This window comes from Sapajus apella, unplaced genomic scaffold (genome assembly GCF_009761245.1).
Source record: "Sapajus apella isolate SASKATOON/1434 unplaced genomic scaffold, GSC_monkey_1.0 scaffold66, whole genome shotgun sequence".
Taxonomy (NCBI): domain Eukaryota; kingdom Metazoa; phylum Chordata; class Mammalia; order Primates; family Cebidae; genus Sapajus; species Sapajus apella.
The window spans coordinates 10,218,994-10,363,172 of record NW_022437006.1 but is presented as its reverse complement, the minus strand read 5'-3'; the positions used below and the strand labels follow the sequence as shown (position 1 = coordinate 10,363,172).

Genomic DNA, 144,179 nt, shown 5'->3' with positions numbered 1-144,179 from the left:
GGACCCAATACTGGAGCACCCAGATATATTAAGCAAATATTATTAGAGAGAGATATACCCCAATACAGAATAGCTGGAGACAACAGTGCTCCACTTTCAGCACTGGACAGATCTTACAGACAGAAAACCAACAAAGAAACATCAGACTTAATCTGAACTATAGACCAAATGGACTTAGTCCATATTTACAGACATTTCATCCAATAGCTTCAGAATACACATTCTTCTTCTCAGCACATAGATAATTCTCAAGGATAGACCACATGTCAGGTCACAAAACAAGTCTTAAAATGTTCAAAAAATTGAAATAATATCGAGTATCTTCTCTGACCATAATAGAATAAAGCTAAGAATCAATAAGAGTAATTTTGGAAACTATACAAACACATGGAAATTAAACAATATGCTCCTGAATGAACAGTGGGTCAATGAACAAATTAATTTAAAAAATTTAAATTTCTTGAAACAAATGACACTGGAAACATAATATACCAAAGCCTGTGGAATACAGCAAAAGTAGTACAAGAGGAAAGTGTATAGTTATGAGTGCCTACATCAAAAATGAAGAAAAAAATGGAAATAAATAAACTAATGATGCATCTCAAACAACTAGAAGAGTGGGCCAGGTGCGGTGGCTCACGCCTGTTGTCCCAGCACTACAGGCTGAGGAGGGTGGTTCACTTGAGCTCAGGAGTTTGAGATCAGTATGGCCAACATGGTAAAACCCAGTCTCTACTGAAAATACAAAAAAATTAGCTGGGTGTGGTGGTGCACAACTGTAATCCTAGCTACTCGGGAGGCTGAGGAATAAGAATTGCTTGAACCTGGGAGGCAGAGGTTGCAGTGAGCTGAAATTGCGCCACTGCATGTGAGACTCAGTCTCAAGAAAAAAAAAATAACTAGAAGAGCAAGAGCAAATCAAATCCAATAGAAGCAAAAAATAATAAAAATCAGAGCAGAATTTGAAATGAAAATGATACAAAAGATCAGTGAAACAAAAAGTTGGTTTTTTTAAAAACATAAAACTGACAAACTTTGGCTAGACTGAAAAGGTCCAAATGAATAAAATCGGAGATGGAAAAGGAAACATTACAACATATTACAGAAATTCAAAGGATCATTAGAGGCTACTATGAGCAATTACATGCCAATAAAATGGAAAACCTAGAAGAAGTGATTTATTTTTATTTTTATTTTTTAATTTTCTGATCTCTCAGTGCCAGATTTTTTTTTTTTTTTTTTTGATGGAGTCTTGCTCTTGTCAACCAGGCTGGAGTGCAGTGGTGTGATCTTGGCTCACTGCAACCTCTACCTCCTAAGTTCAAGTGATTCTCCTACCTCAGCCTCCCAAGTAGTTATGATTACAGGCACTTGCCACCACACCCGGCTAATTTTTTTGTAATTTTAGTAGAAAGGGGGTTTCACTATGTTGGATAGGCTGGTCTTGAACTCCTGACCTCACGTGATCCACCTGCCTCGGCCTCCCAAAGTGCTGGCATTACAGACATGAGCCAACATGTCTGGCCAGAAATGGATAAATTTTAAACAAGACTGAACCACAAAGAAATCCAAAACCTGAATAGATTAATAACAAGTAACAAGATAAAAGTTACAGTAAAAAGTGTCCCAGCAAAGGAAAGCCTGGGACCCAATGGCTTCACTGCTGAATTTTATCAAACATTTAAAGAAAAACTAATACTAATCCTACTAAAACTATTTTTAAAAAATGGTGGTCAAGGGAATATATCCAAACTTATTCTATGAGGCCAGTGTTACCCTCATACAAAAACCAGACAAAGACATATCATAAAAAGAAAACTACGAGCCAATATTTCTGGTGAATATTGATGCATAAATCCTCAACAAAATACTAGCAAACAGAATTCAACAGTACATTAAAAAGATTATTCATCATGACTAAGTGGGATTAATTCCATAGATATAAGAAAGGCTCAACATATGCAAATCAATCAATGTGATCCATCATATCAACAGAATGAATAACAAAAAACATATGATTATTTTAATTGATGCCAAAAAAGCATTTGATTGAACATCGCTTCATGTAAAAATCTTTTTTAAAAACTGGGTATAGAAGGAACTTACTTCAACATACTAAAAGTCATATACCACACACACACAGGTAGTATCATACTGAATTGGGAAAAACTGAAAGACTTTCCTCTAGGATCTAAATCATGACAAGAATGTCCATTTTTAATATTGTTATTCAATATAGTACTGGAAGCTAATTGCTCCTAGCTGGAGCAATTAGACAAGAGAAAGAAATAAAGGACATCTACATTGAAAAGGAATAAATGAAATTATCCCTGTTTTCAGATATGATTTTATATTTGGGAAAACCTAAAAACTCCACCAAAAAACTATTAGAACTGACAAGGAAATCCATAAAATTGCAGGACAAGGAATTAACATGAAAATCAGTAGCATTTCTATATGCCAATAGTGAACAATCTGAAAAAGAAGTTAAGAAGGTATTCCCATTTGTAATAGCTACAAATAAAATTAAATTCCTAGGAATTAAAGAAAGAAATGGAAGATCTCTACAAGGGAAACTATAAAACAATGATGAAAGACATTGAAGAGGATACCAAAAAAAATTCAGAAATATTTCATGTTTATGGATTGGAAGAATCAATATTGCTAAAATGTCCATACTACCCAAAGCAATTTACAGATTCAATGCAATCCCTATCAAAATACCAATGATATTATTCACTGAAATAGGAAAAAAAATAATCCTAGTATTTATATGGAATCACAAAAACCAGAAAAGCCAAAGCTATTGTAAGCAAAAAGAACAAAACTGGAGAAATTACATTACTTGACTTCAAACTGTACTACAGAGCTATAGTTACCCAAACAGGATGTTACTGACATAAAAACAGATACATAGACCAATGGAACAGAATAGAGAATCCAGAAATAAATCCACACATCTACAGTGAACTCATTTTAAGAAAGGTGCGAAGAACATACACTGGGGAAAAGACAGTCTTTCCAATAAATGATGTTAGGAAAACTGGATATCCATATACAGAAGAATGAAATGACCCCTATCTCTTGCCATATACAAAAATCAAATCAAAATGGACTAAGGACTTAAATCCGAGACCTCAAACTATTAAACTACTAAAAGAAAATGTTGGACAAACTCTCCAGGACATAACAGTGGTCAAAGATTTCTTGAGTGACAACCCACAGCAAAGCAAAAATGGACAAATGGGATTATACCAAGCTAAAAAGCTTCCGCACAGCAAAGGAAGCAATCAACAAAGCAAACTATTCATCTGATAAAGGATTGACAACCAGGATATATAAAGAGTTCAGACAGTTCTATAGGAAAATATTTAACAATCTTATTTTAAAATGGGCAAAATACCTGAATAGACATTTTTTTTTTTTTTTTTTTTTGAGACAGAGTTTTTCTCTCATTGCCCAGGCTGGAGTGCAATGGCACGATCTCGGCTCACTGCAACCTCTGCCTCCCAGGTTCAAGTGATTCTCCAGCCTCAGCCTCCCAACTAGCTGGGATTACAGGCATGCGCCACTGCACTCAGCTAATTTTCTGTATCTTTAGTAGAGACTGGGTTCCACCATGTTAGCCAGATTGGTTTCGAACTCCTGACCTCAGAGGGTCATCCACCCACCTCAGCCTCCCAAAGTGCTGGGATTACAGGCATGAGTTACCACACCTGGCTCTGAATAGACATTTTTCAAAAGAAGACACATAAATGGTAAACATATATGAAAGGTGCTCAACAGCACTGATTATCAAATAAAGACAAGTCAAAACTACAATGAGATAATATCTCACTCCAGTTAAAATTGCTTTTACCTGAAAGACAAGAAACAGTGAATGCTGGTGAGGATGTGGATAAAAGGGAACCCTTGTATGCTGTTGGTGGGAATGTAAATTAGTACAACCACTATGGAGAACAGTTTGGAGGTTCTTCAAAGCTGAAGATAGAGCTACCATATAATCCAGGAATCCCACTGCTAGGTATATACCCAAAAGAAAGAAAATCAGTATATCAAAGAGTTAACTGCACTTCCAAGTTTATTGCAGCACTATTCACAACAGCCAAGATTTGGAAGCAACCTAAATGTCCATCAACAGATGAATGGATAAAGAAAACATGATGTATATACACAGTGGAGTACTATTCAGCCATGAAGAAGGATGGGATGTTGCAACAAGAGGGATGGAACTGGAGATCATTATGTTAAGTGAAATAAGCAAGGCACAGAAAGACAAATATCACATGTTCTCACTTATCTGTGGGAGCTAAAAAATTAAAACAATATAATTCATGGAGATACAGAGTAGAATGATGATTACCAGAGGCTGAGAAGGGTAGTGGGGGTGAGGGGAATTGGGGACGGTTAATGGGTACAAAAATAGAAAGAATGAATAAGATCTAGTATTTGATAGCACAACAGGGTGACTGTAGTCAATAATAATTTAATTATACATTTTAAAGTAAGTAAAAGAATATAACTGGATTGTTTATAACACAAATGATAAATGTTTGCGGTAACAGATACCCTATTTACCCTGATGTGATTATTATGCATTGTATACCTGTATCAAAATATCTGATATACCTCATGAATATATATGCCTACTATGTACCCACAAAATTTTAAAATTAACTCACACTCTGGTGAGGCTAACAGATAATTGGGCCATCAATTACCATACAGTGTGATAGAAGCTGCAGTAGAGGGAAGCATAGGGTTCCCAGGGGATATGAACGAAGGTTAGCTAACTCAGCAAGAGTGTCTGGAGAGGCAGCCCACAGGGGCGTCTGAGCTGACAATCTGATGTGCTATATATCTTCTTCCCAGAACAATCCAAATACACTAAATTTTGCATATACTTTTATAATTGGATTCCAAGCTGCAAAATCCTGTGCTACTAATAAACTACATCTTGCTGCAGTACTTGGAAAATCATCAAAAGGGTTTCTTAAAGGAGGCTGACAATAGGAGATTCATATTTAGAAAGATCTCTGGAGCAGCCCATATTATATGCTCAATAAATATTTATTGAATGAAAGAGTGAATTAATCTCCAGAACTAAATGATAGCTAGATCGATATTTCATGCCGTCTCCACTTTCAAAATTTTAATGTGCAAATGAATTCTATAGGCATTGGTGCAAATGGAGAAGAGCATTCCTGGACTACCCGAAATCATAGTCACATGGCAGAACAATGTTATCAAAGATTAATGAATCAATGTTAATGAGTCTTTTTACCTATGTATGCGAGTAATTTTATGAGTATGGATACCATTCTTTCTACTGGTTCTGCTTAGATGAAAGCTTAGATGACTTTGTGATGGAAAAAAAAATGAAAGGAAATAAATAACTTCTCTTGGGGACAGTTTAATTATTGATATCTAGTTAGTAATATAAGGTACAACTGGCAACATGCACTTTGCTTACCTGAGGCATTTGATCTTACTATGTGTATCAGACAGAATAGGTTATGCTGTGTAACAAAGCGCTCCAAATTTCAGTGGCTTACCGCAATTAAGATTTCTTTCCCCTTCATGTGATATATCCAATGTGTGCCAATAGGGTGGACTCAGGCTTACCGAAGCTTCATCTCAGTTCACGCTTGGCACCTTAGAAAAAGGAAGAGAATGAGGTGAATTATCCACTGGTTCTCAAAATTTCTCTTGGGAAATACATGCATCTCTTCTGTTTGCATTTCGTCGGCAATGAGATAAGTCACATGGTCTTACATAACGTACCTGAGAACTGTGATCCTAACGTGGCTAGAAGCAGGGAGAACCAGGCTATTTGTTGAAAAACACCGATGACATCACAGTCCACCTTTTTAGTCACCAAATATTTGGTCCCCTCTCCTACCTGCACTTAAAATACACTCCTTCTGAGGAAGACAACCCAAATGTCTCCTCTTCAGTGTTAAAGTCTGGCTACCCTAGGAGATGTGTGGTAGTCTCTGCATCACGGGGTGACACCCCTTTATGTCTACATAAAGTCTGGATGTGATGCCTTTTGCTTCAAGTCCTACAAAATATAAAGACCAGTTATCAGCCCTCAATATACCATACAATGGTGGATCAGGGCAAGATATGTGCCCTAAATACTGCCATTTGGAAGTCAGGGTCTGCAGCAATTCTAAAACCCTCTTGGGCCAACCTTAGAGGACTTCCTACGCTAAGGAGGGATAAGTTCCTTAATAGGCTCAAATTCTGCCCCCTCCAGCGGAAAGGATTCCTCAATCCACCTATCTCCCTAGCCTTTGCATGTACCTTTTGTAAAGTTCTTCTTTTTCTGATATCCTGTTTGGCCTCATCAGAAGTAGGAATTAATGAATATGTCTTCTTTAGAGGTTACAAATTTATGAGGAACATGATGTGTACTCCAAGTTTTACCAAATGTTTGGCCCCGTGTAATGATGGATATACATCTTTTCATCCTCCAGTAATAGTTTTCTGCCACTTGCTGCCAGCTCCTAAGTCAGTATTTCATTTTATGGAAATTTAACTAAAACAGAAATTTCTGTGACATCCAGGATAGGCTTGGCTATGCTTTGATAAAATAAAACAATTTTTTAAAAAACCTCAGAAACTCAGCATCTTAATTTTACGAAAGCTTATTTCTTGCTTATGCTGCGTGTCTAGTGCAATTCATCAAGGTAATAATAAAGTAAAAATTAGCTCAGACTATAAAAATCTTCCCTAGTGTTCTTCAGATTGGAATAAAAACATAGATAAAACCAGCTACAAAGTTAACAGGAAACAATATTTTTATCCAAGGACACACTGAAGCTGTCATAACAACCCCTTCTTTAAGTGGCTACTGTTTTCTTAAGCATGGAGAAACTTTGTTCTTCAAAACCTGAGACTTTCAGAAATTTAAATGATTTGATTAAAATTGTTGTTTGAAAGTATATCAGTAAAAATGAAACAACCCATGCTGCCTTGGAGATCGAAGTTACTCTGACACAGAGAAATAGTCTCCATTTACAACCCAGGTGCAGAGCTTCAGATAACGGGTTTCTGCACACAAAATTCCACATCTATCTTAACTTTCTTTTCTTCCAAGGAAACAAAACCCTGGGTCTAGTTTGCAGGTTGGATGTGATGTTGGCCACTTTACACAGCCCTGCTTTTCTTTGAGCCTACGAAAACACTCCTGCATTGAAATTCACCTAAATTCTACTCTTCTCCGCAATTCTGTCTATCCTAACTCTCTTCCCCTTTGGTGAGATGCTTCATGGTTCCTTTAGTATGTGTGTCTCCCTATTGCAATGGATCAAAATATCTGATTTTGTCTGACAAAGAGTTTCTTTTTAGTGGTTTTGGCCTGAACAGACTCAGAAAAACTCAACTCATTGTAAGCTTTTGATGTCAGAAGTTCTTCTTTATAATAAAATAATTGTAGGTTCATTTCAGGCCCTGCCTTGACCCTAAACTATTCTAGCTTGAAACAAGCTGGTCTATATTACATGAGTTCTCACTCACAAAAGCTATGGGGTTTAGAAATAACAATGGCTGAAAAATGAAGTCTTAAATGCTTCAGGGCAACTTGGGTACCAGGCCATCTCTAAAAATCCCATTGGTGCAAGGCCAAGCTGCCCAGCGAGCCTTTTTCTGTGTCCATATCTTTAAGACACTAAGACCCTGGGTAGAGCAAATCCTGTACTGTGTCCCAGGTAGCTGCCATCTCTCAATAATATTTGAAGAATAAAATAGAGGGAAAGGAATTATAAATATGCAAACTTTTCCCCACTCCCCCATCCATCAATGTGGTTATAACTAAAGAAAAAACAAGGAGCTCAGAAGTGAGTATCAGCATGGATGAATCTGGAAACCATCATTTTCAGCAAACTGACAGAAGAGCAGAAGATCAAACACTGCATGTTCTCACTCATAAGCGGGTGTTGAACAATGAGAACACGGGGACACAGGGAGGGGAGCACTACACACTGGGGTCAGTTGGGGGGAAATAGGGGAGGGACGGTGGGGGGTGGGGAGCTGGGGAGAGATAGCAAGGGGAAAGATGCCAGAGGTAGGTGATGGGGAGGAAGGCAGCAAATCACACTGCCACGTGTGTACCTATGCAACAATCTTGCATGTTCTTCAAATGTACCCCAAAACCTAAAATGCAATAAAATAAATAAATGGGAAAAAAATCAGATAAAAAAAAAAAAAAGAATTAGCGTCACGGAGATACAAAGAGAAAGTGGTAGGATATCAGCCTTTGTCCCAACAAGAAACTGACGTGGGCAGGAAAGGAACTGACAGCGAGGAAGCCTTATCGCTCCTTGGTCTAAAAAGGCAAAGGGAAGGAAAAGCAGAGCCTGGTGAACACTGGAGATATGGAACAGGGATCGCCTGACAGGAGCCACAGCTGCAGAGGAATGAAGCTACTGTCAGGATGGTAAGGAGGCAAGCATTGGGAGTAAGGGAGCGGGGAGAAGACCAGAAGAATAAATATCTCAACCTTTTTGCTTTCACACTCCAATAAAACCTTTGATGCTTTCCACTGGCCAAACCCAACTGGACTCCAAAAGGTAAGAGAGCCCAGGAGATACATTGCTGAAAGTTAATGTCTGGAATTATAGTTCAGGGTGGAAAAGAGAACATAATGGACTAAGGTTGGGAGTAGGACAAATGGAGACTAATCAGCACAGGTGGGTTGAGGAGAAAAAGAGGAAGGTAGATGAGCAAATACACGAGACAGGAGCTATTGCCAACAGCTAACTTTTACACAGATGCAACTTCCATCTGTTTAGGCTGGTACTTTGCTGGTTCATCAGATCATGGATGGACAGTCTTAATGTATTATAAGACTAATGCATGCTAAAACTTTCCTGCAGTTGGAAGTGAGCCCCATTTCTTCTTCTGGCCCAAATTCTTCTCAGTGAATCAGGTGCTAGAGCTGAACATGTCACCAGGAATCTAATATCTTTTTAAAAAATTGATATGTAACTCACATCGCATAGATTCATTCTTTTAAATTATATAATTATGTAATTTTCAGCATATTCATAAGGTTGTACAACCATTACCATCAAATTTTAGAGCATTTTTATCACTGTAAAAAGAAAACTCATATCATTAGTAGTCACTTCCCATTCCTTTCTTTCCCCAGCGCTAGGCAACCACTAATCTAGTTTCTGTCTCTATAAATTTGCCTATTATGAACATTTTGTATCAGTGAAATTATACAATATGTGGTCCTTTATTACTGGCTTCTTTCACTTCACATAATATTTTATGGTCTATCTATGTTGTGGCATGTCTCAATACTTCACTCCTTTTTAAGGCTGAATAATATCCCTTACTTATACGGATATACTATATTTTGTTCATCCATTCATCAGCAGGTAAATATTTAGATTGTTTCCATTTTTTGCCTATTATGAATAATGCTTTTGTGAATATTCATGTACAATTTTTCATGTGTCATATGGAACATATACGTAAAAGTGAAATTGCTGGGTCATATGGCACTCTATTTTTAACTTTTTGTGGAATTGCCAAGTTGTTTTCCAAAGTGGTTATGCCGTTTTACATTTCTACCAGCAAGGTATGACAGTTCCAATTTCACAATAACTTCACCAACACTTTTTATTGTCCATATTTTTTATTCCTAGTGAGAATGTACTTGGATTTATATTATCAGATTATTGAGGTCAGGCTCTGGTCTGTGATAGGAACAGAGGTCTTGTGGGGTAAATATATCAGACAGGGGTTAAAGTCAGAGTAGTTGTGCATAAACTGTGCTAGTTGGCTTGGGAAGGTGAATAAGTTGGTGACTTCTATACTTCAGTATTCCAGTTTGGGATATATGCAGGGCATATATGCCTTGGGAGGAGAGCCTAATAACCTCTCCCATTTCAATACCTTTGGCCATTTGTTTTATGCTTTGTGTTCTTCAGACAACTGGAGAGTCTTTCGGAAGTTTCCATGAGTTGCCCATGGTTCTTCCAGATACGGCTTAAGTACTGCAAAAATCACGGTACTGGGAAGTTCAGGGAAGTCATAGAGGAAGAAGAGATCATTGGTATAACAAATTGGGTACTGTGGGAGAAATGGTATCTTGTTGGAAAATCTCACAGTGGCTCAGTATTCAGGCTAGCTTAGCTGACTGTGGAAAGTGTATCAACAAATAGATCTACCATGCTAGGCCCATGTTAACATGTTCCATCAGTTTGAGAGTGGTGAGTGGATACGAGAGAGCTTTGACAATATTCTTCAAAACTGGCATGCAAAGGGGATAATGGAGAGAAGTCCATGAATGGAAAAAATATGCCTTGACCAGCAAAATAGAGGTAGTGAGAATAGTAGCACATGCTGTGTAGAAGAATAGTAAAATTCCTATACACAAAAAAATACATAATGTGATCAGATTCAAAGCCTATTTATAGTTCATCATTGTGAACTACAAATGTTAGAATGATATGGGAGCAGACCCAGTGAAAATGAGGTTTACTGGAATGAGTCCCAGGGTACAGATATTCCTTAGTTACTGACCAGATGTCATAGGTGCTTAGTCATTGGATGGGTTAGTTCAAAAGTGGGGCCACCAGGAGTGACTTTAGACTGAGGCAAAAGTTTTAAAGTGTGTCATATGAAGACCTGTTGTGGGCAGCCCTGGGTTCAGATGTCTCTAGTTAGGAATGACATGCAGTTGTCCCTGGCAAGTAGGGCTTTTTTGCCCTTCTTTCCACTATAGCCCTCAGGCATTGCTATCCATGAAATTCTTGGGTGATATCAACAGAAAAGAGGGCTGTTTGGATCCAGGAAGTTATCATCTCATTTGACTTTAAAGAAGTTGTCAAGGATTGACTCTGTCTCTATTCTCTTTTTTAATTAATTTTTGTTTTATGCTGGAAGATTTTTTTTAGAGGAACTACCAATGGATTAGCACATTGGGTATTAGAGATAATTTTTGATAATTAATAATAATGATGGTTAGCAGGCTAAAGAGATTTGTGCTGTAATTGCTAATCTGTTTTATAGATTAGTATTTGTTTTTTTCAATAAGCATACTTAAAAGTGTGATCCAAATAAGCTTTGAATCTGATCACATTGTGTATTTTTTTGTGCATAGGAATTTTACTATAGATGATTAAGAAATGATCCCTAGCCCCAAAATATCAGTTTCCATATCTGTGAGATTAGAACATTGCATAACTTGAAGCTTGTAATATTATTTCAGCCTGTTCCCTTATTTAAGCATATTAATGACATTGTTCATTTTAATTCTTAAAGAAGATCAAATGGAAAAACAATCAAAAACCCAAACTTGTTTTTAGAGTAGACTTTTATCACTGCCTGCCAGTTTCTCAATTTCTGGAATAATGTGTTGCTTAAATAAATTGGGCATGAGAAACAAAACTTATTCATCCTGGTAGAGAGCAGAGGTAGAATTTAGAAATAGCTTTGCTAGAACTTCATTAGTCATTCTCTTTAATTCTTCATATCAATTTCTAATGCTGTTTTGGCATCACTCGAATAAGAATAAGAATTCTTCAACCTCTCTAGGAAACTTTAAATGTTCAGAAAACAAACACTACCTCAGAAGCTTCAACTGGTGAATGTGAATAGAGAGTGAAAACCATAATCCTCAAAGAAGGTTTAAGCGAATTTGTTGTTAATGTTCCCTGCTTTTCCTAGAAAACTCTGATTTCTAAGGTAAAGGTGTTTTCAGAAAAAAATTTGTTGGCTTTATGTAATTTTAATAAACAACTCCAGGGTTATTTTAAGAAATAAATGTTAATAAATAACCTTAAGATCATTTATTAAAATGTTATGACTCTTCTATGGTGAAATTAAATATCTATATGATTTAAAATTTAGAATTGTTCTATCAGAACCCAGTTGTGTTTTTCTTTTCCTTTTTAACAGCTTCATTTAGATATGATTCATATACCATAAAAATTCATATTTATAAAGTGTACAATTTGTGGGTTTTAGTATATTCACAGAGTTGAATATACTCAATATAAATATGCACATATTTATATATAAATATATAGATATATCACATTTTATTTATTTACAATGTACAAGTGACAGACATTTGGGTTGTTTCCACTTTTTGTATTTATGAATAATGGTGCTGTAAAAATTCTTGTACAAGTCTTTGGACATATGCTTTCAATACCAGTCATGTTTTAAATGCACATGTGCATAGGTTGTTGATGTGCTTTTTTCTTCTGTGTGCCTTCAGAAGTGGGAAGGATACTTTTATAATCATTTACACTCTCATATGCTGTCTTTGAGCCTGGATAAAAAAGAGAGAAGATACTTGGCAGGGACAGGGGGCAGGTGAAAGGAAGAGGGGTCTGAAACCCCAAACACACTTTTTCTGATACAGAATCAAGGGTGAGTTCACCACAATTGTCTTACAATGGCACATTTCTCTTTTTTTCTGTGAAAAAAATATAAGTAAGCAAACTAAAAATACACACATACACTCCTATGAATATATATATTATACATGAGTGTGTATATGTATATGTATATGTATATGTATATGTGTATACATAGGCTTTATCCAAAAAGCAAATAAAAAGTAATTGGTAAAGAAGACTTTAAAATATATACATTAATGTTGTTTTTAAAGTATCTCTTTTGAATATCTAATTTCAAGGTCTTTTTGAGAAAACCAACTTTGCACAACTAGGTCTTGAAAGGTTTTATTTTACTCTTATTTTAAGAAACCATATGCCCACTCAGGCCCAGTTTTATAGCATAAACTCAAGTGAAATAAAAATACTTTCCACTTGACTGTTTTCTAAATTTAGTTGCTAAATTATTTTTGCCTTTTATCTTTTTTTTTTTTTTTGAAATGGAGTCTCGCAATGTCCCTGGGCTGGAGTGCAATGGCCTGATCTTGGCTCACTGCAACCTCCACCTCCTGAGTTCAAGCAATTCTCCTGCCTCAGCCTCCTGAGTAGCTGAGACTACAGGCATATGCCACCACACCTGGCTAATTTTTATATTTTTAGTAGAGGCGGAGTTTTACCGTATCGGCCAGGATGGTCTCAATCTTCTGACCTGATGATACACCCACCTCAGCCTCCCAAAGTGGTGGGATTACAGGCATGAGCCACCGCACCCGTCCTGTTTTTGCTTTTATAAAGTCTATTACAAAATTCTTATTCTGTTGCTTTTGTGTAATAATCAACAGAACAATGATCTGGGCATAATTTCCACTTCACATTGCAAAGTGAGCTGGCTATAATACACTGACAAAGTCAACTCATCAGCAGACAGAATGAGACAGTCAATCCTCTCACCTCCTGCTGGGGCTTCTCAGTTTAACAACATGCATTATCTTTTACTGGTGTCAGACACTGTGCACTGTATCATTACATCTGCATTTTGTCTTTAATCTCCACAAGAGACCTCCAAAGGAAACATTATCTTCATTTCAGAAATGAACAAACTGAGGCTTAGAGAGGTTGCCTAACTTCCCAAAGTCACTTGTGGAGCTCAAATTCAAACCCATGTCTTTCTTTTTCAGGTCTAACCCCAGCGCTCAACTTTTTACCCATTCCATTATAGTACCTTTCTATGTTACGAATCTAGATAAGGGCAAAGAAACCTGGAAAACAAATTTTCAAGGAATTTCATCTGTTTAGGACTATCTGGCAAGCTTCTTTGAATAGAATAGAGCTGGGAATCAGGAAAGAATCAAAAAGGATGTGTAAGTAGTCAAAGTACATTTTATAAACTTCATGCTCTAAAATTCACACACATTGCTTGTAGGAAAATTTCTGATTTCCTCTCAGATACTTTTTAAAAATTGCAGTAAAAGACACATGACATAAAATTTATCATTTTAACTATTTTAAGTGTCAGTTCAGTGGTATATTTATACTGTTGTGCAACCATCACTGCCATCCATCTTGGTAACTCTTTTCACCTTGTAAAACTGAAACTCTATACCAACAAACAATAACTCCCCAATATATTCTCCCTTAGCCTCTGGCAAATATCATTCTACTTTCTGTCTCTATGACTTTGACTACTCTAAGTACCTTATATAAGTGAAATTGTACAGTTTTGTCATTTTGTGACCCACTTATTACACTTAGCATAATATCCTCAAGGTTCATCCATGTTGCAGCATATGGCAATGTCCTATGTCAATGTCCTCCTTTTTAAGGCTGAATACTGTAACACTGCGTGTATATAGCATATTTTGCTTATCCATTCAACCACCTGCAAACACAAGGGGCTGCATCCGCATTTCAGCTATGGTGAATGATACTGCTATGAATATATGTGTGCAAATATCTCTTCAACACCCTTCTTGCAATTATTTTAGGTATGTAACCAGAAGTGCAATTGTTGGATTATGTGGTAATTCTAGTCTTAATTTTTTGAAAAGCAGCCATACTGTTTTCCACAGTGGCTGCACAATTTTACATTACCATCAACATGCACAAGAATTTCAATTTTCCCACATCCTCACCAAACTTTTATTTACTTATTTTAATAGTAGCCATCTAATGGGTGTGAGGTGGTACTCATTTTAGCTTTGATTTACCTTTTTCTAGTGATTAATAATGTTGAGCATCTTTTTGTGTGGTTATTGGTCATTTGTAATATTATCTCTTGAGAAATGTCTATTCGAGTTCTTTGCCCATATCTGAATCAAGTTGTTAGTTTTAGAAGTACTCTATGTCTCCTTTTTTCAGGTAGCAGGGAAGATGGCAGACATTCAGGCTGAATGCACCTAGCAAAAGCAGCTGACCAACTTTCAAAACAAGAAGAGGGTCCTGCTAGGAGAAACTGGCAAGGAGAAGCTCCTGCAGTACTACAAGAATATCGGTCTGGGCTTCAAGACACCCAAAGAGGCTACTGAGGGCACCTACATTGACAAGAAATGTCCCTTCACTGGTAATGTCTCTATTTGAGGGCGGATTCTTTCTGGTATGGTGACCAAGATGAAAATGCAGAGGACCATTGTCATCCACGGAGACTACCTCCACTACATCCACAACTACAATCACTTCGAGAAGTGCCACAAGAACATGTCCGTACACCTGTCTCCCTGCTTCAGGGACATCCAGATAGGTGACATTGTCACAGTGCGCGAGTGCCGGCCCAGGAGCAAGACTGTGTGTTTCAATGTGCTCATGGCCACCAAGGCTGCAGGCACCACGAAGCAGTTCCAGAAGTTCTGAGGCTGGATATCGGCCCACTCCCCATAAGGAAATACAGATTTGGTGTAATAAACCATTAACAGAATGAAGAAAGGAAACCACATAATCATCTCAATTGATATAAAAAAATCATTCAATAAAAATAAAATTCAACATCTCTTCATGATAAAAACCCTCAAGAAACTAACACTAGAAGGAAACTGCCTCAATATAATTATCATTCCCTCTGCCCGCCACCAAAAGTACCCTTTGTATTCTGGATATTAATACTTTATTAGATACGTGATTTATGAATATTTTCTCCTATTCTATGTGTTGCTTTGTTACTCTGATAATATCATTTTTTTCATTTTTTATTGTAGTAAAATACACACAAGATTTAACATTTTAATCATTTTTAGGTATACAGTTTAATGACATTAAATGCATTTATAATGTTGTGCATCACCACCCATAATGTCTTTTGAAGCACAAATTTTTTAATTTTCTCATGAAATCCAATTGTCTAATTTTTATTTGTTGCCTATGTTCCAATGATTTTGGCAAAATCATTGTTAAATCCAATTCATAAAGCTTTTGTCCTGTATTTTCTAATTATAGCTTTAGGCATTACATTTACATCATAAGCCTATTTTGAGTTAATTTTTGCCTATAGTGTTAAGTAAGGGTCTAACTTCTTTATTTTTCATGTGGATATTAGTTTCCCAGCACCATTTGTTGAAAAGACTATCTTTTTCTCCATTGGATGATCTTGGCACCATAGCTGAAAATCATTTGATCATATTTGCAACAGTTTGTTTCAGGGCTCTCTAGTCTATTTCAATGGTTTATATGTCTGCCTTTATTCTAATACCATAGTATTTTCATTACTGTAGCTGTGTAGGAAGTTTTGAAATCAGAAAGTATGAGTCTTCCAGCTTTGTTTTTTGTTCTTTGTTCTTTTTGAGTTGGCTATTGAAGATCTTTTGAGATTCCATGTAAATTTTAGAATGGGTTTTTCCATTTCTGCAAAGAATATTATTTGGATTTTGATAGAAATTACATTGACTCTACAGATCATTTTGGGTAGTATTGACATCCTAACAATAGTAAGTCTTCCAGTCCCTGAACATGGAATGTCTTTCCATTTATTTTGTCTTCTTTAATTTCTTTCAGCAATGTTTTGTAGTTTTCATTGTACAAGTCTTCCACCCCCTTGGTTAAGTTAATCTCTAAGCATTTTATTCTTTTGATGCTATTATAAACAGAATGGTTTTTCTTTTTAATTTTTTTGGATTGTTTATTTTTAGTGTATTGACATACAACTGATTTGTGTGTGTGTATGTATTGACTTGATATCTTGCCAATTTGCTTAATTTATTTATTAGTTCTAACATTTTTTGGTAGATTTTTTTGAGTTTTCTACCTTTAAGATTATATAATCTACAGACAAGTTACTTCTTTCTTTCCAATTTGGATGTCTTTTATTTCTTTTTCTTGCCTAATTACTCTAGCTAGAATTTCCAGTACTATGTTGAATAAAAGTGGCAAAAGCAAGAATCCTTGCCATGTTCCTGATTTTAGAGGAAAACTTTTAATCTTTCACCATTGAGTACAATGGTTGCTGTGGATTTTTTATACGTGAATTTTATTATATTGAGGTAGTTTCCTTCTAGTGTTAGTTTCTTGGGGGTTTTTATCATGAAGAGATGTTGAATTTTATTTTTATTGAATGATTTTTTTTATATCAATTGAGATGATTATGTGGTTTCCTTTCTTCATTCTGTTAATGGTTTATTACACCAAATCTATATTATGTTGATTGATTTTTATATGCTGAACCATCCTTGCATTCCAGGAATAAAACTCACCTGGTTATGGTGTATAATCCTTTAAATATGCTACTGAATTCAATTTGGTGATAATTTGCTGAAAATGTTTGCATGTTCATAAGAAATACCAATCTGCAGTTTTCATTTCTTGTTATGTCTTTGGTTTTAGCATCAGGGTAATGCTAGCCTCAATAAATGAGTTGGGGCTGGGCACAATGGCTCACGCCTGTAATTTCCAGCACTTTGAGACGCCAAAGCAGGAAGATCTCTTAAAACCAGGAATTTGAGATCAGCCTGGGAAACACAGTGAGACCCTGTCTCTACAAAAAACTTAAAATGTAGCTGAGTGAGGGGGCATGTACCTGTAGTCCTAACTACTTGTGAGGCTAAGGCAGGAGAATTGCTTGAGCTCAGGAGTTTGAGACTTCAGTGAGCTATGATCATACTGCTGTATACCAGCCTGGGTGACAAGAGTGAGGAACTGTCTTAGAAAAAAAATGGGTTAGGAGGTACTTCTTTCTCTTCAAATTTTTGAAAAGTTTGGCAAGTATTGGTGTTTGTTCTTTTTAAAAGGCTCAGTAAAAGTCAACAGTAAAGCCATGAGGCCCGGGATTGTCTTTGGTGGAAATTTTTTTTATTAGTGATTCGATCTTCCTACTTTAGGTTAAACATCCCTAATCTAAAAATCCAAAATTCAAAATCTTCCAAAATCTCTTTTTGAGTGCTCATATGACACCACAAGTAGAAAATTTCATACCTGACTGTCATATGAGGGTTGCAGTCAAAACTCAGTCAAAACTTCATTTTATGCACAAAATTATTTGAAAAATTGTATAAAATATCGTCACTTTATGTGTATAAGATGTATATAAAACATAACTAAATGTCATATTTCTACTTGAGCCACATCCGTAAGATATCTCATTATGTTTATGCAAATATTCCAAAATGCAAAATCTGAAATACTTCTGGTCCCAAACATTTCAGATAAAGGATATTCAAGCTATAGTTATAGGCCTATTCAAATTTTCTATTTTTTAGTGATTTAGTCTTAGAAGGTTTTGTATTTTTAGGAATTTGTCTATTTCATCCAGAGTAACCAGTTTGTTGCCATACAATAATTCATTTACTCTTTTATAATGCTTTATATTTATGTAGAATTTATAATGTCCTCACTTTCATTTCCGAGTCTAGTAATTTAAATCTTCTCTCTCTTTTTCTTAATTTACCTAGCTAAAGGTATGTTAATGTTATTGAACTTTTCAAAAAACTAACTTTGGTTTTGTTATCTCATTTTTCTCCTTATTTTGTTTATCTCTGCTTTAATTTTTACTATTTCCTTTCTTCTTTTAGCTTTGGGTTTAGTTTGTTCTTCTTTTTTTAGTTCTTTAAGTTGTAAAGTTAGGTGCTGACTTGAGGCCTTTCTTGTTTTTTAATGAAAAAAATTGATAGCTATAATTTCCCCCTTTAACATTGCTTTCACTGAATCTCTTAAGTTTTGGCATGTTGTCCTTTTATTTTCATTCATCTCTAAGTTTTTTCTAATTTCCCTCGTCATTTCTTCTTTGATGCATTGGTTGTTAAAGAATGTATTGTTTAATTTCCACAAATTTGTGAACAGTTTTCCTTCTCTTATTGATTTCTAACTTCATTATGTTGTGTTTGTAGTATATGCTTTGTATAATATTTAGCTTTTAAAATCTATTAAGACTTAATTTGTGGACTAACATATGGCCCATCCCAGAAAAGTCCCATCTCCACTTGAGGAGAATATTTTGTTGTTGGGTAGACTACATCTATTAGATACAGTTGGTTTATGGTGTGCTTTAAGTCTTCTATTTCCTTACTTATCTTTTGTCTAGTTGATTAGTTACTGAGAGTAGGATATTGAAATCTCAAACCATTTCTCTTTTCAATTCTGTACATTTTTGCTTCATAAATTTTGATAGTCTGTTATGTGCACAGACATTTACAATTATTATATCTTTGCTGTACTGGCTTTTTAATGAATATATATATAATCTCACTTTTGCTTTTGTGTCTTGTAACCTTTTTGATATATCTATTTTCTCTGATATTAGTTATAGTCATCCCAGCTCTCTTCTGGTTACAATTGCATGAAAGAACTTTTTCAATCCTTTCACTTTCAATATGTTAGTCTGGGTATAAAGTTAGTTTCTTTAGACAGCAAAAAAGTTGGATCGTGTTTCTTTTTTTAACCCATTTTGCCAGTATCTGTCCTTTGATTGGAGAATTTCATCCATTTATATCTAAAGTAATTATTGATACACAGGTAGGTACTTCTGTAACTTTGCTGTTTGTTTCCTATATGCCTTACAGCTTTTTTGTCCCTCATTTTCTGCATTGCATGTTCTTTTGTGTTTAATCTATTTTTTTGTAGTAAAATATGTAAATTTCTTTTTCATTTCTTTTTGTGTATATTCTATAGCTATTTTCTATGAGGTTACCATGGGGATTGAATTTAACATTCTAAAGTTATAACACTCTAATTGGAATTTATAACTTCAATGACATATAGAATTCTCCTTTACATCTCCATCCAGCCCCTTTGGTTTTTGGTGTCACACCTATTTTATACATTGTGTGTCCAAAAACATAAACTAATATATTTTTTAAATGCACTAGTCTTTTAAATTATGTATCCTTTCATTTCAACCTATAAGATTTCCTTTAGTATTTCTTGTGGAGCAGGTCTACTGGGATCAAAGTCCCTCAGCTTTGTTTATCTGTGAATGTCTTAATTTCTCCCTCACTTCTGAAGGATAATTTTGACAGGTATAGAATTTTTCACTGACAGGTTTTTTTCTGTTTAGCACTTTGGATTTATCAGCCACTTCTGGCTTCCAAAGTTTCTGATAAGAAATCTGTTGATCGATCTCTTATACGTAATTAGTTGCTTCTCTCTTACTGCTTTCAAGATCCTCTTTTTATATTTGTATTTCAACTGCTTAATTATATTATGTCTTGGTGTGGGTGTCTGTATCACTTTTGCATTGCTATAATGAAATGCCTGAGACTGAGTAATTTATAAAGAAAGGAAGTTGTGACTTCAGCGAGCTGTACAGGAATCATTATGCTGGCATCTGTTTGGCTTCTGGGGAGGCCTCAGGAAACTTGCAATCATGGTGGAAGGTGAAGGTGAAGCAGGTATGGAGTAGTAAGAAAGAGAGTGAGGGGGAAGTGTGACATGCTTTTAAACAACCAGTTCTCATGAGAAATCACTCACTATCAGGAGAACAGCACCAAGGGGGTGATGATGAACAATTCATGAGAAACCTGATCCCATGATCCAATCACCTCCCACCAGGCCCCACCTCCAACATTGGGGATTACAATTGAACATGAAATTTGGGTGGGGACACAGATCCAAACCATATCAGTGTCTTTGAGTTTATCTTATTCAAAGTTTGTTGAGTTTATTGGATGTTTGTATTCATGTCTCTCATCAAATTTATGATGCTTTGGCCATTATTTCTTCAAATATTCTTTCTGTTTCTTACCTTTTTTTCTTCTTGGACTCCTGCAGTACATGGATCAGTCCATTTGATGGTGTTCCACAGGTCCCTTACATTCTGTTCACTTTTCTTCTATTTGCTTTCTTACTGTTCCTCAGAGTAGATAATTTCTTTTGTCCTATCTTCAAGGTTACTAATTCCTTCTTCTGTCTGCTCAGATCTGCCTTTGAATCCCTCTAGTGAAATTTTATTGCAATTATTATACTTTTCAGCTCCAGAAATTTTTTGTGGTTTCTCTTTAGGTTTTCTATCTCTTTGCTGATATATCCATTTTTGATACATTGTTTTCTTGACTTTGCTCATGTCTTCCTTTAAATCTTTGAGTATCTTTAAGATAGTTGCTTAAAGTTTTTGGCCCATTCAGAATTAGGTGTTTTTCACGAACAGTTTCTCTTAGTTTATTTTTTTTTTCTTTTGAATGAGTCTTTCTTTCTTGTTTCTTTGTATGCCTCATGATTTTTTTGTTGAAAACTGGATATTTGAATCTAATTATGTAGTAACTCTGGAAATCAGATTATCTTCCTTCTCCAGGGTTTTTTGGTTTTTGTTTTTGTTTGTCTATTGATTGTTGTAGGCTATCTCTGTGCTGAGGGGCAGCCTGAGGTATAATCCTAAAGTCCTCTCAGGACTTTTCTGAGTCTCTGTCTTTCCCTGGGCAGGCACTATAATTTTATAATTTCTCTGTATATGTAGTTGCTTTTGAATGTTCTAGTCTTTAATGTATCATCCCAAAAAGGGAAAAAGACAAAATAAAGGGGAAAAATGTACCAGCCATTTAAATGCTCTGGAAGTCACTTCAGCCAGAGAAAGAGGGACTTGCAATAATATAGAAAGGTGCAACAATAGTGGCTTCCTGCCGTTTTGTTTATACCTCTGTAATCAGAAGCAGCAATCAGCAAACAGGTCCCAAATCTTAGGAGAACAGGACCCTTTTTGCCCACCCTAGCTCCCTCAAACTGTGTGCAATCTGCTCCGGGAACATGGGTACAGCTGCCTGCCAGAGGGTGGAGGTAGCTATTACTGTGCCAAGAACTGAAATGGACCAAAAGTAACTGTAATTTACTTTCTGAGCCTTCCTCTGGAAGTTGCAAGCCTTCAATATACTCCAGAGTTCCAAAATAGTTACATCAGCCGGATTCTGCCATTGCAATTGTTGTGTAGGTGGGGAGACAGACTCCTGGTGCTTCCTATTCTGCCATTTTCCCAGAATCCTCCTTTCAGGGACTTTTTATTGTTATTTTACACACAATTCAGACAAAACTAAGTATCTGGTATCCAAGCCTGTAGTAGATCAGAAGTGGCAATTCAGAAGGAGGAAAGCAAGCATCAGCAAGCAGACCCACTGCCTCACATATACTCAGTGGTGCCTAAAGCAATGCTGTCCCTACCTCAGTGTCTGCTGTTCCAGCCATCCCTTCTCCACCGATGGCTACTGCTCTGCTACCCACAGATCCCTGCCTGTCCTATTCACTGCAGATCTTTTCTCACTGTCTAGCTGGTTAGAGATGTCTGCTTTTCCTAGTTAGAGACCAGCCGTTTCAAAGAAAAGTAGCCACAGCACAGATGTGCCGCACATAATACAGTTCTTCTGCTTCCTTTACTCCTTTATCACTATCTTCTCTTTCTAAACCTGCAGAGCAGAGCACCAACTCTTTCCAACAGCCCCCTGCAGTTAAGCCTGAACCACTCTGTTCTCTCTCTCTCGATATATATGTATATATACATGGTTTTTTTTTTTTTAGATGGAGTTTTGCTCTTGTTGCCCAGGCTGAAGCGCAATGGCTCGATCTTGGCTCACCACAACCTCCCCCTCCCAGGTGCAAGCGATTCTCCTTCCTCAGTCTCCCATATATATCTTTATTCTAAGAGAATTTTTCCTTAAAAGCTCAATTGCCTCTTCCTGAAGTTTAATGATTTTTGTTTTGGGGGAGTTTCTCTCTTTTATCATTAAAACTTTCTACACATTGTAAGCCCCATTTGTGAGCTGAATTCTATTAGTTCATTTCCCCTGAGTTTCTGGATCACTGCAAATTGAGAGATAAAATTGAGTGTCTAGTGACAACATTCCAAGGGAGTTAAATTTCTGGAACTTTCTAACACAGTTAGAAAGCCAGTCAGCCCACATCATGCAGATGACCTCTAGAGGGCAGTGCTTCCTAGTTCCACAGACTAGCCTATCAGAGACTTTGCTCTGGCTTAGCAAAAAATATTCTTACATCATCATTAGCTTCCCACCAAATTAATGAGCATACACAAACACAGGCATGTGTGTACATGCACACACGCACACACACACATGCACACATACACACACGCACACACACACAAATTAACTTTCATATTCAATCCTGGCAATGGTACAGTAAAACTATTGTTTTTAAATATTGATGATGACATTGTAAACTGGAACATGTTTGGAAAGCAATATAGTAAAAAGTATCAAAAATTCTAAAAATTATTTCCAGACATAATAATTCCATTAACCTATATGTAGTCTCAAAAGATCATCTAAAATGTAATGACAGCTATGTCCTACATTATTTATAATGTTAAAAATTTTAAGAAAATTAAAGGCCAATAATAAATTAAAGATATCATAGTATCTTTATCCAATGGAATTCTATATTGATATTAAAATAATTAACATAAAGTCTATGTAACAATATAGCAAAAGATATGGTACACTAGCTACCATTTATTAAATGCTTACAATGTCTCAAATCATATAGTAGATATGTATGGATATTACTTCCTTTCTGTCTCACAATAACCTAGGAAGCAGGTATTATTTAAAGTTCTCTTAAACTTTCTTCCTTCATGCCCACTTCCCTCTTCCTATCTAGCTTGTCAGACTTACCTTTTCTGCTTAATAAAAAGAGAACTCCTTATAGAAGTTCATAGCTGACTCCAAAGCCTGGAAATGTAACCATTACCCTAAAGTGTCTCCTATTTAATATGATATGAAACAGAAAAGCATAAAGGAATTAGATTACAAAATTATTATATTCGCTACAATTTAAACTTGACAGATGTTGCCTTTAGAAAAAACTTGGAAATGAATACACAGAATTGCTGACAGTTGTTTTAGGATAATGGGATTTTAGGGGGATGCTAATTTTTCCCCAATTTTTTAATAATGTAGTTTATTCTTATAAGCTTAAACATTTTAAGGCTCCAAAATGAAAATAACAGGATTCTAAAATAGTGGATCATTATTTCCTTGCTCTAAAACATTCATTATGGTCATTGTAATATTTTCACATTTTAAAAATAGCTAAGCAATTAAAAATGTTTTCCACAACATATATGAAAGTAATGGAGTATAAGCATTGAAGCTTTAGAGCTTAAGGGGAGAAATATTGATAATCTCACAGAAACTCATCAATATAGTGCTGTGTAGGTTTTTATTTTATGTACATTGGCTTACTTGATCTCGCCAATGCCTGAAATGCAGAACTTCAACTTTCTGAAAGCTCAGAAAGCGAATTCCCTAAAGGCTCAATGTAGTCCCAGCTCTACCATATTTACTATATTTACTGACTAGCCTACATGTCCCAGAAAAAAGCCACTGAGGCACTTTGCCCAACCTTACTTAGCACAGCTGGAAATACAGCTGCAGGATGCAGCTGGCTGAATCCCTCAAATAATCATCACTGAAAAATGCTAAAGAGGAAGGCTTTTTTGAAGATTTCTCCTTTATGACCACCCCCTCTGCCTGTCACTGAAGGCCAACTTCCCTTTTCCACTTAATAGGAAGAGCACGTCTACTTACTGTTGTTAAACAACTAACAGCTGGTGAAAGAGGAGGCACCTGACTTCTTCCCTGCACTTAAGGCTCTCCCAAACATAAATGCAACTGCAGAAATTTGGGGGACTAACATTGCCCCCACTGGGCAAAATCTCAGCAGAAACTGCAGCTTTAATTCAGACTTAAAACACCTAACAGAAAAAACAGAAACTCTAAATGCTGTTCTTCTTTTTTAAAAGTACTAATGTTTTCTGATTATAAAATTGTTACCTCATGCAGAAAAATGCAAAAATGAAATGAGTTTAAAGAACATAAAATCACCCTAAATGCTTTTACCCAGACATAGCCTCTAATAATACATATTTTTAAAAAATCTTGACCTTTAAAATATATGTGATTGTATATATTTTTTGAAAACATACATTTACATGCACTTTTAAATCCTGCCATTTGAGAATCATACTGCATACACCAGTTTCCTAATTTATTTTCAGTTAACATTACTTAGATCTTCCCATTTTATTAACCAAGCTGCAATATTACATTTTTAATGTTTTATGCATAATATCATAACTTTAGAAACCATTCCCCTACATTTTGTTGTAATATTAGCACCATCTGACTCCTCTTCCTGTATTTCTTAACTCCACTGTATCCTCATGGGCATTTAACACTCTCTGGCTTCAATGAGAATTACGCACAGGGAAAGGAAAGGCAGGCCATCTGTGCAGGAAGGTAAAACCAGTGTAAATTAAATGGGGTGTGAAAAAAAGGCACTTATGCTCTCTAAATATGTGCTACTTGAAAGAAATGCTTACCTATGTACAGAACTAATCACTGAACACACAGACTTCAGGTGAATGATGGGTTCTAAGGGTTCTTTGTTCACAAAGCAAAAACAATCCTATTTTTCAAAATAAGTTTTATAGCTCCCAAGAGACTTTGATCAAAATGAACCCAAGAGATTTTGGTCAAATCTTAAACATTTCAAGAACATTAAGCCAAACACAAAACAAACCTCCATCTCTGGTGATGGTGCCACTCTCCTCCCAGCTCTACTTAGCAGTTCAGTTATTTTTGACTCTTTCTATTCATTCAGAGCTGTTTGCTCATACATTCCCATCTCCTTCTCACTGATCAGTTTTTGCTCCTCCACTTTTTTTTCTATTTCTCCTACCACTCATCTCCTCCTTGTCTTCACTGGAACACTTATGGTGAAATAGCATGGTGAGGAAGAATGAGGAGTTTGAAGTCATGCTGAGCTTTTGAATTCTGTCTGTGGCAACTTATATAAATAGCTTATCCTCTCTATCCTTCAGCCTCCAATTTGACAAATGGGGATGATGGTACCTACCTCAACAGGACTATTGTGAGGAGTATACATGTTACTTTCTGTAATACACTATTAAAATAGTGCCCAGCACACAGTGAGCACTTGACCAATATTGCTATTTTTCTTACTACTAGAGGAGCTCCCTCAATGTTTTCTCTGCTTTCAGGCTCTCAACTCACACATAAGAATTACTATAGTGACCTCTGTTGCCAGCTAAGTGCTTCCCATAGGCCAACTTTGGTCTCAGCTCTATACCTGTTTTATTTTCATTCCTTACAACAATCTGCCCAGTAGATATTATGCTCCATTTTACAGATGGGAAAACTGAGACTTGAAAAATTACAGTCCATCTTTTAAAATTTCTTTTAAAAAACTGCAACATCTATTTTAGTCACACGATTTCTTTGCTCAAATGTCCCTAAGATATCCTATTAACTGCACATGCCCCTCTCATCCACCTTACTTCAGCTTTCCAGGCACAGATATTGGGTTAGTGTCTGTTAACTCATTGTCAGTGCAATACAACGCAGCCATTCCAAGTCTGTCCCCTGCCTTCTCAGCTCCAGTCCTGATGTTGTTTTTTTTATTTTGTTCATGTTCCTTCCTTTCCTTATTACCATTTTTTATCACAAGAAAACATTTAAATCTTCACCTTTTTCTAGAAGTACAGTGAAATACTCTATTGTTGTACTTCTTGGAGTACATCACTCACGTAGAAGGTCCTGAATTTATGCACACTTTTTAAAAAAAAATCAATGCATGCAGTCAAGGATAAAATAATTGGTATATGTTGGTGGAATTTTGGAACAAAACATTGTGATTTTAAGATTTTTCCAGCCACTGACAGAGATGCAGAGTTTAGATGGCTGAGGTGGTCAAGGTGGTAGTTATGGTTTAGAGCTTCTCAGACCTCAGTGTGCATAGCAATCACTTAGGGAACTGGTTAAAATCACTTAGGGAACTGCTCAAAATGCAGGCCTGATACTGCAGGCCTAGAATGGAGCCTGATATTCTGCATATATGATAAAGGCTCAGGTGATGCTGATGCTGTTGATTCTGGAGTAGCAAGGGTTGAGTAGACCTTCTCAAGGAAGAAAATGGAAAAATGAATTGAGGACCATAGAAAAACACTAACTAATAAAGATAAAAAAGCAAAAATAACCTACAAAAGACAAATATTTGTAAATGAACAGGAAGACCCAAAGTTTTAAGAGATTTCAGGAACAAATTTGACTGGATGCACTTTTCCTCCTTTATATTAACTGTAGACTCAAGCTCTGCACGCCTCTCTTCCACCTCTCCATCACATAGGATTTATTACCTGCACCCTCTCCTACCACTCCTGGTCACTCCTGCATTCCATGTCCACTAACACTTTAGAATAATGTTTAAAGGCCTCTAGAAGTCAGCATCTTTTACAGGTAAATGTGCAAAGTATTTAGGAAGTTGTAATAGATTGAAGCCAGAGGAAGAGAACAAGATCAGGAGTTAGAATTAGAGATTCTGGGAAGTAGGGTGATGGCCCAGAGAAACATCTTCAAACAAAATCCGAGACCAATGGTCTGACAAAGTGAGCACAGATTATATATTTGAAATAGACAAAGACATAGAATAGACAAAGTGAGCACAGATTATATATTTGAAAATTTAAAGCATATGGCACGTCATCAACACACATACAGAAAATAGTTGAGGATACTAGAAGTACTTATGCTGAGGAAGGAGGAAGAAAGACAGATTGGCAGGAAAGGAGAGGGGAAGGGCATTGCATACAGAATATGTGAGAAGCTACTGCAAATATCTGGAGTATCTGTCATCTCATGAAATAAACAGCCCTAAGGGTCCAGAAAAACATTCATCAGGAAGTGATTATAGGAAATTATTATATGGAATATGTTATGAAGAAAATTCTGGCATCCTGGCTTGGAATGCTGTCTTTCTATGATGGTTTCAAGATCTGGCCACTTGTTCAGCTGTCACCTGCATTGCCACTGGTAAGTCTAGTCTTTTCAGGGAGTTACAATCTTCCTGAGAGGTTCAACTCCACAAGTAAATCTGTTTCTCCTTTTTTTTTTTGAGACAGAGTCTTACTCTGTCGCCCAGGTTGGAGTGCAGTGGTGTGATCTTGGCTCACTGCAACCTCCACCTGCTAGGTTCACGCGATTCTTATGCCTCAGCCTCCCAAGTAGCTGGGATTACAGGCGCTTGCCACCACGCCTGGCTAACTTTTGTATTTTTCTTAGAGACAGAGTTTCACCATGTTGACCATGCTGGTCTGGAAATCCTGACCCCAAGTGATCCTTCTGCCTCAGCCTCACAAAGTGCTGGGATTACAGGTGTGAGCCACCATGCCTGGACCTCCTTCCTCTTTTTAATCTGCCCTCTGGCCCACTTCTCCTTTTTCCACCTAAAAGTGTGAAGGATTCTTGTAGAACAGAAGTTAAAGAGATTGACTAGATGTTTGGTGATAACATTTTCTAAACCAAATAAAAAAAGCCCTGCTTCGACTCATAATTTGGTAAGAAAGCCCACAGTTGATGTTGGTTACATCTCCCAAACCCAGCATATATTACTCCAGCCCCTCCAGAGGAGTTGCAAGTAGAGTCAGAATGGCCCCCCTGCTCCACTTGCTGCGGGCTCTTACCGCAATGGGGACCGGTATTGAGGAAAAGCAGGACTGGAGGTGGGGAAACCATGAAGCAAGCATTGCGCCTTCCTCCTCTAAAAAAAGAAAAGGTCAACTGTGAGGTTTCCGAGTTGAATTTATCGGCAAATACCTTTATCAAAGTTCATACTTTAGCAATACTCTTCCGAAATTTACTGAATCTAGGGACTGTACATAGGGGAGGCCCTGGGGTGGCAGTGAAGGGTGAGAGTGGCACAAGGAAGGAAAAAGGCTGATAAAGGAGGTAAGGAGGGCACTGGGATACTCTGTCCAGAGTTGGCTGTGCCACAGGTTGCCCTTTCCTCTTGTGTTATCTCTTGCCCATAGATTCTATTACAGGAGTCATCTCCCTTTCCAGAGAAAGAGCTGAGGTGGAAAGGATTTTAGCAGGAGAGTAGTGCATTGATGGTCTCCCCAGAGAAGGAACCGCAGTCAATTGGACTATATGTAGCATGGGTGTGTGAATGTGTGTGTGTGTATACATACCAATTTGTGCGTGTATGCCTGAGAGCTTGTGTGTTTTGCAACTTCAACTGAACAGAGGAGCATATATCTTTAACAACCCAAGTGGTAATGATAATGATGATGGCTAAGATTCACTTGGCTCTTTCTATATGGTACTATTCTAGAGGCTTTACATACATTAACTCACTTAATTTTCACAAGAACATTATGAGCAGGAGCTGTTATAATCCCCACTTTGCAGGCAAGGAAATCGGCAGATAACTTGATAAAATAACTGGCCCAAGATCATGCAGCCAGCACGGGGCAGACCCTGAGTCTGAATCCAGACTGTCTGGTTAAAGTCTACTTTATTTTTAAAAAATTTTAATTGATACATAATAATTGTACAGATTAAGGGGTACATGTTATATTTAGATACATGAATACAATGTGTAGTGATCAAATCAGAGTATTCGGGATATTCATCATCTCCAACATTTATCATTGCTTTGTGTTGGGAACATACAAATCTCTTCGAGCTATTTTGAAATATATAATAAATTGTTAATTATAGGCACTCTACTGTACTATTGAATACCAGAACTTACTCATTCTATCAAACTAATGTTTATTACCCATTAATCAACCTCTCTTCATCCCGCTATCCTGACCCTTCCCAACCAGTGGTAACTATCATTCTACTCTCTACCTCCATGAGATCAACTGTTTTAGCTTTTATATATGAGTGAGAACATGCTATATTTGTCGTTCTGTGCCTGGCTTATTTCACTTAACATGATGACTTCCAGTTCCAATTACATTGCTGCAAATGGTGGGAATTCTTTTTTTTAATGTCTGAAGAGTATTTCATTATATTTATACAGAACATTTTATTTATTTATTCATCTGTTGATGGACACTTTGGTTGATTCCATATCTTGAGTATCGTGAATAGTACGACAATCAACATAGGGTGCAGGTGTTCTTTTGATATATGGATTTCCTTTTCTTTGAATAAATACCCATTAGTGGGATTACTGGACCATATGGTAGCTCTATTTTCAGTTTTCTGAGAAATGCCATACTGTTTTCCATAATGGCTTTATTAATTTACATTCCCACCAACAGTGCATAAGTTCTCTTTTCTCCACATCCTTGGCAGAATTTGTTAACTTTTTTTTAATAATAGTCATTCTAACTGGAGTAGGATGATATATCAGTGTAGTTTAATTTGCATTTCCTTAATGATTAGTTATGTTGATATTTTTAAAAATATATTCCTGTTTAGCTGTTTGTATGTCGTGCAATGGTGCGATATCTTGGCTCACTGCAACCTTGTAGCCTCCACCTCCCGGGTTCAAGTGATTCTTCTGCCTCAGACTCCCAGGTAGCTGGGATTACAGGCACCTGCCAACACACCCAGCTAATTTTTTTGTATTTTTAGTAGAGATGGGTTTTACTATGTTGGCCAGGCTGGTCTCAAACTCCTGACCTCATGATCTGCCCATCTCGGCCTCCCAAATGCTGGGATGACAGGCGTGAGCCACTTGTATGTCTTCTTTTGAGAAATGTCTATTTATACCCTTTGCTCATGTTTTGATATTATTTGATTTTTCACTGTTAAATTGAATTCCTGTATATTCTGGATATTAGTCTCTTGTCAGATAAATACTTAGCAACTATTTTCTCTCATTCTGCAAATGTCTCTCCTCTGTTGATTGTCTCCTTTGCTTTGCAAAAGGTTACCTTTAGTTTAATATAGTTCTATTTGTCTAGTTTTGTTTTTGTTGTCTGTGCTTTTGAGGTCTTAGCCACAAAGTCTTTGACTATACCAATGTCCTGAAGCATTTCCCCTATGTTTTCTTCTAGTAGTGTTATAGTTTTGAGTCATAACGCTCAAGTCTATAATTCATTCTGGTTTTTTATGTGATGAGAGACAGGGAATTCATTTCCTTCTTTGGCATATCATTGTTCAGTTTTCCAAGCTTATTGAAGAGGGTGTCGTTTCCCCAATGTATGTTCTTGCCTTTGCCAAAAATCAATTGGAACCTGGTCAACATAGGGAGATTCCATTTCTACAAATAATTTAACAAATTAGTTGGGCATAGTGGTCCATGCCTGTGGTCCTAGCTACTTGGGAGACTGGAGCCGAAGCATGACATGAGCCTGGAAAGTCAAGGCTGCAGTGAGCTGTGATTGTGCCACTGCACCTCATCCTGGAAAAGAGAGTGAGACCTGGTCTCCAAAAAAAAAAAAAAAAAAAAAAATCAATTGGCTGTTGATATGGTTTGGCTGTGTCTTCACCCAACTCTCATCTTGAACTGTAGCTCCCACATTCCCATACATCGTGGGAGGGACCCAGTGGCAGGTAACCGAATCATGAGGGCAGGTCTTTCCTGACCCTTCATGATTCAATTTGTAGGGAACAGTTTGGAGAGCTTAGAAGAAGACAGGAAAATGTGGGAAATTTTGGAACATTCTAAAGACTTGTTGAACGGCTTTGCCCAAAATGCTGATAGTGATATGGACAATAAAGTCCAGGTGGACAATATGGACAATAAAATCTGAGGTGGTCTCAGATGAAGATGAGGAACTTGTTGGGAACCGGAGCAAAGGTGACTCTTTTTATGTTTTAGCAAAGAGACTGGTGGCATTTTACCCCTGCCCTAGAGATCTTTGGAACTTTGAACTTGAGAGAGATAATTTAGGATATCTGGCAGAAGAAATTTCTAAGCAGCAAAGCATTCAAGAGATGACTTGGGTGCTGTTAAAGGCATTTAGTTTAATAAGGAAAGGAGAGCATAAAAATTCGGAAAATCTGCAGCTTGACAATGTGATAGAAAAGAAAATCCCATTTTCTAAGGAGAAATTCAAGCTGCTGCAGAAATTTGCATAAGTAATGAGGAGCTGAATGTTAATCCCCAAAATGGTGGGGAAAATATCTCCAGTGCATGTCAAAGGTCTTCATGGCAGCCCCTTCCATCACAGGCCTGGAGGCCTAGGAGAAAAAAGTGATTTAACAGGCTGGGAAGGGTCCCTGTGCTGTGTGCAATCTAGGGACTTGGTGACCCACTTCCCAGCTGCTCTAGCAGTGACTAAAAGAGGCCAAGGTACAGCTCAGACAGTGGCTTCAGAGGATGCAAGTCCCAGGTCTTGGCAGATTTCATGTGGTGTTGAGCCTGTGAGTGCACAGAAGTCAAGAATTGGGGTATAGAAACCTCTCCCTAGATTTCAGAGGATGTATGGAAATGCCTGGATGCCCAAGCAGAAGTTTGCTGCAGGGGCAGGGCCCTCAGGAAGAACCTCTGCTAGAGCAATGCAGAAGGGAAATGTTGGAGCCCCTACACAGAGTCCCTACTGGGGCACCATCTAGTGGAGCTATGAGAAGAGGGTCACTGTTCACTAGAACCCAGAATGATAGATCTACTGACAGCTTGCACTGTTCACCTGGAAAAGACTCAGACACTCAATGCCAGCCCATTAAAGCAGCCCAGAGGGACACTGTACCCTGCAAAGTCACAGGGGTGGAGTTACCCAAGACCATGAGAGCCCACCTCTTGCATCAGCATGACCTGGATGTGAGACATGCAATCAAAGGAGATCATTTTGGAGCTTTAAGATTTGACTGTCCTCCTGGGTTACAGAATTGCATGGGGCCTGTAGCCCCTTTGTTTTAGCCAATTTCTCCCATTTGGAATGGCTGTATTTACCCAACACTTGTACCCCATTGTACCTAGGAAATAACCACCTTGCTTTTGACTTTATAGGCTCATAGGCAGAAGCAACTTGCTTTGTCTCAGAGAGACTTTGGATTGTGGACTTTTGGGTTAAAGCTCAAATTAGTTAAGATTTTGGGAGACTGTTGGGAAGGCATGATGGTTTTGAAATGTGAGGATATGAGATTTGGGAGGGGCCTGGGATGGAATCATACAGTTTGGATGTGTCTCTGCCCAACTCTCATCTTGAATTGTAGCTCCCACAGTTCCCTGTGTTGTGACAGGAACCTGGTGGGAGGTAATTGAATCATGGAAGTGGGCCTTTCCTATGCTGTTCTTGTGATAGTGACTGTCTCACAAGATCTGATGGTTTCATAAGGGGGAGTTTCCCTGCACAAGCTCTCTCTTTGCCTGCTGCCATCCATGTAAGATGTGACTTCCTCCTCCTTGCCTTCTGCCATGATTGTGAGGCCTCCCCAGTCATGTGGAATTGTAAGTTCATTACGCCTCTTTTTCTTCCCAGTCTCAAGTATGTCTTTATCAGCAGCATGAAAACAGACTAATGTACCTGTCAAAAACATGTGGATTTATGTCTGAGTTCTCCATTCTGGGTTCACACATTTATTGACTTGTGTATGTTGAACCATCCTTGCGTCCGTGAGATGAATCCTACTTGATCACAGTGTATCATCTTTTTGATGTGCTGTTGGAGTTGGCTTGCTAGTATTTTGTCAAGGATGTTTGCATCTATATTAATTACAACTGTTAGCCTGTAGCTTGCTTTCTTTCTCTCTCTTCTTTCTTTCTTTTTCTTTCTTTTCTCTCTCTCTCTTTTTTCCTTCTTTCTTTCTTTCTTCTTTCTTTCTTTCTTTTCTTTCTTCTTTCTTCTTTCTTTCTTTCTCTCTTTTTTTTTTTTCCTGTTTCCTTGTATAGTTTTGGTATCAGAGTTATGCTGGCCTCTTAGAATGAGTTAGGAAGAACTCCATCCTCTTCAGTATTTTGTAATGCTTTGAAAAGAATTGGTATTAATTCTTCTTTAAAAGTTCTGCAGAATTCAGCAGTAGAGTCATCAGTCTTGGACTTTGATTTATTAGAAGACTTTTCATTACTGATTCAATCTCATTACTCATTATTGTTCTGTTTTTATTTTCTATTTCTTCCTGATTCAGCCTTGTTAAGTTATATGTATCCAGAAATTTATCCATTTCCTCTAAGTTTTCAAGTTTGTTAGCATGTAGTTGTTCATAATAATCTCTGATGATATTTTGTATTTCTAGATACCAGTTGTAATATCTCTTCTTTCATTTCTGATTTTGTTTATTGGTGTTCTCTCTTTTCTGGGTTAGTCTAGCTGTTTATTAACTTTATTTATCTTTTCAGAAAACCAACATCAAGTTTTCTTGATCTTTTTATCATTTTTTTTAGTCTCTGTTTCATTAAGCTCTTCTCCGATCTTTATTATTTATTTTCTTTTTTTTTTTTTTTTTTTTTTTTGAGACGGAGTTTCACTCATGTTACCCAGGCTGGAGTGCAATGGCGCGATCTCGGCTCACCGCAACCTCCGCCTCCTGGGTTCAGGCAATTCTCCTGCCTCAGCCTCCTGAGTAGCTGCGATTACAGGCATGCGCCACTATGCCCAGTTAATTTTTTGTATTTTTAGTAGAGACAGGGTTTCACCATGTTGACCAGGATGGTCTCGATCTCTTGACCTCGTGATCCACCCGCCTCGGCCTCCCAAAGTGCTGGGATTACAGGCTTGAGCCACCGCGCCCGGCCTATTATTTATTTTCTTCTACTAATTTTAAGTTTGGATGTTATTGCTATAAAATTATAGCAATAATTGTGATAAATTGTGAATAATTAGCTAAAATTGCTAATAATTGCTATAAAGTTATAGCAATAAGCTCTTAGCTGTGCATTCAGTGGTTATTCAGGAACGTGTTGTTTAATTTCCATGTATATGCAGTTTCCAGAGTTCCTCCTGTTCTTGATTTTTAGCTCTATTCCATTGTAGTCTGAGGAGATACTTGTCATAATTTTTATTTTCAAAAATTTTTTGAGACTTGTTTCATGTTCTAACATATGGTCTATCTTGGAGAATGCTTTATGTACTGATGAGAAGAATATGTATTCTGCAACTCTTGGATAAAATGTTCTATAAACGTTTGTTAGGTCCTTTTTTTTTTTTTTAAAGTTCGGAGGTATACGTGCAAGATATGCAGGCTTGTTACATAGGTAAATGTGTGCCATGGTGATTTGCTGCACAGATTATCCCATCACCTAGGTATTAAGCCCAGTGTCCATTAGCTATTCTTCTTGATGCACTCCCTTTTCCCTCACCCATCCAACAGGGCCCAGTGTGTGTGTTCCCTGCAATGTGTCCATGTGTTCTCATCATTCAGCTCTCACTTATAAGTGCGAACATGTGATGTCCAGTTTTCTGTTCCTGTGTCAGTTTGCTGAGGATAATGACTTCCAACTCCATGCCTGGGTCCATTTGGTTTAAAGTGCAGTTTAAATCCAAAGTTGCTTTGTTTTCTGTCTAAATGATCTGTCTAATTGGAGTCTATCTCCGTTTTGAACTAACAATATTTGCTTTATATATCTTGGTGCTCTAGTGTTGGGTGCATATATATTTAGAATTTTTGTAACCTTTTGCTAATTGATCTATTTAACACAATATTATGATCCTCTTGTCACTTTTTTTTTTTAACTGTTAACTTTTTTTTCTTTTAAACAGTGTTTTTTTGTACTTTAGGTTCTGGGGTACATGTGCAGATCATGCAGGATTGTTGCATAGGTACATACACGGCAACGTGGTTTGCTGCCACCATCCCCCAGTCACCCACATCTGGTATTTCTCCCCATGTTATCTATCCCCAACCTCTCCACCTCCTGCTATCCCTGCCCTAGTCCCCCAAATAGACCCCAGTGTGTAGTGCTTCCCTCCCTGTGTCCATGTGTTCTCGTTGTTCAGCACACACCTATGAGTTAGAACATGCAGTGTTTGATTTTCTGTTCTTGTGTCAGTTTTGCTGAGAATGATTTCCAGATTGGTCCATGTCCCTGCAAAGTACATGAACTCATTGTTTTTTTTATGGCTATATAGTATTCCATGGTGTATATGTGCCACATTTTCTTTGTCCAGTCTATCATCGTTGGGCATTTGGGTTGTTTCCAGATCTTTGTTATTGTAAATAGTGCCACAAATGAACATACGTGTGCATGTGTCTTTACAATAGAACAATTTGTAATCCTTTGGGTATATACCCAGCAATGGGATTGCTGGATCAAATGGAATTTCTATTTCTAGACACTTGAGGAATCACCACACTGTCTTCCACAATGGTTGAACTAATTTACACTCCCACCAATAGTGTAAAAGTGTTCCTATTTCTCCACATCCTCCCCAGCATCTGTTGTCTCCAGATTTTTTAATGATCACCATTCTAAAAGGCATGAGCTGGTATCTCAATATGGTTTTGATTTGCATTTCTCTAATGGCCAGTGATAATGAGCATTTTTTCATATGTTTGTTGGCCTCATATACGTCTTCTTTTGAAAAGCATCTGTTCATATCCTCTGCCCATTTTCAATGAGTTTGCTGTTTTTCTTCTTGTAAATCTGTTTTAGTTCTTTATAGATTCTGGATATTTGCCCTTTGTCAGATGGGTAGATTGCAAAAATTTTTTCTCATTCTTTTGGTTGCCAGTTCACTCTAATGATTGTTTCTTTTGCTGTACAGAATCTCTGGAGTTTAATTAGATCCCATTTGTCTATTTTGGTCTTTGTTGCCAATGTTTTGGTGTTTTAGTCATGAAGTCCTTGCCTATGCCTATGTCCTGAATGGTTTTGCCTAGATTTTCTTCTAGGGTTTTTATGGTGTTAGGTCTTATGTTTAAGTCTTTAATCCATCTGGAGTTAATTTTGGTATAAGGTGTCAGGAAGGGATCCAGTTTCTGCATTCTGCACATGGCTAGATAGTTTTCCCAACACCATTTATTAAACAGGGAATCCTTTCCCCATTGCTTGTTTTTGTCAGGTTTGCCAAAGATCAGATGGTTGTAGATGTGTGGTGTTGCCTCCGAGGCCTCTATTCTGTTCCATTGGTCCATTCTGGTACCAGTACCATGCTGTTTTGATTACTGTAGCCTTGCAGTATAGTTTGAAGTCAGGTAGTGTGATGCCTCCAGGTTTGTTCTTTTTGCTTAGGATTGTCTTGGCTATGCAGGCTCTCTTTTGGTTCCATATGAAGTTTAAGGTGTTTTTTTCCAATTCTGTGAAGAAAGTCATTGGTAGCTTGATGGAGATAGTGTTGAATCTACAAATTGCTTTGGGCCATATAGCCATTTTGACAATATTGCTTCTTCTTAACCATGAGCATGGAATGTTTTTTCATTTGTGTTCTCTCTTATTTTCTTGAGCAGTGCTTTGTAGTTCTCCTTGAAGAGGTCCCTTACATCCTTTGTTAGTTGTATTCCTAGGTATTTTATTATCTTTGTAGCAATTGTGAATGGGAGTTAGCTCTTGATTTGGCTCTCTGGTAGTCTGTTATCAGTGTATAGGAATGCTTGTGATTTCTGCACATTGATTTTGCATACTGAGACTTTGCTGAAGTTGCTTATCAGGTTAAGGAGATTTTGGGCTGAGATGATGGAGTCTTCTAAATATACAATCATGTCGTCTGCAAATAGAGACAATTTGACTTTCTTTTTTCCTAATTGAATACCCTTTATTTCTTTTCCTTGCCTGATTGCTCTGGCTAGAACTTCCAATACTATATTGAATAGGAGTGGTGAGGGAGGGCATCCTTGTCTAGTGCCAGCTTTTTGATATGCTGTTGCAATTGGTTTGCCAGTATTTTATTGAACATTTTTGCATCTATGTTCATTATGGATATTGGCCTGAAGTTTTCTTTTTTTGTTGGATCTCTGCCAGGTTTTGGTATCAGGATGATGTTGGCCTCATAAAATGATTTAGGAAGGACTCCCTCTTTATGTATTGTTTGGAATAGTTTAACAAGGAGTGGTACCAGCTCCTCTTTGTATGTCTGGTAGAATTCAGCTGTGAAACCATCTGGACATGAGTTTTTTTGGGTGGTAGGCTATTAATTGCTGCCTCAACTTCAGCCCTTGTTATTGGTCTATTCATGGTTTTGACTTCTTCCTGGTTTAGGCTTGGGAGGGTGAATTTATCCATTTCTCCCAGGTTTACTGGTTTATGTGCATAGAGTTGTCTGTAGTAATCTCTGATGGTAGTTTGTATTTCTGTGGAATTGGTGGTGATATCTCTTTATTGTTTTTATTGCATCTATTTGATTCTTCTCTTTTTTCTTTTTTATTAATCTGGCTTGCAGTCTGTCTATTTTGTTGATCTTTTCAGAAAATTAGCCCTGGATTTCTTAATTTTTTGAAGGGTTTTTGTGTCTCTATCTCCTTCAGTTCTGCTCTGATCTTAGTTATTTCTTGTCTTCTGCTAACTTTTGAGGTTTTTTTGACCTTCTTCCTCTAACTCTTTCAATTTTGATGATAGATTTTAGATCTTTCCTTGCTTCTCATGTGGGCATTTATTGCTATAAATTTTCCTCTAGACACTGCTTTAAATGTGTCCCAGAGATTGTAGTACGTTGTGTCTTTGTTCTCGTTGGTTTTGAAGAACATCTTTATTTCTGCCTTTATTTCATTGTTTATCCAGTTGACATTCAGGAGCCAGTTGTTCATTTTCCATGAATTTGTGTGGTTCTGAGTTAGTTTCTTAATCCTGAGTTCTAATTTGATTGCACTGTGGTCTGAGAAACTGTTTGTTATGATTTCCATTGTTTTGCATTTGCTGAAAAGTGATTTACTTCCAATTATGTGGTCAGTTTTAGGGTAGGTGTGATGTGGTGCTGAGAAAAATGTATATTCTGTTAATTTGGGGTGGAGAGTTCTGTAGATGTCTATTAGGTCTGCTTGTTCCAGATCTGAGTTCAAGTCCTGGATATCCTTGTTAATTTTCTGTCTCATTGATCTGTCTAATATCGACAGTGGGGAGTTAAAATCTCCCACTATTATTGGGTGGGAGTCTAAGTCTCTTTGTAGGTCATTAAGAACTTGCTGTATGTATCTGGGTGCTCCTGTATTGGGTGTGTATATATTTAGGATTGATAGCTCTTCTTGTTGCATTGATTTTTTTACCATTATGTAATGCCCTTCCTTGTCTCTTTTGATCTTCTTTGGTTTAAAGTTCATTTCATCAGAAACTAGGATTGCACCTTCTCCTTTTTTTTTTTCTCTTCATTTTCTTGGTAAATCTTTCTCCATATCTTTATTTTGAGCCTATGTGTGTCCTTGTACGTGAGATGGGTTTCCTGAATATGGCACACCAATGGGCCTTGACTTTTTATCCAATTTGCCAGTCTGTGTCTTTTGATAGGACATTTAGCCCATTTACATTTAAGGTTAATATTGTTATGTGTGAATTTGATCCTGCCATTTTGATGCTAGCTGGTTGTTTTGCCCATTTGTTGATGCAGTTTCTTCATTGTGTTGATGGTCTTTACCATTTGGAACATTTTTAGAGTGACTGGTGCTTGTTGTTCATTTCCATGTTTAGTGCTTCTTTCAGGAGCTCTTGTAAGGCAGGCCTGGTGGTGATGAAATCTCTTAGCAATTGCTTGTCTGTAAAGGATTTTATTTCTACTTCACTTATGAAGATTAGTTTGGCTGGATATGAAATTCTAGGTTGAAAGCTCTTTTCTTTAAGGATGTTGAATATTGGCCCCCACTCTCTTCTGGCTTGTAGGGTTTCTGCAGAGAGATCCACTGTGAGTCTGATGGACTTCTCTTTGTGGGTAACCCAACCTTTCTCTCTGGCTGCCCTTAGCATTTTTTACTTCATTTCAATCCTAGCGAAGCTGACGATTATGTGCCTTGGGCTTGCTCATCTTGAGGAATATCTTTGTGGTGTTCTCTGTATTTCCTGGACTTGAATGTTGGCCTGCCTTGCTAGGCCGGGGACGTTCTCCTGGATAATATCCTGAAGACTGTTTTCCAGTTTGGATTCATTCTCTCTGTCACATTCAGGTACACCTATCAAATGTAGATTAGGTCTTTTCACATAATCCCATATTTCTTGGAGGCTTTGTTCATTTCTTTTCACTCTTTTTTTCTCTAATCTTGCCTTCTCGTTTTATTTCATTGAGTTGATCTTCAATCTCTGATATCCTTTCTTCTGTTTGGTCGATTTGGCTATTGAAACTTGTGTATGCTTCACAAAGTTATTATGCTGTGTTTTTCAGCTCCATCAAGTTGTTGATGTTCTTCCCTAAGCTGTTTATTCTAGTTGGCATTTCATCTAGCCTTTTTTCAAAGTTCTAAGTTTGGGTTGGGTTCTTGCATTGGGTTAGAACATGTTTCTTTAGCTCAGAGAAGTTTGTTATTACCCACCTTCTGTGGTCTGCTTCTGTCAATTCATCAGACTCATTCTCCATCCAGCTTTGTTCCCTTGATGGTGAGGAGTTGTTATCCTGTGGAGGAGGACAGGCATTCTGGTTTTTGTTGTTTTCATCCTTTTTACACTGGGTTCTTCCCATGTTTGTGGATTTATCTACCTGTGGTCTTTGTAGTTGGTGACTTTTGGATGAGGTCTCTGAGTGAGCATAGTTTTTGTTGATGTTGAAGCTATTTCTTTCTGGTTTTTAGTTTTCCTTATAACAGTCATGCCCTTCTGCTGCAGGACTGCTGGAGGTCCACTCCAGACCCTGCTTTCCTGGGAATCACCTGCAAGGGCTGCAGAACAGTAAGGGTGGCTGCCAGTTTCTTCTTCTGTTATCTTCGTCCCAGAAGGTATCTGCCAGATGTCAGCTAGAGCTCTCCTTTATGAGGTGTCTCTTTGGATATACAGGGGTCAGGGAGCAGCTTGAGGAGACAGTCTGTCCCTTATCCCAGCTCAAGTGCTGTGCTAGGAAGCTCCATTGTTCTGTTCAGACCTGCTGGGCAGGTACATTTAAGTCTGCTGCAGTGGAACTCATAACCACCTTTTCTCCAGGTGCTCTGTCTTGGGAACATGGGGCTTTATTTATAAGTTCCTGACATGCTGCTGCTTTTTTTTTCAGAGATGCCCTGCCCAGTAAGGAGGTAGTCTAGTCACAGTCTGCCAGTAGAGGCATTGCTGAGCTGCCATGGGCTCTGCCCAGCTGCTGTGTAAACTTCCTTGAAATTTTGTTTACAGTGGTACAGTTAGAGCTCCCTCGGTAATGGCGGTCTGCCTCAGTAATGGTGGACTGCCTTGGTAACAGCGGACTGCCTCAGTAGTGTTGGACATCTTCAGTAATGACAGATGCCGTTCCCCTCACAGAGCTGGATTATCATGGGTCAGTCTGCCTCAGTAATGGTGGACTGCCTCGGTAACAGCGGACTGTCTCAGTAGTGTTGTACATCCTCAGTAATGATGGATGCCCTTCCCCTCACAGAGCTGGACTATCATGGGTTGAGGTGCACCTGCTGTGAAACTCTCAATCCCAAGCATTTGAGATTGCTGGTCTTTGTGCGGGTGGGACCCGCCAAGCCAGGTCACCTGGCTCCCTGCTTTCAGCCCCCTCTTTTTCAGTTGAATGGGCCACTCCATCCCAAGGTGTTCCAGGCACCAGTTGAAACGGCAGTCCAGATTTGTGTGAGTTTTTTGTGCAGAAACCCAGGGCACAGTGTAAACAAGCGTGCTGGAAACTTGTGGCACCTTTTGGCCTGGGAATCTCCTGGTCTGTGGGCAGAAAACCTGCAGAAGCACAGTTTCTAGCCAGAGTGCTGAGGTGGATGGAAAAGCCCCTGATGGCCTCTGCTGGGTAGGGAGGGTAGTCCTCTGGGGATTGCACTTCCGGAGTGAGGCAGTGCCCTACCCTGCCTTGGCTCACTCTTCTTGGGCCACACCCACTGTGCAAACAGTCCCAGTGAGATGCACCTGGTACCTCATCTGGAAATGCGATGATCACTCACCCTCTGTGCTGCTCTTGCTGGGAACTGCACTCCAGAGCTGTTCCTATTCAGCCACCTTCACTCCACTTTTTATTTATTATTATTATTTTTTACTTAAAATCTGTTTTATCTGATGTAAATATATCTAACACTTGCTTTTGGTTTTTCTTTGTGTGAAGTATTTTTATCCATTCCCTTTACTTTCAGTCTTGACCTAACTATATGCTGCTTAACAAAAAACTTACTTCATATGCTTCTTTACACATGAAGTAAGTTTTTTGTTAAGCAGCATATAGTCAGGTCAAGTTTGTTTTTTTAAAATCCATTCAGCCAATTTATCTCTTTTAAGCAGGGAATTTAATTCATTTTCATTCAAGTTACTATTTATAGGTGAGGACTTATTTCTGTCATTAATTGTTTTCTGGTTATTTTGTATATCATTTTTTCCTTTATTTCTCTTGTGTTGTTTATTATTGAAGTTTGGTGATTTTCTGTAGTGGTAACATTTGAAGTCTTTCTCTGTCTCATTTGTATCTCTGTGACTTTTACACTGCTAGTGAGTTTTATATTTTTGTGTGTTTACATGAATTTAGATATTGTGCTTTTGTTTCCAGATGTAGGACTCCCTTAGCCATCTCTGTTGGACTGTTCTAGTGATGATAAATTCCCTCAGTTTTTGCTTATCTGGGAAAGACTATTTCTCCTTCATTTTTGAAGGATAGCTTTGTTGTTTTCACTGACCATTTTTTTTTTAACTTTCAGCACTTTTAATATATCATTCCATTCTCTCCTGGCCTTTAAAGTTTCTGCTAAGAATTTGTGTTAGTCTGATGGGTATTCCCTTTTCTGTGATTTGACACTTTTCCCTTGCTGTTTTTAAGAGTTCTCTCTGTCTTTCACTTTCAACAGTTTGACTATAATGTGCATTTTTGAGTTCAGTCTGTCTGAGGTTCTTTGACTTTGTTGTGTCTAGATGTTTTTATCTCTGCAAGACTTGAGAATTTTTCATCTATGATTTTGTTAAATATGTTTTCTGTACCTTTGTCCATCTCTTCTTCTTATGGAATATTACAATTTGAATTATTCGGTCACTTTATGGTGTCCCACATGTCACATAGGGTTTCTATTATTTTTTACTCTTTTTCTTTCTTCCTTTTCTTTTTTTTGTCTGAGTTATTTGAAAAGATTTGTCTTCAGATTCAGAAAGTCTTTCTTCTGCTTAACCTAGCCTATTATTGAAGTTATCAATTGTATTTTTATTTGTTGAATTCTTTCATTCCACAATTTCTGGTTTTGTTTTTCTTTTTTCCAAATGACATCTATCTCTTTGGTGAATTGCTTATTCACATAATGAATTGTTTTTCTGCTTTCTTCATATGATTTATCTGTTTTCTCTGGTATCTCACTGAGCTTCTTTATTATTTTAAATTCTTTTTCATGCATTTCAGTTTTTTTGTTGTTGGAACTTGCTGCTGGAGAATTATTGTGTTTCTCTGAATGTATCATGTTTTGTTGCTTTTCATGTTTCTTTTTTACTTATGTTTATATTTACTCATCTGTTATAACAGTCACCTCTTTTAATTTTTTGGACTGGCTTTCACAGGTAAAGATTTTTTTCCTGCAGATGTATCTATAGTGTTGGTTGGGTAGGGCACTTTAGCTTTTATTCTGGGTAGATGCAGCAGTGTAATCTCTGTATGATTTTTTTGTGTGTGTGTAGACAGCAGGCTACAATTGTTAGTGGAGGCTATCATGAGGCTTTGCTGGGGATGGGGATACCAAATGGACCTGTCCTAAGGCCTTAGTAGTGGTGGAAGTAGGCCAACATGCCTTTCCTTGGGTTCCCAAGTGCAGTTTTAGCTGGTTCTGGGGGGACAATTATTGGACCTTGAGGTTGCTTGTTTGTGTACCAGCAATGACAGGGATGAGTTGGGTGGATGGGCAGGTTCTTAGGCCCCTGGACAGTATGCAATGGCATCAGCAATTGCAGTAGTGGTTGCAAGTCAACCCTTAGGCTTCCAGTCAGCACACATTAGCTTCAATGGTGGCAGCAATGGGCTGAGTGGGCCAGTCCTCCGGCCATTGTGGGATAGTGCAGGTGGATGCTGGTGGTGGTGGCAACATGCTGGGCAGGCCCATCCTCAGGCCCATGGAAGGTGTGTGTGTATGTAGTGGTGGTAGGCAGGAAATGACAATCCCCATCTATCTATCTGGACAACATGCTTGGGGACGTTGGGGTTTGAGTAGTACATGTGTGGTGGTCTTGTCCTCCGGCCCCTGATGATGTGCTCAGGCACAGGCTGTGGTGGGCAGGGTGGAGTGATTTCTAGGCCCCTCAGATAGATGCTTGGATGCTGGCAGCAGGCAGTCTGTGCCTGTTATGAGGCCCCTTGATGGTGAAGGCACATATCAGAAGTGGCAGGCAGGGCTGGTTGATCCCCAGACCCCCCAGATGGCACATTCAGGGAGTTGAGGGAGCTGTGTCAGGTAGAACCAGCCTGTCTTCAGGTCACTCAATGGTACACACAGGAGCAACCTGTGGTGGCTGTGTTTGGGCATTCTTCAGGCTTCTGTATGACATTGCATGGTTGGATGCTGGCAGTAGGAAGACTGGGCCTGTGTTAGGCCCCCAGATGGTGTTTGCATGTGTCAGATATGACAGGTAAGGCAGGTTGATCCCCAAGGCCCTGAACACTCAGGCACTGTAGGGGGTAGCACAGGGCAGGCTAAGCCTGTTGTCAGGTACCCTGATGGTGCACATGGGCCAGGCTGTGGTGGGCAGAGCAAAGCAATCTCCAGGCACCTAGTGGTGGTGGCAGTGAGCAGAGTAAGCCTGTCCTCAGACCCCAAGATGGCATTTGGGCAGGTCAGTCCCCAGGCTCACTGCAGGCATGTGCAGGTGCATGGCAGCCCCACTACTGGGGGTAAGGGAGAGCAGAGTTGCTGTCAGTGGCCATGGCCTCAGGTTCTGGGAGTGCCCAGTTCAGCTCTTTTTGTCCTGGAGGCAGCTTCTCTAGTGCACTATGCTGCCCCTTTTCTTGGGTGTATGACACTGTGGTCTAGAGTGCTAGGAAGCTGGCCACACTGCTGGGTCTAGCCGGCATTGTGCCACTGTAGTTCTCCAGGCAGTCTTGGGAGGGTGTCAGTGGGGCTCCATGAATGTGGAGATGCAGGGATTGTTGGGTCCCAGGGCAGGATGCAGTCTGGTTGGGGCTGGGCTCTCAAAATGGCATGGTGCTGCAGCCACTTGGGGTTTTTGTTTGTTGGTTTTTGTTTTTGAGACAAAGTCTCATTCTGTTGTTAAGTCTGGCGTGTAGTGGTGCAATTATGGCTCCCTGCAGCCTCGACCTCCCGAACTCAAGCAATCCTCCCACCTCAGCTTTTCAAATAGCTGGGATTACAGGTGCAGACCACCACATCTTATTAATTTTTGTATTTTTTGTAGAGATGGGGTTTCACCATTTGCCCACACTACTCTAAAACTCTTGGGCTCAAGCAATCTGCCCACCTCGGCCTCTCAAAGTGTTGGAATTATAGGGATAAGCCACTGTGCCTGGCCAGCTGCTTGGATTTTGAGGGATATCTGGGACCCAGCACAAACTATCTGTCTTGAACAATGCTGTGATATGGACCTTAGGAAGTTCCCTACTCTAGTCTCAGGGCCTGTGAGGGCTGAGGGGCTTTCCTGTGGCTAGCATTGTAGGAGTCCATGGTGAGAATGTGGACCACTGGAAGTCTCTCACTTACCCTTTTGCTGCGTTTCCTGGCTCCCAGCTGATGCCAGCTGGACCAGCTGCCTTACTTCTATTTCCTTCCATGCCTCAGATGTTCCCTGTTATTTTCCTAATGAATTCCAATGTTCTCTCACAGACACGCTATTTGATGTGTGATTATCTACTTGCTGCTTAGGTCCTTCCTCTAGGAGGAGGTGAGTGCCTGGTACTTCTATCAGCAATCTTGAAGCCACTCCTCTTGTATCAGGTATTTTTAAATGTTGCTGTTTTAACCCTATAATTCTACCTTCAGAAATTTATCATATGGAAATAATCAGAGACAGGACAAAGTATTATAAATGTTTACAAAAAATGAAAATCTGAAATTAATAATCATCGTAAAACTATATGGTAGAATATTTTATAGTTATTAAAATCTATGTTTTTGAAAAATGTTAATGATATTATAAAATGATTATAATTTAATGTCATATACAAATACAAAATTAGACATGATTCTGAATGTAAAAAAGACATGCAAGTAAAATGAACTAACAGTCAACAATGGTAACTGGTTTATAAATTTATAGATGGTTTTGGTTTTCTTCTTTACATTTTGCTGCATTTTCCAAGTTTTCTACAGTGTGTGTGTGTGTATTTAAAGAGTGAATGGGAAATAAAGATTTAGAGACATATATTATTAATTATTCTTTGGACTATCTTGGCTCTTAAACAGAAGAAAGATGAGAGTTATAGTTAGTGAAAATTTTAAAATAAAAGGAAATTTCCTCTCTTTTCCTGTCTCCCCTTTCCTCTCTTCTCCCCATCTTTTTCTTTTTTAATGATAGGAGAGGTTTCTCTACTTTACAGTAAACAGAAAAGAGGATGAAAATACAGAATCGAAAAATAAATTAAGGAGGAAGTTCCCAGAGGAGACAAGAATCAGATAAAGAATGCTGCAAAAAGAATTAGCTTGGAATACATTCACTGAATAAATGAATAAATAAATAAACAGATGAAAAATGCCAATCTGTAAGATGGTTATCTAGCCATCACTGAAAAGGAAAAGGAGAGACGAGTACATTTCTTTTCTGATCAGAGTAACAACATTGGATATAGAGAAATAATTGTTGACTTCATTATTAAATTGATATTGCAAAAACGGTTAATATCTGAACCACACTATTATTCCTAAATACTAATTGTTATAAAAATGAAAGGAGACACAACAGAATAAATTAATTTGTAACTCTTCTTTTTAGCACAAGATTTAATTAGACTCCATTTACAAAAGTTCATTTCATACCAAGAATGTGACTTGGAGAATGCTGGCACTTATCCAGATGATTCTAGAAGCCAAATCCACACTTACTGTTATGGAAGGTAATCTTTTGGTGGTTGGGGTTCTGAGTTTTCCAGATAATTTGCATAAACTAGAAAACTGTTAAATATGTTACTTTTTAAATAGAGACTGAGGTTTCTTTTTTCCTTTTAAAAAATGACATTCAATGGGCACTTATTCTTGATGTTTTAAAATTGTAATTTATTCACGCAAGATTCCAAAAATAGTTACAGCTCCAAAAATTGCTACTCATTTGATTTGTGCATATAGGCTACTAACCTTTAAAAATGTAGCTAAACGTATATTTGATATTTCATATTTTTTCAATTCCTTCTCCTCTAAAGACTTGAAATTTAAATATAAAATAATTAAAGCTACTTAATTGTAAAAATATTCTATTTACTCATTTATTCATTCAACAAATATTTATTGAGCTTCTGTAATGTGCAAGTTTCACAAAGGTAGATGTCATGTTCTTATTCACATACTGATTATTAAGGATAACCCTCATTTAAGTGTACATTTGCAGACTAACAATGAAAAATAGGTAAATCTTTGTAAATTAGTGAATGAGATTGAGAAATAAATGGCTTCATTTGGGAGGTATAGCCAATAGGGCACTGCCTCTGTTGGGTCTCTATGGGGTCCTTTTTCAGCTATGAAAGTCATTAAATGAAAGAATCAAAATAAGCCAAATTTGGAAGTAGATTTGTTAATTGCTGTGTTACAGAGTTTTAAACTAAGATTTTAAAAAATGATATGGTATAGTAGAGCAAATTTTTCTAACATGATATCTTAATGACAATTAGGAATATATGTTTAGTAATAGAATAAATATTGTTATCAAATAAATCTAAAATGTAAAATCTTACCATTTGGATTTTTAATTTTTTGTGTATGCTCTTAATATATGTAATAAATAGGATAGTAATCCATATATAGTCAAATAAATACATGTAAATATTATGTTGGGGAGGTATAATGATGTGGTATAGTTTTAATGAGATGTGTTATCAGTGCCCCTTGAGTGAAACTTCCCCCACAGTGAGCTGATGGAGGCCCATGCCAGTGAAGGTCATGAGGATGGAGGAGAAGGAACAGATATCAGAAATATTTAGAAGGTGAAGGGATAGGACTCGTGATATTCCTCTAAAAATGTGCACTGGATCATGTCTATTATCTGCTCCTTATTAAAATTCTTAGCATAAAGAGAATAGAGTCCAAACAAGGGTTAAGTTCTCAGGGAAGTCTTCCTTGGTTCCTAGGTAAGCATATGGTCCTCTGTTCCTCTCACAGACTCATGCTCCTTTCTGCAAAGCACTTAACTTCACCTGTAACTTGTACATTCACTGGCAAGATCATTTGAATAGTATTGGTCTCTCACTCTAACCCAAGCTTCAGGAAAGACTAGCAGAAGGCCTGGCACTTAGTAAATGTTACTCGAAAGAGTGAATTAATTAGATGTGAAGAGTGAAGGGGATGAGCCAATATACTCCCATCCTTTTAGCTTGAGCAACTGTACCCATGGTGGTGGCATTTCCCAATATGGGGTTTATGGGAACAGAAGAGGGCTTGAGTTGGGAAAAAAAATGCAATGAGTTCAATTTTGGAAATGTTACATTTAAATAAAAAATATTTAACATTTTATTTTAGGAACACATAAATATATAAATAACTATAAATATATATCAACAGAAGACAATCAATTCTAAATCTTGTTAATTACCTTTGTGATTATCAAATAGCTTCATATGCCTAAAATATAACCTTTCAAAATCAAGCACACTGAATATTATGTGGTGTTTCTTATTTTAAGAACAATTATGTAGAATGAAACTTTATTTTAGTAAAGCATGTTACTGCACTCAAATAATGAATAGAATTCTTCCTCCTAAATACTGCCAGCAGAAAAAGAAAATTTTTAAAAATGCTTCTTCCCAAAAGATGCCTTTTTAGAAGAAAACACAAAATCCATGTTTCTGCCAAGCAAGATCTTAACATGACACAGCACCCCAAGAGTATGCCTTGTACATCGTGGGACGATTCTGCTCTGGTCCTTACCTGAGAGCTCATACTATGCATTTGTGACTTGTTTCAGATATTTCTGTCTTCTGATCTTGTTTTCTCATCTGCATCCCCACTTTGCTTGATGCCTTTCATCATTCCTGCTATTGACTGTGTTTCTCTTGGTCTTGGACGAAGATACTTTATCCAGCTATATTGCCTTTGGAAAGTAAGGATTATCACACAGGATCAGAACTAAGGAACAGTCAGCCCTGTATCTTGTTTCTCAAAGTATCTCTAAGGGCTTATGGAAGTGTTACAGCTCTCCTCAAGCCTAGTCATCTGAATATTTAATTTGGACTATCATTTATGAATTTATGTTATACTTGCTTTGGAGAAACATTTTAAACATGCTTTTTACCTTTACTTGACTTATTCCAAAGCCTGTGCTTGTAGATCCTGTGTTATTAGGAAACTTCTTTGTGCATTATTTTTAGGGTGTAGAGTCCCAGAAGTGACACCAATGGCATCTAAGTTCTTTCTACTTATTGCCAAACTGATTTCCAGTAATAATAATTATTAGTGACTGAATACTTAAGATATGTTAATGATTTTTAATGCTTTACATGTATTAACATATATATTTCACAAAGCCTTATGAAGTAGGTATTATTGTTTATTTCCATTTTAAGTATGAAGAAACTGAGGCATAGAGAAGCACCTTGCCCAAGGTAACAAAGCTAATAGGCTGTAGAGCCAAGATTAGAGCTCAGCAAATCTGGCACTGGAGCCCACATTCTTAACCCCTAAATTGGCTACCTCACAAAAAGTCATACCAATTTATATTGCCACCATCAGTAAATACAAATGCCATACTCCATTTTGGAACACTTCTACTTTTTAATTAACACATCCTTATAGATTTAAAACTTATCTTTCCCACCTTAAAGTTAAGATTGAGAGTTGAAGTGGAGGCCTAACTATTCTTTAATACCTTCTTTCTCCTCATTTTCACAGTCGGAGAAATGGGAGTAGAGATGTGGGCTTAATAGCTGTTTCAGCATGAAGTGAACATAATAGAATACTTCGTGCCTATAAACTTGGACTTTGAAATGTCATTGCCCATTTTTATTCCTACAAAGTGTGCAAAATAATAAGAGATACCATTTATTGGGCACTTATTATATACCAACCATTGTGCTTAGGTACTCTGTGGGCACTGAGTCATTTGATCAACAGATGGGTATCTGTATTAGTCCATTCTTGCATTGCTATTTTAAAAAGCCTGAGACTGGGTAATTTATAAAGAAAATAAGTTTAACTGGCTCACAGGTCTGCAGGCTGTACAGGAAACATGGCAGCATCTGCTTCTGAAAAAGCCTCAGGAAGCTTTAACTCATAGCAGGAGGCAAAGCAGGATCAGGCACTTCACATGGTGAAAGCAGAAGCCAGAGAGTGAGAACAGATTGCTGGAGAACTCACTATCATGAGGAAAGCACACAAGGGGATGGTGCTAAACCATGAATCAGAAAGCCGCCCCCATGATCCAATCACCTCCCAGGAGGCCCTACCTCCAGCATTAGGAATTACATTTCAATATGAGATTTGGGTGGGGATACACATAAACTCCACTCCCAGCTTACCTAACAGATAAAAAATAAATAAGTGACCTTACAAATATGACTCAGGCCAAAATCAGAGACAGCAGAATTTTTAAAGAGTCTCAGGCTGGGCATGGTGGTTCAGGTCTATAATCCTAGCATTTTGGGAGGCCAAGGTGGGAGGATGGCTTGAGGCCAGGAGGTTGAGAACAGTCTAGGAAACAAAGTGAGAATCTGTTTCTAAAATAATAGAATAAAAAATAGCCAGTCATAGTGACACGTACCTGTAGTCCCAGCTACTCAGGAAGCTGAAGTGGGAGGATCTCCCGATTCCAGAAATTTGAGGCTGCAGTGAGCTATTATGATTGGACCACTGCACTCCAACCTGGAGAACAGAATGAAATACTGTCTCTAAAAGTAATTAACTAATAAGATAATAAAAAATAATTTTGTTCTTGGATCTTAATTTAACTTCAGTTTAGAATCAGTGGGGGTATTTGATCTCTTGCCAGAACCAATTATCAATCTGGTGAGGCAGAATGTTCATTTCAATGATGGAAGAGGTGACAGTAGCCCACGACACAGTGCTACCTGCCAAGGAGCATTAGGGTGCACAGCGCCATGTATCTGCATAAGGCTGGCCAAGACAATTTGGGAGCTCTTTTCATTGCAAATGTACGTTTTGCTCTGGCTGCTTTGCTAAATTCTAGTGTCAAAATATTGTCATCGATGGATGAGATTCAGAGAACATTAAGGATGATAAAAAGAGTTAATCAGGCAAAGAAATCTGAAAGTCAAGGAAAACCAATAATCTTAAAGACCATTTGTTGCTTAGAGTAGACTCTATAAACAGGAATAAAAGACTGCAGAATAAACAATTTATTTTCTAGTGAGACTGGATTTGTTCACCAAACGGCTGTACTGTTTCTGTTACAAGTAGGAGATATGTAGGACACTTGTTTTGAGATAACCTCACCAGCTGACTTTCCTACTTTTTCATCATTGTTAAAAATCAGATTTTCCAATGACAGTCCTTTACAGATTTTTAAAAAACACTATATTCAGAAAATAGTTTTGATCTTATTACCCAAAAATTCTTGTACAAGAATACTGCTGGTATCAAGCCAGATGTATTTGGAAAGCTTTGAAAACCCATGCAGGAAAGCACATAGTCTCTGTAACCGCACAGCTGGTGGTGGCCCCTTCTTCAGCTGTCCTACTGGGAAACCCAGGTGGAGCGCAAGTGCAACGCAGGTGAGTACAGGGTGAAGCTGGGATAAGAGCAGATGTGGCTTTAAGTTCAGGCTGAATCCTCTTTGGGGTATCACTGATCTTTCTTCACAAAGCTGCCCCACCTTCTTGGAACCAAAAAAAAAAAAAAAAAAAAAAAAAAGAGCTACTGGGTTACCAGAAAACTCCCAGTTGACCTAAAGTTACCCAATTCTCCTTTCATAGTACAAATTCTTTCCCTAGCCCCATTTTCAGAGCATATACAGAATTTCTCAGTTCCGTACGGCAGCCTGCAATCAAACCTGGTAATGTGTCCTAAATACCTTAAAAACATATTGAGAAATCTATTCAAATAGGAAAGGTCCACAAACAACATTAGATACTATCAACAAGGCCCTTGGACCTCATAAGGCTATTATTGAGAAAACTAACTCCCTGGTCTCTACTGAAGCAGGACAGTGGTTCCCATTCAGAGGCAGAGTGGCCCGAGACCCTTTCCACCTGCTAGCCCTCCAAAGATGGTTATTCCAGAATCAGGGAACATTTTAGATCCAGCCACAGAAAACTAGCTTAGCAGTAAGCTCTGGATGCAAGATTTGGATGTGCCAATTAGAGCTGTGTGGACTTAGGATAAATTCTCTAACCTTTGAGTCAGGGATTAGGATAGTCTGCACTATTAGGAATGTCATGAGAATTAAACGAGAGACCATCTGTGGAGTGCTTAACCTGCTGCTTGTCTCTCAGTAAGCACAAGGTGAATAGAGGAATCATCCAGACATCCCATGCCTCAATTTAAGACCACAGTAGCCTCCATGTTGATGTTTACTCTGGTTCTAGGTTGTCAGCTAAAATCCAGGGGAGGGGGAAGATCCTTCAAACTCTAGGCCCAAGAATGTCCCATTGCAAATGGTTGTAGCACCACTGTAAAGACTGAGAAGGGATTTTGAATTCAGACCTGAATGGGAATCACTTCTCCTTCACTAATTGTTGTCTTAGGTGAACATGGCCAGTTCAACCTTTTAACTTGTTTGCTTATTTATACAAGGAGGATAATACCTAATTAAGGGGTTGAAAGGTTTACCATGTAAAGTCCTTAGCACAATAGCTACCATATCATAGGAGATCAGTTCATAACTACTGAATCCAACTGAAAAAGTGCTAAATAACTGCAGTCTTTTTTGTATATAGAAACAAGCAAGTAAGTTAAAACTGGGACCAAAAGATAAACTTGGATCAGATAATTTTCGAACACCGATGAATACACACATTCTGCCTTTAAAAAGGTAAATGTTCCAACAAGCCTATTAAGCTATCGCTCACAGTTCATCTACTTCACCTATTCAGATTTCTTACCCTATTCATAAGAATTGTGCCAGGTAAGGTGCACATTACTTAAAATCATTAATTTTACACTAAATTAACTTCCTCCAATAAGGTAGAAAAAACCAACTTTTTGATAACCTATAGAATACTGCTATGTTGTGTGTACTTTCTTCTCTCCCCACCTTTTTTTTTTCCTCTAAATTTAGAAAACAGGATTAGGACAAAAGCTAAGCAGGCCAGGGAAGCAGGAAGTGTCAGAGGAAGAAATTGAATGCAGGTGTGTCTGAGCTAGGCTACCTGTGTTTTTGCCCTTTCTGTTTGCTGTGAACTTTCAGTTTCTCAGGATTACTCAAGAGCATGCCTTTTAAAGAGGATTCTCAGGAAGCCACTGTTGAACTAATAAAGGCCATTTACTGCCATTCGAAGGGAATAACAGGTTTAGTCCGTGATGAGTTTCAAATTAGGTTATCAATTTGCTTTTCCAGTGGTGATGAAAAAGTAAAATTCATTCCAATACAGTGACTACTCTCTGCTTGAAACGCTCCAGGTAGTTACTTTTTGAATTATGATTCACCTTCCTTTTCCTGTTTTGATGAACATGAACATGAGACTGAACCATCCCGGTCAGTAAAAAGGTCGCGTTTCCACCCCGCAAATTCGCTCTATAATGACAGTCTAATTGGCTAAAGCGCAGGTGGGATTTCCTGTCGCCATTTTAAGAAGACACAACTCCTATGTAAAGAAATGCCCAGCCAGTGAAAGGGGGCTGTGTCTGAAACAAAGAGTAAGCGGAAAAAAAAGGGAACCAGACCCAGTTCCCCCCGCTCCCCTCCATCCCGCTCCCTCGTTCCCCGGACTTGAAGTGCCCCAGCTCCGTTAACCTGGACGCGCCAGGTCCTTCGGGCGGAACCAAGTGGGGTCACCAGGCCCTCCAAGACCTAGCCCCCTCCTCTTCGCGCCTAGACAGGTTCTCTCTCGGCGCACAACAAATCCTCCTAGTCGCTTCACACTCAGTGCCCAAAGCAGAGCTCCACAGGGCAGACCTCAGGGAGGGCTCGCCAGGTCTGCGGGTGCTGGATCCGGAAGGGGGGGGGGTGCCTCCCTTTCAGGTTAGGGACAAAGGGTTTCCAAAGGTGCCCGAGCTCCGGGCTCCCCCTGCCACTTCGGTCCCCTTCCCGCCAACCCCTGCCATCTGCGGGCCGTCCCCAGCGCCAACCCTCCGCTCCAACGCTACGCGTAGTCCCGGGCGCTGCCGGCGGCTCTCGGGGCTGCGCTCGGACCCGCCACTCTGGCGGCCATCCTCCTGCAGCTCCCCTTCCCACAATGCAACTCCCTCGCTCCTTCGGCCCCGGCGGGGCTCTGGAGTACCCAAAACGCAGGCCCCAGCCTAACGTACAGCCATCCTGTCTTCCACCAGTGTCCCTTTAGAGGCCGCACCCCTATCCCTAAGGGCTCGCATTTTCCAGCTGCCGCCACAGCTGGGTTCCGAGCACGCCGCCGGGCCCTAGGAGGGCGAGGGCAGGCGCCAGGCAGCGCGCAGCGTCCTCTCCCAGTGCCACCTTCCGTGCGCCCAGCACACGCGCGCCCCGCAACCCCTCCCTCACCCTTTCCCCGATGCTCAGTCTCCGCCAGCCGCGGTCGCTGCATCGTCAGTGAGCGGCGAGAGGCAGGCAGCAAGGCGCGGCCGCCAGCAGTGACACCATGTGACGGGTACGGCTCAGTGACACACAGCTTTGGTTAAAGAGCGGGCGCACAGGAGGGGAGGAGACGGCGCGCGGGACGGGGAGGAATGGCCTGACTGTCCCTGTTCAACCATCACAAGCCATGGTTGCGGAAGGGCGACGTGCCCCCCAGTAGGAGAATGACTCCGATTCGTGACCCTCAGCGCCCGTGCTTGTCGCTGTAAGTGCGGGGCCGGAGAGTAGGGTGTGAGTGGGGGTTGCTGGTGAGGGGAGATTCTGATGCAATCGGCCCGGAAAGGAGGAGGAGAGCCTGGCGAGAGCGGACTGGAGCAGCCACGACACTCCGCCTGAAGGTCGCCAGGAGCCTCCGCCCTTCACCTTCCTCGGAAATCCGCCAGGCCACGCCAAACTCCCTGCCCAGCCTTTACCGACTGGGGCCACCGTTTCCCGGCCGCCGTCACCAGACCTTGACACAAAGGACATCAAACTGCTGAGGGTGAAAATCCCGGAAGGGCGGACACCTTCACATCGCCTTTCGCCACCTTTCCCCTTATTTCCGGAGGTAAGGTGCTTTTCAGTTCCTGGGGAGGGCTGGGCGAGCGGCGGGGGGATGTTGAGATGTGGGAGAAGGCGGTAACGTAGAAATCATCCCTGCGGGCGTGAAAGCAGAGAAAGCACGGCTGTGCCCGAAGCGTTTGGATGTTGCTTTTAGGAGAAGAAAAGTCCAGGTCCCCTGTGTTTCCTGAACGCACGCGGTAGCGCGAGGAAGCGCCAGGGTCCGTGAGTTCACCTTTGCGTGGGCTGTGGCTTACTTTTTGGTTTATTTTCCTCTGGCTTTGGTCTGTTTCCCCGTGGCTGTGGCAGCGTGTGGGACTAAATCTGGTTCAATTTTTACAAGGGCCAGGAACGACGCAGGTCTGTAGCGAGAGCGCAGCTTACTCGAAGGCGCGACCGTGTTCTAGGAGTGTTTGAATCCCTAACCTTTGGGGGAAAAAATTCCTGTGTCCGCAAGGCCCAGAGGACAGTGTGTGATGTCCCAGGGGTGCTGTGTGCGGCCGGCTGGGTAGCCGCCGCGGAGCACCAGTAAACCGGAGCACGTTTGCCATCCCTCCTGGTGCTCTGCCCCTCTGTAACGCGGGGAAATAGGAGGGCGCGGGGAGAAATTACTAAGGGATGCTTGCAGTGACTCATTGTCCTTTCCTGCCCTGAAGAGGTTTTTTTCTAAAATGCAGAGCGTGGCAGCGGATAGGGGTAGTGTTTTTTTCCGAGAGCCGGAGTCTGCTGGAGCCAGCGAACAAAAGGCCACTTCTTGCGCGGGCTTGGTCTCAGACTGTGCTCGCTTCTAGTCCCACCTCCTCCCCAACCCCCGTCACCTAGCTAGCGTCCCTAAACATTGCCACAGAGGCCTTTAAACGCGTGGGTAGGTGTTGGGAGGAGAGCGCACCTGCGCCCTTGTGCGAGCTCCTCGCCCCCTAAATTATCTACCTCCCTGCGCAGGGGGCTCCTCAGCACCCACTGGGACCCTGCAGGTTACCGGGCTGCCTGGGCACCGAAATCCCTGCCAAATCGCCTGCCGGGGGTTTGTGCTGAACTGTAGTCAGAGAAGGCACATGTGCATATGGCAGCAAAAGGAATTTCGCGGTATCCGCGTCACGCCGTTCCCAGTGCATTTCACAGGCTGCCTTGGTCTGGGGAAGGTGGTGCTACAATTGAGAGTCCTTTGTCTTGCTCTGCGGCGCTGACCCGGGGTTTTAACAACCCTCTTTTTCCGTTAGAAACCTAACTGCTGCCAGGATCACGTACTTTCTCAGAGGAATCCACGGTGATGTGTGTAGTAAAAGTGAAAAAAGACGCCTCTGCTAGAAAACGGTATTCATTTGCGTTTGGAAGGGGTTTTGACATCGCTGCCGTGGGTTTTTACATTTTTCAATATAAAGGGGAGGAGGAAAATAAATTTATGGTTTGCAGAATGCACGGCCCAGCGAGGGTGTAATTTGTCACCTTGATAAAAGAAACTGTGCAGCAACTCGTGCTTTTTCTGACGTCAGAAGGACAACGGAAATAAAACCTGAGCTCGGTTCATGGCTGGCCTCATTGTCAAACATCTCATGCCCCTTTGGTACTCCCGAAATCTTGCAAAAGTCAATTCCGGGGTACTGATCTGGCATAGACCCCGTGGATTTTGGTTTGACCCCAGCCTCAAAATAGCCTTCTCTTTAGAGTCACTTGAGTTCTCAGTATGTCGTAAGCAAATGGAAACCAGCCTAGTTTGGTTTGAGATCTTAATCTTGAGGTTTATTTGCTTTTTTAAAAAATGTAGCCAATAAACATTTTCTACAGAGGGCTTAGGGTATGACTGGCAGCTACTAATAAGATTTGTTTCGTCTTCTGTGAAGCTTCCGTTCTCGGGGAGAAATAGACTATATAAATGTAGGCATATAAATTTCAGGTATTCTTAGTGCAATGAAGAAATAAAACCGGATCATGTGATGGGGTGGGATGCCTGAAATAGAGTGACTCACCAGGAAGGCCAGTGTGAGGGGATAACATTTGTCCTGAGACCCGAATGGTGAAAAGGGATCAGCTATTTCCATAATTGAGGGAAGAAGGCCAGCAGAAGGAAAAGGAAGAAGGAAAAACAAGTACTTACTGCACTCTTCTTTGACTGTAATATAATTGAGCTAATGTGATGAATAGATTTTAAAGATGTTTTGGATTCTTTAAAACTATATGTATGTTGTTTACATATATATTTTTACGATGCTCCATGAATTAAGGCCATTTAATGAAAGGAGCACCATGCTTAGGAGGTCTGACATCTGGCTGTTGCTACTATCTTCTTTACTCTGGGTGATGCCTGAGGACAAAAACTGATTTTACTCATTGTTCCCCTAATCCAGCACATAGTAGCTGCTTAATAAATACTTGTTGGATTGAGAACTTGGTCAAGCCATTTTGTTTATCTCTTTATGCTATTATTGACCATCCCTTCCTTTCTATATCTCATCTGTTCGCTTCTCCTAAGTTTGACATGCTAGAGTCTTTTTCTTCTCTGCTTCTCCCTTCTCTTACTGCCTTCCCCACTTTGAGCAGTGACCAGGCCCTTGCAAATACCCCTCACACTTGTCCTCTTGTCTCCATTTCTGCTGCCCAAGTTCAAGTCCCTGTCACCTGACCTAGATTTGTAGACATAGGAAACAGATATAGAGGTGCCTTGAACAATCTAGGGGCAGTGGGGGTGGGCAATGGAGAAAGATGCAAGCACAACGCATGGTTAACAGTGAAACAGCCAGTTACTGAGGTGGAGCTGCATCCCTGTTGGTCTCTTTCATACCAAGTTGTGCTCCCCTAATTCAATCTCCCTTTCATGAGATTTATATTTCTAAAATTCAGTCACATTTTGTTAAAGGATCTTGCTTCTAAAAACCTCTGTGGGTTTCCATTGCACACAAGGTCTAAATTCCTTAGCCATACACTTGGGAACCTTCACAATCTGCCTCCTCACCTCTTTCCAACCTTTTTTTTTTTTTTTCCCATTTATTTATTTTATTGCATTTTAGGTTTTGGGGTACATATGGAGAACATGCAAAATTGTTGCATAGGTACACACGTGGCAGTGTGATTTGCTGCCTTCCTCCCCATCACCTACATCTGGCATCTCTCCCCTTGCTATCTCTCCCCAGCTCCCCACCCCCCACCGTCCCTCCCCTATTTCCCCCCAACTGACCCCAGTGTGTAGTGCTCCCCTCCCTGTGTCCATGTGTTCTCATTGTTCAAAACCCGCCTATGAGTGAGAACATGTGGTGTTTGATCTTCTGCTCTTCTGTCAGTTTGCTGAGAATGATGGTTTCCAGGTTCATCCATGTCCCTACAAAGGACACAAACTCATCGTTTTTGATGGCTGCATAATATTCTATGGTGTATATGTGCCACATTTTCCCTATCCAGTCTATCGATGGCGATCATTAAAAAATCTGGAGACAACAGATGCTGGAGAGGATGTGGAGAAATAGGAACACTTTTGCACTGTTGGTGGGAGTGTAAATTAGTTCAACCATTGTGGAAGACAGTGTGGCGATTCCTCAAGGACCTAGAAATAGAAATTCCATTTGACCCAGCAATCCCATTACTGGGTATATATCCAAAGGATTACAAATCGTTCTACTATAAGGACACGTGCACACGAATATTCATGGCAGCACTGTTTACAATATCAACTTTTTCTCTTGACATGTTCTTTCTCACAGTTTACCCTATTTCCTCCTTATCACTTTTTTGCTTCAACATCTGCATGGATTGGATTCCAGTTGGGAATGCCTACTGGAATCCTGTATACTTGTGATGGCCTATACCTGATGCCACTTTTCCACCTCTTGGGAGAAGTATTCACTGATCACCTCATTGGCATTTTCGTAAGATTTGTTTATCCTTCACATCTTGCACTGTTGTTACTCCAGATGATGGAAGGTGGTGAATAAGGACTTAGACTCTGAGTCAAATGTAAATATCAGGCCTCAATTTACTCACCCAGGAACCTTGGGTAAGGTGTTTGGCATCTCTAAGCCTCAGTTTTTTTCATTTGTTAAATGAGATTGATGATGATGGTGGTTGGTGGTACCCATTTTGTTGAGTTATGGTAAGGATTTAGTTAAGATGATGGATGTGACGTATTTGGTACAGTGTTAGCATTCCGTATATATTGAATTAAACAAGACTCATCTATCAGAGGAGGGAAAGTTGATCAGTAAAATTCCCTTTACCTCTGAAATTCTATGACTATGTAATCTTTTAAAAATACTTTTCTGAAAATAATATCTTAATGGAAACTACCTGAATCTTTTTAGTCTCTGGGAAAATATACATCTATGGAAGGTGGTGAGGAGGTGGGGGAAGTATGTATGCAGAAGTACTTTGAAAAACCTGTGATAGACTTCAGAAAAAGATATCTTGTATGCAGAGGCATACAGAGTAATATAACGGACTGTGGAGACTCAGAAAGGGGAGGTTGGAGGGAGGATGCAAGATAAAAAGCTACGTATTGGGTACAATGTTTACTACTCGGGTGAGAAGTGCACTAAAATCTCAGATTTCATCACTTTCAATTCATCCATATAACCCAAAATCACTGATATCCCAAAAGCTATTGAAATAAAAAAAAATTAAGTAAAATTAAAAGATTAGCTTCAATAACCTGAAAAAAGACACTGACCCTAAATTTAAAATAAAATTCTAAATTTAAAAATATTGTACTTATTTCTGAAAATTGATCCCATTTGTTTTCTAGTGAAAACCTGTGTGTGAGGGTTACTTACTACTAATAGAGGAGTTGCCCTAACCATGTTACCTTCCCAATCGCTGAATTCCTCTACTATTAGTAAGTAACTGTTTCAAGTGAGGTTACAATGTGCCTTTGCCAATAACTTGCTGGGTACCCTTGAACAACTCATTTCACATTTTTATGCCTCATTTTGTCATCTGTCCAATGCTAATAATAGCATCAGAGCTGCCTACCTCTCTGAGTTGTGAAGATACAATGAGAGCAAAGCTGAGAAAGTCCTTGAACGAGTTTAAAAAAACTATTCAAGCTGATAGTCATCTGGCGTTAAGCATACCACTAGTCTGCAGAGTCAGGTAATGGTTTCACATTGTAAGTGAGTCTCAGACAAGAGTTCACATTAGACTTATCTAGGGTCTTTTAAAAGCTATCAATGCGAAGACGTCATCTCCTGAAATTCAAATTTAGTTGGCCTGGGATGGAGCCCAGATATGGGAGCCTGAAAAAAATCAGGGGTGATTTTGGTATGTAGTGGTTTAGATTTAAAGCAAGGAAAACAAAACAAAATCAGAAATTAAATGAGGACCTCCATATGTTGCTTGACAAAGTGTTAGTAATCTGAAATTATGAGGCTGACTGACATTTCCCCTGATTTTACTGAACTAACCATTTGTTGACATCATGGAACCACTGCCTCAGGTTACAGTTTATAACCTGGATTTTCCCAGGCATAGAAAGACGCCTGTTCAGTGATACAGCTAGAGCCACATGAAGATTTAATGTGTGGATCTCAGTTTCCATCTCTTAGGAGTCACAAAGGTTGGAAAAGAAAGAGATAATGGAAAGGAAAAAGAAAGGGATAGGCTATGGACCAAGGTATAGAAGAAAGAAGCTCTGAGCAGGAGACAGGCAGGGCATAGCACAGAGAAAACGTTGTTTGATTTATTAAACTGGTTTTCTTTAGGTTGCAAAATGGTGGCTAGAGGGCCAAATTAAGCCTGTGGGCATATTTTATATGACTTACACTTTCTTTTAATATTATTTGAAATTAGCTGCCAACTCTTAAATATCAGAATTTCACTTAAAATTTTGATTTCTGGCATTTTTTGGGGGAAAAAAAAACATCAAAAGACCTGGCTCATTCCTCACATTACGTGGAGGGAAATAGATGGGACTTGAGTTCTCTAGTTCCTTATGCCCAGTCTGCTTTGTCCATTTATCTTGACTACCTGAGCACTGGCTGCTTTTGTTTTAACTTTGATTCTAAATCCGGGGATCTTAACACTGGCTGCACATAAGAACGCTCTCCTCTGGAAAGCATTTAAAATACCGATGCTTGGATCCTGTCCTATACCAATTAAGTCAGAGACTGTTGTGTGTTTAGTGTCCCCTTATCGGTTTTATTTTTTTTAAAGCTCCCCAGTTGGTTCCAATGTCTTGTTAGAACCGAGGACTACTGACCTACTAAGATTTGTCTACAAGTCTGCCTTCTTATCTTTGGAAGTGATCCATTAAGAAAGAGTGTATAGAATCATTAATTCAGAGGACGTTAGAATTGGGAGAGATCTTTGAGGGAGCAGCCATTAATCCAATCTTATTTTAAGGAGAGGAGACAGGAGAAAGGAAAGAAGAAAAAAATTGTTCTGGGACTATAACTATCATCTAGTATTGAATTATATAGTGTCTTTTATTACATTTTCTCTATTCAAATAAAAGTCTATTTTTAAGGTTTCTTTTTATAAATGATCCTCTTTACATGCACCATTTTGTCATGCTTTAAAGTTCTCATTATTCCTGTTTTTCCTTGAGTATTTTATTAGGAGTCATATTTAGCTAGGGCTTAAAAACAAATCCACAAAACTGTATTCATTGCTTTTTAGTACAATAGCAATCCTTGATTAGAAATATCCTTAGAACAAAAAACGTATATATGCAAAGAAAGGAATTTTTCTCAAGGGCTGAAATATTACAGGCTGTTTCCAACTACATAAGTTTTTAGTAATTATTTAAATCCATTAATTTTCAATTGATGAAAAATATTTTTAATTTGTTCATATTCACACTACTCACATCCTCTCACTGTTGTAATTAATTAAAATTCAATTCTTTTGGTGTCTTTTTAAAAAATGTAATATACAGTCTATCCTCCTATATCCAGTTACAGGTTGACTTCATTAACATTAAAGTTTATTGATATTTTGTGTCTTAAATAAATTGGAGTAGTTTCAAAATTTCTGAAATATAGATCAGTTAGTGACCAACAGCATAACTGGTCATGTTGGTAACAGACGTTTTAAAGATCATATAGGAACCTGAAGACAAGAGGAATTATGGAGCTCTTGTAAGAGCAGGTGTTGGGATCCTGTTAAGATAGGATGCAGTGGGCAATTTGTCCAAGGAAGTTAGTGGCTCATCTCCATGCCCCATGAAGAGAGGGTTCATACTCATCCCCTGTGAGCTTCCTGTAACACAGGGCTTCTTGCCTTTCACACTGTTGACATTTGGGGCCAGATAACTCTTAGCTGTGGATGGCTGTCCTGTGCCCTGTATGATGTTCAGCAACCTTTCTCTGGCCTTTCCCTTCTAGACGTCTGCAGCACCCCCTCACTTATTGTAACCAAAATGTCTCCAGGCATTGCTAAATACCTCCTGGGGGCAGGGAGGGAGACATAATTGTCTCCAGTTGAGAGCCATTTCTTTAATTCAACTCTTTCTCTGGGCTTTTAGAAATCATGCCAAGAATTCTTAAACATTCAAGGCATAGTGGCTGGGACAGTAATAATAAATAGCTTCCATTTATATAGTACTTTACAATATTAAATGTATTTTTACATAAATCCCACATGCCCAGATCAAATGTAAAGGAAATTAGGTGGTAAACTTAATGAAAACAATGAGGTCGGTCTATCCACATTGCTTCATGTTCCCATTTTCGTTTTGTTTTCCATGGGAAGATGGTGTTTGTGATGCTCACTGAATATATTGTCTGCAGCAGGTGATCATAGCTTTCTTTTTAAATTTAGTCCTCATTTTCATTGTCAACACATGTTTACTGTCACCATGTGCTAGACCTTTGAGGTGTATGGTGCTTGTCCCAAGGAATGAAATTGTAAATAAAAAGATTACTAAAATATTGGAGCCTTTGATATAAGCCAGTGAGTAATCTACACAAAACTGCTGAAAGAATTCATCACAGGTAAATAGTCAAGCATGAATTGGTCATTGGAAAAGGGCATCACAGAAGAGCTGGCTTGAATTTTTTTAAAAAAGCAAGCAAGCTGGGCTTTGAAAGAAAGGTCATACTTCAGTCAGCATAGGCTTCATAGGAAGGTGGAGACAGTGTGTCCAGGACCAGGGAAATGGCATAAACAAAGCAGAAAACTGTGTAAGAGTAGACCCATGGCAGGAATGGAAAGTTCAGAAGGAATGTAGTGGGAGTATAAATTAAAGAGAAAGCTGTCTGAGGTTCTAGTGATTAGACCTCATCCTGTAGACATTAGGAACAGTTATAATTGGCAAGGCAGAAAGAGAAATGTCCAAGACACATATTTTCAGGAAGAATCTGCTCCTATAGGTGGAGAGGGCAAGAGGCAGGAGGTAGTGTGGAGGAGAGCGACTGTGGCAAAGTTCAGGCTGTGAAAAAAGGAACAAGGGGAACGGAAGGGACTTTGTGAAGGAATGTTGGCAGGACTTGGCAACTGATTAGATAACGAGGTTGTATGAAAGTGATACCCAAGTTTCAAGTCTGAGTGACAAGGAGAATGTACCTTATCTTTAACAGAAATAGAACGCTGGCATGTGAGGTCAGGCGATGTGTTCTGCTTTAGGCATGTGAAGTTTGAGGTAATGACAACCATCCTCATGGAGCAGTCCAGAAGGCAGTGGGAGTCTGAAACAAATTTATGGAAATGTTTTCGAGAATAAAAGAACCTGAGAGATCACCTCTCCCTCATGACCTCTCATTTTACAGATGAAGAGACATGTGACATGTTAAGTGGCATGATCATGATCAAGTTGTATTTATGAGGGAGATCCTATTTCATAATGCAAAGGAATTCTAGTTTTATAAAATGAAAAAGACTGAGAAGAAAAATCTGAAAGACGCCTTTGTGTAATGAAACTTGACACTACAGGCTTAAAGCCCTAAAAAGGAAAGAATCTGGCATGTGTGGAGCAGGAAGAGTGGAGGCCCAAAGAGCTACTTCTACACAGAAAGTTGGGAGGAGGGATCTGGCAGAGGAGACCAAGAAGCAGCTCTTGGGAGGATGCAGTGTGGAGTTATCTGGGAGAGGTCAGAAAACAGGAACAATGGTCACAGTAACTTACAAGACACAGACACTATTCTAAGTTCTCCACATAGACCAAGTCATGGAATCTTTATGACTGTATCAGATGGGTATTGCTTTAAATCCATTTTACAGGTGAGCAAACTGAGGCAAAGAACAGTTAATCTTTTTGCCTGGGGCTACACAGCTCCTAAGTGGTGGAGCCAGAATTTACTAATCAGGCATGATTTTAGGGGAATGGTGGCAGGAGTAAGTAGCTTAGAGACTGCTGGCAGTGAAGACAGGGGTGTGGTGATAGTTCAAGTTTCTAGACAGAGTTATGTTCCAGATAAAGAGCTCGGAGAATGAGCTGACATCAAGAAGTCAGGGAAGGCAGAGAAAGTAGAGATACAAGGTCCTAGCAGAGGAGCCGGGACCTTAAGCACAGGTTAAATCATTAACCTTGGGCAAGAAAAGAGAAAAACCACTTATTTGTCTGAGACTGCTTACTAGCTTCCCAGGTTTTTCACTACCAAAGGCCATTTTTATTATTCCCCACCTTCCAAGAGCCGCGGGTTTTCAAAGATTTTGATGATCAGTTTTAAGCTTTTATTTTAATTAGAGTATAAATTATATCCAATGCAATGTCCAGATATTAGGTATACTGTTTAATGAGTTTTGAGTATTGACTTTAATATATTAATTCATTTCCCATTTTTATTACTCAAAGGTATAGAAAATTGCCAATCAAAATTCAGGATTATCATCAAGTTAATACAGTCTTGCTAAAAGTATGGATACTTGACCTTTTAGTTAATCTGTTTAGCCTGTTTGAGGCCTTTTGAAATATAGATCCATATTAGTTCATAGATCCATATCACTATCACCTATGAACCCTAAGAATCCAAGAACCCCAAGTTGGTAAACAGACACAATCAGTTATAGGACTAGCTGGTCTGGAATTATAGGACCGTTGTTGACCTTAGGCCTAACGTTTCTTTCTCTGCTTTAAAAATTGTTTTTAAGGTATGCAACATGTTCTGGTATTCATATACGTGATAACATGGTTAGTAGAGTCAAGAAAATTAATATATCCATCATGTCACACGGTCGCTTCTTTTTTTGTGGCAAGAGCATCTAAAATCCACTCTTTTAGCAAAAATCCCAAATATACAACACAATATTACAGGTTGAGCATCACTAATCCAAAAATTCAAGACCCTGGCTGGGCACAGTGGCTCACACCTGTAATCCCAGCACTTTGGGAGTCGAGGCAGGTGGATCATCTGAGGTTAGGAATTCAAGACCAGCCTGGCCAACATGGTGAAACCTGTCTCTACTAAAAATACAAAAATTAGCTGGGCATGGTGGTGTGTGCCTGTAATTCCAGCTACTCAGGAGGCCAAAGCAGGAGAATCCCTTGAACCTGGGAGGCGGAAGTTGCAGTGAGTGAGATCTCGTCACTGCACTCCAGTCTGGGTGACAGAGCAAGACTCCATCTCAATAAATAACTAAATAAATACATTTTTTAAAAGTCTAAAACATACAATGCTCCAAAACTTAAAACTTTTTGAGTACTGACATGATGCCACAAGCAGAACATTTTACACCTAACGTCCTGTGATAGGTCACAGTCAAAATGCAGTGAAAACTTTGTCTTATGGACAAAATTATGAAAAATATTATGTAAAATTACCTTGAGGGTATGTTTGTAAGGTGTATATGAAACAAATGAATTTCAAGTTTGGACTTGGGTTTTATACCCAAGATATAATATGTATGCAAATATTCCAAAATCCAAAATATCCAAAATCTGAACTACTTCTGTCAGAGGCAAGTGAACCAGAGCAACTCCATCTTAAATAGGAGCTGGGTAAAATGAGGCTGAGATGTACTGGGCTGGATTCCCAGACGGTTAAGACATTCTAAATCACAGAATGAGATAGGAGGTCAGTACAAAATACAGGTCATAAAGACCTTGCTGATAAAACAGGTTGCAGTAAAGAAGCTGGCTAAAACCCACCAAAACCAAGATGGTGATGAGAATAACCTCTAGTCATCCTCACTGCTACACTCCCACCAGCGCCATGACAACTTACAAATGCCATGGCAACATTAGGAAGTTACCCTATATGGTCTAAAAATGGGACACATGAATAACACACCCCTTGTTTAGCATATCATAGGAAAATAACCATAATGAGCAACCAGCAGCCCTAAGGCTGCTCTGACTATGAAGTAGCCATTCTTTTATTTTTTTACTTTCTTAATAAACTTGCTTTCACTTTATGGGCTCACCCCGAATTCTTTCTTGTGCAAGATCTAAGAACCCTCTTGTGGGGTCTGGATCAGGACCCTTTTCCTGTAACATCTTTTTGGCAACCACAAAGGGGCTACAGTGCAGAAACCCCCAGTAAGTGTTGGGGTCCTGTAACATCTTTCTGGTGACCGTGGAAGCGACTATAGTGAGGAAACCCCGCACCCGAAAGTTAACTTTGGGTAAGTGGGTCCTATAACAACATCTTTCTGGCAACTACTGAAGCAACTATAGTGAGGAAACCCCCAACCCAAAAGCTAACTTTGGGTAAGTGGTAGGGGCTGGTAACATTTTTCTGGCAAACCCCGAAGGTACAATACTGAAGAAGCCCTACAACCGAAAGGTAATAGACTGCAGTACTGATCAGCTGACTTTGGGTAAGTGGGGACGGGGCGGGAGGGGGTACTCGGGTAATGAATGGGATTGGGTTAGAGGCACAACTTAAGAGAATTTGAGTCTCTCCTAAGAGACAGAGGGTTAAAGCCTCCTCTCAGTAAAAGACAAGGACACTTGACCAACTTTGGCTTAGGGGCCCAACTTAGGAGGCTTAGAAATCCTCCTAAGATTTAGGGGGTTAGAAGTCCCTCTCAGTAAAGTCCTTCTTGGCTAAGAATGGGCTTGGTATTACAGCACGTTAACTGCTATTCTCTTTGGAGTAGTCTGCCTTCCGGTCCCTGCTGATGGCTGTGGGTGACAGGATTAGGCATGTTCAAAGTCGTGGGACATGGAGAGCTTTTTCTTAACCAAAAGGGGAAACTTGAGGGCTGATGGGACTACTGCAAAAGATCTCTTCTCGACTGACAAGCAGCTACCTGAACTTTTCAGTGACGCTGCAGTGGGTGGGTCTTTTTCTGGCCTCCCTGAGCATTTCACCTTCTCCACCCTGCCACAGGCAATGCTTTTCTCTCTCTCCTTTCCATTTCTTATCTTTTCTGTTACTCAGGGTGACCATCTTACCCAGAGACAACATGTTGAAACTCTTGGTTGGAGGTTGGGTTAACAATGATGGGGGCAAGTTTGAGCCTTGCCAGTTTCATATTGGGTGTTAAGCAGAGTGGATAATATCTATGTTTTGTCACACATATTTTGCTCTGGCCAGAATGGAAAAAGATAAATTTCCTTTGTGTTGTGGCTTGGCCCTCAGGGCTGTGATGCAGCCAGCCAGGTCTCAGGGAGGGGGAACCCAGAAGCCTGGCAAGCTGGCAATAAGGCAAGAATTTCTTACCAGTCAGACTTCTGGTCTCTCTCTCTGTGGGTGTGGGTGTGGGTGCATGCAAACTTGATGAGGTTTCCTTCTAGTCAGTCACCTTGGGAGCTTGACCTTGTAACCATGTGGCAGTACTTTCCCTTGGTCTCTGCCATCACAATGGCAGCCCAGGTTCAAGGTTCAATTCCTGGTTTAGAGGGATGATTCTTTATCTTCTGTCTATGTATTTAAATGTATTATGTGTGTGTAAAATAAAAGAACTTTAATTAATTGGTTTAATAATAATGAACTTAAATCAAATATTTTGTTGGAAAAGTAAAAAGTGTAATGCCTTTTAGTTCATGTGACTTAAGTAATCTTTGGGAAATAAAAATAGTTTTAAAGATTATTGGTACAATAAAGACATTTTGTCTAAATTATGCAGGTCAGATATTAAGTTTGCTAAATGCTTTAAGGGCATAAACTGCTTCTTTGACTTTTGAAAATTGCTCAATTTACCTACTTTGGAGCATTAGAGTCTAGATAAGTCCAGAGACATGTGGAGTTAGCCACACCCCCAGGTATGCTGGAAAAAGCCAGCCCTTATCTGCACTTACGTGTACTATCCTAGGCTCCACACCTACTACATAATTAAAATCCTGCACTTACCAAGGTTTTCATCAAAAGTAAAAGTTGCTAAGAGTTAACATTGTAACAATTAAGACTACTGACAAAACAGTTCTACATGCAAAGTGTGTAAGAAAAGTGGAATGTGTTTTTGGTGAAAGATTATAAGAAGGTATGGGAATGTGGATTTTTCGTGCCCAAATTAAATGGTTAAATGATTGTTTTAAGTAAGATAGAATAATGCTGAAGGTTAAGAAAGTTATGGAAAGTTTGTAAAAAATTAATCTTGTAAAAAAAGATTGTATATGTGGACATGGGCAAAAATTAAAGGGGTATTATTCAGTTTTTCCATAAGTTAAACACTGGAATAAAAGCACAACTGTTTTTCTTAGAGCAAAAACCTGCTTATGATCTGCTCTTTAACAAAAATTTGTAAAGGGTTATAAAAGGTTTATGAAAATCTTACCTTATGGTCAAACTGATTAAGATTAAATGCATTTATCTAGAAAGTTTCATTAAGAATTGGGTTTGACTGGTCAGGCGTGATGGCTTACGCCTATAATACCAGCACTTTGGGAGGCCGAGGCAGGCAGATCATGAGGCCAAGAGATTGAGACTATCCTGGCCAACATGGTTGAAACCCCATCTCTACTGAAAATACAGGAATTAGCTGGGTGTGATGGTGTGTGCCTGTAGTCCCAGCTACTAGGGAGGCTGAGGCAGGAAAATCGCTTGAACCCCAGAGGCGGAAGTTGCAGTGAGCTGAGATCACACCACTGCACTCCAGCCTGGCGATAGAGGGAGACTCTGGGGAGGGATAACATTAGGAGAAATACCTAATGTAGATGACGAGGGGATGGATGCAGCAAACTACCATGGTACGTGTATACCTATGTAACAAACCTGCATGATCTGCACATGTACCCCAGAACTTAAAGTATAATTAAAGACAAAGAAATTATTTCAGCATTGAAAAAAACAGAATTGGGTTTGACATCAATAATGCACTAATGCAACAGTGATATTTGGTTTATTTGCTATAAAAGTTATATAGGAAGCATTATCAAATATAAAATGGTGTTTGGTTTTCTTTGGGCTATATTTGTATAAATATGTTATTGGTATGTGTTCCAAAATATGGGAAACTTCTAAAATTCTGATATGACTTAGTGTATCTTATTAATAATTATAATTGTTACATAAAATCATTGTGTGCCACAGGGGTAACCCAAATTTTCTAGTCAACTGTGGCTTTAATAGTGGCTGTTCTAAAAGATTTTGTTATCCATAGAAAATTATTGTCTTGTTTTAATCCTCTTTAAAAGGTGGTTTTATAATCAGCTATAGGACTTTGACAGAGGTTCTTAAATGCAAGTTTCTGATACCTTTGGAAATTGTGATATTAGAATAGAAGAAAATACTTTCAGAACTCTCAGAGAGGGCTGAAATGTTTTCATGAATATCAAGTAGAACAGGAGTTAACTAAATTAACTGAAACAATGGAATTCTAAAGTAATAATTTGACTTTGCTTAAAATACTGCTGACCCTTTGTTTTGTTTTTCAGAGTCAAGGAAACTTTTCTTTTGAGCTATTTACAGCTATTTTTGAGCTATTTGTATTTATATGCAAAAGTATATTCCTCTGAACAAAATTTGGAGCATGTTTGTTTCTCTCTACCTGATTTTTCCAGAATCTGGAAACTATCTGTGAGTATTCTTAATTTATAGCAATATAGTTATTTGCATAAGTGCAATAAGAATCTGTTTTCTTTTGTAACAGGACACACCTGGAGATACTGGTTATTTTACCAAGCTTTGACTGGAATGGCATGCTTCCCTTTAAGGAATCAAACTTGACTTGTAAAGCCAATAAAAGCCCTTTGGGGAATTGGCCTCATACTTGCCTACACAGTCCCTATATCGGGTTTCTAACCTGTGGTAAGAATGTCACTTTCTAACAGGTCCAGGAGTCCCAAGTTATCTTGGGACCTCAAAAGGAGAGAAATTTACCCAATTCACAGGTATTTGAGGGTTCAAACCCATTGCAAGGCTTGGCTCTAAAAAAGTCTTATGTGAGATTCCTTCTATGGAGCAGAGTTCCATCAAAGCCCAATTACAAAAGGCTTATGTGAAAAATAATTATTCTTGCTGCACTTTATACAAAAAATCAGGCCAAGTATAATAAAGCAAATCAGTGTTACTATGATTTGTCTTTAGTTAAAAATGGGAAACTGGAGAGAGAAACTATGTTTTAAGAACTATGGTACACTTGTTATTAAATTCTAGTCTCATCAGTTGTTTTTAAGTTTGTTTCTGCAATTTAGGCTAACCTTGCTTATTCCTGTGAACCAACCAGTGATCTCTAGCTGCTGCTCAGAAGAAACAAGAGGGATGGATAATGTAAAAATCTAGATCAATATTCTAATTCTGGACACACTGGAATCATCTAGCAACCCCATATCAGCTTGGTTCCAACAGTTTCTCAGTTCAGGGAAAGCCTTATAATTTAGTTTACTTGATAATTTTACTTATTTTGCTTTACTCTCGTGGAATACATTGCTATTGTACTCTGTATAGGAATAAGGATAAGCTTACTCAATGTTTTCTTTAATTGACCACTTATTAATCTTCCAAACATCACTTTTTGTCAGAACTTAAGTCATGAATGTCCTTCTCCATACTGATGCTTTCTGAATGAGCTCTTCTCTACCCTGAATACAAGAGATTCTCATAATTAGGCAGGAATGTCATTGCCCATGTTCAGTCTGAGGAAGTTACAGAAGATGGATCTTTGTCCCTCTGCAACCCTTAGGATTAAGGGTTCTCTTATAAAAGGGAGGGGGGTATGTCAGAGCCATGTGAATGAGAGCAACTCCATCTTAAATAGGAGCTGGGTAAAATGAGGCTGAGGCTCACTGAGCTGCATTTCCAGACGGTTAAAGCATTCTAAGTCACAGAATGAATTAGGAGGTTAGCACAAAGTGCAGGTCATCATGAAGACCTTAATGAAAACAGGTTGCAGTAAAGAAGCTGGCTATAACCCATCAAAACCAAGATGGTAATGAGAGTGACCTCTAATCATCCTCACTGCTACACTCCCACAAGTGCCATGACAGTTTACAAATGCCATGGCAATGTCAGGAAGTTATCCTATATGGTCTAAAAAGGGTAGGCATGAATAGTCAACTCTTTGTTTGACATGTCATCAAGAAATAACCATAGAAATGTTCAACCAGCAGCCCTCGGGGCTACTCTGTTTATGGAGTAGCCATTCTTTTATTCCTTTACTGTCTAAATAAACTTGCTTTTGCTTTGCACTGTGGGCTTGTCCTGAATTCTTTTTTGGATGAGATCCAAGAACCTTCTTTTGGGGTCTAGATCAGTACCCCTTTCCTATAACACTTTTGGTCCCAAGCATTTTTGATAAGGAATACTCAAACTGTATTAACTACAATCCTCATGTTGTACCCCTAGACTTGTTCATCCCACATACCTGCAACTTTATATCCTTTCACCTACACCTCCACATTTCCTCCCCAAACTCTTTGTAACAACTGTTTTATCTATGTCTGTGTATTAGACTTATTTTTAAAAAAGATACCATGTATACATGAGATCATGCAGTATTTTTCTTTCTATCTCTGGCTTATTTTGCTTATGATAATGTCCTCCAGATTCATCCATGTTGTAGCAAATGAGAGGATCCCTTTCTTTTTTAAGGTTGAATAATACTCTATTTTATATGTGCCTGTGTTTCTTTATCCATTCACATCAATGGGCACATACGTTGTTTCCATATCTTGGCTATTGTGAATAATGCTGCAATGAACATGGGAGTATACAAGTCTTTATGAGATGGTGATTTCATTTTCTTTGGGTATATGTCCAGAAGTGGGATTACTGGGTCATATGAACAAGTAAAGTTCTACTTTTGATTTTGTTAGGAACCTTCATACTGTTTTCTACAATGGCTGCACCAATCTACCTTTTCTCCAACAGTGTACAAAGATTCCCTTTTCTCCATACCCTTGCCAACACTTGATATCTCTTGACTTATGATAATGGTTGTCCTAAGAGCTGTGAAGTGATAGCTCATTGTGGTATTGATTTGCATTTCCCTGATGGTTAATAATGTTGAGCACCTTTTTCACATACTCCTTGGCCATTTTTATGTCTTCTTTGGAGAAATATCTATTAATACTTTCTCAAAATCACTGACCTAGCTTTCATAATTGATTCTCAGGAGTTGAGCTAGGAGAGGTCTGATTATATTAGTTCTTCATAATAAAAAACCAATGATAATTCGTGACAAGTTTTAAAAATAAGTGTGTGTGGCAGGATATGTAGTATTATTTAAACATTTTTGTTATTTTTTTAGGTTTAATAGTGATGTCGTGGTATTGTTTAAGAAGGAGGTTCTTGCCTTTCAGAGATTCATGCTGAAATATTTACAGATGATATGATATCGGGGACCTGCTGCAAAATAATTCTAGGTGATGGTGGGCATAAAAAATCCAACAAGACAGGCCTGAATTGATAACTGAAGTTGGTATATGGGAATTCATTATACCATTGTCTACCCTTACATATGTTTAAATTTTCCAGTAATAGAAAAAATTTAAGGGAGAAATAAACAAAATTAAGGATATCAGTCAGGATTTAGTTTCATTTAACAGAAATCTGTTTATGCTAACAGATTTAACACAGGGAATTCCGTGCCTACAAATTTGTTAAAATTATTGGCAGTGCAGGCTCTAGGCTGGGCCTCTAGAAATAATTAGCATAACAACATATTAAACTCACTTGCTAAGGGTAAATGCTATCTGCGCCTCCTTCAAGAAGTCAGGAAATCAGGAAGCCATTAGTTCAAGGCATGCTCCAGAAATACATCACTTGAGCCAAATCTGATGATCAAAAATCATAGCCACAACTGTTGACTACAGGGCCACCTGCTACTGCAGCACCTGCTAGAATGGTACCAGCAAAATGGATGCCTTGCTCTGGCCACCAGCACTCTTCCACTGGTGGAATCTAAATTATATCTAGAACCCTAGCTGCAAGGGAGTGTGGGAAATATAGTTTTCAACTTTCTATCCTTTGTAGAACTGGACTAAAAGGAGGTGGGAACAAATATTGAGTGCATCAGTCCACCACAAAGTGTTAGCAATTAGGCTGTCAGTACCGTCCCTAGCATACGGAAAGCGTTCCCTCTCCCCCAATCTAATATTACCTGTTTTTAGACACAGTTGAGATCCTACCTCTTTCTTAAATGAAACCTTACTGATCTCATTGGTCTCATTGATTTCTCCACCTTTCTACTTTCTTTTCCTCTTTCCTTCGTTGCTTCCTTCTCTCCTTCATGCATGTATGCACTATGTAGATATGTATATCTCTGAAATCCTTCTGGACTTATTATTCATTCTGCCATGGTGTTTGGTCTATATCATGCAAATATTTTGAGGTACAGTGTCATTTTAGATGGGTTGGTCTTGCTTGCTTAAATAGGCTCTAAGTGACTTAAGGCCAGATAAGTTTCTTTGTGTATCCTCTCCTCTGATATATAACACCATGCAGTATCAATAGCAAGATTATGTATTTTACATTGGTTCTTTTAATAAAATGTACCAATAAGCATAACAAGAAATTGATGCCTTCCTTAAGTACCTCACAAGATTGTGGTAAGAATCAGAAATATTCTGTGCTAAATTGTCATTTGTAACCTATTATAAATGTTGACAGATAGTAATTATGGTTGTGTTAACACCAAGACCTTCACATGATTAACCTAGTCTTCCTTTTAATTAATCATATAGGCTGATGATTATTTCTTTCAGTGAAACTATAGTTCTTTGTTTCTTGAACTCAATCTGCACTTCCCGCCTCTGTGCCATTGACCATGTTTTCCCTGCACTGAAAAGTCTCAGCTCAGGCCCCATTTCCACCTGTCAATCTCCTCTCCACTAAGCAGTCTGAATGTACAGCAATAACTGGTTAGATGTCAATTTCTGGCAGAGTTAACCAAGCATCAACAGTAATGGTGTAGACCTGTGCTTATTGACATAACTCAAGATAGGAAATAATATCTTGTTAAGTGAAAAAAATGGTTTAAAAACTCAATGTTAGGTATAATTTCCATTTTTTGTAAATATGTATATATTTTTTTATTTGTGCTCATTCTTTCATTTAACAGATATTTATTGAGTGTCTACTGTGTGCCAGGCACTATATCTATGTGCACAGAAAAACTGTGGAAGGCCATACAGCGATACATATACAGTGATTGTCTCTGCTTGCTGAGATAACAGGTGAACTTTTTCTTTTTGCTCCTTTTATTCCATTTGAAAAATTGTATTTTCTAACTTTTCCACCAAACTATATTAGTTAATTAATTCATTCATTTATTCATTTTTTAAATAAACAAATTAGCATTTATTAATAAAGAACTAATATTTTTTAAAAGAACCACTCTGTTCTTCTAAATGCTTACAATATAATACTCAATGAAAAAAAGTAGGTTAAAAACAATCTAAAATCACCAATGCTAAATTTAAAAAAGAGAAGGAAGAGGAGCTAGAGAAAAGAAAGGAGAAGGAAAATGGAAGAAAAAAAGGAAGGAAAAGCTTAACAGGAGCCCATTTGGGAGTGGCAGAATTTCTTTTACAATATCTGTTCTAAAGATTCTACAGTGAGTATGTGTTACCTTTGCTTATTTTTTGAGACAGCGTCTCACTCTGTTGCCCAGGCTGGAGCACAGTGGCATGATCACACCTCATTGGAGCTTTGACCTCCCCAGGCTTAGGTGATTCCACCACAGCCTCCCAAGTAGCTGGGACCACAGGCACACGCTACACACCCAGCTAATTTTTTTTCTTTTTTTTTTTTTATAGAGATGAGATTTGCCATGTTGTGTCATATTCTTGGGCTTAAGTGATCTGCCTGGATGTTCCAAAGTGTTGGGATTACAAATGTGAGCCACCATGCCCAGACATTGTATTACTACTTTTAGTATTAGGAAAAAAAATTTTCAAGGTGCAATCCAAATGTGACTTTTCTCTGAAGCTACTGGAGATCCCTGCATTTAACAATTTTCAACCTTTTTCTTTTTTTTGTTTTTTTTTATTGCACTTTAGCTTTTATTGCATTTTTTTATTGCATTTGTGAAGAACATGCAAGATTGTTGATAGGTACACACATGACAGTGTGATTTGCTGCCTTCCTCCCCATCACCTATATCTGGCATTTCTTCCTTTGCTATCTCTCCCCAACTCCCCACCCCTTGCTGTCCCTCCCCTATTTTCCGCCAACAGACCCCAGTGTGTGATGCTCCCCTCCCTGTGTCCATGTGTTCTCATTGTCCAACACCCACCTATGAGTGAGAACATGCAGTGTTTGATTTTCTGCTCTTGTGTCAGTTTGCTGGGAATGATGGTTTCCAGCTTCATCCATGTCCCTACAAAGGACATGAACTCATCGTTTTTTATGACTGCATAGTATTCCATGGTGTATAAGTGCCACATTTTCCCTGTCCAATCTATCATTGATGGGCATTTGGGTTGGTTCCAAGTTTCTGCTATTGTAAACAGTGCTGCAATGAACATTTGTGTTCATGTATCCTTATAGTAGAATGATTTATAATCCTTTGGATATATACCCAATAATTGATTGCTGGGTCAAATGGAATTTCTATTTCTAGGTCCTTGAGGAATCGCCACACTGTCTTCCACAATCGTTGAACTAATTTACACTCCCACCAACAGTGTAAAAGTGTTCCTATTTCTCCACATCCTCTCCAGCATCTGTTGTCTCCAGATTTTTTAATGATTGCCATTCTAATTGGCGTGAGATGGTATCTCAATGTAGTTTTGATTTACATTTCTCTAATGACCAGTGATGATGAGCATTTTTTCATATGTTTGTTGGCCTCATATGTCTTCTTTTGTAAATTCAAACTTTTTCAATCCCTTCATCACTTAGTACTCAATAAATATATGATAAATTGAATTGATACTATTTTTTCAAGTGTAGCTTTGGTGATAGGTGCCATTAATCTTGTTAATTTTTCCTTTCAATTTCCATTTTGATTTTCAAGAACAAGTTAGGTTTCAGAGACGTTATTTAATAATAATAAAAATGTATCCTTTGTAATTAATTTGTAATGGTATTTGCATAATACTGACCTAATTTTAGTGGCCAAGGCTTCATCTATTGTTTTTATTCTTCTGACTTTTCTATTTTTTACTAGTTTTACGTGTGTGTATGTGTGATATGCATACACACACTCACACATGTATACAGACATATATATTTTTAATATGAAAATTTAAACAGTAGACTTGAATTCTATTATTAGTCAATCCTTTCTCACCACAGAAAATTTTTGTCTGCTGCCCTATTTCTTTCCATTTTGCAGAGAAAAGTCTCCTTAACCCAGATTGGAAATGCCATCCGCTGAATTAACTTTCTATCAGCCCTGTAATATCACTTCAGTAGCCTGTGATGTAGTCACACAAGAGGGAATCAGTGTGGCAAGACTTAGAAATTACCCAGTCTTGCCCATTTGGACAGCTTTCATCAAAGAGGGCCAAGGGATAAGAGTGGGGCTTAACCATTTTAATTCATTTCAGCTTTTGCAAAATAAAGCAGATGGTAAAACATCACCACTGCATGAAGGTACTAGAAACAATCAGAGATGGGCCAGTCTCTAGCACCACCACTGTGGTTAGAGGAATCAGCCTCAGACCAGGAGTCATAGGGCTCAAATCTCCCTGCCTGTCTCTCCTCCTTCTTGAGGAGGTCCCCTACCCTGAAGAAAAGACGAGGTTCTTAGAACCTGAAATGTTAGAAACATGTGTATGTTATGGCATATTACAGGATCCTGAAACCAGGGCAGTTTTATTCTAGATAGGAGACTGTGTGAATGAAAAGCATAATGTGTGGCCTGGCTATGGAAAGAGGAAAAGAGAAGGATGCCTGGAAAAGTTATTATTCTAGGGTACTTTCTGTAGGTCTTCAAAATAATAGAAATTAGTAAGATGCTTCTTGAGATACTACTTAGTTGGGCACATTGGGGTTTGACCCTAAACTAGGCTACAGCCTTCTTACGGAATGTAGGATCAGACAAAACACAAAACATTGTCCAAGGGGATTGGCTGATGGCATTTAAAAAAAAAACAAAAAAACAGCTCATTGACATTCTACTTCATGCCATGGTCCCCATCACTTTGCTGAAAGTATCACAGTGAGGTTCCCCATTCATTATAGGCCTTGCTTTTGAAGTTGCATTTGCCTCTATGGCCATTGCTTTTTAGATGAGACTGGGCACGTTCAGAGTGGCATGGCTGTAGACAAGCCATCTGCTTTTTAATTCATGAGGCTGCTGTGCCCCCAAAACTTTTTTCCTCCCTGCTTACTATGGGTGATCCCTCAGAAATTTAAACCACAGTCATCCATATGGGAGAAAATGTGAACTCTGGAAGTTTTTCATTTCTGAGGAGTAATATAGTAGCAGTTGGATTAAACCAAATCCTTTGAGTATGAGTTTTTAATTCCCTAATTCCCTGACATAAAGTGATTTCATTGAAGAGATTGGTCTAATCTCTTGCAGTTGATGGATAAACTACTTGCAAAATTTCAAAACACAAATTTGTTGTTTGCTGGTTGACTACCGGGTTGGGTACTTGATCCCCGGTGATGCCATTTATTGAGGATTTGCATTTTTTTAAAGCTGGGATTGCTAAACTGCAGGTGCTTTTGTGTCTGTGCAGTCTGTATCCAGCTATATGTGTGCTCTGTGATCTGACATATTAAAATAACTGAATTGTTTTTATTTTAAAAACACTGCTTCAGGCCGGGCTCAGTGGCTCACACCTGTAATCCCAACACTTTGGGAGGCTGACCGAGGCAGGATTATCACCTGAGATTGGGAGTTGGAGACCAGCCTGCCCATGGAGAAACCCGAGTGTGGTGGCGCATGCCTGTAATCCCAGCTACTTGGGAGGCTGAGGCAGGAGAATCGCTTTAACCTGGGAGGTGGAGGTTGCAGTGAGCTGAGGTCACGCCACTGCACTCCAGCCTGGGCAACAAGAGCAAAACGACGTCTTAAAAAAAAATCACTGCTTCATAAATGGGAATCTCTGTTACCTACAGCTAACATGATATTCCTATAAATCTGATCACTAAGATTATGGTACATGGTTCACTGTATAGTTAAAAATGGAGAGAAATTTATAAAAGGCATAAAATTTAGATACACCTACATAACTTGGTAGACAAAGATTGCTTTAATGCCTCTAGTAGCAACATGTAAAAGTTGTAGTCAGTAAATTAACTACTTGTTTACTTGTGGTAATTTATTTTTAATCAGTAGCATTTTCATTTATTTTTTTATTTTGCTATATTTTAGGGGTGTCAAGCTTCCATTTTTGCTATCTACTTCTAAATACACTCAGAAGAGGAGAAATTTGGACTAATTTTCGAACTACAAATACTTTCTAATCATGATGCATTTCAAAAGTGGACTCGAATTAACTGAGTTGCAAAACATGACAGTGCCTGAGGATGATAACATTAGCAATGATTCCAATGATTTCACCGAAGTAGAAAATGGTCAAATAAACAGGTGAGTATTTTTCCACTAACAGTTCCTGTCCAGTGACAGAAATGGCTCGTGGCTCACTCCTGTAATCCCAGCACTTTGGGAGGCCAAGGCAGGCAGATCATTCAACGTCAGGAGTTCAAGACCAGCTTGGCCAACATGTTGAAACCCCTCTCTACTAAAAATACAAAAAAAATAGCCGGTGGTGGCTCATGCCTGTAGTCTCAGCTACTCAGGAGGCTGAGGCAGGAGAATGCTTGAACCCAGGAGGCAGAGGTTGCAGTGAGCCGAGATTGTGCACTCCAGCCTGGGCAACAGAGCGAAACTGTCTAAAAAAAAAAAAAAAGAAAGAAAGAAAGAAAAAGAAATGGCTCTAAAAATTATTCTGGTTTTTAGTTATTCTGTTGAATTATTCATTACTAAAGCTATGTTCCATTTGAAGATACAATTTGAATTTCTTATGTGACATCTGTTGGGTATAGTCTGCAATAGCAGATGAAGCAAATAGGAAAGTAATTTATTCATCTTTTAAAATCTTTCAATTGAGACTAATAAAAATGTATGAATACATTGAACCCCAACCAAGCTCTGTGTTATGAATTAAATAGAGTATTGGAATTTCACTGCATGCCATATCCAAATGTGTACTACAGTCATCTGTTCATATTTTAATCAAGAAATGGTCAATGTTGCATTTTACAATGAGTCTGTGTTAAAACTACAGGTGTGTCATCCTTATAAGCATCATTTGTAGTATGGATTGTAAATAATAATAATGGTTGAGGCCCAATGACTCTATGAGGAACTATAATAGAGACATAGTACATAAAAGAAAAAGAGAAGGAAAGAGACCACTACTGAGGGGAGAAGCAATGGAGAAGAAGTAGAGGGTCAGGGTAGGAAGAGTGCTGGTCCGGAAGCTCTGGCCACTAGCTGTGACCTCACGCAAGTCCTTCCAACCCTTAGGTCTTTATTGCTTATGTTGCAAGAGTAGAACCAAATGTCTTTTTACAAAAATGATTTAGGACATTCTTAGACTCACTGATTGTCTAGCTGGCTTAGCAGGAAGCCCTCCAGCTTGGGAGTTAGTGGCACAGCCTCCTAAAAGATTAGGAGAAGAGAGTGGTATGCAGGACTGTTAGAACATCTACAATGTTACACTTTGGGAGGGTCAAAGGAAATTGCAATGGGGGAGGATAAGAACATTATGCCAACTAAACAGGCATCTTTGTAGAAATCATTTCTGATAGTCTACATTCTGATAACGTGTGTGATTAAAAGCCCAGCATAGCATTTAGCTGCCATCATTTATTAATACATATGTTCAGAAGTTCCAGTCCTGTCTCTCCTTTCTTCCTCCTTTAAATGTTCTTAGAGGTTAAGTCCCCGACTCAGACACTTTTCCTCATTATTATCCAACTATGGTCAACTGCGATGTGTCTTACTATGGGACTCAAGTGTACTTACTTCTTTCACAATTTTTTGAGTAATTATGAATAATAATTACCATTTGTTGAGTGCAAGGTATTTTACATATATTACCACATATCCTTATAACCAGCATGCAAAGCAGATATTTTGCAAATGAGAAAAATGTAAAATTTCCGTTTACAAATAAGGAAACTAAGGTTCATAGAAAGAAAATAACTTACCCAAGGGTACACACAGGTCTGTCTAAAATTTGTGTATTTCTACTTTACCCTCCTCCATCTGATTATAATGCTTGTGCATTGGTAAAAAACTAGTCTTTAATAGTTCTATTAAATGCTATCAGGGCCATTTTATGTGCTGTACTCCTGGAAGGTTCAGTAGTCCCTGCTGACCTCCACTGAACAGTGTAAGGAATTCTCACCATTTCACAAGTAGGACATTGTGGTTTTATAAAATTATCAAAGCAATCCATTATCAAAGCATTCCAAACTTCAAGGGCCTTAAAGGTGGGAATCATTTATAATAGTCAGTTTAGAATCAGAACTTAATTTTTAAAAGTGTTACTTACTAAAAATGTCTAGTTTTTAAGATGATTATCCCTTGCAGTAGATGGAGAGAGATCCATTCTCACCCATGACTTAGGCACTTGCCTGGATGAGCTCACTTCCCTGTAGGCTCTGACCAGGGCAAGCGTTGGTACAGACAGAGGTCTGTTGGGTTTTGGTTCCTCTATTGCAAATGTAGTATGACGAGTTTATTTTTTTATTTCCCCACTTTCTCTGACTGAGTTCATGACTGTTGTTTCATTTCTGGCTCTAAGACAATTAAATTAAAAAAAAATGTTACAGCATGAAGTTAATAAAGAAAAAGACCCTCGCCAATTTTACTGAAGGTCCCTATTGGTTGGTCTGGCTTACTGTATTGGCATATTTTAGTAGTCCATGATTCCTGTAAAAACTACACCTAAATACTCCTTATTCTCCCTGCAACTTTCTAAAACTTGTTAGAGGTCCAATTATGTGAATCTAAGAAAACCACTTCACCCGAAACAGTGAATTTTAGGCAACGGTGCCTCTTTTTAGGAAGCTAGAGAAAATGTTGAAAACAAACATTGATGTTGTGTTACCTGGCATCTAGCTGATAGCTCTGCCTGGAAACTCCGCAATTGGATACAATACGAATTATTTAAAAATGTCCATTAGACCAGTGCTGCCAACGTTTTAATGTATGTATGAAACACTTGGAAACCTTGTTAAAATGCAGATTCTGATTCAGTTAGTCTGAGGTCGGGCCTGTGATTCTAATTTCTAGCAAATTCCCAGGTGACGCCCATAACTGCTGGTCCATGGACCAAACTTTTGAGTAGAAAGCTCTAGACTTTTCCTATAAATGTGAACTTCTTGAGAGAAAGGACTGTCTTAATCATCTTTATATTACTTCTGCCTATGCTAGTGTCTAGGCAGGGGGAACTGCCTATCCTAATGTCTACGTAATCTCTACAGGGTGGACATTACAAATTATATGTTGACTCAGAGAGAGAGAGAGTAGTTAAGTACATGGCTTTGGATTTAGACTTGTATTGAATCCTCGCTCTATCAGAGATCTTATGTGATCTTGTTTTCTGAGCCTCAATCTTATCCCTTTAAGATAGGGATAATAATAATAATAATAATAATACCTTATCTCATGGGATTGTTGGGGAATATTTAATACAATATTATCTGTAGGTTAAGAACACAGGCTCTGCACTTAGCCTGCTTATGTTCAAACCCTGCCACAAGAGTTAGTCCATTTATGCCTAGTGTTCCATTATTGAAACACTAAGCTTGTGGAAGTTATTTATATCCTACTGCTCAAGGTCATTGCCAAAGTCTGATATTTCACACCAAAAAATTTGCAACCTCTGGCATAAATGGCGTAATAGTAATGTAACTTTGAACAAGTTACTTAATTTCTCCAAACTGGGCTAAAAATAATACCAACCACATGTAATTATTTGTGAAAATAAATGAGAAAACCCGCGTAAAGTACTTGGCACAGTGTCTGGCAATAGTAAGCCTCTTAGTATGAGAAAAGTCTATCAGCAAAAATGCAGTCCTCTTTCTTTGGCAAGCACTTCTTTCTTCTCCACCTCAAGAAGCAATAATATTGCTCTAAGTTTTGGATGATTGCTGATTGTCACCTTAAATTTGGTGAAACATTAGTAGATTATACTAGGTGTATCCAGACAAATATGCATATATTTTAATATTTATCTGTTATTGTTATTTTTGCATAGTTATTGCTTCTATGACCTAGGAACTATTTAACAAGATTTGAGATTATTTTACTAAGGTTCGTTTTTAAAATAATTTGAGGCAACTATTGTCACTACACCCTGAATCCACTTGTCTTTCTATATCTTTTGGAGTTTGTGGGCTAAATTTTTATCACTTGAGAGGACCCTTGAGAACTTATCCCTCTTCTTCTTCTATGTTTTCTATACCTTAGGGAAGAAGATTTCATAACTTCTTCTTATATTCAATTTCCATGTCAGAAAATTCTTCTCTTGCTTTCATTTCTCCTGTTACAATTAAAGTCTTTTTTTTTTTTTTCCATATTTTCAGTGGAATTTGTCCACCAGTAAGGCTTTGCTTACCTCTCAGTCTTCTCTTTAGATACCTGTTTCTTCAATTTTCCCTTTTCATGTTCGCCAATCTCTTTGTTTTCCTCTTTTTTTTTTTTTTTTTTTTTTTTCCTATCTAATAGAATGTTAGCGTTTCAGGGAAAGGAGTAGGAAAGGTCATTTAAGTTCAACCACTCATCTCTTTTATGTTATAAATCCTCAGATGAAACAGTATAATCTAGTAAGAACTGATTGGTAGAGATTAAAACAGGAAGATTATCTTTCTGTTGTACAACTCATCCTTAATTAGATTGTTGCTGTTGATTTCTTTCTGGTTTTAAATAACAGCTTTCTGTTGCTTGCCTTTCTTCACACCGTACATCAGTATAACAGCTTACATCATTTTTTAAGGCTTTCTTCAGGGTCACCCAATCACCTATTGTAGGGTTTGTTTGTTTTGTTTTGTTCACAGAGCAATTGGCTACCTACCGGTTAATAAAATTCTGTTTTATGGGTACAGACTCACTCAGTGAGAACTCTTTTTTAATAATACCTTTATCATCCTGAGACCACATGTCAAAGGCACCTTCTTCCGTAGCACATTTTAAGTCAATAAAGAGAAATATTACATCAATTTTATTGCCAGAGATCATGCTTTTTAACAAGTAAGTGCATCTTTTAAATGGTGAGATAACAGAAACTTGTGATAAGCTCCTTAACCTAGTTATTTTGAATGGAATTTTCTATTACAAAAGGTTGGTTTTACATATTTTTAAATGTATAGAAATGCAAAGCAAGATTTAAAGACTTAAAGAGAAGAAAAAGGTGAAACACCCTAAAGAGATTAGGGAGGCTTTAAGTACTTCATTCTTATTGAGCTAAATTTCCCTGCAGCTTAAGCGACTCCCTAATTTCTAAACAGAAAATGCATATTCAGTTGGTGGAGAGCTCCTCTGAGTTGCTAATATGTGGGTAGGTACACATTAGAAGGAGCTGAGAGACAGCACTGGACAACCACAATGCAAGATGAGTTCAGTGTTGATAGTGTACAGTACAGATAAAGAAATAAGTAGGTCAGAGTCCAAAAACTCCAAACCAGAGTGTGGAAGACTTGTGGATGATGAGGGTTTTGAACTGATAGGAAAAGATTGGCTGAGAGGAAGAAAGAGAACCTCCTCAAGGGAAAGTGAATTCCTATTGCCATCTTGCTTTTTATTCTCTGCTCTCAGAATGCACTGGTCTTATTTCAGCCCTCAACTCCTCTCAGGAGGAGCAGGGGGAGCTAAGATTGGAGCACTGAGGCAAAATCAAATTAAGCAGTTCCCTGGAATTGCAGGGTGAGGAATTTGTTTTTGAAGTTTAGTCAGTGGGGGAGCCAGTGGAGACTTTTGGGAAGAACGTATTAAGACTTGTTGCAGAAAATGGACTGAAAGAGAGAATCAAGGAGGCACTCTACAAATAATGTGTTTTAATGTGCTCTTTAATGGTTATTCATTGAAACAGCTCTGTCTGTCAATATCATTATTCCCATTCTGCAGAAGTTCTACAGGAAACAGCTGGCAGTCATACAGAGACTTTATCTGCTTCAACCACACAATGTTTGACCTGACTGAATGTACCCTCATGTCACAGTGCCTGTATCTCTTTCTTCTCTGCTCACCAACCTCAGGGAGTATTACCAGGCCTGGAATTTAGATCTGCCATAACAGGCAGTTTATTGGTGGTTTGTTTGGTTTGAAAATGTTCACACTTTTCTATTAATTTGAATATAATAGAAATTCTCTCTGGAAAACAAGTCCTTCCACAAGAAAAGCAAAGGGAGACTGCTGGATAGACTTGGTAGAATTTAGTTGATTATTAAAATTAGCCAGATTAGGTCAAGCACTGTGACTCACAGCTGTAATCCCAGTACTTTGGGAGGTGAGGTCAGAAGAATCACTTGAGCCCAGGAGTTTGAGACCAGCCTGGGCAACACAGCAAGACTACATCCCTACACAATTAAAAAAAAAATTCGCTAGGTGTGGTGACGTGTGCCTGTTGTCCCAGCTACTTGGGAGGCTGAGGCAGGAAGATTGCTTGAGTCTAGGAGCTCCAGGTTACAGTGAGCTATGATTGTGTCACTGCACTCCAGCTTGGGCAACAAAGCAAGAACTTGTCTCTAAAATAATAATAATAATAATAATAATAATAAAATTAGCCTGATTAAATACAGTTGGCTGTCCATATCCTTGGGTTCTGCATCTGCAGATTCAACTGAGGATTAAAAATATTTGGAAAAACAAACACAAATTGACAATACAACAATTAAAAAATGCAAATTTTAAAACATGGTATAACAACTATTTACATAGCATTTGTATTAGGTATTATAAGTAGTCTAGAGAGGACTTAAAGTATACAGGATGATATGCATAGGTTATGTGCAAATTCTACAGCTATTTTATGTTAGGGAATGAGCATCCTTGGATTTTAGTATCTGCAGAAGAGTGAGGGGTAGCCTAGAACCAAGCTCCTACAAATACCAAGGACACTGTATAGTCTTTTGACAACAACGCTTAAATATTTTCAGTCAATTTCATTTTGGAAAGTCCAATGCCCACTTTTCTTAGGGCTGCCTGTATGAAAGGGAAGGCAGCTTTCTCCTGCCATTCTGCAGCCAGGTCTGTAAACCTTAATTCTGTGGAAAGATTCAAAACATTAAAGACAGAAGAAAGCCAAACTAGTCGTTAGCAGCAATGCTATATACAACCACCAGAGTTTGCCTGCAAAGATACTGCTTTTATTATGTCAGTCTCTAGCTAAGAACATTCTATACTATTTCTCAGGCTTCTGTCTTTGAGTTTTCTCTTGCTAATCCCAGTTAATGCTGGTTTTTCCTTCTCTGGACTCTTCACCTCATCTTAATCTGCACAGCCTGATGTTCCTATACTGGTGTTAGCTGGTATGATCTCTCCTTAGCCACAATGTCAGCTCCTATGTTTCAGGAGACCAAGGTTTTTCTTCCACATCCTTTTGATCCCTAGTAGGTCCTAACCAAAAGCAGTGTCCACAGATTGTAAAGCGATACTCCCAGAGTAAGTTTGTAGTAAGTATATTGCATAACTTTAGTATATCCTGATGAAATAACACAAATTTGGAGAAATAATGCCTAAAAGAACCAGATCCCTTGGAATAAAGTTGAAAAATATAGATGAATTAAAATGAACATCAATGATACATGTTTCATTTAAAAATATTTTCCTATGAAAGAGCATCATTGAAAAAAGTGTATGAGGCCGGGCACAGTGGCTTATGCCTATAATCCCAACAGTTTGGGAGGCCAGGAGTTCAAGACCAGCCTGGCTGACATAGCAAAACCATGTCTCTAATAAAAATATAAGAATTAGCTGGGCATGGTGGTGCACAGCTGTAATCCCATCTACTTGGGAGGCTGAGGCACTAGAATTACTGAGCCAGGGAAGTGGAGATTGTACCACTGCACTCCTGCCTGGGTGACTAAGACTCTGTCTCAAAAAAAAAAAAAAAAAAAAAAAACCGAAAATATAATATACAGCTTAAATATGCATCCTTCATTAAAATAGTCCAGTTCAAGTGGTTTTACATTTATTAATGAAAAATTCACTGTCATTAGTTGTAACCATGATCAGGTAATTGAATTTCCAGACCTAGAAGAGTCACAAAGCATCCCTAACATATCTTACTAATACATGCAGCAGTTTGCCTATGCATGGACTTTTAATTTAATTTTATATTTTTATAGATTTAGGAGGTACAGGTGCAGTTGTGGTACACAAATATATTATGTAGTGGTAAAGTTTGGGCTTTTAAAAATAGTAAACATTGTACCCAGTGGGTAGTATTTCATCCCCTGCTCCCTCCCACCTTCCCACCTTTTGGAGTCTCCAGTGTCTACTTTTCACTCTCTGTGTCCACATGGACCCATTGTTTAACTCCCACTTATAAGTAAGAACATTCGGGTTTTGACTTTCTGTTTCTGAATCATTTCATGTAAGCCTTCAGCTCTATCCATGTTGCTGCAAAAGACGTGATTTTATTGTTTTTTATGGCGAAATAGTATTCTGTGGTATATATCTACACTGTATTTTCTTTATCCAGTCATCTGTTGATGGACACTTAGGTTGATTCCATGACTTTGCTAAAGTGAATAGTACTGTGATAAATATATGAATGCAGGTATCTTTTTGATATAATAGTTTCCTTTCCTTTGGGTAGATACCCAGTAGTAGGATTGCTAGATGGAATGGTAGATCTATTTTTAGCTCTTTGATGAATCTCCATGCTGTTTTCCATAGAGATTGTATTTATTTAAGTCCCTACCAATGGTGTGTAAGCATTCCTTTTTTTCCACATCCTTGACAACATCTGTTGTTGGATTTCCTTTGACAAAATCATTTGTTTTCTAATCACAAATTTTAAAAAATTAAATATTTAGGCTATAAAGTTTTGATATTCATCCTGAATGTATGTTGTTGTTCTTAAAGCATTTTAAATTCTTACTTCTATATGTTTGTACATCATTTACTTCATGTAGCCTGTCTGAATTGCTCCCATCTCAAGTCCCATTTCCCCGATGGAGAGGAACATCTAACATCTATTGCTGTTACTCTGTGCCAGGTGCTGATGTTTAACATGTGCTCTCTCATTTAATTCTCCCAATAGCTTGGTAAGATAATGTAATAGTGTTAACTTCTGTTTCCCAGATGAGGAAACTAAGGTAGTATGCTCAGGCCCTCCAAGATAGTGAGGATTTGAACTGAAGTTCTAAGTCCCTTGCTTTCTTAAAGTCCTGGCTCTGACCCCAACCATGGACCATATTCCCCTCTCCCCACCATAATTTCCTAGTCTGAGCTCCCATAACCTCCTACTTGTATCATTTATTACATGCCCCTAGGTTTTCCCAATGCCTGTTCCAGTGACTTGCATATAGCAGATGCTGAAGGAATATTTGATGGTGAAACAGTTGTTTTCTTTTCTGCAAGGGAGAGGGAATTCCTGTTTAATAATTTTGTAGTCCAAGAACCTGAGCTCAAAAGAAAACCTGCCTCTAGTATCCTTTTAAATACCAGGTTTATAGTAGTCTTGATATTATCTAATTTTCTACTTAGAGGAAAAACTATACAAAAATTAATTTATGTTATATATAGTATTTATTATTAAAATGATTCAAGATGCATAGCTGTTTTTGACTTATGGTTGTCTTTTATTTCATCTCAAGATGAGCACAGATTATTGGCACTGTTTTGTACTAGGTAGAGTGAAGGATATAAAAATGAATGAGGCAAGGTGCCTGCCCTTGGGGCACTTAAATTTTGTTTGGTAAAATGAGAATGTGGACACTCATACTGGCCAAAAAAAAAAAAAAAAAAAAAAGCTGGGGGCAGTTGGTGGTTGAATAGGGCTGTAAACTCTTAGAGAGCTGACTGGTAAGTGTTCATGTATGTTTTGGTGATTAATAAATCATTTAGTCAAGATGTCAAGCTTCAAATCATTATCATAAGGTTAAATATGTTATGCATATCTTTACAGCAAGTTTATTTCTGATCGTGAAAGTAGAAGAAGTCTCACAAACAGCCATTTGGAAAAAAAGAAATGTGATGAATATGTAAGTATCATTATAATGAAGTATGTTTTTTTAATCATATAAATTGGGACAGATCTTTTTAATTCAAGTAGCATAATACCAAAAGAAGCATAATTACCTGTATTACCAAGATATTCCTCATACCTAATGTATTTTCTCTTGAAACCCATTAAAAGAAATAACTAGATCAATAAGAAAGGATTTTCTTGAATTTTATTTCCATATTGATTCCTGAGAGTGCATTAATGGCTTTGGCTTGATGAACTTTCTGGGGATTATTTTCCTTAGTGTCAATGTTTGTTTCTTTATTCAGATTCCAGGTACAACCTCCTTAGGCATGTCTGTTTTTAACCTAAGCAACGCCATTATGGGCAGTGGGATTTTGGGACTTGCCTTTGCCCTGGCAAACACTGGAATCCTACTTTTTCTGTGAGTATTGACGTGCCAGTACTTTCCGTTTTAAAACTGAACTTTTTGTATGTTTCTCTTATTACATAGAAGAAATGTGAAATATTTATAAATAGTTTTCTTTCTTTTTTTTAATTAACTTGGCTAAGTTACCAGTACATACTTTGATATTTATTGCTTGAGTGATTTTCCAAAATGTACCTAATGCTTACAACAAAGAAGGAGGAGAAAATCTTTTTATTAATCAAAAATACTGGAATAAGCATTTGTAAAAAGGATTAAAACATTTGGAAATAACTTTTTTTGATACTTTTGGAGTCTACCTGTTACTTTAAATCTCAGTTAAAATATTAAGAGGTGTTTAACTCCCACCAGTCACCACTTTGGCATTTGGATTGCTGTGAAGTGTGTACTACATTGAAGGGCAATTACAAATTTGTTTGTAATAAATACTCAAGAAGCATAGAAATTTTCAGTATTTTGAAGATGAGAAATTAGCATGTACTTTCCTGCTGAGATTCAATGAAAAGAAAATGGGCAATTTTCTTTTTAAATAACTTTATCTCAAACTGTTGAGATAAAGTTATTTAAAAAGAACTTACATGGGACTTTCTGAAATGTATGGAGAGCTTATTTTTAGTTGGAACGAGATTAAGACAGATGATAGAATTCGTGCTAAGAAAATTCTCACCCAGCCTGATTCCCTCTCAAGAGTCACATGAGTGTCAGTGGTGAGGTGAGGGAGAAAGCACTTCTCCCAGGATCTTGCCTTTTTTTCCCTGACTCAAAACTCATGCTCTTCATTGGCCTGGCTAGATAGTCCTTGTTGCCATGTCCTTTTGATAGGAGCATCATTTTCTTAGAAGCAGTGACCGAAATGGTTACTAATCCTACAAACTGTGGATATTCTTTCAAAAACGCATCAAAAATATTACAAAAAAATGCATCAAAAACGCAGAAGAATATTACTACGCATCCCATTATTCCGGGAACAGAAATGCCTATCCATGCTGCCCTGTGTTAGGCATTAATATTCTTTTGTGTGTAAACTAACATGTCCTTTCCAAATTTAAAAGACTGTAAAATGGTGAATTTGATACATTGTCTTCCACATTGTCAGCCTAATTTAGAGAACCTAACTCTAGCCTCCTCTGTCATCCTGAATGCATCTTTCTAAGTTGCCTTTGCTGCTTGAGCTGAGTGCCAGGTTTTAGGATAATATGGCAGAATTGCATAACATATTTCTATGGTGATTTTTTTTTTTTGATATATGTGAAATTCTGACTCTCTGAGGACAGTAGATAGCTTGAGGAGCTACACTTCTGGTTTTCAGTGTATTTACATGACACACCTGAGTGCTAGTCCCAACTCCTAAATGGCTATGTAGTTTTTTTTTTTTTTAATTGCATTTTAGGTTTTGGGGTACATGTGAAGAACATGCAATATTGTTGCATAGATACACACATGACAGTGTGATTTGCTGCCTTCCTCCCCATCACCTATATCTGGCATTTCTTCCCATGCTAGTAGTTTTAAGCAAGTTTCTTAGCCACTCTGAGCTTCAGTTTCTTCCTTTTCAAAACAAGGAAGTTGTACAAGAAAAATTTTAGAACCAGGCCAACCTCCAAAACACCATGATTCTGTGACTATTTTCTGTCACTCCAAAGCTGGGAATATGTTCAATTCAGAATGTGTATTACATTGATTTTTTTAAAGTTATTAAAATATATCAACTTATAAGTTAACCTAGAGTAAAAAGTCAATTCTTTGATGATTGTAACAACAGTAACAATCATCAGTAACTCCCATAGCTCTCACTTGGTGCTAGGCACTACTCCAAGTGTTTTATGCAGAATCCTTAACAATAATTCTATGAAGTAGCTGCTATTGTTACTTTCCTGTTTCACAGAAGGAAACTCAGGTATAGAGGGTAATTTTAATTTGGGAATCTCTCTTGACCACCCTTCTGGGGATTTCCTTTACCTCTCTTTTTTTTGCTAGATCCATTGTTTCCTATATTCCATTTATTCCTCTTTCTGGATTTACTTATTGCTGTTATTGCTTAGAAAAGGTGACTGAAAATAAAATTTTTGAGACCTTTATGTCTGAAAAATATTTTTATTCTACTTTTACCTTTGATTTGTAGTTTGACTGGATATAGAACTTTATACTAGAAATAATTTTCCTTCAGAATTTTGAGGGTATTGCTCTATTTCCTTCTAGCTTTTTTCTATTGTGAAGTCCTATATGCTTCTGATTCCTGATCTTTTATGTATAGCGAGGTTTTGTTAGTTTTTTTTTTTTTCCTGGAAACTTGTCAAATCTCTTAGTTTCCAATATCCTGCAGTTTCACAATAATGTGCCTTGATGTGGGCCTGTTTTCATCACTTGTGTCAGGCACTGGCTGCATTCTCTTCTTTTAGAAATCCATGGCCTTGGCCTTGGCTAGGCATGGTGACTCACACCTGTAATCCCAACGCTTTGAGGGGCAGGTGGATCACCTGAGTTCAGGAGTTTGAGACCAGCCTGGCCAGCCTGGCCAATATGGTGAAATGTTGTCTCTACTAAAAATACAAAAAATTAGCCAGGCATGGTAGCAGGTGCCTGTAATCCCAGCTACTCTGGAGGCTGAGGCAGGAGAATCACTTGAACCTGGGAGGTGGAGGTTGCAGAGAGCCGAGATTGCACCACTGCACTTCAGCCTAAGCAACAAGAGGGAAACCAAAAGAAAAAAAAAGAGAAAGCAATCCAGGGCCTTCAGTTTGGGGAATTCTTTTTATATTATTGTGTTGATGGATTCCTCCCTTCTGTTGTTCTTTGCTCTCTCTGGAACTACTACCCCCAGATTTTGGACCTTCTGTACTGGTCCTCTAGTTTTTTTAATCTTTCCTTTATTTTCATTTCTATAATGTTTCACTGTAATTGTTGGGATATGTCCTCAATTTTTCCCCTCTTTATTGAATATTTTTTGTCAGTTACTATTTTTTATTTATAAGAGCCTAAAAACTCTAAGAATGTTCCTTTTTAATATTATTTTGGTTCTGTTTTATAGTTTCATTGTCTTCTCTGAGGATTCTAATGATAGTTTTTTCTCCATTATGAAAAATTTCAAACATAAAGTAGAATAGTAGAAAAAGATTTCTATGTTTCCTTCCTTCTATGGATGGTTGCTTTAGTCAATTCCCACCAAGATTGTCTTGAAGCAAATCTCAACTATTTTATTATTTCAGCCCTAAATATTTTAGTATATACCTTATATAAAATATAAGGACTCTTTTTACTCAATATGTCATACCTAGAAACAAGTCAACAACAGTTCCCTAATATCATAAAATATATAATCAGTATTTAAATTGTTCTAATCATGTTATGTTTTTAAACAGCTGGGTTGTTCAAATCAGTATTCAAATAAGGTTCATACAATGCAATTGGTTGATATGTGTTTTAAGTCCTTTTAAATTTATATTTTCCCATTTCTCTCCTTTTATTTGGTGCCATTTATTTAAGAAACTGTGCCATCTGTGTAAAGTTTTCCACAATCTGGATTTTGCTGTTTGTATCCCTGAGATACAAGCTGATTTTTGCTTGTTTCGGGTTCTTTCACTTTATACTCTTTTCTCAGATGTCAGATGGGTCTTCTTTGTCTGCTATCTTCAAGAATGGGGAGAAACAAGGCTGATTTGAGTCTGGCATACATGAACGGGGCTCATTCACAATAGCTTCACTTAGGATGCTCTCGAGCCCTTTACTTGGGAACCACCAGGGTCAGTTTGTCTAGGACCCTTCTCTTTGGCTTTTCATATCACCCAGAGAAGAGCTTCCAATCCCCTGTTCTAGGGGGCTGGACCTCACTACCATCCTTCTGGGAACCAACTGGGGGAAAGGGCTGGGATTATCCCAAGTGACATGTGTTCGCCCAGTTCCCAGTTTTCATTAGAGTATGAAAGCTTCCTCACAAATTGTGCCTAATTCTCTCACCTAGAAACATATATTTTATACTTTCCAGAGAACATATCTTCAGATTGTTGCCAGGATGGGAGCGGACCAACCACTCAGCTTCAGAGAGTAGAAACTGGTCTAAGGAATCTAGCTATTTCTTGAAAGAAGTTCAACAGAGCCTCACTATTTTAGCTCATCCCTTTAATTGTCCCCTACTTTCAGTCATGCCAGCAGTGCCTTTTAGAGATTCTGTGAGGTAAACTGAGTTGGTCTTGGCTTTTTCCACTGTCAATTTATGGTTCAATTCTGTCTGCTTTCCAGCTTTCAAAATTTCATTATTTTCTACTCTTATGTGCTATCCTAGAAGCTTTATGGCTTAAAGAAGAATTAAATCTTTTTATTGGGAGATCAAGGGAGCAGGAGTAAGTTCTTGTATTCAATTTGCTACTCCTGGAATTCAATTGATTTTTAACTATACTGGCTGAGGAATAACTGATCTCCTATCTCATGACACTTTAGTGTCTAATTAAAGCGGGAAATTGGAAAAATTTGATTTTATAGTTGAAGGAAGATTTCTCCTGGATGAAGCTATTATAGATCATTTAGTTATTTGCAAGATGCATGGATAACAAGCGCAACACACCAAGACTTCAGGCTGAAGCTCATGAAGTTCGTTGTACAAAGACTCAAATTTTAAGTTTCTTACTAAACTTAGGACTCTCCTACCTCAGGACAAGGACTCACTCTGTGACTTGTAAAACCAGCTGTTCCTACAGCTGCTCAAGGCCAAGAAGCAGTTGGCAGGATTAAGATATTTTATCTGGTACAGGGCTCCATTCCAGACTCACATTGGCCAACACAGGAAAGGAGTCCAAGACTGTCCAGGCTTCTTTGGACCGGCAGCTGGGAAGGCTCCTCGGTGTCTCCCTGAGGCTGGGTGTGGAGCCTTCTCTGGGGTCCTCTGGAAACTTGTTGGTGTGATTTCTTTTTCTTGGATGAGGTTGCGGCTCATTTTTTTGACCTACTTTTAATGGCTGTCCTCCCTGTATAACATACTCTAATTCAGTTAGATTCAGTGAGTCCTGCCCTTTTGTAAGAATGGTGCTGGATTTTGCATTTTCCTGAATTCTGAGGATGCTGGTGGGGACTCTCGATTTATCATTGTTCTGCAGGTATATATGTTCTGCAGGTATATATGCTCTATAGGGAACAAAGTGGGGCTGGACCCTGAGGCTGCAAGTCAGGGATGTACTGAGGCACAAGTATCTCAGGGTAAAGAATTCTTGTTGAACTGTTTTCCTAGGAGTGAGGACCCTAATAAAAGGCAACAGATGCTGAAGAAATTTCCTGCCACCATAACTTCTTCTTTATTTGAGTTTTCCCCATAGCTCCTTCATAGCAGAAGTAGGGATTAAAAATCAATATTGACATGGAAGAATAGTGGATTTTGTTTTGTTATATTTTCTAAAGATTTCTAGTAAAGGCAGACATTTTATAGGAAATTAATGTCTAGAACACATCTCTTCACATTCCTAGGTGTGATGTTTATTACACTACACAGAATCTGATAAAACAATGAATACTTTTTATATTTCCATAACTTCTTAACATGTATTGTTATTTTAATAATGTCATTAAGTTGAAAACCATGAAAAGTGAAGGTAGAATTCATGCCAATTTTGAGATATCAGTTTATTATTAACACCGAGTTTGTGAATAATCTCTTTGAAATATTAATTTTGAAACAACAGTACAATGTGTGTACAACAACAGTTTAAATTTTATTTGGTTGACTATAATTTCAGACCTTCTGGATTCTTGTTTTCCATTTTCTATCTGATTTGTGTTGTGGTTGTGGGAATGAAAAAGATAATTTATCTAAAAACAGACTTTGAAAAGTGGCATGCAAAAAGACTTTTATTAGTACTAATGCATAGAGCTGCTATGAGGAATAAATGAGTGGTGTGTGTGTGTGTGTGTATGTGAATATGAGAAAGAGAGATGGAGAGAGTAATAGTAGTGTGTTGTATGTAGTACATACTGTATAGTAGGTATTTGTTAAAATACTACAGTTAGTATTAGGTAGTCACTAAATAATGGTTAACGTTTATTGTACAGTATCTATACATGCTACACTATCTTAATCCCCACCAACAACATTATGAGGTAGGTATTAGCCCATTTTACTGATAAAGTAACTGTAAAATAAGGCTTAATAACTTACCTGTGATCACACAGTAGAAGGTAGGGGAGCCAGGGTCCCATCCAGGCTTGCTTGATTCTAGAGCCCTGTGATCTAAAACACTATACTGCCTTTGGTGATGCCTTCTTCAGACACCAAACTTGCATTATTACTATGCAACTTGAGAAAAACTTTATTCTTATCAATGGATGCTTGCAAGTTGGTACTTACCTTTTACTTTCCAAAATAATGGAGCTTTAAAATCACTTTATAAAATCAGTCAGTGTTCCTGAATTATCTTGCTAGTGTTCCACCAATAACCATCCCCTCTATTGTCATGAAAACAGCTTGGCAATATCAAGTGTACCAAACTGTAGACCAGGGATGTCAGGTTCCTGTTCACAACAAGTAAAATGTATGCCTAAAGTATATTGCAAAACAATAAACCTCTCAGCTGCTTCATATTTGTCATGTGGGTTCCTGCATGTGCAATTTAAGATTTCCCGCTGCTTTCAGGAGCCCTTGAACTCAATTCCTTTCAAAGAAGTAACTAAACATTTCGTTATTAAGAATTAAACATGAAGTAATAGCAAAAACATAGTATTATTAATACTGTGTAGCACAGTACTATTACATGAACACAAACTGAATATTGGGTGGAAGTCAGCATGAAGGAGGGTGTGTCTATATGTATACATTATATAGCCCAGAATATTTGGGGAGGGTATGTAAGAAAACTGTTGACATTGTTTACTTCTGGAGAGTGAGAAAGGGTCTAGAGATGGGAGCAGAGATGGAAAGCTTAGATTCTTTAAATTTATTTTTATCATGTGCATTTAGAGGAAAAAAAGCTATTTAGAAAAAAATTGGTTTTTGAAGAACTTAACACCAGTGCAATAAGATTTTTTCCTTTTCCTTTTATCCACTAAAACCTTGAGAACGAAAATACATTTTTGGTGTAGATAGTTAGACCATGAGAGCTAGGATGAAGACTCTGTCAATGCTGTGCCACTTGTTCCAGACTGTGTTTTCAACCTCTTCTCCCTTCAGATGACCTCAGCTTCTGCCACACTAATCTTCCCTTTTCTGTAGTGGCTGCCTGCCTCGAAACCATTATCTCAGTCTTTCCACCAGCCCACCCCTACCCAGTCTCATCTCTGTCTTCTGAATCCTCATGGTCCTGGAAGGCCTAGATCAGATGTTATCTCCTCCAAAACTGCTTGTCTAATCCTGCCAGGTGGAAGGGAGATCTCTCTTCCTTTCCTTTCAGTGTAATTTTTATCTTTTTAACAGTAAGTATCACTTCCATTATTTAGGCATACATTTTACCTTCCCAATTGAACACTGAACCCTACAAGGGCAGGATTAATGCCAAATTCCTTCTTGTTGAAATCATCCTCCTCCCCATAACAAGACATAGAACAGTGTTTGCACTGCTTGTCAGTAAAGTCTTACTGAAATGAGTGAATGGATATGTAAGAATTAGATTTTGCAAAATCAGAAACAAGGCTTTAGGGCAAAACAGTGGCTCTCATGATTGTTGCAAATTTATCAGGGAGGAAAACGATCAACTGAAAGGTTTAGTTCACCCTCAAACTTTTAGTAGGTTGTGGAGATGTGGTGATAACAATCACAAAGTCAGGATGGGACTGGCTGCTTATTATTTACTTTCCTAGGAATGCCTCCTTCATTTGAAAATTTAAAATAGTTCTGAGACTGCTAAGAAACACTAGATGAGGTTGGTGTTGCAAAACAGCATTTGTTGTTGAATTGCTTGAAAGGTCTTTTAGGTTGACTGACTGCACCTTAGACTATGCCATGGTAACCTCTGTGACCTGCACATACACTCCAGATGAGTTCCTGAAACTAGAAAGTCTGAAGTAACTGGAAAACCACAAAAAGGAGAATGATCAACCCCTGAAGCATCTAATTAACTTTGAGATATTCTTCTATTTTTCCCTTTTCCTGCCTCAACTGATAAGACAACTAGACTTTTTAACTGACCTTCCTCACCTGACAGGTCAACCTTATGACTCCAGACCCTATGACCCCCTCCCAGCTTGCAAAAACTGCCCTGAACTGTAACTTCTGTAATTTTCCACTGCCTACCCCAAACCTATAAAACCAACTCCTATCCCACCACCCTCTGCTGACTCTCTTTTTGGACTTAGCCCACCCGCACCCAGGTGAATAAACAGCTATGTTGCTCACACAAATCCTGTTTGGGGGGTCTCTTCATTCAAAGCGCGCGTTTAACATTTGGTGCTGAAACCCGGGACAAGGGTACTCCTTTGGGAGACCCATCCTGTAAGGCCAGCTGCCTCGCAGAGGGTTAAACGGACACATCAATCTCTCTCCGTGCCTGATAACTATGTCATCACCCAAGCTCATTATCTGGCCTCGCCGCATAGCTTCCCTGCACCTGCCTCCGCGTACCAAACCCAAGCCCACATTCAGCACTAAATTATTCATTTAACCCCTAGCCTGCTGTTAAAAAACCCTGCAAAAAATTTTTTTTAAAGAAGCCCCATCAGACCCTGCCCAGTAACAGTCTGCTCTGTACACCCCCAGCAGGCCCACTTACTCAAAGTCCCGCCCGCCTACCCATAACAACTAGCTTCAGGTGTTTCCTGCTTCTTAACAGCCAATAAAATTGCCTTCACTTTGTTTCCCCAAGAGCCAATCAAGGCCCACTTACCCAAGGTCCCGCTGCCTACCAATAGCAGCTAGTTCCAGGTATTTCCTCCTTCTTAACAGCCAATAAAATTGCCTTCGCTTTGTTTCCCCAATAGCCAATCAATTGCCTTCCATCCCCATAAAACCCCATGCCCTAAACAGCTGGGCGTGACTTCTTTGGCCCCTTCCTGGACCAAGAACCTTGCCCAGGAGCTGAATAAATTAGCTTCTCATTTTCTTATACTTCCCTCAGTTTCCTCATTTTACCTCAGCAATAAATCTTACACATCCCCTGTCCCCATTCCCACTCTGGGAAGAGATCCTCCTGAGACCTCAACACATGAGACCAGACTAGCAGCTCACACTTAGCATGTCGAACAGCTCTCTTGCCATCTTCAGATTGGGTAAGCAGTCTCTCTCTCTCTCCCTCTTTCCTTCTCTTTTCCTTTAGAGAAAGGAGACAAGTCTCTCCCTGTTTCTCTCTCTTTTCCTTTAAATCCTTCTCCAAGTAGAGAAAAGGAGACAAGTCTCCCTCTCTTAGTAGAGCCAAAGGAGACACTCTTTATCTGTGCCCTCAAAAACTCCAACGTTGGTCATGGACTTGAGAAGTCAGTCCTCCCTTGGTGTCTGGTCAATTGTGGGACACCTGCCTTGATCACTCACCAAAATTAGAGCTGAGGAATCAGTCAGGGATGCCTACTGAAAACCCTGGTAGCTGCTCGCTCCTTCTTCTCATCTCTACTCCTTTCCTTGAAACTTATTTCCTTTGCTGTGGGCAATATTCTGCCCTCTATTCCTCTGTCTTTGCCTCTAGGCTGTGTCCTAAAAAACCTAAAACCTCTCCAACTGTCGTCCAATCTGAAACCTAAACGTCTCATTTTTTTTTTTTTTTTTTTTAATTTAAAACGGCCCGGCCCCAATACAAATTAGACAATGGTTCCTAATGGCCAGAAAATGGGACTTTTGATTCTTCTCTTCCACGAGACCTAAACAATTTTTTTCAACAAATGGGCAAATGGTCTAAGGTGCCCAATATCCAGGCAGTTTTTCACACTCCAATCCCTCCCTAATCTCTGCTTTCAATGCTGTCCCAAATTTTCCTTCTCTCCCTTCTGCCTGCCCCTCCTGCCTCTGCTGGTGACCCAGAATCCTCCTTGTCCATCGACCCTTCTGACCTTTCTCCTCCCTGCCTGTCTGAACCAGAACCCAATCCAGGCCCTAAACCTTCTGAGCCACCCTCCTCTTACTCTGCCCACAACCTACCTCCTTATGCCCCTACTGCCACCTCCCTACCTCATACCTGGTCCAGCTTACAGTTTAGTCCCACTGCTAACTCCTCTGCCCCTGCCCAACAATTCCCCTTTCAAGAGGTGGCTGGAGCTGAAGGCATAGTTAGGATGCACATTCTTTCTCTTGATCCAAGCTTTCCCAAATCAGCTCCTTTTCATCAGATGCTGTGATACTTAATCCAGTCCTATAATCTCACCTGGAGTGACTTAAATTGTCATCCTTACTTCTACTCTCACCCCTGAAGCCCTGACATTAAAAAGTTACAGAAATTAGAATCTGGTCCTCAAACCCAACAACAGGAATTAATCAACCTCGCCTTCATGGTGTTCCATAATAGCAAAGGGGCTGCCCAGTGGCAGCACATCTCAGAACTACAGTTGCTTGCCTCTGCTGTAAGACAAACCCCAGCCACACCACTGGCTCACAAAGACTTCCAAGCACCCAGACTGCAGCATCCAGAGCCCCTCCTGGACCTTGCTTCAAGTGTCGGAAACCTGGCCACTGGGCCAAGAAATGCTCGCAGCCCAGCATTCCTCCTAAGCTGTGTCCCATCTGTGCAGGGCCCCACGAAAAGTTGGACTGCCCAACTCAAACTGCTGTCACTAAGGCTCCAGGAGCCCAACCCCAAGGCCCTCAGGCTGACTCTTTTCCTGATACTGGCTTAGCGGCTGAAGTTCTTATACCATGCCTGAACATCTCGGAAGCCCCCTGGACCATCACGGACACCAAGCTTTGGGTAACTCTTATGGTGGAGGGTAAGTCCATCCCCTTCTTAATACAGGGACCACCGATTCCACACTGCCTTCTTTTCAAGGACCTGTCTCCTTGGCCTCCATAACTGTTGTGAGAATTGATGGCAAGGCTTCCAGGCCTCTCAAAACTCCCCAAGTCTGGTGTCAATAAGGCCAGCACTCCTTTCCGCATTCTTTCCTAATCATCCCCAATTGTCCAGTTCCCCTGTTAGGCTGACATCCTAACAAAATTGTCTGCCTCCTTAACTGTTCCTGGGCTACAGCCACACGTCATCGCAACCCTCTTCCCCGAACCTATACCTCCCTCAGTAGCTCCCCTTATGTCCCCCTGCCTTAACCCTAGGGTGCGGGATACCACCTCCCCATCTCTTGCTACAAGTCACTCAAAAAACCTAACCAACCTCATCCTGCCCAGCGCCAGTATCCCATCTCAGCACAAGCCTTAAAAGGCCTGAAGCCTGTTATTACTCAAGCCTGTTATTTACTACAACATGGCCTTTTAGTTCCCACTAACACTCCTTACAATTCCTGTCTTCTACCTGTCCAAAAACCAGACAAATCCAACAGACTAGTCCAAGACCTCTGCCGCATTAATCAGACTGTATTTCCCATCCATCCTGTTGTACCAAACCCTTATACCCTCCTGTCTTCCATAACCCCTTCCACTATTCCACTGACCTGAAAGACTCCTCTTTCACCATCCCCTTACACCCCTCTTCTCAGCCTCTTTTTACCTTTCCTTGGACTGACCCCGACACCCACCAGTCCCAGCAGTTAACCTGTACAATTCTTCCCCAAGGTTTCCAAGAAAGCCCCCTTTACTTTTGGCAAGCCCTTTCCCAGGTTATTTTTGCTTCTGCATAACAGGTTTTGCCCTCCTAACCAAACCACTTTATAAACTTACAAAAGGAAACTTAGCTGACCTTGTAGACCCCAAATCCTTCCCCCATTCTACCTTTTGTTCTCTAAAGAAAGCCTTAGAAACAGCCCCTACACTAGCATTCCCCAACTCCTCCCAACCCTTCTCCCTTAGCACGGTAGAAATGAAAGGCTGTGCAGTCAGAGCTCTTACACACGAGCCAGGCCCACGACCAGTTACCTTCTTGTCTAAACAGCTTGACCTCACAGTCCTAGGCTGGCCATCATGTTTATGTGCCACAGCCGTAATACTCCCAGAATCCCTTTAAAGTATAGGCTACACCCCACTTAACCCTCTACAGCTCTCACAACCTCCAAAGTTTAATTTCCTCTTCACACCTCACACACATACTATCTGCCCCTCGCCTCCTCTGACTCTATTCACTATTCATGGAAACACCCACAGTAACCATTGCTCTTGGTCCTGACTTTAACCCAGCTTCTCACTTAATACCCAGCACAAACCCTGAACCCCATGACTATCTCCCTAATCCATATAGCATCCTCCCCATTTCCCTATATTTCTCTTTCCTATTCCAGACCCAGACCACACATGGTTTGTTGGTGGCAGTTCTTCAAAGCCCAGTCGGTTGACACTGGCCAAAGCTCATTATGCTGTTGTATCCTACTCATCTATTATTGAGGCTGCCATACTCCCCACTCCACCACTTCTCAGCAAGCTGAGCTAATTGCCTTAACCCATGCTCTAACTCTTGCCAAAGGACTACATTTCAATATCTATACTAACTCTAAATACGCCTTCCACATCCTATACCACTATGCTGCCGTATGGGCAGAAAAAGGTTTTCTCACCACACAGGGATCCTCTATTATCTATGCCCCCTTAATATGGGCCCTTCTTAAGGCCACTCTCCTCCCAGCCAAGGCTGGAGTTATCCACTGCAGAGAACTCCAAAAACTATCAGACCCCATTGCCCAAGGAAATGCCTTAGGCAACAAAACAGCCAAAGAAGCAGTGAACACGCCAGTATCTCCCCTACAAGGCCAGTATTTTTCCTTCTCATCTATCTCCCTTACCTATTCTTCCTATAAAAACTCACTTTACCAGTCGCTTCCTACACAAGACAAATGGTTCTTACACCATGGGAAGTTCCTCCTCCCTGCCTCACAAGCTCACTCTATTTTCTCATCTTTTCATAACCATTTCCACGTAAAGTACAAGCCCCTGACTCGTCTTTAAAACGCCTTATTTCTTTTCCATCATGGAAGTCCATTCTCAAAACAATCACATCTCAGTGTTCTATCTGTCACTCTACTGCTCTTCAGGGCTTTCTCAGACCCCCTCCTTTTTCTACACATCAGGCCCATTGATATTCCCCTACACAAGCTTGGCAAATAAACTTCAAGTTTTGCCTAGGTAGGCATTTACCCTGTCTCTCACTCCATCCTTGACTGCCCTCCCTTTGTTCATCATACTCTCCTCCAGATCCCTCTTCCTGCCTGCTTATACCTAGCCTTGTTAATAATGATGAATGATTGCCTCTCCTATCAAACCCCACTATAACCTTTAACAGCTGCAGCCCTTGCTGGTTCCCTTGGCATTTGGATCCAAGGCCCCAGCCCCCTCAGAACACTTTCTCTTTTCAGTTTACACTTTCAGTTCTGTCTAAGCCAAGGACTTTTTTTCCTCTGTGGTTCTTCTTACATCTGCCTTCCTACCAACTGGATTGGCACTTGTATCCTAGTTTTCCTTACTCCCAAAATTCAGTTTGCCAACAGAGACAAAAGCCTCCCTGTCCCCCTTGTGGTCCCGACATGACATAAGCAGATTATTCCATTGATCCCCTTACTTGTAGGGTTACTCGGTACAGGTATAGCAGGCCTTACCACTTCAATTGTCACCTTCCATAGCCTCTCTAATGATTTCTCTGCTAGCATTGTAGAATTAACTCAATCACTATCCCTTCTTCAAGCTCAACTAAATTCCCTAGCTGCAGTTTTTCTCCAAAACCACAGAGGTCTTGATTTACTGACTGCTGAAAAAGGAAGTCTTTGCATATTCCTAAATGAAGAATACTCTTTTTTTTTTTTTTTTTTTTTTTTGAGACGGAGTTTCACTTTTTGTTACCCAGGCTGGAGTGCAATGGCGTGATCTCGGCTCACCGCAACCTCCGCCTCCTGGGTTCAGGCAATTCTCCTGCCTCAGCCTCCTGAGTAGCTGGGATTACAGGCACGTGCCACCATGCCCAGCTAATGTTTTGTAGTTTTAGTAGAGACGGGGTTTCACCATGTTGACCAGGATGGTCTCGATCTCTTGACCTCGTGATCCACCCGCCTCGGCCTCCCAAAGTGCTGGGATTACAGGCGTGAGCCACCACACCCGGCAAAGAATACTCTTTTTATGTAGCTCTGTCCAGCCTCATATATGATGCCATCAATAGATTAAAAGACAGAGCCCAAAAGCTTGCTAATCAGGCAAATAGACCTGGCTGGACTCACGGGACACTCTCTAACTGGGTGTCATGGCTTCTTCCAGTCCTTAGTCCTCTGATATCTAACTTTCTCCTTCTCTTATTTGGACCCTGTGTTTTCAGATTAATCTCTCAATTCCTACAAAATCATATACAAGCGATAACCATCAGTCAATATGACAAATGCTCCTTCTAACAACCCCACATTATCACCCCTTGCCCTGAGATCTCCCAGCAGTCTAAATTCTTTCCCATTTTTTGGTTTCTGTGCCACCCCCAATGCCACTCAGAGAAGCCCTGAGAAACATCACCTCATCACCCCTCTGTGCCGGCCTTCCTAATATTCCACTGCCCTCCACTTTTCATTTCTTTTCCTTTATATTACTAATATAAAAAAAAAAACAGGAAAAACATGGACTATACCATGGTAACCTCTGTGACCTGCATGTATACTCCAGATGAGTTCCTGGAACTAGAAAGTCTGAAGTAACTGGAAAACCACAAAAAGAAGAATAATCAACCCCAGTGGTGCCTAATTAACTTTGAGACATTCTTCTATTGTTCCTTATTCCTGCCTCAACTGATAAGGCAACTGGACTCTGTAACTGACTTTCCTCAACTGATAGGTCAACCTCGTGACTGCGGACTCTATGACCCCCTCCCAGCTTGCAAAAACTGCCCTGAACTGTAACTTCTGTAACTTTCCACTGCCTACCCCAAACCTACAAAACCAACTCCTATCCCACCACCCTCTGCTGACTCACTTTTTGGACTCAGCCCACCCGCACCCAGATGAATAAACAACCATGTTGCTCACACAAAGCTTGTTTGGCGGGGGGGTGGGGGTCTCTTCATTCAGAGCACACATTTAACATTGCTATTTGGGAAAAGGACAATGGTGATTGTCATTGACAGTTATAGCAATTACCTTCTCTTTGGTGGATTATTTACGTAATTGTGGGTGAAACCTCTGGCTTTCTCTCCCTGTCTCTCTGTCTGTCTCTCAGTATTTGCCTTTGTGGACCATTTGTAATTATTCTACCATCAAAACAATGCACCATTGTATTGGCTATGATCCATGTTTACAAACAGACCAGTAAATATCCCTTCCAGTAAGGATAAGTCTAAAAATATGAGTGTCTCTGCAAACTGAGATTAGACTACCAGGTCCCCTGTCTCTTTAAATTTCATGTTTTACCACTGAGCCTACATAGAGGTAAATATAAATAGAACTATAGACCCATCAACATATTGCCCTAACTCCTTGTTCACACATTATAGGAATTTGATCATTATTATCCCATCACAAAAATAGTCTTCTCATTCTATCAGGAGAATTATATTCTTAACCAACTGCACCAGCATCACTTTCTGATTCTCTAAATATTTTTCAGCAAATTCCACCAAGTAACACTAAGATTGCAGTGTACCTTTGTAATACTCTGCCTGTTCTTGAACTGTCATTGCTTTACTACTTTATGGATATTCCAAAAAGTTTGAATGATACCTACCAAGATAATAATTTTGCTCTCAGTAGCAACAAAGATGGTCTGTGTGCTATTTATTCCTTATAAATGGTAAGTCATCTCCTCTGTGCATTCCTAAGTGAGCAGTTCTTTGCCTCCTTAGGAAAGACCAAACTGGACCTTGTGATCTAGAGACAGAGCAGTTAAGAGGAAGTCAACAAGGAAACTCTGCTTTTCTGGATGATCCTAGGAGGTCCATGGGGCTAGTCACATTCATCCTTCCTCTTGCCAATCAGTTTCTTGTTTTAAAAATTCTTTGAGTTATAGTTACAGTTCCTTAGAAATGATTTGAAGAGAAAATTGTCCTTTGGCTGGGAGCAAAAATCATTGGCATCAGAGTCTCTTGTTTGGGAGTAATAACCCGGGAGAGGGAGAAATGGCACATTCAGGCTTGCCAACATTTGAAATACATGGAAAAAGGACAGTGGCAGTGCCATTGAACTCTATTGAAATCCACTGGGTTAAGAAGCTTTTCAGAAATAGGGAAATGGGAAAGTGGTTAGTGTTGTGCTAACGAGTGCCTATTTTGTAAACAGAAAGAGTTGGCATGAGTAGGAGATGAGTCCCACTCATTGTTTTTAAAAGTTGAGCAGCTGTTGCTAGTTTATGAGTCACCTGTGTCTGATAAGGGGGTTCTAAGAATTCAATTCTCCTGGCCCCAGAGAGGAAGGGGTGTGTATGAGTATGTGTGTGTGCATGCACGCATGTGCGTGCATGGCCAATGCACAAGAGTATATACACTTAATTCACTCAGTCCTATTTATGCTGAGTTGCATCAGGTGCTTTGGTGTTATCCAAGGACAACAGTGTGACCTGTATTTTGGTACAGTGTATTTTTCTTAGCCTGCAACAGACAACTATACTGGCTATGGGTTTAACAGCATTATTCGCTTCCATGATTCATAGAATGCCTTCTCTGTTCACTCATCTGGTTTACAGTAGGCCAGGTGCATGTTAGCACAATAGAGCAGGTTAAGTATGATGCAGAGAGTTGGATTTTCAAGGTTAGCTTGACAATTATTATTCACAGAGTGGTAGTTGGTTTAATTGGAATACTGCTCCTTTGTGGGTCAGTTAGTTTTGCTTTGTTCTCTGGTCACAGACTTCACATTATGTCAGGCACATAATATCAAAAATGTGCATCTATATCAGGGGTCAGCAAGGGGCAGCCTACAGACCAAAGCCACCCACAGCCTCCTTTTGTGTATCCGGCTAGGTAAGAGTGACTTTTAATTTTATAAAGGAGTTTAAAAAAGAAAAGATAGTTATAAAGTATACATTGTTCCATGGGATCTTTATAACAACCCTGTTTATCACCCCCATTTTATAGATAAAGAAACTGAAACCGCCTTTGCAAAATTATGACTGAGGAAATTATGACAGTGAAGAAGTAAGACCTAACGAACTCCATCTTGCTTCTAACCCTTAAGCTGTCCTTGTTCATTCCTGGGCATAGGCTGAACTAACTTTGGGAAGGAATTCAGTTCCTGGTTTGACTCTGAAACAAAATTGATAACAGCCCTTTCCCAAAAAGACCCCCTTCTTGCCTGAGGTCCAGTCTGCCTTTGCAGGACTAACACATTAGCTGCAAGATTAGAAATTACAGTTTAGGGGTCATGCAGCCTCTGGCTCCAAGAGTCTGAACCTTCCCAAATTTCTCCTGGGGATAACGTCATTATTTAAAACCTAAGATCAGTGCTTGAGATATTTTGGAGAGCTGTACTTAATGGATCAGCTGACACCACCCAGACTGGTAATCTGGCCCAACCAGTTCTACCATTGCACCCAGGAACAGAAGACAGCAGAAAAGTCTCACTTCGACCCCCTATGATTTCATATCCAGCCTAACCAATCATCACTCCCCACTTCCCAAGCCTCTACCTGCCAAATTATCTTTAAAGAACTCTGATCCCCGAATGCTCTGGGAGACTGATTTGAGTAATAATAAAACTCTGGTCTACCGCACAGCTGGCTCTGTGTGAATTACTCTTTCTCCGTTGCAATTCCCCTGTCTTGATAAATTGGTTCTGTCAAGGCAGCGGGCAAGGTGAACCCACTGGGCAATTACAAAACTAAAATTAACAGAGGCTAAGTAACTTGCCCAAGATGACTGATGTCTGTGGGGAGAAGAGCAACAAGTCCATTGTCTGTTCCTCTTAAACCTACTATTTCTCCTTAAATGTGCATTGTTACCACAAAAACAGAATGGAAAAATATGAATGAAGCTCCCAATCCATCTTTCTACTGGAACGAAAGTCCCAAATACCCAATGAGAACAGCATATTTTTTTATTTCAACAGTCATATGGGATTTTTCTGCCACTCAAGAGTTAACATCTTTTGAGTATGATAAAGAGTAAGGATCTAGGTTTAAGGAGAAGAGAAATGAGTTGTCTTTGTGGAATGGGAGAAGAGGAACAAGGACACATCCAGAGTGTCAAGAGTTATAAGTGGAGTGCCCACAAAAGCCACAGCCCTCGACCCACTATAGGTTAAAAACAGGAAGTGGTAGCGGAACATGGCTCTCTTTCTTACTGGTACAACTTCCTCATTTAAGCTCAGACCTCTTTAACTTTTTGTTTGTTTGTTTGTTTACAAAGAACCAACTAAACTAAAATTTTATTTTTACCAGCATACTTCCTTTAAATTCCTCTTTCTTTTTAGGATTATATTAGATACTATTTGCATTGGCCATCAGCAATGCATATTTCTTTTTCTAGACAAAACAAAATACCTAACTGACAGTGAGGCTAATTTAAGAGAAGGTTTGCACCAAAGAACTTAGATTTATCTACAAGGAAAGAAATGGAAGGAACTGTACAAGTAATTGCTCTCCACCTGTTTCCTGCATGGCCTTTTAAAACCACCCGTTTAATTCCCTAATCTAATTTGTAAGCATTATACACAATCACATGCTACAAAGTCACCGTCTGCTGGCTTTCTGACCCTCAGAATTTTGAAATTTGGTCAGAATTTAGTCACTAAGAAGTCCACTTTGGGACTGAATAATTATATATTTCTACTCCTTTCTGTAAGTATTTTGTGAGCTTCCTAATGAAACAAAGACTCTATTAATGAGCTTGGGAGTTAAACAAATGCAACTCTCCCCTAAAAATAGGTTAAAATAATAATTCTGTCACTTGAAAACTTCTTTATATTTTTATTATAAAACTAAGATAATTATTAAACCATTTTGAAAATGCATAAAATAAATAAAATAAAGTATAAAGAAATCACTCAAAGTCTCTCTGTTCAGTGTTTAGGCTCACCTTAGATAAACTCTGATTTTTAAAATCTTAGAATGAAGTACATTGAAATCTTAGGTCTCATTTTTTACAGTGTTACTCCTCTCTGGATGTTTGACTTTGACAGACAATGCAGCATGATGGGTAGGAATTTTGGAGTCATACTACCAGGATTTGAGAGCTCTGACAATAGCTGTGTGACCTTAGGCAAAATACTTAACCTTCCCAGGCTTCCATTACTTTATCTGTAAAATAAGGATAGTAATAGTACTACTCACAGTGAAGTATTTTTAAAAGTGCTTAGGATGGGCCTGACATATAGTGAATACCCCAACATTTGATATGATTAATTATCAATAAAGTGTTTTGTTAATTATATTGAATCCCCTTAAGGTAAATTAAAGAGCTATAAAACTCATTTTCATATAAAACATTATTTTTAATTTTTCAAAATATTTAACATTTTCATATGAATTTAGGGACTCAGAACACCTTGTCCCTCTCTCTGCACTTTTGGGCCTGCCTCTTTCCATTTGAGCTCTCATTAAATAAAGGAGTCTTCTTCTGTGTCTGATCACTTTAGTCTCCACTGGCATGGCTTCCCCAGGCCAGAAACCACTATTCCTGTCCTCAATGCAGGACTGAGAGCCTCTGGTCCTTCATTTAAATTCTCTATTTATGCCCTATTTCCTGTTTCTACTGGCTGTCTGTCACACTGGCCTGGAACCACTGAGGCTGAGCTTTCCAACCACATAAACAAGGTGACATTAAATTCTTGGTCTGCATTCTCAGTAGGGTCCTCCCCACCACCCAGCTCTTCCATCATTTTCAGCTAGTGTTCTAGTCTCTTCAACAGTGTTTTCAAATCTTTACACAGGTATTTCTCTTAGAATAATTGGGGATAGGGTGGAGAAGCAGGGAGAGTTGGCGGAGGTGAAAAATGAATAGGAAAGTTCAGGGTGAAGATGAGGAGGGTTGAGACCTTTCAGAAAGGTTGACAGGAAGTTAAAGGTAGAAAAGGGTGAGGGAGAGGCCAGCAACTGCAGAAAAGTGTGGAGAAAGATGGTTAGGCTAGCCCAGAACCGATGCACTTCCTATGGTTTGTCTAAGTCCCTTGTCCTGGATTTAAAATTTTTTTTGTAAATACTCTGCCTCAACCAGCAGTATGTCTGTTAGTTTTGGAGTAAGGGCTGTGGGTTAGTAGGAGACAGTGGTAGATCAAAGGAGGACTAGTAATAAAGACCACTTTTACCCCAGCTTAAGGAGTTTTTATATGTATTATCCTGCTTGTTTAATTGAGGATGGTAAAAGTTTTATACTTCTAATTGGATTTAGAAGAGGAAGAATTAGAGGTTTAGTAAGCATCAGATCGCTTCTGGAAGGAGTGAAACATGGAGGAGGGGAGGCTGAAACTAATGTTTAAATATATATCCTGACAAGCAAATAATGCTTGAGGTGGGCAGATCACCTGAGGTCAGGAGTTCGAGATCAGCCTGGCCAATATGGTGAAACCTATCTCTACGAAAAAATATAAAAATTAGCCTGGTATGGTGGCACACACCTGTAATCCCAGCTATTTGGAGGGCTAAGGAAGGATGATCTCTTGCACCTGGGAGGTGGAGGTTGCAGTGAACCAAGATCATGCCACTGCCCTCCAACCTGGGTGACAGAGCGAGACTCTGTCGGGAAAAAAAACAAAACAAAACAAAAGAAGTAATGCTTGAAGAAGTCAACTGAAAGAAGTAAACTAGACCTCACTTTTCACACTGGAAGCTAGTCAGCATACCACAGCAATGAGAATGATTCAGCTGTAAGTGCTTTTCTTCACTGCCACCTTACCTGGGTAGCCATGGGGTCTGTGTTTACAGGTAACTGAGCTTCAGTGTTGGCACAGCACCTCAAGGCAGACAATGTGGCAGGTGATACAACAGCACAGTGCAGTGAGAAACAGAAAGAACTGGGATGTATATGCCACAGGGCCAGAGCTCAGGGCTTTCAGTCTTGATGCTCTAAGCGAGGTCAGTGGACCAATAGCAGCAGCAGCATCTGGCAGCTTGTTAGAAATGCTGAATCTCAGGCCCCAACGCCATGACCTGATCCATTTTAACAAGATCCTTATTTGCACACACATTGAAGTTTGAGAATAGCTGCTTTGAAGTTTGCAAGGGATAATCATGCTAGCGAGGGCTGGTAATGATTCTCTCATCTTTTGGGAGGAATGGGTCCTGGAGGAGTTGAAAGCAGTCAGCTGCATGGCAGCCCCAAACACCCCCATCTGAGCTATTTCTGGATCTGAAGCAGTGACGGCTGCTTTACCTCCACCCCTACCAAAGGCCCTGATGCTGTGTTGGAAGGATGTCCTATGATTTGTTGCTGTATAGCTAGGCTTTTAAAATATAATCTTATCTCCCTTAAAGTGTCCTGAGGTTGGTTTATGTTTATTTGTTGTGTTTTTTTTGGGGGGGAGTTGGGTTTTGGGTTTTGGGGTATACTTTACATACAATAAAATTCTCCAATTTAAAGGGTGAGATTTGTTAAGTGTACCCAAATACAGTTGTGAAATCACCATCACAACCACGGTATAGAACATTTCAATCACATTAAATGTTTTGGTTTTATTTGTTGTCACAGCTTTCTACTTTATTAGCATATAGTAATTTTAAATATGAAATTAATAACAACATTATTCATATAATCTTTGGGTAAATTTTGGAAGACCAAATAATTACAATCCTGTTAATATGATTCAAAACAATGACAAATAACGTTTTTTAAATAGATGTTTAGATGTTTGTTATTTAAAAGATAGGCCAAAATTTTCTTGCAGCAAAAAGAATAAATATATCTAGGACCACTGTTAGAAATCTTTTCCTTTCTTTTTTTCTTCATGCAACTTTGTCTAAGATACTATCAGAAATCTTTTTAAAAATCATGGAAATCACAAATATCCTCAGAAAATTAGAAATAGGCTAATTTAATTCCAACTTTCACAAATAGCAAAAAGTAGATGCCAGGCAATAGTGTAAAGAAAATTATTAATCAGCTTGTGAATATGCAATGACTACAGAAAAGATTGCTTTGTAGAGGCCAACAGAGTTTTTCTAGATAGTCAATAAACTAATATCACCTTTTGAGTTAAGAGTGAGCTAAGTAGATCATGGGACTATCTTAATAGAGGGAATCTTGATTTTAGTTAAGATATTTGGCATAGTCTCACATCACTTGCCAATGAGGTTCTAATGTTTGTAAATTCACTTATTCTCAGCAAAGACTGTTATGTGTGTGTTTGATGCTGACTGTAAATAGGTGAATAGGTCAATTAAACTGTCATGGCCGGTCTTACAGTCTAGTGATGGAGACATATAATAAAGCATTAAAATAAAAAGATTACTTTGGCTGCTGGGTGGAAGATATGTGAGGAGGCAAGACAAGGGAGATAAGTAAAGATGATCACAGTTATCCAGAAATTAAAGACAATGGCTCACACTAGAGTGGGGTCGGTGGAGATGGGGAAAATGACTATGGATTTGGGATAAATTTTGGGGGTAGAAATGATAGGGCACTTGCAAATGAACTAGATATAAAGGGTGAAGGAATAAGTGAGAGATTAGGATGACTTCCAGGCTTCAAGCAGTTGGCTGAACAATGGGCCATTTCCAGATGGTCTTATTCTATTCAAAGTTGATGCCAGTGACTTGGATGAAGGTACACTCAAGATATGAAGTTGGACGCAGTGGTTGAAATATAAGTAAAAAGGATCAACAATTTAAGAAGAGATCACGAGACTTGAAAGATAAAATGTAATGGAAATAAATAGAGGTCTTGCGCTTAGCTTCAAAAACAAACAAAAAAAGTACACAAGATAGAATCATGAAGACAGCCTAGTAGCACTCATACCAGAAGCTCAGAAAATGAAAAGTATGTGGGGGTTGCTGTAAAAATGAATTCCAAAATAGATTTCCTTGAAAGAAGAAAGATGTCCGACTCAGAGAAATTAAAAATCCTGTCATGCTTTGCGCTATTTGGATCAAATTTGATGTTATAGCATTGGGCTCATCTCAGTACACAGCCTTTAAAAAGGATGGTTGAGGAACTGGACCATGACTGAGATGTAAACAGCCCAAACACTTCACCACAAGATGAACAGTTCAAAGAACTAAAGGTTTTTGAGTTAAAAAGCACAATCTTAAAATGAGCACCCGCAGTACTGTTAGGTAGGAGAGGTGTTAGATTTCAGGTAGATTCTAATAGGTCCTGAAGGTAAAATGAGGACCCAAGGATAGAAGTAGCGATAGTGATTTCAGCTCAGCCACAGTTACAAAGCACAGAACTTTACAGAAATGAATGGGTTGCATAATGTGTCCCCTTTTAAAAGACACTTTACACACCTTGATGCCAGTGTGTTGGCATGGAGCATAGACGTTTCCTGTCCTGGGTGAAAACGCTGTGCTGAACTAGATCCTCTCTAAAAGTCTCTCCCTGCTTAAGGAGTCTAGAATTCTAAGTTTCTTCTCAGGAGACTCAAAAATCTACAGGATGTCCTGCACCACATCTTTCAAAATGTTGCTGACACAAAGACTCTTGAAGGTTCCTGACCACATTCTTCACCATTCTAACTCTCCTGCCACACCTTCACCATGACCCATGTACAGTTACATGCTCTAGATCTCCTCAAAGTTGAACATAAGTCTGAACTATCAACATCTCAACAGCCCTATCACCAATTGCTGAGCTGTAGTCCTTAGGTAAGTATGCCTTTTTCAGCAACCAATTTTTGCCCCACCCATATTAATACTTGTGATTGATGGTTAACAACATTGAAGCTTAAATTATATCCAGATGAAATTTTAAAAAGGAATCACTTGTGTTCCATGGTGTTAGCACAAGAATCCCAGCATGTGTTTCTCTTCCAGGAAACCATAATTATATGTACAAATACTACCTGGACTTTAAGGAGCATAATCATGCCCTAAACAGAAGTGTCCAGTACATTCTCTCCAGTTATTCCTCTTTCCTCTTTCTCTTAGATGTCATGGTCTCCGTGTCTCAAGACATCTATGATTTGATTTTTCTAACCCATTAGAGTCATTTAGACAACATATTGCTTCTTTGTAAGAATCTGAACAAAGACGTGTACTTTTATAAATTTTAATCCTATTAATGCCAGATTCTGGTATAGTCTAAAGTATTCTTAGAATTTTACTTTTACAGTTTGCCTCTTAGTGATCTGATAGAAAAGGAGGTTTTACTTTATATTAGTTTTTAGTCTTGGAAGAGAAGGTCTACATTTCAGAAGGGACTAAGAAAAGAGTCTTTGCCAATCATAGAGTTAAAGACAAAAGCCATCAGACTCTTAGTACTCTTAGTACTCTGGGGTACAATGTTATGTCTCTTAAACATGGGAGAAGAGGTTATTTTCATCACTGTGGGAGCACCTCATTCTGTTATGTTTAAGTAGGGGGAAGAAGATAAGTGAACATTACTAAAATCTTCCCTAATCAACACTTCTCTCCTACTTGAAAAAAGAGGGATAGCAGTTTCTGATGCTCAAAGGGCCAGATGGCAGCTGAGCATCATCTGCAAAGAGATTCAACACATAGAATGTGTTAAGACACAACCATTTGCAAGAACCACATGGTTCAAGGGGCTACTGACTGAGGGAACACAGCATATGTTTCCTTGGAATGTTTCTTTTGCTAATAAATACCGAGTTCTCCAGGGTTAAGGCCTTTTGTAAATCATTATGTAGATATTCATAATTATGCACTCCTCCTAGGCACATAGTTTGTACAAGTTCGTACTCTTTATACATTAGCCTTGGGACCATGGGAAAATCCTTTTGGTCACTTTTGGTCCCAGCAGAGTAGACCCAACAGGGCACATGGTCACTCCAGACTAGCACCTGACTCATCCTAAGATACCACCCAATTTATCCCCACTAGAAATCCTGTGCTCTTCTGTGCCACATGGAAATCCTCCAGGACCTGTCACATGTATGTGTAGAAATGGCTACTTAGTGTGTGTCCCTCAAAACATGAGTGAACTCTGCAAGAAACTCAAAGCTTGCTTCTTCTATGTAAAATAATGCTTATCTTATCTGATGGAAACAAAATCATGCCACAATTAGGTTCTGTATTTTATTCTGTGGCAGAGCATATCAAATCATGTTCCGTTACATATCTCAGAACTACTGGGTTGGCTAATAAATGCTTGCTCTTCATTTCTCACATCCTTCAACCTGAAGAGATAATAATTAGTCCATTTTTACGCTGATGATAAAGTCATACCTGGGACTGGGTAATTTATAAAGAAAAAGAGGCTTAAAGAACTCACAGTTCCACGTGGCTGTGGAGGCCTCACAATCATGGCAGAAGGTAAAAGGCACGTCTTACTTGCCTGCGGACAAGAGAGAATTAAGAGATAAGTGAAAGGGGTTTCCCCTTATTAAAAAAAAACCATCAGATCTTGTTAGACTTATTCACTACCACAGGAACAGTATAGGGGAAACCACACCCATGATTCAATTATCTCCCACCAGATCCCTCTCATAACACATGGGAATTATGGGAACTACAATTCAAGATGAGATTTGGGTGGGTACACAGCCAAACCATATCAGTCAGCCTCCTCACTCAAGGATTTTGGAGAAATAAGTATAGATCTGAATGCACTTCCTTACCAATCCTATCTTAACCTAAATTCCCCTTTATTGGAAGATCAGTTGGGCCTCTAACCAAAGTGTTAGGTCTTCTGTTCTTTCTCCTAGTGTTTGTTTTGCCTTTGCTGAGCTCTGCCCCTATTTTGTTTGCTGGCCAGTTTCTGGCAGTCCATCTGTTCTGCTGTTGACCGTTCTGTACTCCTGGTTTATCTCCTCATGGCTGCCCCATATGTGCGAAAAGCAAAATGCTGTAGGATCAGAGACAGCTGAGAAGCAGTCATTCTGCCTGGGGCCAGGGAAGGCAAGTGAGGAGGTGGCATCTGAGCTGGGGCCTTGAGCAGCCTTCAACAGGTGTGCTGGGAGGGGGAAGGGCCAGGAGGAGGCAGCCCACGCAGAGCGAACTGCATGATGTGCCAAGTGCCTCTCAACAGCACTTGGTGGAAAAATAATTGCCTTTAATGATTCAAACATAGAGTCAATTGCAGTAATGTATTGTTCTGGGGATATATTTTCCCACATCAGGAAGTGAACGGTTTCAATCGGGGACTGGATTTTTTTTTCTTCTTTTTAATAAATAGGCTTTATTTTCAGTTATCATGTCTGTTTTAATCAAATGTTTCAGAAATCATCTATATAATCTCCCACATTATTTTAACTGCGCTTTTCCTTGAGAAGGGTTTGATAATGAGCCAGATGTACTAAAACAAAAACATGAGTTCATCATTCAAAAAAGTCTTTTCATTATACTTGATTGTCAGATTTTCCCACTAGTTAGCAAAGGGTGCTTATTCATCTAAGAGGAACCAGGTGCAAAAAAAAGTGAGTTACATTAGTGGCCTAATATATATATTTTAAGATAGCCATGAAGTAATAGATGAAAAGAGCCCAGACATCATTTGGCTTGTATCTTTATATTATGGGCAATGAATCCAGAGATGGGAAATGTTAAGCAAGTTGCCCAAAGTCAGGTGTTCATTCTCCTAAGGTCACTGCCAGCCTTCCCCTTTGCCCCTCCCATCCCATTCTCACACACTCTCATCCAGATGTAACAGAGATTACATCATTTACTACAAAAGCTTTCTTTCATAATGTTGTTTTAAAGTCATCTCAACAGAAATGTTCCCAGAGAGCTATTTGGCTTTGAATTACGTAAAGGATTTGAACTGTTACTCAGATTCTAATGAGCACTTCTTTATTTGGTAGGACATTTTTATTGCGGATTTTAAAACAGGGATGACTAATAGGTTCCAAAATTTGGATACTATTAACAAATAATGTTAACTATACAAACAAACCTTTGCCCTTCTAAAATGTAAAGTCAGAATATATTCTTTTCTAGTTATTACAACAAGATTTATTTTCTTTGCTTTAGGGTACTTTTGACTTCAGTGACATTGCTGTCTATATATTCAATAAACCTCCTACTGATCTGTTCAAAAGAAACAGGTAAGCTGAGAATATGTTTGATTTTGTTAAAACCAGGGTGAATTATTTTTATGATGACATTGTGAACAAATGATGCTCTCTCTGTACAACAATTTGACTATTAAAAAGAAAGACTGGGGCTGGGTGCAATGATTCACTCCTGTAATCCCAGAACTTTGGGAGGCTGAGGCAGGTGGATAATGAGGTTGGGAGATCAAGACCATCCTGGTCAACATGGTGAAACCCCTTCTCTACTAAAAATACAAAAAATTAGCTGGGCATGGTGGTGCCTGCCTGTAGTCCTAGGTACTGAGGAGGCTGAGGCAGGAGAATCACTTGAACATGGGAGGTGGAGACTGCAGTGAACTGAGATCATGCCACTGCACTCCAGCCTGGGCAACAGAGCAATGCTCTGTCTCAAAAAAGAAAGAAAAGAAAAGAAAGAAAAGAAAAGAAAAGAAAGAAAAGAAAAGAAAAGAAAAGAAAAGAAAAGAAAAGAAAAGAAAAGAAAAGGAAAGAGAAAGAAAAGAAAAGGAAAGAGAAAGAAAAGAAAAGAAAGAAAGAAAGAAAGAAAGAAAGAAAGAAAGAAAGAAAGACTACTTTGACCTAGAGTAATTGGAAGAACTTTGGAAGTATTTGTCTAGAGAAACAGTTGCAGCAATATATAAATTAAATTGGCATGGACAATGAGCAAATAATGTTGTCACTTAAAGCAAACCCTCCATTATACCTTTTTTCTAGTTTAAAATGGCTTCATTTTAAAAGCTTCAGTTTTTCCTTAGGTCTTTATATATCCAAAGCAAAGATCCCATGTTTTTGTATTATAGCTTCAAAGGTTTTGTAAGTAAACAGACTTTTCATTCTCTTGTGCCTATTCCAAGGAGGAAATGTTACTCCTGAGGCACTGTGGGAGTGAGCAAGCTATGAAGAGCCTTCAAGTACTCTGGGCAGTGTAATACCTGAAGTGTTTATTTTCTATTTCTGGGACACTGGATTATGTTTGTAATTCTTTGACTTTTACATTAGCTAAAACCACCTTGGCCAACTATTATTGTATATACATGACTCAATTTAACTGGAACATTTTGTAATAAATTGAGGAGCTGACCATTGTCTCGTTTAAACACCAGTCTTTTGAGAGATTAAACAAAGGTTTAATTATAGCCTGTCACATATTGCTGTCTGTGAACCTTTTGAAAACATGGGCTGAACAGTCATAAAGAAATATAAATGCTTTTTAAAAAATGAATGGTTTAGAATTTTAGTATTTATTGAGATGAGCTAGTTGAACACTTTCAAATGTTGCTACAGATGAAATATGCTTTCGACAGATTAGTTGTCTGCTCTCTTTTGGGAGTTGCGTGTATTTGAACTACATTTTATGAATGATTACATTTCATATGTCAAGGCTATTAAAATGTTTCCAAGCTTGTTATTACATTTAGAACATGGAGGCATTGATGGGATGTTATTAAGATAATTCCTTGTTAGCCTAATCATTTAAGGTAGTTAATTAAAAAGGAATCTTTTTGCCTCAACTTTTAGGATCTTTTTAAATCAAATATATATATATATATATATATATATATATATATAGTATCTACCAGATCTGAGAAAAAGATCACAGAGGGAATTTCCCCTTTGTGAGATAGAGGTAGTTAAAAATAAGCCTTATGACCTAAGAGGTTAATTGTAACGCTTTGTTAGCCAACTTGAAAAAGGAGAAATGATGGTTGTGTCTGACATTTTAAAATATCAAGAGTTTGTTTTATAATGAGGATGCCTTAACCCCTGCAAAGCCAAGAAGACTATTTGTGTGAGTTTGAGAAAGGCACACAATAACTTGGGGAACAGTCAATAGAATGACAAAATCTCGACTATTTTTAACTTTCAGAACCCTGTCATTTTTTGTGTTCTCAAATTTGATTTTTAAATAGGCTGCATGGTATACGAAAAGCTGGGGGAACAAGTTTTTGGCACCACAGGGAAGTTCGTAATCTTTGGAGCCACCTCTCTTCAGAACACTGGAGGTAAAAAGAATATGCTTTTCTATACATAACTTGAAACTAATTCTGGTGGTTGGGTGGCCGCATGAATTTTAACATAATTCAAACAGTTATCATCCTCATTGCTAAAACGGCACAGGGAAAGTAAAGCAGAGACAGCAGTCACTTATTTAAAGCCACAAATCCTACTGGAGTAGCTAAAGTTCCCTTTGTGTCTTACTGACGGTTGGTCTAAGAACAGGCTGATAACTTTTAATATAGCTTGTAACTTAAGTCTTCATATCTTCTTTCTAAAAATGTTCTCATTTTCTTCTAGCAATGCTGAGCTACCTCTTCATAGTAAAAAATGAACTACCCTCTGCCATAAAGTTTCTAATGGGAAAGGAAGAGGCATTTTCGTAAGTTATAGACCATTTTTTAATGGTATACCTAAAATGTTTTTAATTTAAATATGGGCTAGCCAAAATTCTTGCTTTATGAATATTGCAGAAAGTTTTTCCTAGGATGCTTTTTGTTTGTTTGTTGTTTCAACAGTAAACTTCTTTGGGGCTATATAAATGAAAGAAGCAGCGAGAGCCATTTGAATACGAACATTTGAAAAGTAGATTTATCTGTTATGCTGTGAGCGGTTGACACTGCATTTTCCCAAGAGCCTGAAATCTATATCTAGTTTTTGTGAAATAGAACAGATATGGAGTATTTTTAACACAAAAGTGGAACATGCAAAAAAAATTAAGACCCTAGCCTTTTGCTTAAAGGAGGGACGTAGCATTTTGGGAGCAAAATTTACATGAGCCAACCTCATTAAAGATGTAGCTAACCCTGGAAAATGTTGCAGCTACATTTGGCACAACTGTGTTTTGACTCTGTCTTGTTTAACAGTTCTTGTCTGTCTTAGTTTCTCTGTTTTCTTTCAAGGGAGAATCATAGAAGTCAGAGTTTCTAGTGTTCTCAGGATTCATGGTCAAATCCAAGAGATCAGGGAGAGAGAAATGCCTACCTGTGGTGACTTGCTTCTCACTGATACTAGCCCAGCAAAACAAAAAGGAGCTTTCTCTTTAAATAATTGATAAGACGAGTTGTAATCTGACAGAATGCAATGTATGCATTCAGCTTTGAAACCATGTAAATAATTCAAAGGAATGCCACATTTAGCCAATGGGAAAGGAAAAAAAAAAAAACAATATTCCTTCTTCCATTACGTGGGAGTGAAGCTGTAGTAAATAAGTAGTGGTTGGGTTGAAGTGTTTGGATAAGACCTGAATAATGATTTTAAAAATTAATGGATATAGTAAAAATTAACAAAAATTTTACATTGGAGGGGACAAAAGTCACTTTCTAAAAAAATATAACCTAACCACTTAAATGCCTTTCAGAGCCTGGTACGTGGATGGCCGAGTTCTGGTGGTAATAGTTACCTTTGGCATAATTCTCCCTCTGTGTCTCTTGAAGAACTTAGGTAAGGACACACTTTGTTTTTATAGTATTCTGCAGTGCTCAAGTGAATCAGAAACTGAATAAAAATGGACAGTGTTGCCCTCTGCTTCTCCTCTGCATGCACTTAAAGATTAGTGATGCACTTAATGATAAATTGTAAGTATTAATCAGGCCTAACTTTAATATGGGATAAAAACAGTAGTCAGTTTTTATCCTCCTAAACAATCCCTCTACTGAGCTGTGGAGGAGAGAAGGAAGGTTCTGGGGCCAGGACAAACAGGGCTATTTTCAATAGTACAACTTATATGCTACTCTAAGAAAGGTCCAGAAAATGGAATTCTCCTTGTATGAAGTCTTAAATACCCTCATTATTTAGGTAAATACATTTTCAAATCTAATATGGAGACAGCTGCCTAGATTTAAAGCCCTAAGTATTATGAATCATGCATAAATTTAGTCTAACCAGTCTCAATTATTTCTCTCTGAAGCGGGAGAGAGAAATCAAAAGTCAGAAGTGGTGGATAATCTCCAAGTCATATCCATTTGGCTTTGATCTACTACTTGTTTTTATGCTTGTATTTGGAAACAAGAATGCCTGATGTTAGGGGAATTTTATACATTGAATAATGTGGCCAGACTGCCATCCAGTCAAAAACCTGTAAAGTGTATTTACTTGAATTCTGGGCTAATTCAAACAGAAGTTTGGATAAAAGCTCTTCAAACAATAATTATTAGCCACAGTTTTTTGTTTTGTTTTGGATATAATGTATCAGACCTCTGTATAAACCTCACAGAACAGCTCCAGAAGTCTGATACATTATATCCAAACTTATTTTCTGGTTTCTACATCTGTGTTTTCTGTACCTATAGAGGTAGCTCTTTTCAGTTAAGTAGAGAAAGGCTCTTCCCCAGGGATGAGAATAATGCAGTCTCAAAAGGCTACTTAACTCTACCTTTTTGGAGGTCACGGTGGCAGTTAGAGATCTCCCAGGCATTCTAGAAATTCGCTTCATCTACTCTCTCATCTGCGGAGAAAAGTAGTATAATTGGCATTCAGTATGCACACAATAAGTGCATAACTGAGGGGATCAAGGAGTAAATGGGTTTGCCTATAGGACACTATCAGAGTCCACCAGCACAGACTTATGGCAAAAAATTGGAAGGCTCTTTTCCGTTGGATTCTGGGAATCTGTGTTCTCTAGTGTGCCAGGGAGAGTTGGAATCAAAGCACATAATGTAATATTTTTATTCAGTGCCCCATTTTTTGCCAAATAAAGTAGCACTGTCAAATAATAAATCTTGTATTCACTTGGATATGTGTGTTTATTGTTGGAGCTCTCAAATATGCTTGAAATAACGCATTGAAATAAATGAGGGGATGAATTTTGAAGTAATAACAGTTTATGATGGGTAGCTCCAAATTTTTAAAAAATAGAAAAAAAGAAATAATTTATTTTTTACTTTTTTTTAAAGGGTATCTTGGCTATACTAGTGGATTCTCCTTGAGCTGCATGGTTTTTTTCCTAATAGTGGTAAGTGCTGATTGAAATGGCTGGTTTGGTTTTGTGATAGTACTATTCATTATTTGGCTTTACTAAAGTCTATATTGTTTCTACTATACTTCTTAATACCAGGTTATTTACAAGAAATTTCAAATTCCCTGCATTGTTCCAGAGCTAAACTCAACAATAAGCGCTAATTCAACAAATGCTGACATGTGCACGCCAAAATATGTTACCTTCAATTCAAAGGTAAGTTTCCTGATCCTTTGCAGATAAAAAGATTGGGATTTTTAAAGGAGCACTTTTATTAAGAGCATTCTATTTCTTACACTTGTAATTGCACTACATGGTACCATTGCTTCCAGATTACACAATCCATGTAGAGATCCTTGAGAAATATACAAATATTATATTTTACACTCTCTCTTACCCTTAAGCATTCTCTGTCAAAATCCCATTCTGGATAATGGTCTCAGCTCTTCCTGTGTAGAGGACTGGTTGATGCTTTAAAAACAGATTAATAACATCCTTAGCCCCCTGTTTCTTATATGGTGATGACAGAAGGGAATAATGCAGACTTCCTCAGCTTGCACAGCTGAAATATAGATGCCGCCATAAACTGGGACTTAGAAAACCCTCATACTGTTAAATATTGTTGATACTATGGGAAACAGAGGATTATGGAGTCAGTCAGGGTTGGATTTGAATCCTCAGGCAAGTAACCCAATCCCTTGAGTAAAAACAAGGGTTCTGTTCTGTATCTTACAAGGTTTTGTTAGAATGTGCCTGGTATAGTGCATCAGCAGAGTTAGGGCATAAGATAAGTTAGTTTTCCTTCCTTCCCCCCTCCTCTTTTTGCATAAGAAATTAGATTGAGTTTGAGAGTTTCAAACAGCCTTATCTAAGAAAACTAAATAGATCACAATCTCTCTCTTTCTCTCTGATTGTAAGAATACAGCCAAAGTAGTGCAATGTGAAACAGATTTTCTTTTCAGAGGGCATCTTTTAAGTCTGATTCAATGCACCTGACATAGAGCAAGGAGCAGTTAACTAGAGGTGGGAGTGCTGGGCCAGTCGCCTGACCTGTTGCAGGGAGCCAGGAGAACAGCCACGGTCTGCCTACTGCTCGGGATTGCTGTGGAGATCCAACGAGCTATCCTAGGAAGAGTGCCATGTAACTGGCTCATGCTGTATAAACAGGGGATGTTGTATACCTGAAGTACATAAAATACGCTGTAGGTGAGCCAAATCCAAAATCCCTCTGTGACGAGTGGCTAATGGCTCGAGCTAGATAAGCTCTCTTAGAAAAGCTGCTTCTATTTTAGAGATCAAAACCCTCCTAATAACTGAATAATCCAGGGATTCTCAAGAGCTGTCAGATAAAAAGACAGCTTGGAAATACTGGAGCTGTGTCATTTTTATGGTAAAAGTGTTTTTTTTTCCTAATGTCTGTTCTTTTCTCTCAAATAGACTGTGTATGCTTTACCAACCATTGCATTTGCATTTGTCTGCCACCCATCAGTCCTGCCAATTTACAGTGAGCTTAAAGAGTAAGAAATTTGTTTATCTTAATCATTTTACATCCCCTCATTAATAGGCAAATATAGAATTAAAATAAACAGATTTGTCTAATGAACCTCAGCGGATTCATCACCCAGCTTCAACATTTACTCACATTCTGCCATTCTTGAACAAGTATTGTATTTTAAGAAAAAAGAAAGCATGAAAAATCAGAAACTTCAATATTTTGTGGGGCCATAAATACAGAAAGGAGTCAACCATGTGGGCTTTTTCATTAATTTGGTTTTTCAAATAGTGTATCACCAAGGAGAGTTTAAGTATTTGTGTTGCTTTCCATTACGTATGTGTATTTTGCAAGTGGGTGATAATCTTCAGATTTATCTATAAACTGCAAATACATTATCTCTGATTTGCCTGTTGGTTTGGGGGAAAAGGCTAGTAAATCAGACAATAAGAAATCAGTGTTAAGACCACAAACTAGGAAAAAAGAATATTGCTGTTCAATTTTAACTATTAAGAAAATTCTATGGATTTATTCATTTATTTTTGATTGCTTGTTTTGAGAAAATTAAGCCCTCCTTATAAACTTCATGTGTTCTCTTTTTAGCCTACAGTTATCAAACATATACAAAAATAGTCACCATAGTGTAATCTTAAAAACTTAAAACAGACAATATTTGTATTTATTTCCATTTTGAAACAAAGTTGATGTCATTTAGCATTGAATTCACTCATTTTTTTCATATTTAATTGATACATGGCTAAATTTTAACCATCTACCTCTATGTATATATACATCACTCCTAGTTTGTGATCCTCTAAAATTTAAATATATCTTTGACATCTTTTAATAGGTCAGCTTTTAGTTTTAGTTTTTAATTTTTCAAGTGTATACGTCTCAATTTTTCTTTACTTTTTTTTTTTTTTTTTTTTTTTTTTTGAGACAGAGTCACCCAGGCTGGTGTGCAATAGGGTGATTTCAGCTCACTTCAGTCTCAACTTCCAAGGTCAAGCAATCCTCCCACCTCAGCCTCCAAGGTAGCTGGAATTATAGGCACATACCTCCAAGCCCAGTTAATTTTTGTATTTTCTGTAGACACAGAGTTTCACCATGTTGCCCAGGCTGGTCTTAAACTCCTGAGCTCAGGTGATCGGCCTGCCTCAGCTTCCCAAAGTGCTGGGATTACAGGCATGAGCTGCCATGCCTTAGCCTACATCTCAATTTTTCTTGTTTTCCGTACTCCCATGGCATCCCAGATTCCTTGCTATGACACAGCCAAATGTTATGACTCTCTGTGGTCTGTTATTGAATACAAGTCTTGCAGATTAATTATTTGGGCAGTTAAAGAAACTTAAAGGGTCATCCCAACCCCAGAGTGAACTTGACCTAAGAGATAGAGCCCTTCATCATCCCAGCTGTGATCTCTTGGACACTTGGTGCTCTAGAGACCTACAGACTTCCAGGTATATCCCTGAGGCCACCCAACAGGAAAATCAGAACCTAAAACAGCAGCTTTAGAGACAGAACACCTGAGGTCACGTTCCGGCTCTGCCACTAATCTCTGGAGCTAGGAGAACAGCATGGATTTTTTTTTTTTTTTCTGCCTTTTTGCCTTTGCCCAGCTAGTGTGGAGATAATATCAAGCACAAATATTTTAAAAAATGCTGTCTGCCTTTCAGATGAGAACTTGATATTCTTTTAAAAGAATGGGGAAGAACACTTAAGGGAGTGTAGTTCCATGGATCTCACTCTCAATACCAATTCAGTATAAGAGAGTTTAAACTGTCATAGCTGCCAGGGGTAACTTCACCTGTTCAGATCTGCCCTAATCTGATAGCGGCAAAGTTAAATTAGTATTCTTCAGTGTTAACATTGCCACTTAAATTAAGTGATACGATTTTTAATTGTTAAAATTTCTTTTTTTTAGCCGATCACAGAAAAAAATGCAGATGGTTTCAAACATCTCCTTTTTTGCCATGTTTGTTATGTACTTCTTGACTGCCATTTTTGGCTACTTGACATTCTATGGTAAGTAATTTCTGCTGGTACATAAATATAAATATTTGTAAACAAATTAGTAAAAATAAGTATTGAAATAACTTTTAACATAAAAGGTAAAGAAAGCAACAAAGCCACTCATTGGTTTCTCTAGTTTTTTCTTCTGCTTAAAGCAATTGTGCTCTTTCCTTTATTATTCATGCAGACTGCAGAATAAAATAATTACTAAAACAATATATTTTTTTTATCCTAACAGTGTCCTTAAAGGAAATGGCATTTTAGAAGCATGCTACCTTTACTGAGGAAAGTTTAAAACTACATCAGAGAAGGCTTTCCTAATTGACACTGCAAATTAGGTCAGATTCCATTAATAGAATAGACAGACAGAGACAGATGCTGAAAGTGAGAAAGAGCAGAGTGCTACACTCATGACACTCTAAGTTAATTAAAAATGAAACTCCTAATTGTTCACTGGTAGTCAGACCTGAGCCTTGCAAAGATCCAAAGGAATGACATAGAAATTTTTAAAAATGAAATCTGAAAAAGCGATCAAGATTTCATATGTAACTTTTACTGACACTGAATGAACACTTTACTGGCTTTTACTGCTTCTTCATCCTCTCCTATTCAAATTATCCTGAATCTTTATTTAATATCTTTCATTATCTTTATAATTGTGTACCTAATTTAAATATATATGCTTGTATTTCACCATCTTTTCTACTAAATAATAATTCTTTGGGACTTTTTTCCATAAACACAAATGTCTCAAAATTAAACACATTTAAAATTTATTAATTCAGCCTGGAGAAAAAGGCTACTCTGATTATACAGATGTTATTTTTATTGTTTTCACAAGCAATAGAGAATACCATTGTTTAATGAATTCATAAATACCTTATTTAATTTTTGCATAAAATTGGTGTTGCTAAGGTGGATGCAGAGTTGCAGGGCTGGGGTGGATACAGGGAGAGAGAGGGGGAGAGCTTCATGTTAGTTAAAGTCTCACTGTTTTTTTGTTCAAGCTATGATTTTTCTTTGTAAATGAATTGTTTTTCACATAGAATAGAATACCAAACACTTTTATTACTCTCGAGTTAAAGAAAAAGCCTCAGCTATTTTTAAGTTGTTGGTTAGTTTGAATTAAGGAAATTAGAACTAGTGAGATTTGTATTATAACTTATGATTCTTTTTTGGAAACTGAGACCAAGCTCTATGGTACCGATTAGCATTTGAATTCCATGCTGAGAACCTTGAGATTGGTGCAGTGAGAAGCCCTTGCAGGAGACAGGAGGGGAAATTATCTTTTGTCAAAAGAGTGAGCAGTTTCATACTCTATGTGACTACCATTCTAGCTTTGTTAGTCTTTGAAATAACACTTTCTGAAGTTCTGAGTTGAGAAAAAGTTCAAAGTAGTACATAAGGCCAGGTGTGGTGGCGTGCACCTATAATCCCAACACTTTGGGAGGCTAAGGTAGGTGGATAGCTCAAGCCCAGAAGTTCGAGACTGGCTTGGGCAACATAATAAGACTCCTGTCTCTACAAAAACAAAATACAAAAATTAGCTGGGCATGGTGGCACACACCTATAGTCCTAGCTACTTGTGGGGCTGAGGCAGGAGGAACACTTGAGCCCGTGAAGCAGAGGTTGCAGTGAGCCAAGATGGCACTACTGAAACCACACTTCAGCCTGGGTGATAGAGCAAGACCCTGTCTCAAACACACACACACACACAGTAGTATGTAAACACTTTTTTTTTTTTTACAAGAACAACATGCATGGAAAAGAGGAATTATTTCCTGGTGGTGAAATTTCAGCTAGTGCCTCTGCTGGTTGGCCACTTGAAGTTGACTTAACAAGAGAAGAGTTTAAAACAAGCTCCAATGTGGCTTGCAGGCACCTCCCGCCCCCTGTCCCCCAGCAAGTCTGTGGCAGTTTGGTGTGGTTTGAAGAGTAGAGGGAAAGTCTAGATTAAGAGCAGCTTTGCACTTCAACTGTATGTTTCATTTTCAAGGCCAATGTGCCCCTAGGTTTAATTTAGTCTAAATTAAGCATTCCCACTCCATGTAGCTTCTTCTAGACATTACTTTAAATTCCTTTGCTAAGTCACATATGCACAGTAGAGCATGTCTCGCGTACAGATTTTTCTTTCCAACTTAATAGTTTTAATAGACATTTCAAAGCATTGCTTTTCTTTCCCTTTAGTTTACAAATTCTTTGTTATTCAGAAAAACTGTCACTTAGCTATGTACTCTGTCTCCTTGTAAAACCCTCTTACTTTTCCATCATTTCAGACAATGTTCAGTCAGACCTCCTTCACAAGTACCAGAGTAAAGATGACATTCTCATCCTGACAGTGCGGCTGGCTGTCATTGTCGCTGTGATCCTCACAGTGCCGGTGTTATTTTTCACAGTGAGTAAGGGCCTTGGTGCAATATGAGAAAAGCTGAGGTCTCGGCTTTCCTCCTGCCTGCGGGAGCCTGTTCCAGAGAAAGCCTGCCCCAGGTAATTTTCCTGGGTTATTGAAACTGCATCTGGAAATGATCCCAAGACTCTGTTCAGGCTCTTTGAAAAGCAGGTGGCATTCAGTGCATCAGGGATCCTCTGATGCAATGAATCTTCATTCTAATTAATCTGTCCCTGTTCTTTACAAAGAAATGACAATAGAATGTTCAAATCTCAGTCAGACATGAAAAGAGAATATAAAAAGAAGGGAAATGAACAGTCAAATCTTAGATAAACCAAAGACAGAAATTCCACCCCCTACAAGAAAACTCTACTATTCATAAATAAAAATATTTTCCCTCTTCAGTTAAGACCCTGTACTTCCAAAACTGTTAAGCTATCTATAAATTCACTAGGCATCACAAAACATTTCACCAATTTGTGTACACCAATAAATCAGTTACTTTACTGAGAAATGTCAGTGTTGGCATGCTGTAGGCACTTACAGAATCTTTGTTTTCTTTTCTGGCAGGTTCGTTCATCTTTATTTGAACTGGCTAAGAAAACAAAGTTTAATTTATGTCGTCATATCGTGGTTACCTGCATACTCTTGGTTATTATCAACTTGTTGGTGATCTTCATACCCTCCATGAAAGATATTTTTGGAGTCGTAGGTATGGCTTCAGGACTTTGTGCTTATCATTCTACAATAGCTGTTTGGAGGGAAAATTTCACAATAGCAATGCTAAACTTTCTCTTTTTTTTTTCTTATTTTACAGGAGTTACATCTGCTAATATGCTTATTTTTATTCTTCCTTCATCTCTTTATTTAAAAATCACAGACCAGGATGGAGACAAAGGAACTCAAAGAATTTGGGTATGTCACTTGCCGGCCACTCTAACTTTTCTGATTAGTTTTCCATTTAAATTTACCAAATAAATAGTTCACCTTTCTATCAAGACTACTTTCAGTTGCCCTGAAGGGAGGCAGAAGCCCTGTAGCTTTCCTACTTAGGAGAGATTTAAAATATATCAGAATCTTCTCCTGTCCCTGCAAATATCTTTTCTGGTTTTACTCTCATTGTGCCTCAGCTTTTGTTCTGATCTAGTGTGTGGTCAGTCAGAAGAATGGACATTCATCCTCCTGTGTCTCTATAGGATGGTGTCTAGTCTAGCAAGAGAGGAAGTCACAAAGAACTCCCAGATATTATGCAGTCTACTGTTTCCATATGATTTCTAGTCATGTAACCCCTCCCAAAGCCCAAGGAACATGCAATGCCTTAATTAAAATGTCTGAGTTAAAGAGTCTTTTTATTATTTGACAGATAATGCTTTGGAACAACAGACCTGGATTCAAAACCTACCTTTCTATATTAGGATTCTTGTTTCCAGGTCTGGTGAAATTCAAGGGCATCTTGAAGGTGGTGTACTTGGAAACAGTGAGGGAAGCAGGGGTAAAGTGGTTGCTATCTGAGTCCCTTTTGGAGTTCCATTTTGCTTGGCCTTGGAGTAAGCTTCTCAGCTGCCCCCTCAGCTAGTGTAAGCACTGAAATTGTACCTATTACCTAAGTGAAAAGACCCAGATAAGAGGTGCAGGCACGAGGGTCATCCCTGTGCATTTAGGAGAAGCAGCACTGATGCTCATAGAGTATCCAGTTCCCCAACATGATCACCCCTGTAACCTTAATTCCCAAATCCTTCCAGCCTTGCCTGTAGGGGCTTCATGAGGACAGAGAGAAAGGAGCAGTCACTCTGGCACAACAGGACAATATATTCAGTTTAAATCTGAAAATGGTGGAGGCGTGCTGCGCATGAATTCTGAGCCTCTCTAAACCTGGTCCCATAATGAAACTAGCAGTAGGGTCTGCCAAATGGCATTAGACAAGGGCTCCATCTGTGTAGGGACCACTGGGAGTTAGACTGGACCCAGGATGGCATGCCACATGCAGCCATCTCAATCCCCAATTTGCTCCTCTCCTTCCCTAGCTCTTTCTCCTCCACCAGTTTCCAGTCTAGGCCCATTGGCTCTCAGAATGCATCATCCTTCTCCCTGTAGAGCTCTCACTGAACATGCTCCAGCCCAAGGAACATGTTCCAGCCCAAGGAATCTTGTGTTCTTTGGATTTTGAATTTAATAATCTGTATTAGTCTGCTCTCACACTGCTAATAAAGAAATACCCCAGACTGGGTAATTTATAAAGGAAAGAGGTTTAATTGACTCACAGTTCCACATGGCTGAGGAGGCCTCACAATCATAGCAGAGGGTGAAGGAGGAATAAAGTCATATCTTACATGGCAGCAGGCAGAGAGCCTGTACAGGGGAATCCCCCTTGATCAAACCATCAAATCTCATGAGATTTATTCACTATCACTAGCACAGCATGGGAAAGACGCACCCCCAGGGTTCAATTACCTCCCACCGGGTCCCTCCCATGACACATGGGAATTATGGGAGCTATAATTCAAGATGGATTTGGTTAGGGACACAGCCAAACCACATAATCATCTGTTTACCTATGGTCTTCATCAGCCTTTCAGGTAACTTAGTTTTTGACACCTGTTTCCTATGTCACTTGATCAAATCTATTTTACTTTCGTATGTTTTTCCCACTTTTTTAAACAGAAATATTTGCTTGCCAGTGATAAGCTAGGTTGGTAGATAATGAATAACAATATGTCCTGGATATTTTCTAAGGCCTTTTCCCCGCTTTTAGTTGTAATCTTAATTTGAGAGACACCATAAGGATACCCAGTCATTTGTAGAATGGATACATACAATTGAGGTGAATATGGAGTCAAAGAACGGGGCATAGAAGACTACTCTGCTTAGCTTATTTTTTCTATGTTCCCGTCCTTGTAGGATCAGATTGATACAATTTTTAGAAAGAGTCTCACAGTTCAGCCATGGTTGTAACAAACTCCAAATACCAGAGGACCCAAAGGGAGAGGGAAACAGTTCTATTTTTTTTCCCCAGGTACATGTGGAAAATTTTTGCTGCACTGAAAATAACCCTTGCCTTTTTGTTGCTACAGGCTGCTCTTTTCTTGGGCCTGGGGGTGTTGTTCTCCTTGGTCAGCATTCCCTTGGTCATCTATGATTGGGCCTGCTCATCGAGTAGTGATGAAGGCCACTGAAACCAGCTGAGAAAAAGAAATATTCCTGTTGTCTGCTCAGTCAAGTCCCCACACATCAGCAATCTCTCATCACTTCTTTTGCAAGTTTACAGAAGCAAACAGAAATGTACAGGATACTTAAAATGGAATAACACTTTGGTTCCAAAACAGAGACATGTTTCTATAATGCTTCATGTCCCTCCAAGATCTGGGATCAATTTAGGGTTGTGAATTTTTTTTTTCAAATTTCATATAATCATATTTCCCAGTACTTTTCACAATCAGTTTTTACCCGTCTAATTCTATGTTTTGTGGCTTTGTGGTCTCTTAGAACTTTGAAAACATGATAAGCAATCATGTTTATTTATTATACAACCAGATTCTGAAATAATTTTCCTACTGATGTTCAGCTCACACTATCTGTACCTTTTTAGAAGAGAAAAGAATCTTGAATTGTATATATTTATTTTGCTTTACAGAAAAAAATGGTTTCGTAAATAATTTGCCTATTTTGGTTAACATAGCACACAGAGATAATCATCTGAAAGTTATAGGGCACTGCCACTGCTGAATCAGAGCATGCCCAATATTTGAGGTGGCTCTGATCGCCTGGCAGCTGAGCTGAGGCAGTCCAGTGGCCTAGCTGGTACCACATCCCATTTACATCCAGAAACATTCTCTGGCAAGTGTTCTCAGCTGAAAAGCAGTTGGGGATGATTCTTAGCTTGGTAATTAAATGAAGCTACACATCTGGGTAATCTAGCAAATGAAGTATTGTTTCCCTCTTGGCAACTTGTGTCAGAGTTACTCTGGTCTGAGTCAACTTTCAATGGGGAAGACCAATGGAACCTACTGCAAAAAGATTGTCCAAAATGCCTAAGAAAATAATCCTCTGATGCATTTAGCCTTCATTCCTATACCTGTCTTGTTGAAGGGAAAAAAATGTTTTACTACATCGTAGGCCAATTCGCTTTTATTCATGTCCACCAGCTAGTTGCACAGAAAATCATGTGTACCTAACTAAGGATGATCTAGGATAAGTAACTCCTGTTTTATATTGAGTACTTTAGGGAAGTCTTTAAAAGACTTGTTTTATATCTATAAATCTAGGTTATTACAAATACAAGATTTTTGTATCTTAAATAAGCCTCATTTCTATTTCTTCTTTGTTAATTCTCCATCTAGAGTCTTGCTGGAAAAAAAAAAAATCCTCAGAGATAGTCTTTGCGAAGAGTTTCGGACAGAATCACTGGTTACTTGAAAACATGATAAGCAATCATGTTTGTTTATTTATTAAAAATTCAGATTCCGAAATAATTTTCCTTCCCCCAGATGAGGAAGACAAGGGGGTCTTAGTGTGCTGTCTCCTCTTCTCTTCCCCAACCAAGGAGTGTGTCATTACAGCCCATCCCAATTGATTCATGCAGGAGGACAGAGGTGCCTAGTACTCTTACCCTAGTCCCTCTCCTAAAGGGAGCACAAGGAAACTGTGAAGAGACTGAAAAAGAAGAGAGTTTGTAGCTGAAAAAGGAGTGGGGATAGCAAGGAAACCCAGAACTGCATTCCCCTAAGTGGGAGCATCCCCTGTGATTGAATTGTTCATAGTTAACATATGGTGAGAAATATGCATGCTCTGTGATCTGGTCTCTTGAAACAGGACTTATATTTCCTCTATATTCTGGTTGAATTTTCCAAACACATAAGTTCACTGAGCACAGATTTCTTATCCAGAGATAAGTAGAATCTAACTGCAGACTGTTGGCAGAGTTTCCAGGCACTTAGCCGTGTTCCCTTCCTGACTCAAATCTCCAAAGGCCTTCACTCTCACTGAGAATCACACGGAACTGTCTCTGCCCTTTACAGACTAATGTCCCATAGATAAGGCAGGCATTGAAGCACGTGTCATGATCCTCTTGCAGGGAGAATGAAAGGTTATTTCCTGCATTGCATCATCATAGCTTTTAATATAATGCTACAGAATTATATCCACATTAGGTCAGAGTTCAGATATTTAGATATGAATACCTAATCTAGCCATATCCACAGCCATCTCTGTCCTTTTCAGCAATGTTTTCCATATCATATTAGCAATGACAGAAACAGAACAAACCAAGATTCAGTCGGTTCTTAGGAGTTTGTCTAGAGCACCAAGTAATGAAATAGCCAGGTAGTGGGATATCTTACCTTTGAAAATACGTTAATTTAGTTTGCAAGCTATATTATGCTACTTTCTATTTTCCTCGTTACTTTATAGCAATTCATTTCACACGCACAAAGTCAATTTAGAACGTTATCATTAACTGGGATGTGTAGTCATATTTTTGGGCCTCTGGACTTCATGTGTCAATATAAGGAATATTTACTTAAAATACATTTATTTAGAGGAGGCGTACTGTTGTTGATGCGTGTGATAAACACACATATTTTTAAAAACCTTTGTATGTTTATCTAAATTTGTTGTTGACTGAATATAATAGACTCTACCGTAATTTGTCAAATATCAATGATTAGTTATATCCTTTGTGTGGGATTAGCTGTAAAGTGTACTGCTCTTATTCTTGTTCAGAATAGTGAACTGGTAGCCAAAAATACATGTATCACAGATGTTAGGTTGAATTTAAAGAGCACAGTCAAGTGCTATGAAAGATTTTCTGCTAAATTAGTAGATTAAAGAATTACTATACCTTAGCCATGGGGAGCAGCATGTTTTCCCTTGGTAGGTAGGATCTCTATACTAGTGAACAGTGCCAGTTTCACACTTTGGATTTAGAACTGTTCTCTAGTTATTGTAACACAGAATACTGTCAATCCCTCATTTACTTAATGTTACTTATTGGAAGTGGGACTGGTGAAACACACACAGGAGGGAAATCTACTCTGTTTAGGCACAGGCAGTCCCAGTGTATAAAGAGATCATATTCCAAAAAGTTGTCAGTTGGTTGTTTGCAACCTGGAATGTATTTTCCTTTACAGACCAGGTTATCTATGGTGGTTAATCCCCTAGACCAGCTGAAAAAGATGATCAAACCCATAGTTTAGCTGGAAGTGAATAATGTAATAGGTTTGCCAGAGAATCTAACCATCAAATATAACATTGTTTCCAGGAGGGTGTTTGTTCAGAGTTGCCTGTTAGTAGAATCTGGACTGTCCATCCCAGCCACATACCACCTACTGGGCAATGGGGGTAGAGATGCCACCGGACTACAGGTGACTAGAGTGGCCTGAAACAGGGTGTCTAGCAAAAATTGGGAGGAATGAGTCCATGACTGCCAGAGAGCCTGGTGATAAGAGGAGGGTGAAGGAGGGTGATGGGACCTCTTGTGGGTCAGAAACCTCCAGGGACATCGCTCACTTGGTACCTCTGCTGTTGTCCAGAGGGTTCAGGTTTGTTCTGCCTGTTGCTGTTTGTCTGACTTTTGGCTCCTGTGGTTCATCTCCTGCCCTGCCTACCACAGAAAAGGATGCTGGTGCACAGCTTATCTCATGTACCAGTCGTTGAGGTCAGTGCACAGCACTTTTAATGTTTTTAGTGCTAGTAACTATGTTTTAACTTTCGAGGAATAAGCTGGGAGGTTAGAAAAAAAGAAAAAAGAGAAACAAAAGCTCTCCACTACTTCCTTTTCTACATTTACAGACCCTGTTGAGAAAAAGGCCCAGAAGGGTGTTGGGGATAGGGCTTGTGGCAGACACAGTGTTGTGGTAAGTTTCCTCAGTGTTTCGGGGAGTACATAATACTGTCACTCTGGAACTGACTGCTTTCTGGAGACTGATTCATGCCTCTAAGCCAGTGGTTCTCAAAATGTGGCCCCCAGACCAGTAGCATCAGCATCATTGGGGACCTCGTTAGAATGCAGATTCTCAGCCCCGCACCCCCAATCCAGACACGGTCAAGTCAGAAGCTCTCAGGGTGGGGCTCAGCAGGTGATTCTGAAGTGCATCAAGTTTGAGAACCACCCTAAGCCAATGAGTCTCCCTTTTTCTTCCCATTAGTCCTACCACACAAGATGATTCCTAGGACTCATGGGGCAAGACACAGGAGCCAGGATTATAGGGAGGGGAGGAAAGGACCCTGGTTGCAGGGATCCCTGCAATGGCAAGAAAGCAAGTAAATCCAGCGCTGCCACCTGGTCATCACCCTCTGGTTGAAAATACTAGTGCAGGTGCACACTCCTAAACACAGGCTGCCTGCACTCAGTGTTACCTCGGGCTGAGGCATGATAATATTTTATTTTTTTAAAGCTGTGAGGAAATGAAAGTGAGGCTTTGGTAGGGGCAGGGTGGTGGTGAGAGAAATTAAAAGAAAAGACCCTTTGTAAATGCAGACTTAGAAGAAATACTGAATTTGTGTCAGAAGTAAGTTCTCCAGTGTTTGTGTTGATTGTGTGATGATAATCCTGTCCTCCTTTTAAAGCGAATTCTCTACTGAAAGGTCTGCTCTGTTTAAGGAGTTACAAACTACTCTCAAAAGAACGAAACGCTGAGTTCCAATTCAGTGGGGCACAGTGTTGGACTATGGCACATTTAGTTGGAGTAGGGAGGAGGTCAGAAATATCGGATTTTATGCCTTAGAGCAAAACCTATTAGTATCTCTCAGTTTATCAATTTAAATGGCTTTAGGCTTAGAGGGGATGTAAACTTTGAGATTATAATTCTCCCATTCAAGTTCACAGCAAACACCTAACCACTTTCAAAACAAAGAAGACACAGGCCATCATTTAGCAATACTAATACATGATTTTCCTTCGGGATGGCAGGTCTGAGAATCCTTTAGCAACAGGACATACTTCCCCTAAATTACAGTGAATTATTTATAATGATATAAGGCTTTCAGATACAAACTGAAGATGGGGTGGCTAACAACTAAAAACTATCACTAAATCTAAAAGAGAAAGTTCTTGCAAAATATGTAAAGTTCACAAGGTGCAGACATCTCCTTCTTTAGGCTTTTCTCTAACGAAGGGCTATGAAATTCGGCCCATCTGTATACAGGCTCGAATTTACGTTTTAAAGGAAGAATCTATGCAGCTGAGGCTTACTGCAGGAAAATACTTCATTTGTATGTAAATATATTGTAAATAAATAGGAGGCTGTATATTTTTGCAGTTGTTGATCCACACTGAAATAGAAGTCTCTAGGATCTGCATATAAACAATAAATGTTTCCTAGATATTAGTGGTTTTGTTTGGGAATTAGAAAAATTTACATTCCCTCCCAGGTAACATAGTTCTCTCAACGTAAAGTTGGAACCTAAAACCCTACTTAACTATTTAGAAAAAGAAATGTCTGAGAAATAGTTCCATTGATTTCTTATGCTGGCATTAAGATCAAATAAGGAATATTTAGACACAAATCCTTGTCATGTAGAAACAGATATATCCAAAATGACAAATTGTTTCTTCATAATGATCTTCCATTGTTAACATTGGTACCACTATATAGTATTTATGAAAACAAGTTGGGGAGAAGAATGTTTTTTTTCACAATTGAATTGCTGCATTTTTCAAACTTTGGGATTCTATGAAAGGGGGGAGGGAGAACCTGAATATTAATTATGAGCACTAATTTGAAGGAAAGGAAACAAAGAACCATTATTTTATCACACTTTGGAAGTCTTGCATGTTTGCCTTTTATTTTATTGTTGATGCCAACATAGACTGTCTTAGGTAATTTTTTCCCCAAACACTTGAATCTTGATCATTGATATGTAATCCACTCTCTAGAGTCCAGTGTACTTTAGACTTCATCTGAGTTCAGTACATGTAGCACACCACTGTTTTATTAATGTAAAAACCTTGTAAATGAATTTCAGATGGGTGATTTAAGTGAGTCACAAGTCACCAAAGTTTGCTATTCATAGTTAATCAAATAGAACTAGGTTTTTTTTTTTTTTCAGGGTGTGGTGTAAATAAAGACATGTAAGAAGTTCTGTTCTATAACTGCTCTGTTAACATAGTTTTTAAACATTAAAAAATGTGAACTAAAAGTATTCATAAATTTTGTGTTGTGCTTTTGCGATGCGATACTAAAATGGGCAGTGGAGTACTATATATGCTATTCAGGATTGCTGGAGAAGGGTTTGTACACATTTGTCAGTGTTCTAGATGATAGAAGTTTATATATTTAAGCACCCTAACATAAGTATTTTTAAAAATACTTCTTATAGAAATCTATCTGGTTTGAAACATATACCACATTTCTCCATTCTTCGTAATCAGAGTAGATTGGCCATAATATTTTCTTTTTTAAGTCAAGTTTACCTTTATAAGTATTAATTTCTGTCCTATGTTGTAGGAAGGAGTTGAGTCTTCCTCTACCCACACTGCTGCCACCTATAAAATAGGACAGGAACTATTGAGGCAAAGCTAGTGCAGCCTTGCCTTTTCTTTATCCATCACCAGCATCTTAGAAAGGCTTTACCAGACCAGCAGGATGGCCAGAGTCTGACATGCAAGTTCTTCTTGTGGACAGGGCTAGCATAGAAATAGCCTGGGTTTTTTACGGTGTGGCTACGGATGAAGACCCCCTTGATAAACTCCTCTGGCCTGCCCAGGTGACAGCAGCCCATTGTACAGGACCTCGGTGGCACACATGTAAAACTCAAAGTAGAAACCTAGGGCACGGGAGTCCAAGTCATGTTCTCCAATCTAACTTCATTAGGAATAAAGCTGATATTTTTATTCTTACGTGCCTCCTATGCCTACTTCTTAATTGATAAAACCCCAGGGCAAAGGGTGTGAGTGAGTAATTATCACTTTTAAACTCAAGCAGTGGTAAAAGTTAAAGACTATTGAGAATATGAGCAAATTGTGTTCCAAATCAAAAGGACCAGTCCTGCAGCAACTTTGATAGTTCTGACTTCTTTCTTCTACTCTCCCTCCATGAGCGTTTGCTAATACTATTCTGTTCTATACTTTTTGTCACAGAATTATCAGGGGAGAGTTATTCTCCCCCTTTCCCATGGAATAAACTATGGGCTTGTATTAGGGCTCTCCAGAGGGACAGAACTAATAGGATATATGTATATGAGAAAGGGAGTTTATTACGGAGAGTTGGCTCACACAATCACAAGGTGAAATCCCACAATAGGTCACCTGCAAGCTGGGGAAGAAAGAAGCCAGTAGTTACTCAGTCCAAGTTCGAAACCCTCAAAAGCAGGTAAGCTGACAGTGCAGTCTTCAATCTGTTGGCCAAAGGCCAGAGAAGCCCGGCAAACCACTGGTCCCAGAGTCTAAAAGTCCCAGAGTTCAAAAGCCAAAGAACCTGAAGTCTGATGTCCAAGGGCAGGAGGAACGGAAGGAGGCATCCACTATGGGAGAAAGATGAAAGCCAGAAGACTCAGCAAGCCAGCTTAGCCCATCTTCTTCTGCCTGCTTTGTTCTAGCCATGCTGGCAGCTGATTGGATGGAGCCCACCCACACTGCGGACAGCTTTTCCTCTCCCAGTCGACTGACTCAAATGTCAATCTCCTCTGGCAACACCATTGCAGACACATCCAGAAACAACACTTTACCAGCTATCTAGTTGTCCTTCAGTCCAATCAAGTTGACATCTAATATTAACCATCATGGGGCATAATGATAATTTTGCAACTCAGATGTCCTGTTTTCTTTCTAGATTTATAATTGTGTTCTGCCTACTTAGGAAAGCTTGGATGAACCCAAATAACTAGGCCAATTTTTGAATATCAATTTTTAAAAATCTTTTATTAGTTTACATTTTAGACTAATCTAAGTAGGTAGAATAATCTGCTCATTGGGAGAGTCGGTACAACATCAAAAGAACCTGCCAAATTATCCAAATGTATTATAAAGCTATAGCACTAAAACAGACTTGAACTGGGCACAAATAAATAAAAAAATCATAGTAGTGAATGCATAAATGACCCAAATAATACCAGAAAGGTGGGCTTTCAAATCAATGGGGAAAATAAAGGTTACTTAATAAATGATGGGAAAAAATACCTAGTTTTTGAAGAAAATAAAACCAGATCTCTATATTACCCCTTATGTCTAAAGAGAATTTAGATATATTAAAGACTTTAAATAATGCATGGATAAATATATCTATTTTTATAAGCATGAAACCATGACTCAAAGTATGCATCAAAAATTTATTTAGCTTATTAATTAAGGAACAAGTAATATTTTAAAAATTGGTCCAAAGGAGAATTCAAAGAACAAATACATATATCAGCAATCAGAAATGCTAAAATGAATTTGCTAGTAGATGCAAAACTGGCCTGTCCACAGGGGGAAATTTATTGTATCTTAACTAGACAGAATTATTTTGTATCTCTGGACAATAATCATTTCCATCTCTGTCAGTTTTCTACAATTTAGATGGTCTAAAGTAGCTCAAAGACCAAAAACCGGGGGGTGCGGGGCAAAATTCTTATAGAATCATATAACCCAGAAGCAGCATCTAATATTTCATTGAAAGTACGCCTACCCAGTAATCTTTTTTAACTCTTTTAAAGTCTTTCCAATTTTCCTAACAACTTCCCTCTTTGTGACTATAAATATCTCAAAGATTGTTCTTGGTCATAAAAAGAATGGTCTCATTAGGCTTGGCCTGATTATTTGCATGGGTGTAGCAGGAGTGTTAACCAACCACATAGGCATCCTTGAGTTTGCTTTGCAAATCTAGAGCGATGCAGTATTGAACAGCTACTGGAACCACAGAAATGCACTTTTAAAAGTCTCTATGGGGTGAGAGAGCAGTGGGTTGAGGGGGAAAATGTCTCCATCATTTGCTAGCTCAAGATTAGGAAAGCAAGCCCAAGAGACTCCACCATATTCACCTATACTATCTATAGATTTGAATGAATTCATCTCTACTTGAGTTCTCCCAAATTTACTAAGGATCCTGGCCTGCCAGGAAGTGGTCTTTGTCACCACCCATCATAATGGGATCCTGTAGACCTGTTTTAGTACTAGGCTATAGGTTACAACCCTAGAAGGTTGGTACTAAGCCAGGATTTTGTAAGCATTTACTACGGAAGTAAAATTAACCTTTGTTCCTTGGAGTTGTTTGACATATCTGTAAAATGACCAACATCCTCACATATGATCTTCCAAGTAAGGCCACGGTGATGCATTCAATTTTGTCCAGTTATGTACCGGGAAAGAAAACGACTCTTGTTGAACCTATGCAAATAACTACATTGCTGTGAGAAAGGTAACTCAGTCGCAGTGTTTGAACTCCGGGTGGGGGAGAGTTCAGTGAGAAGGGGGAAAAAAATATTTAGTTAACATTTGCCATACACATTGCTGCAACAACAGCAGAGTATACTGAATTGTTGTAGACTGAAGATAGCTTAAGAAGAAAGAGAAATGGCTTCCTTATATATCCAGCAAACACAGGCTTAAAACAACATCAACACAACCACAGTAAAAATTTTTCTCATCTGCTTATTCTGCCTTTCGAAATTTTATTTTGCTGAATTTTGGATTAGCATTTCTGTATTCAGAAAGCTATGTGCTTATGCCTTAAAAAGACTCCTGTAAATTCACACTCATTATGCAGGTACAGACTGAAAGCTGTCTAAATACCATAGCTCAGGGTTTGTACCCGAGTCTATCCTTTGAATAGACTTCGATAAAGTACTTGGATCAGTCCTTTTCCATGAGACTCTGAGGCTTTCTTTGCTAAAGAACCAGATTTTTGCCTTGTAGTTAATAGCAGAGACTAAGGCAAGTTTCAGGAAACAGAGACCTATTTGATAATAAGACCAAAAGGTTATAGTTAATTTACCTCAGTAACTAATAGTTATCCATTATATCTTAGGTATCCTTCTTGATAACCTTGAAGTTATGTAGTATTCCACTGAAAGGTCACCTAATAATCTGTTTTGCCCATTTAAAAGTCCTTCACAATTTTTCTGTTGCAATATGTATATCTATATCTTATATAGATAATATCTAGGAGTGCAGAAGCCCTTTCTTGTTACAAAACATAGGAAAATGAAGTAATTGATCAATAAATATTTCAAAACACTATATGACATACAATAGTGCTAACATGCAAACAATCTGAAAATCCAAATGGGATACAAAACTAACATTTTGCCACACACATGTTGCAATTAATGGGGCCTGCCTCTTTAGTTTGAGGTTCAAATTACTTAAAGTATTCCCCTGGTCAAATTTCCAGGATGCCTAACACGTTTTCTTTCCCACTTCCAAATTGTGCAAGAACCCAGAGGTGTCTGCTTCCAAACTCCAGGCAAAGAGAGAACTGGTGAATGTAATCAGTTCACAGCAGGTTTCCTTCCCACCTCAGTCACTTCCGTCACTGCCACATGATGTCCCTGTTGAACACTGGCCCTGTGCAATCTGTTACACCTGTGTCTGCTGCGGCAATCATGTTCTCACAGGTCCACAACTTGAGGAGGGCTGAAGCAGTGGAGGAAGGTTGACCCCAATTCACACAGTGCTATGGTAGCTGTCATTTTCAGAGCCCAAGCAAGGAATAGCTCCTCAGTTTGCCCACAGCTGGCTCCCAATCCATGCCCTCCAGGCTGTCTGGCTCAAGAGAGACTTGTTTACAGCTGCACACTGTGTTAAAACCAACCCTCTCCCTTTTCTCCAACCCATGGGAGTTGAAACTTGATACTGATTCCAGGTTCTATACCTGATATCCTCATGGTGAGTTCCCCTGCAGAGCTCTTAGGACTGTTTCCTGCTCCTTTGACAATCATCTTAATCCACAAATGAAGTATGAAAAGTAGCAAAGCCCAAAAGGGAAAAAATTGAGTAGGAGAGAATATTATCCTCCCAGGAGCCGTCCTAGTGCCTCTGCAAATTTGCCTGACTCAATAATCTTTGGTGCAGAAACATCTGACTTGGGCCACTCATGTTAAACCACAGAAACACTGTCACATCCTTCCTTTGGAGTGATGGCTGCCTGATTGGCTCCTTCCTTAAAAATCCCCTTTTCAAGAAAAACTGGCTCCTGTTCAGAATGCAAGAGCCATTAGACTTTCCTCTTGTTTAAAAGTGACTAATTGTCTTCACAAAGAAGCACTTAGAAGCTTCTTAAAGTTTCCCTGTTTGTTATGTTTCCCTTGGCTACATAACGTAAAGCTAATCTCTTTAATAAATGAAGAGCTTCTAAAAATCACTAAGAAGGAAAAACAAATAAGCTGTAGAAATATAAAAAAAGGGGCAACCAGTAAAAAAAATTAAAAAAAAAAAACTTGAGATGTGTTCAATCTAACACTCTCTTAAATCAATACATACAAATTAGAATATCTATATGATACCTTTTTATTTCTTTTTCATATTGACAAAGACTAAAATGGTTGCTTTCGTCGTTCTGGTAAGGATGTAAGAAACAGGCCATTGTATATGCAGTTGGTGGGAATGTAAACTGTTGCAACCTTTTTGGGGAGAGCAATTTGGCAATATCTGTAAATATTGTAAATGCTCTTTACTTTTGTCCCATCAATTCTGTGTCTGTGAATTTTTCTAACTCACAAGAAGGTATAAGAACAGATGAACAATAGGCTGTCAGATTCTCGTCTTGTCTCTTTATCTCAATTCATATTCCAGCCTCTCTTCTTTTATGTTTCTGCAGTCTTCCTAGCTATTTCTTCACCACTTCTCTTTTCTCAGTAAGATCTTCAACGGTCTTCCCCAAATAAACCCAGTCCCAGCCCTGTTTTCCATATTCAAACTCTTAGTTAGCCCGGCTCCCTACCACAGACAGAAACTAGAGATGATATTTGACCATATGCATCAGAACATATTAATTGGTAAATCCCTATTCAACCCCAGTTTGTTTCCTCGCAGCCAGTTTCAAAATGATAGTAGTAGTTTTTACGAATTTTATGAATTTAGGACAGCTTTAAAAAATGATTATTCTAGGGCCCTACCTCAGACCAATTAAATCATAATCTCTAGTGGTATAGTCAGAGGTATTTTCAAAACCTTCCAGGGTGGAAGCTGGGAGGACATAGAGGATCAGGGAAAACAACTAATGGCTTAATACGTGGGTGACAATGTAATCTGTACAACAAATCCACATGATACAAGTTTACCTGTATAACAAACGTGCACATGTACCCCTGAATTAAAAAGTTAAATTAAAAAATATATATATTTAAAAAATTATTCCAAACTTAAGATGAAGAGAGGATATAACAAATTGGGAAATTATTTACCAATCCTAGCCAAGGATTATTTAATGATCTAGAGGAATGTACATTTGTTTGTTTTTTATCAGATTTTTTTTTTACCAGATTTTTATCCGATAGAGATGCAAATGATATTTGCTCAGTAGAAAAATAACTTCAAAGGTTTGTATCTAATTTAACAATCTTATTCTATTATTCTATTATTTCTATATGCCTAAAAACATCCAGTTCTTCCAAATGCTCTTTTTTTTTTTTCTTTGAGACAGGGTAAAACTCTTGTCACCCAGGCTGGAATGCAGGGCTACAACATGGCTAACTGCATTTCTGACTTTCCGGGCTCAAGTGATCCTTTCACCTCAGCCCCTTGAGTAGCTTGGACCACAGACACACACCAGCACACCTGGCTAAATTTTTTGTGTAAGGATGGGGTCTTACTATGTTGCCCAGGCTGGTCTTGAAACCTTGGCCTCAAGCGATCCTCCCGCCTCTGCCTCCCAAAGTGCTGGAATTATAGGCGCAAACCACTACACCTGACCTCAAAATGTTCTTTGAACCAGTTTTACTGTCTTCAGATTGCCTGTATGTGGTCTTTGTCTTATTATTTTTATTAAGAATATGACCAGCCAGGTGCAGTGGCTCATGCTTGTAATCCCAACACTTTGGGAGGCTGAGGTGGGAGGATCACTTGAGCCCAGGAGTTTGAGACCAGCCTGGGCAACAAAGTGAGACCCTGTCCCTACAAAGTTACATACTTTTTAATTAGCCTGGCATGGTGGCATGCACCTGTAGTCCTAGCTACACAGGTGGCCAAGGCAGGAGGATGGCTTGAGCCTAGAAGGTTGAAGTTGTAGTGTGTTGTGTTCACATTACTGCACTCCAGACTGGGTGACAGAGTGAGACTCTGTCTCAAAAAAAAAAAAAAAAAAGGAAAAAAGAATACTACTAATAGGATGTGAAATTCCTATCTCTTTTGTGATATTTTATGTTGTCATACTTGCTGTCCCCCTGGTATTATCTTTGATCATCAGCCTTTTATTTTGTTCATGATATAGGTACCCTGGACATACAGTAATTTTTTTATACATTCTTGATGGCAAAAAATGTCTTATATGAAGATAAACATTGCAATTCCAGCTTTCAGAAAAATAGGCAGGCTAAACAAAACGTGTCTGAGAGCAGGACAGGCCCCTGACCACCAGCTGGTGACTTTTTCTTCAGTCAGTCACATTGGAAGCAGACTAAATCTGTATGAACAGCTCAGCATTTAAAAATCAGGCATCAGAAAAAGTGTTATATATCATCCCTACCTTTTGAAAGGATAGCTCTTCTAAGTAGTTTTGAAGCAGTCCTTTCTGCCTGGGGAAGCTGCCTGCTTTAACCTTTCAAACATCAAAGTTTTTACTTGATGTAAAAGTTTATTTTCCTGTGGAATTCTGATGGTTTGGAACAGCATGAAGGAAAGAGTTAGATCTACTTTCCATTAATAGTTTTCAAAGACCCTTTTGACAGTCAAACGTCCTTATTCCTGTATCTGTTCCTTGAGAGACTTCCAGTCTAGCCCACTCTGTGGTGTTTGTGCCGGGTATTTAGCATTTCCTCCCTTACTTAACCTGTGACTGGCAGGTAGGTGTAAATGGCACAGCAGCCCTGTCACTGATGGGGACAGTGTGGGATGTGTTTGCGTGTCTGCACCACTCCCCCATGGGATGGGCCAGTTTCCCTTTGGGTTTTGCTGGATACTGCATCCTTCCTTGCATGGCTCCCTCCTTTCCCAGCCTCACTCCCTGACCCTCTGTGAATTCATACTGGGAACATTTTCTAATAATCACTTTCACATACATTCTGTCTTGGGATTGGCTTCTGGGAAACCCAACCTAATACGTTAAATGTGCCCACAGTACCTGTAGGTTATATTTGAAATGATCACTTTCCCCCTATTGTTCTGAGCTTTCTTTAAAAAATAAAATAAAATCCTGGTTTATTTGTTTTTGTTTTTTTGTTTTTTGTTTTTTTTAGTGTGGGGTTGGGGAAGACCTTAGCTAAGTTCTGTGGACCTTCTTCCCCTTGTTCACTATCAAACAAATAGATAATACCCCTTGTGGAATAAAATGGTCCTATCAACCTCCTAAGGTTATTTCTCTGAATGACATAGCCATATAAACAGCATATTCTGTCTGCAGTGTCTATTCACCTGAGACCTAGCATGGGATTTCCAAACTGTTCTCAGTAACACTCCATAGTTCCCCTCTCAGACTTCTCTGAAAACTCTTGCAGACCACATCCTCTTTTCAAATAATGCTCTCAGGGGACACTCACTGCATTGTTTGTGTGTGCTGTGTGGAGTGAATGGCAAATACTTTATTACCTTCACATTTGA

At 38.9% G+C, this 144,179-nt stretch overlaps 1 protein-coding gene, 2 long non-coding RNA genes and 1 pseudogene across 4 annotated transcripts; 2 read left to right on the top strand and 2 right to left on the bottom strand.

Moving 5' to 3' along the window:
- The first annotated feature begins 14,735 nt into the window (after positions 1-14,735).
- On the top strand, positions 14,736-15,710 carry LOC116530336 (annotated as a pseudogene).
- A 30,081-nt stretch (positions 15,711-45,791) lies between these two features.
- Positions 45,792-48,676, bottom strand: LOC116530337. The gene is made up of 2 exons (XR_004259949.1): positions 48,512-48,676; positions 45,792-47,799 (listed from the first exon to the last, which is right to left on the bottom strand). It is a non-coding gene; the product is annotated as an uncharacterized LOC116530337 (long non-coding RNA).
- Positions 48,677-50,911: 2,235 nt separating this feature from the next.
- Positions 50,912-54,365, bottom strand: LOC116530335. The gene is made up of 2 exons (XR_004259948.1): positions 54,213-54,365; positions 50,912-51,326 (listed from the first exon to the last, which is right to left on the bottom strand). It is a non-coding gene; the product is annotated as an uncharacterized LOC116530335 (long non-coding RNA).
- On the top strand, positions 54,359-135,652 carry SLC38A1 (solute carrier family 38 member 1). 2 transcript variants are annotated; one of them, XM_032248391.1, is made up of 18 exons: positions 54,374-54,852; positions 69,526-69,667; positions 74,151-74,265; positions 78,363-78,578; positions 88,138-88,213; positions 88,506-88,621; positions 115,590-115,663; positions 117,580-117,672; positions 117,965-118,046; positions 119,025-119,107; positions 120,559-120,617; positions 120,720-120,836; positions 122,058-122,137; positions 124,037-124,137; positions 126,402-126,520; positions 127,085-127,226; positions 127,332-127,429; positions 129,586-135,652. In XM_032248391.1, exons 4-18 carry the CDS (start codon positions 78,457-78,459, stop codon positions 129,685-129,687), a joined length of 1,464 nt encoding a protein of 487 aa, XP_032104282.1. In that variant the 5' UTR covers positions 54,374-54,852; positions 69,526-69,667; positions 74,151-74,265; positions 78,363-78,456; the 3' UTR covers positions 129,688-135,652. The 2 variants fall into 2 exon arrangements, with proteins under 2 accessions (XP_032104281.1, XP_032104282.1); XM_032248390.1 differs by lacking the exon at positions 69,526-69,667 and having other exon boundaries at positions 54,359-54,852.
- Positions 135,653-144,179: the final 8,527 nt, after the last annotated feature.

Excerpts from the sequence above, each read along its gene's own strand:
- SLC38A1 (XM_032248390.1), top strand. The coding sequence starts at position 78,457 with ATGATGCATTTCAAAAGTGGACTCGAATTAACTGAGTTGCAAAACATG. Across the intron at positions 88,214-88,505 it reads AAAAGAAATGTGATGAATAT|ATTCCAGGTACAACCTCCTT; the intron begins GTAAGTATCATT and ends TTCTTTATTCAG. Across the intron at positions 115,664-117,579 it reads GATCTGTTCAAAAGAAACAG|GCTGCATGGTATACGAAAAG; the intron begins GTAAGCTGAGAA and ends ATTTTTAAATAG.